Here is a 121,896-nt window from a genome sequence, read left to right on the forward strand (position 1 = left end):
TCTTTCAGGACTGGTGTGATATGGCCTCAGCAGCTACTTCTGGTCACCAGTGTAGCTGCCACATTCCGGATTAGTTGTAGTTTCTGGGTCACCTTCAAAGGTAGCCCCACGTAAAGCTCATTGCAGTAGTCCAAGCAGGAGATAACCAGAGCACGCACCATTCTGGCAAGGCAATCTGTAGGCGGGTAGGGTCTCAGCCTGTGTACCTGATGGAGCTGGTAGAGAGCTGCCCTGGACACAGAATTGACCCGCACCTCCATGGACAACTGTGAGTCCAAAATGACTCCCAGGCTGTGCACCTGGTCCTTCAAGGGCACATTTACCCCATTCAGAACCAGGGAGACCCCCACATCTGCCCACCCTGTCCCCCAAGAAATGTACTTCTGTCTTGTCAGGATTCAACCTCAATCTGTTAGCTGCCATCCATCCTCCAACCACTTCCAGGCAATCCAAGAAAGGTTTTAATGTTTGTTGTTGTTATTGTTCCTGTATTTTTGTTGGAAGTGACCCAGGGTGACTGGGACAACCTAGTCAGATGGACAGAATATAATAATAATAATAATAATAATAATAATAATAATAATAATAATAATTTATTATTTGTACCCCGCCCATCTGGCTGGGTTTCCCCAGCCACTCTGGGCGGCTTCCATAAAAACCAAAGATACAGTAAAATATCACAGATTAAAAACTTCCCTGAACAGGGCTGCCTTAAGATGTCTTCTGAATGTCAGGTAGTTATTTATCGCTTTGACATCTGGTGGGAGGGCATTCCACAGGGCGGGCGCCACTACCGAGAAGGCCCTCTGCCTGGTTCCCTGTAGCTTTGCTTCTCGCAATGAGGGAACCGCCAGAAGGCCCTCGGCGCTGGACCTCAGCGTCCGGGCAGAACGATGGGGGTGGAGACGCTCCTTCAGGTATACTGGGCCGAGGCCGTTTAGGGCTTTAAAGGTCAACACCAGCAATTTGAATTGTGCTCGGAAACGTACTGGGAGCCAATGTAGGTCTTTCAAGACCGGTGTTATGTGGTCTCGGCAGCCGTCCCCAGTCACCAGTCTAGCTGCCGCATTCTGGATTAGTTGTAGTTTCCGAGTCACCTTCAAAGGTAGCCCCACGTAGAGCGCATTGCAGTAGTCCAAGCGGGAGATAACTAGAGCATGCACCACTCTGGCGAGACAGTCTGCGGTAGGTAGGGTCTCAGCCTGCGTACCAGGTGGAGGTGGTAGACAGCTGCCCTGGATACATTAATAATAATAATAATAAATACATTTATTATTATTATTATTATTATTATTATTATTATTATTATTATTATCACCTTCATCATTATTATTAGTCATACCACCATTTAAAACTACTCTGACCCTCATTTCTGTGTTGTTATATAGTTCTTGGGTCCATAGCAAAAGGCTGCAGTCAGTGTTGGCAAACTGAAATTTCTCCCACAGTCTATTTCAACCAATAGAGTCAAATGTAACAGAAATATCAATAAAAGCTACATAGACTGTTCTTAGTATATTTCCTTATAAATTGGTTTTAGGTTAAAACATGGATCCATGGTACTGTAAAAAAAACCTGTATCCTCCTCTGAACCCTGCTTGATCTTCATGAATAATTTTGTTCCTTTGCAACCAGTATGATAATTTTTGAAGACGATGCCATGCATATAGCTTTGAGATTTCTAACAAGCTAATTGTGCAATCTTCTGATTCTCTTCAGTCAGTTTTTTTTAATCACCCGTTGCACTGAAGCATTTTACGGCTTCTGAGTCTGTTTCTGTTCTTTAACTTACCTATTGAAACTAACAATGGACATTTATGGAAGACTCCCTGGGGCCCAGATAGCTTTTGTTGAGGCATTTGGGAAAGGGGATTACTGAACCAAGTTACTTGGAAATAAAATAACCCCCAAAGCAGAGCATTCTTTATCAGCACTGAATTTATGCAAAACTGTTTTGAAAATGTGGCTCTGTGAATGTGTGCCCATCCTAATATAATCATGAGCTGCAAAATAAGATAAAAATACATGAGTGGATCTCAGCATCGTACAAAACAGTTGCCTTTCTCTCAGTATAATTTGCTGTGAGAAACACAAATGTACCATCACTATTCAATGGGATTATACTTTGGAGGAGTGTGACGTGCATACATTTTATAGTCTCTGGAGCCAACGATGCATATAACTCCATTAGCATTAATGGGAGTTGTGTATAATCCCCTCCATGAGAGAACAGCCCTCGAGGTAAGATTATGCTACGAAATACTTGCAGCAAGATACGAGGTCAGCACAGAGCAGAGGGAAAACCACGATGATGCGCTGCAAAACTAGAACAGCACTAAATTATTGCTGGCCGGCCAACAAGCAGCTTAAAGATTAGATGACAGATACAGACAAGCAGATAGTAGTGGGCTCATACCTGCGTCTTACGGATCAAGCGGATGTCAAGTAGAAAAGGTTTCAAATGTGGCTATTATCCAGCAAAGGCACACAGTCACTGGGAAATGTGATGGGTGCACACTCTTAAGACAGAGCTTTATTTCCTAGACAGGACATCGTACTCTGAAGCTGGGCTTTCAGGGGGAACTCGCCAAAACTCAGTCCTGGCACTTCTCAGGTGAGTTCCAGCACTTCTCAGGTGGGCACCATTGCTATTCAAAGAGATGAGTTCCAGCACCTCTTTTTCTAGAAAAATGGCACTGCTCTGAAGGCATAGCACTTAGAGGCTTTCTGTTGAATAAAGAGGTATATGAATTTTGTTAAAGAAAATGAAGGGGTGGTGGGCGATCTCTTGTTGGATGTCTTCAAGTGCAAGCTTGATAGCTATTGGAGATGCTCCAACTCTGGAGTTCCTGGGTGGAATAATAATAATAATAATAATAATTATACCCTGCCAATCTGGCTGGGTTTCCCCAGCCACACTGGGCAGCTCCCAACAGAATATTAAAAATAGAACATCAAACATTAAAAACTTCCTTAAACAGGGCTGCAATCAGATGTCTTCTAAAAGTCAGATAGTTATTTCCTTGACATCTGATGGAAGGACGTTCTACAGGGCGGGAGCTACTACCGAGAAGGCCCTCTGCCTGGTTCCCTGTAACCTCACTTCTCGCAGTGAGGGAACCACCAGAAGGCCCTCGGAGGTGAACCTCAGTGTCCGGGCTGAACGATGGGGGTGGAGATGCTCCTTCAGGCCATCAGTGCCCTCTCCAAACTATGTGATTCTATGCACTCTTACTAAAGTGATGTGCAAGGAGGCTCTGATGTGGAACAATGAAAGACACTATTGCAGGTTTCTAGCCTGGCAATAGGTTTGTGGTAGCTGTGCTCCTCTTGTGGGACCACCTCACTGCTTTGAGGTATTTGAATATGCTATTGAAACGCCTTGAGAATGGACATGACACTGATCCCAACCGGCTTCTTTAGATGGAAGATGAATGATGTCCTGTTTAGAGACCAAAGAATTGTAAAGAAGGCCCAAAAAACTTTAAAGGACTACTTTGAGATTAATTTGAGCACCACGGTGGAAAAAAGAACTATCTGGGATGCAAGCAAAGCTGTGATGAGAGGGTTCTTGATTCAACAGAATTCTTTAAAGAAAAGATTGCAAAATGAAAAGAAAGACAAAATTCTGGAAAGAATCAAAGAGTTGGAGAAGAAATTAAGATCCGACCCGAAATCCCAACCGATTCTGAGAGAAATCAAACTTCATCAGGCACAATATTCTAAACTGATAAATCAGGAAATAGAATGGAAGATTAAAACAATGAAACAAAAAACTTTTGAGTCGGCTAATAAATGTGGGAAACTGCTAGCTTGGCAGTTGAAAAGGAGACAAAGATTGAATACAGTAACAAACTTAGAGGTTGAAGGAAGGAACATTCAGAACCCGGGAGAGATCAGAAAGTGCTTCCAGAGGTATTTTAAAAAGTTATACACTCAAGGGCCACAAGATGAAACAGAGATTACACAATTTTTGAAGAAAAATGGATTAGCAAAGCTGTCAGAAGAAAATAGAACAATTTTGAATAGCAAAATAACACGACAAGAGATTGAGCAGGCCATCCAGAGTTTGAAACAGGGCAAATCACCAGGACCAGATGGACTGACCTCTAACTACTACAAGATATTGAAGGATTACTTGATACAACCATTATTGGAGGTCAGCAATGAAATAATGGAGGGGAAGAAGGCGCCTGAATCGTGGAAAGAAGCATTTATCACATTGATACCAAAGTCGGAAACTGAAAAGACACAACTTAAGAACTACCGTCCCATCTCCCTTTTAAATGTGGATTACAAAATATTTGCAGATGTTTTGGCACGAAGATTTAAGAAAGTTTTAAGTGAGATAATCCATAAAGACCAGGCAGGCTTTCTCCCGGGTAGACACATGTTTGCAAACACAAGGAACATTATAGACATATTGGAACTTTTGCAAACAAACATAAACACTAAAGCAGTTCTAATTTTCATAGACGCGGAGAAGGCCTTTGACAACATATCCTGGAAATTTATGAAGGGGAATTTAAAAGAAATGGGAGTGGGACGGGGGTTTGAGAATGGGATTGAGGCAATATACTCAGAACAAAAGGCTAAACTGATAGTTAACAATGTGGTTACAGAAGGGTTCAAAATTGAAAAAGGTACACGACAAGGCTGCCCGATTTCCCCATTACTGTTTATCTCGGTTCTGGAAGTGCTCCTGAATATGATTAGGGGGGACCGGTTGGTGGAAGGGATCCAGGTCGGAGCGAAACAATATAAACTTAAAGCTTTTGCAGATGACCTAGTCTTGACATTACAGGAGCCGGAATCTAGTACGAAAAGAGTATTACAATTGATTCAAAACTTTGGTCGAGTGGCAGGATTTAGGTTGAATAAGCAAAAAACTAAGGTTTTGGGGAAGAACTTGACAGATACTGAGTTGGAACAGCTTCAGAAAGAGACAGAACTGAACATGGTTAAGAAAGTCAAATACTTGGGGGTAAACATAACAGCAAAAAATCTGAGTCTTTTTAAAGATAACTATGAAAAATGTTGGTCAGAAATTAAGAGAGACTTGGATAGTTGGTCAAGACTAAAACTTTCTTTGTTAGGCCGAATAGCTGCCATCAAGATGAATGTACTGCCAAAAATGTTATTTTTGTTTCAGACACTACAGATTGTAGACAAGACAGAGTGTTTTCGGAAGTGGCAGAAAGATATTTCTAAATTTGTCTGGCAGGGCAAAAAGCCCAGAATTAAATTCAAAATACTAACAGATGCGAAAGAAAGAGGGGGCTTTGCCCTGCCAGACCTAAAGTTGTATTATGAAGCTGCAGCGTTCTGCTGGCTAAAAGATTGGTTACTTCTTGAAGATACGGATGTCTTGGACTTGGAAGGCTTTAATAATGCGTTTGGATGGCATGCTTATTTATGGTATGACAAAGCTAAGATTAATAAGGCCTTTAAGAACCATATTGTCAGAAAATCAGTTTTTAATGTCTGGACAAAATACAAAGACTTATTGGAGAATAAAACTCCGAGGTGGCTGTCACCCCTGGAGGCCAAGGCTCGAAAAGGAGCCAATATGGAGGCCAATTGGCCAAAATATTGGGAGATAATAGAAAAGGATGGGGACAACTGGAAATTGCAGAGTTTAGAAAAGATGAGAGATAAAGTGAGAGACTGGTTACACTATGCTCAGATTAAAGAAGTGTTTAAAAATGACAAAAAGTTAGGATTCCAAGTGGAAAAGTCAAAGTTAGAAACTGAACTGCTAGAACCTAAGACTAAAGTACTTTCAAAAATGTATAACTTGCTGCTGAAATGGAACACACAAGACGAAATGGTAAAATCAACAATGATAAAATGGGCTCAGGACATTGGGCACAATATTATGTTTGAAGATTGGGAAAGGTTGTGGACCTCTGGGCTGAACTTCACTGCATGTAATGCGTTGAAGGAAAATGTGATGAAAATGATGTATAGATGGTACATGACCCCTGTTAAATTAGCTAAAATATACCATTCGTCTGATAGTAAATGTTGGAAATGTAAGGAAAATGAAGGAACATTTTTTCACCTCTGGTGGACCTGCCCTAGAGTGAAGGCCTTTTGGGAGACAATATATAATGAATTAAAAAGGGTGTTTAAATACACCTTTACTAAGAAACCAGAGGCCTTCCTCTTGGGTATCGTCGACCAGAGTGTGTTAAAAAAGGACAGAACATTCTTTATGTATGCAACAACAGCAGCAAGAATATTGATTGCCAAGAACTGGAAAACTCAGAAGCTACCCACTGTGGAAGAATGGCAGATGCAGCTGATGGACTATATACAGCTAGCCGAGATGACCGGCAGAATCCGAGACCAGGGAGAAGAAAGGATGGAAGAAGACTGGAAGAAATTCAAGATCTATTTACAAAAATATTGTAATTTGGCTGAGCGTTGAACCGGATGCCAGAGTAGAAAACAATTGTCTATCACCAAATCAGACTTAAGGATGAATTATATGCTAATCAAAACTAAGATTATGAGTAAAATGATAATTTGTTTGAAATTAATTTAATAATGATGCAAGTGTATGCGGGAGGTGTGGGGGAGTCCTATGTAACAACTGAGAGATGTTAAATGGACAATGATGAATTGTGTCTTTTCTGATGTATGTTTTATGTGAAAATTTTAATAAATATATTATAAAAAAAAAATGAATATGCTATTGAAAACTAGTTGCTGAGGAGCAGAAATGAGAGAGGGTACCTGCCTTCTGGCTAGCCAGAGGCACCTGATTGGTCCCTGTGGAAAAGAGAATTCTGGACTAGATGGATCACTGGGCAGATTCAACAGGGCTCTGCTTGTGTCCTCAGGCTGATGCTTCTATTATTTTTGGCTTTAAATGTGTGCATGTGAGAGGTTTCACTTCTCTGTGTGCTGCCTTGAATACTGCTTCGAACACATTCCCCTGCCCTTTGTTTATTGACTAGGCTGATGCAGAGTTCTAGAGCATTCAAAAGCTGGTACCCTATGTTGCGTTATTTGGATTGGCCTAATAAATGTATTGGCCTAATGTGGTTTTTATTTTTATTTTTTTCCATATTGGCCAACACTATTTGCCTTTGTGTAACTGTGAAAGAAGCAGATATAGCAGTCGAAAACTGGGACCCTAAACTGGAGCAGGAAAAGAACAGAACGTTATTCTCCAAAAGAACATACTCTCCAAACGCTAGCAAAAGCTACTCAGTTATTTTTACCTGGCACACCACCAGGTTCATTTTTGCTAATATAAAGACTGCCCAATTTCTCGTTATTCCTGCTTTTCGCCCATCAGGGAACCTGCGTGCTTCACTTAAGGATGGAGACAGACTTTGCTAGTACAGCTGGCCTTGCTTTTTCCACAGAAGGGAGCCGGCTGTGTTTCTTCTGTTCCTTTTCAGTTGAGGGTTTCAAACAAAAGTACACGAGAGAGAGGAAAGAGTGAAGTAATGAAACCCAGAATTCTTTCAAGTTCAGGGAAAGGCATTTCAAAACCATTAGTAATTGACCTGACAACTCCCTCTGCAGTCTTTCTGACCACGCTGTTATGAAGCAGTGACGTAAAAGCATACAAACTCATTGCAGTTTTATAAATAGGCTGCGAGGTGTAGGAAAAAGTTGGTCTAGCTGAGATTTATGTAACACTGTGTGAAATGGGCACATGGGCAAAACTGCCTACAGACACAATTCCTTCCAGTAGTAAAAATAAAGACATTTTATTCCCCTGTCCTATATGAAACTAAGAAAGAGTTTGCATTCTTCTTGAAAGCCGCAACCCTATGCACTATGGTTACCAGATTTTTTTCAAGGAATCCGGGGACACTTAAAAAATAATAATTAGGGAGGGATTTGAGGAAGTCAACCAAGATGTTTAAAAGGTTGGATTTGTGAAGAATTAAGTTTGTTATTATTGTCTATCTGGTTATTGTTCCCCCTCCCCCCCTTTCTTCTTTTTTCTTTTTCCTTTTCTGTTTTTGTGTATCATCTTGCTTTGTGGCTTGTGTTATCACAGTGGAAAATCTAATAAAAAATTATTTAAAAAAATAATAAAATTAAAAAAATAATAATAATTATGCTTTTTTTTTTAGGAAAGGGTTCCCCAGAGTTCTTGACCTTTTTTAGAGGGGGGAACCCCAAAGTTGCCAGGCATGCACCTCGACACAAGGCATGCAGAGAAGCCCATTTACAAACACACAAACGCCCAAAAGAAAGAGGTTGGGGTGGGGGGGAGAGAGAGATCGAATAAAGGCGCTCGCTGGTCTTGGGGAAACACACGTTAAAACACACACACAAGGCTCCGCCTCTCTCTGTCTCACAACACAGCACAACTCTTCTCCTCTTTTTCACCGCCTCGGTGCCTCACTCGCCCCCCCCCCCCCAACTTGGGTGCACAGAGCCCGTAGCAGAAAAGCGCCACAGGCTCTTCTGCTCTGCACGATTTCAGGGCAAGTGTTGATCAAGGAAGCGAGCCAGAAGGAAGCTCTCTGGCTCACGCCTCAGTTTAAATAGCGCCCCGCACCAGCCAGCAGATTGGCTGGCTGGAACTTTGACGTGGCCGGGACCTCCAGTGCTGTTCGCTGCCATGGCGCCCACCATGTTGCCTTGCCGGAAGTCCCCGGGCATAAATCAGGGGACATTAATTAAAATCTGGGGACATTCCAGGGACAGATTGTTGAATCTGGAGACTGTCCCTGGGAACCGGGGACATCTGGTAACCCTACTATACACACCTGGGAGGAAATCCAATTCAACTCAATGGGGCATACTTCTAAGTAGACATTCAATGGGTTGCTATGTTAAGTTTTTTCCCTGTCCCTGTATCCCCCCCCCCCCAAAAAAAAACCCTATCCAGCTATCATGGAGGTTCTGGTAATTTATCCTCCAAATTATGTGGCTCCCCACCACAAGAAACACTGCCACAGCATGAGAGTGTATCAGCAATGTAGGAACACATTCACACATTCACAAATCCCTTTGCTTAAAGAAAGGGTGTCTGTTTGTCCTTGGTTGATATTATTGCTATAGTTAATTCTGAATATATCTGATCGTTCTTTGCTAAGAAGAATATCCCCACCACCAAAATTTACTTTCAGTGAGACTTACTTCCTAGTAGCTGTTCATAAGATTGAAACCTTAGTAAACTGTACAACACCAACTCTTCAATATTGTTGCAAACATCTGGAAAGGTCATCCATTTATCTCCTTAAATGACCAATGAAACACACATTGTCCACCCTGACTTTTTCTCAGGGCAAGATAAATTTACATAAAAGATATTACAAAATCTAATCCGATACAAAGCTGTCATGGTGAGCAAATATCGGATACCTGAAAGCAACTGCTGATTCAGATTATTCTTTCTAAACACCTCTCAGCAAGTGAGGAAACATATAAATTCATCTTCAGAGAATGACTGCAGTGAATTTGTCACACAAACACAACCATCTAAAATGAAGGACCTACAAAATGTATTAGAGTGTAAAGATGCGATGATATCCTTTTTCCTATTTCCAAGATATTAAAATTATTCTCATCCAAGGTGTGTGTATGTCTTTTGTTTAATATCTTATCTTCCAGACATGGTCTGGGACATAGTTCAATAACAAATCTTCTGTTCCATTTGGACCAGTTACTTAAAATAGGTTTTATAGAGAAACAGATTCCTCGGTATTATTCATGTTTATTCTGGATTTCACATCCAACCAGAATAACTGAATAAATGCATTTTTAGTCAGAAAACACCGGCAAGCACATTTGATGTCTTCCCATATGGTTTGTAAATCAGTGTTCTTGCACACATGCACACTCCCACTGCTGCTCTTACATGGAGCATATTTTGTTAAAATAATCCTTCCCCCAACTCTGGCTGAATGGAAATCTCCAATCAAAACATATAAGCCTGCTACAGAATAACTTTAGGCACCACTGGAACACTGTCAAAAATGTAAGGCATAATTCAGTCAGTGGCGGAAGAACCCTCTCTGGCACCTGGGGGTGGGACATCGAGGGGCAGGACGAACCGCCCAGTGGCACACGCGCAACATCCAAACAGACTGCGCATGTGTGGCAGCCCACCACTCGCATGGTGACCATACAGGCTGCCGCGCGTGCACTCTCCGTACAGGATGCCGCACATGCGCACTCCATACGGGCTGCTGCGCGAGTGGCATCCCGTACAGACTGTGCATGTGTGGCATCCCATACAGTGCGCATGTGCAGCATCCCGTATGGACTGCGCATGTGCGGCAGCCCATACCGAGTGCACATGCGCGGCAGCCCATACGGATGCCTGTATGGACAGCGCGCAAGAGTGGCAGCCCGTATGGACGCAGCGCGAGTGGCACCCATAGTGACTGTGCACACCCTTGGGTGTTCTGCAGCTGGGTGAAGGCAGGGGTCATCTTGTCACACACACCCCAGAGTGGCACCTAGGGCGGACCGCCGCCTCCGTCCCCCACTTTGTATGCCCCTGAATTCAGTGTCAGCAAATAAAACTTGTCTTCTCACCCGGAGGGTCATCTAGTTGTCCAACCCCCTTCAATGCAGGAATCTAAGAGAAAAATGGAAAATCCAGAGTCATATTTATCCATTCCATTTTCTCTGTCCGTTACTGAATTACATAGTTCAGTAGACTCATACCAGACCAGTACTGCTAAATAAACCTGGTGTAGTTTTTGACATTATTTCATTGTTTCCATGATTAATGCTAGCACCGCATGTAAATATGAAGCCATAGTATGTACAGTTTGAAGAAAAGAAGTCAGGTAAACAAAGATTCCCTCTCCCTGTGCATATGGTCACAGGAATAAGCAATATAAAGAGACTTTTGATTTTATTTTTCTGCAAAGCAACCTCTGGTGCATTGGATTCCTCTTCTTTCATTTGCCGAAAGGAATTTTTGAGTTAGCCGCACAGAATCTGTTAGAGGTCAGAGTTTTATTCTGGCTCATTTCCTGCCCATCAATCACAGGTACAGTCCCTCTATGCACAACCAAGGAACACCAGGTAAAATGCAGGGTCACAGGTGTGCAGTTTGCATCGTAATAGACTAGGAAATAAATAAAACAAAACTGTACGGATGCTGCCATACAACTGTGGTGCCATCTGAAAAACCCAGCTGTCTAGCAATGGAGTGGCTACCATTTTGCTCCAGAATACTAAGTCCAGCATGGCTCAGTCGCTATGGCACGAGACCCTTAATCTCAGGGTTGTGTGTTTGAGCCCCACGTTGGGCAAAAGATTCCTGCATTATAGGGGATTCTCCAAGATGAGCCTTCCAGCTCTGCAATTCTACAACACAGTATTTTATGCCCCAGACAAGTAGGGGAAGGAGAGGATGAGGAAATTTGATCACAGACTTCCCGCATGCTGCCTGCTTTGGCTCTGTGTCTAAGGTTGTGCTTTCCTTCTTCTACGTTTCTCCCTTTGCTCCCTATTGACAGAATTAATGATACATTCTGTTAGCCTAAACCACACCGAAGTTGCTCCCTCTCTAACGGTCCAAGGCAATTGAGGTCAGCGGAGCTGCACTGGGTATTGCCTAAGGAGGTATTTTGTATGCCGTGGACGCAACCACCTTGGCTCTAGTATAATGGCTCAATGTTTAGCTGTAGATCAGTGATGGCCAAACTTGGCCCTCCAGCTGTTTTGGGACTACAACTCCCATCATCCCTAGCTAACAGGACCAGTGGTCAGGGATGATGGGAATTGTAGTCCCAAAACAGCTAGAGGGTCAAGTTTGGCCATCACTGCTGTAGATGAACCTGGCAGGACCTCTGCCCTGACTACTCCTCAGATGTTTCAAAACAACCTACCTTTTTCCTTGACTTGCAAAAGGCAGCAATTTAAAAAGTACATGTCTAGCCATTTGACAGTGTGCAGGCTGCTACAGCACAACATGTTTATTTAGGAGGATATTACTCTTTAATAGAAGAATTGTGAAGAAGTTTGATAAGCCCTTCCAAGTCAGTGGTTTAAACAAACACAGCACCCCTTCTCCTGTTCCTCCGTGTCCTTAGCTGATATTTCCATTCGACCCTTGCCTTAGTGTTCTTCACTTTGAGCTTCCAGCAAAGGAATTTGCTTCTGCAATTTTTTACTTGCATCAATTAATGGTTCAAATTGTAAAAAAATCAATTTTTCTAAAATGGGAATGGAGCCCAGAATTTTCATTCACGAAGTTACGCATCTTTCTTGATAAAAGAGGCCAGTTCTAAGAAATCCAATTTAGAACTCAAGATATTAAGAGATTGCCATGGGTTATAAGATAATAATGATATTGCTAAGAAGGATGGGGAGGAACTTCCCCCGTTAATCTTCCTGCCCTGTCTGTAGAAATGAAACACATTTGGAACTATTTAGCTTGGCTTTTAAGAGCTTTCCTGAAATAAGAGGAAATGTCTTTCTAAATATTTCAATTTTCAGGATGGATAATTGTTAGCTACGTAATGGGAAGAGAAAGAAAGCTACAATCAAAGCTGCAATTTGAACAAAGCTGGAATTTGTTTTTAGACATCTCCCCTTCTTACCAATATCCTAACTATATCCTATAGACTTGCAAGTAATTTACAATTATACTTGAGGTCTGGGTCTCATGATACTCCCATACTTGGTAAAATCAAAATGAGGTCGTTTCCTAACCCAGTTTTTCTCATTTCATTTCAGTACATACAATCCCTCATATGAGATTTATTATATCAGTGCAACTGTTAAGACTTGCCTGCCAAGGGCTCTCTGGCATCAGGCAATAATATTTTGTGTGTGTGTGTGTTTCTGTGTTTTTTTGCTGGGCATTTCGACAGTTCCAGTAGCCCTGCTTTGAGTGGATGTTGTCAGTGCTCATTATTGTGCTCAGTTGGGGTGGATATTTTTGTTTTTGGTGAATTTGGATGAACCATTTTAGGATATTTGTTTCGTATTTCAATTTTTTTACTATTTCATTCTTTGCTGTTCTTGTAAATCACCTTGGGATTCCTTTCTATGACACAATAAATAGATTAAAGTAAGCTCAGCCACAAGTGATGCGGGTGGCACTGTGGTGTAAACCACTGAGACTTGGGCTTACCGATTGGAAGGTCGGCGGTTCGAATCCCCACGACGGGATGAGCTCCCGTTGCTCGGTCCCAGCTCCTGCCAACCTAGCAGTTCAAAAGCACGTTAAAGTGCAAGTAGATAAGTAGGTACCGCTCTGGCGGGAAGGTAAATGGCGTTTCTGTGCGCTGCTCTGGTTTCGCCAGAAGCGGCTTAGTCGTGCTGACCACATGACCCAGAAAAACTGTCTGCGGACAAACGTCAGCTCCCTCTGCCAGTAAAGCGAGATGAGTGCCACAACCCGAGTCATTTGCAACTGGACTTGTCAGGGGTCCTTTACCTTTTTTAAGTTCAGCCACACAATAAATACCAGCTTAAGCCATGGAAGAACCTTGACAATGAAATATGCTGCACAACTAAGCTAATTGTTATGGAAGCCTTGTATTGTCCAATATAAAGATAGCCCTGGTCGATTCCAAAAACCTACACGAGGAGTCCCACTAAGCTATAAATGCCTCCACTGTTGATCACATACACATCACATTTAAAGAACTCACTCTCTGAGATTTGTTAGGAGACCTCTCACAGAGCTACAATTCCCAGCATCCTTAACATACAGCTCGCAATATTATTTGAGAGAAGTAATGACTGTTAAAGTGGTGTAAGAGTGCTTTAAACATTGTGACCAAAAATACTCTACAGTGGTACCTCAGGTTACATACGCTTCAGGTTACAGACTCCGCTAACCCAGAAATATTACCTCGGGTTAAGAACTTTGCTTCAGGGTGAGAACAGAAATCGCACTCCGGCGGCGCAGCAGCAGCAGGAGGCCCCATTAGCTAAAGTGGTGCTTCAGGTTAAGAACAGTTTCAGGTTAAGAACGGACCTCCGGAACGAATTAAGTACATAACCTGAGGTACCACTGTATTGAACACTGCTAATGTCAACATGAACGGCTATATCATCTTACCAATTAGTCTGGAGTCTTTTACATTTCTGAGGCTAGTATTTATTAATGTGCTACTACAGTGCTGAAAAATTTCCATGATTCACTCTTTCAGTACTACTTTTCCAAGTTTTCCTTCTTTCTGGCATTTACCCTTTTAGATTTGCCACAAACTTCTCCTAAAATGATATTTCTGGTTTTGGTTTATTGAAAAAAGCTGAAGCAGAGCACTTTCTTGAATGAGTTTCTACTTCTGTTGCAAATGATTTCCATTTGCCTGTCAACAATACTTTAATAGCCTCATGAATGGTATTATTTCATCCCTAACCTTTCCTTGTTCATCCAGGAATCCCAGTGAATCAAGGAAACCCTTTAAAAGCCTTACTCATCTATACAGAGATATAGCCAGACATGGCTTTCTGTCCTTATTATGTGTCCTGGAACAGCATTACTCAAGAAACTAGGTTGTGGAATGAAGAAAAAAAATTGCACAAAGCTTATCATTGGTTCTGCATGGATGTTTGCTTTTACGTAAAGTGAAAACACAGTTTTCTGTTATTTAAATTAAGTTATAGTTTCGCTTTACAATTAAAAGTTTCATCACTGTGTGCTTTCACAAGAAAGCTTCAACTTAGCTACTGCTTTCAGAAGACTATGGGGAGATGATTTGGCTAAAATTGAGGGAGCCAGGCAGTGGAACTTAACTGAGGGTCCCCTAACGCAATAATCTCACATCTGAATATACCCTATGTCTTCTCCTTGAAACAGGTGCTCCCACAATAGGAATACGTCTTTACAAAATGAATAGATGGGAACCCTATTTGAAACAGGAAGTACATGAACATGTTGTAGAACTCTCCTTCCCCTACTACCCCTTGCAAATTTCCATTACCACAACATTTAGGGGAAGTTTAGACAGATGTAGTTTACCTTCCAAATTTTTACCCTTTCAGGAATATGACACTCCCCTCTCTCGAATGGACATTAGTGTCCATAGGGAACAGGTGCAGAAGATTTTTCTAGTCTGGAAGCCATGTTTTTTTTTTTGGCGGGGGGGTTCACATGACAATGCTTGGTTGGAGCCAGAAGCCAAAAGTCGATGAGACCATGGATGATGGAATTTATACCTACATTCCAGCCATGCAAAATCCAAATGTTTCTATAAACATGCCCCTCTCCATTTCTGAAACAAGCAAAAGGCTTTATCTATCATAGTTCAACAACACATTCCAGCCAGGCGGAAACCATGCCGTGATCTTTGGGTGAAGTGCGACATAGAAATTCAGCAAACAAACCAGTTGAAGAGGACATGTAACAAGGCCTGTGGAAGGCGCATGGCTTGGGAGTGTTCTAAGGAGTGGAGAAACCAGCATTGTTATTCATATTCTGCTTCATGTAGTGTTGCTTCCAAGTACTTTTTTATCATAAGCATGTGACAAAGGGAAAACAGGCAAGAATGAGGTATTAACAACAAACATGGAGTAGAGGAGACTTAAGTGATGGAATGAGCACAGTGAAGCTGAGATAAGCTGTTCAGTTTCCTGCTCCAAAATCATCTCATCAACTGCACTACCATGGATACAAATGAGAGAAAGAAAGAGGATGTTTATATATTTCAGTTGGTTTGATTTGGCAGCCAGTTCTGGTTTTAAAACATTTTTGAAAGTAGCTGTTTGGTTTACTAGTTTTGAGAGCTGGTTTTAGCATCCGTTGCTCCCATTGCTCGGTCCCAGCTCCTGCCAACCTAGCAGTTCGAAAGACCAAAAAAGTGCAAGTAGATAAATAGGTACTGCTCCGGCGGGAAGGTAAATGGCGTTTCCATACATTACTCTGGTTTCGGTGTTCCATTGCGCCAAAAGCGGTTTAGTCATGCTGGCCACATGACCTGGAAAAACTGTCTGCGGACAAACACTGGCTCCCTCGGCCTGTGAAGTGAGATGAGCCCTGAGTCGTCTGCAACTGGACTTAACTGTCAGGGGTCCTTTACCTTTACCTTTTAGCATCATTTGACTGGCCATTTGAACTAGAGGTGGTCTGTACTGGCTGGGTTCAACGTGCATCCATGTGCAGCTATGCCCAGATGTTCTTTGGTGCAATTAAAGCTGGCTTGGCATTTCAGAGTGGGGGAAATATAGATTTTTCTTCGCTGAAGGCAGCATACAGTCAACCTCAACTGGATGTATAGCTCGTAGCTCTGTGAAATCATCATATGCATTACATTATCAACAACTCCATGTTAATGGGGGAAATGACAATAAAGCATCAGCTGAACAATGTTTCTAAACAGGAATGAAAAAAATGGGGGGGGGGGTGAACTTAAAGGTAGGGCTTTTCCGGATGGTTTTTCACAACTCTCAGAACTAAACCTTGAAAAGAACACCTATCACCTTGCATTACTGATCCCTCTTCCCCCCTCTTTTGAAAGATTTAATTAGATCGGTGGCTTTAATCAGATTGTTGGCTAATTAGGTCGGTGGCATTTTTGACTAACCATCTTGAAATATGCCAAGGGTAGACATGATAGGGGTACACAGTCACTGGGAAAATGAAAGGATAAATACAAGCATTAGGTTGAACAGGTTTAATATTTTTTTCTTCTTAAAACCTACTCACTGCTTTCATGGGGATGGGTAATGTGTAATTGGGTAGATAGTATTTTACAATACATCTCTTGAAGTAATGAGTTGTGGGTGTGCATGGGAGGGAGTGAATATATCCTACTCTTATATGCAGCCATTTGTCCTTGGCAATTGGGAATTTTACATAAAACAGGGTCCTAAGTCCCACATGACTGTTGATCTCAGTTGCAATATTCCAAACTGTTTTAAGAGCAGGGAACAACTTTGCACCATCATGAGTTCTCTCATAAAACTTGTACCAAAAGCAAATGGCTAAAATCAACATGACTCTGCCAGATATACTGCTAATTAAACTACAATGAAAACTACTTTGAATTGAGAGGACAAAAATATCTCAGTTTTCATTTGCACTTCAAATTACACATTCCCCCCCCAACCACAAATTAATAGAGAATTGTGTGAGAAATAATATATCATTTTATCTTCAGGATGTCTGGAGGAATTGGCTATTACTATCTATGTTGTCAAAAAGACGCGCTAGAAACAAAAGCAATGATGCTTGAACAAGACACTAGATGAAAGGGGGGAACTGTAAGATAATGTAGTTTTGAGACGTATGTTCACAACATAATGCTGTGTTGTATTTTCTAATTCTGGGTGTAACTCAGCAGGAATCAACCTGCAATTCAACAGGATCCTTTGGAATGGACAACAGCTGTAATTTTTTGGGCACAGCTCCTATTCACCCACTAGGACTTGGGCATGGCAAAACCCCAGTAGACTACAACCATTATGTCAATGTCATCTATAGAAGGTATCTGCTACCACAAAATAGCTACCACGATTTATCTGAGAACAGTTATTCCAAACACAATGCAATATTTTATAACAAACATTTATAATCCAGTTTGTAACAAAGAAATCCATCATATAAACAAATGAATTCGTCATACACTAAATAAATATCTCTAAATAGTAGGAACTAACATTTTAAAGTTTTTTTTCAACACAGGACCCGATCCGGCAAGTCCTTAATACACAGAACTCCCTCTGCAGTCACCCAGTTCAGTTCACGTTCTATGGTGCAATTTAGTCTGATCAAACAATGTAAATTTAGTCCAAAGGTGAGCACAAATATTTTAGCAGGTATATAAAGGAATAATTAAGACAGACTGCCAGGACTTATTTGCCATCAGCAATGAGCTTAGTTTTTCAAATGCTGTGCACAGTCAAATGACATATATATATAGTCAAATTGTAAATTATCTGGAGTTTCAAGCAAAGCTTGGCTTGGCTGGATAAATTAAAACAGAACAACATAAGAATGTGCAGATCCTGGAAAGTAAAGGTTTTGGCTTTGACATATGGTTACGCATTTCAATTTGAAGAATTTAGTTCAGTAACTGGGGAACAACATATTTCAGAGACAAAGGACTGAGACTGTGAGTTCTTCTGCCTTTCAACATCTTGTCTAAATGCCAGAAAAATGAGTGATGCCTAATCCGACTTCATATAAGGTGATGGGAGTACTGTGATGGACACATCAATCTAATGTGTTGGCTTACCTAGATCTAGCTTTTGCATTAGTGAAGTTTTTGATAAACCTAAACTTTTATTATGCATGCAAGAAATTCTGAGAGTGTCATGTGCCAGAAGGTTTTACACCTTAGGCTAAATATATGTCAGGGACAAACCCCTAGATGATAGTTATTTCATGACAGCTCCAACCTGGTTTCGATGAAGTGCGCAAGCAATGCAGGGAGCAACATGTAGCAATGCTCAACCACAAGAGGAGAGAAACTGCTAGTGCTTGGTGGAAGAGTGTGCCTCGCTTGTTTTTGAACTGGCATGGATTGCTAGCCATGAAATACGTACATGCGCAAATGACTGTGAAATGTGATTGTTCAGATCTGCAGGGAGATTCTGAGAGATGAAGGGCGGGAACAGTAAATCATAATTTAAGAACAGCGTCATAGGTTCCCAACACCAAGAAGAATGGAAGATTAAATATGGCAGGAAAAGGCTTTGGGAACCTGGTGATAATATTCAGGGGGCAATGCTGCTCTGACTTAAATATTCTAATCAATTCACAATATTTTTCTAGTTCTTACATCTATGTGATGTCTCTCCAGTTACAATTCATGCCGGTTTAAGGGTATCTAGATCAGGCATAGGCAAACTTGGCCCTCCACATGTTTTGGGACTACAACTCCCATCATCCCTAGCTAACAGGACCAGTAGTCAGGGATGATGGGAATTGTAGTCTCAAAACATCTGGAGGGCCGAGTTTGCCTATGCCTGATCTAGATACATGATTGCTAGGTAGGACTTTGTCATTTTTTAAAGGAGTTTTGAGGATACACGCTTTAATGCCCATTCCCCTTTCATTTCCTTACAAGCCTTATGAGCCCATTCAGCTGTGGCATTTGCTGATTTGCGATTCATTGGAAACTTATGGAAATAGGATCAAAGGTTATTATAACTGAAAGAGATACATATGATGCATTTGAACACGTATTGTAAGGGGGGTTGCTTCCTTAAAACATCCATAAATATTATATGCTCAGATTCCCTGTTGTTTGCATTATATTACATATGCATCTTGATATTATTATTTTTTACATTTCTTGGATATGTCCTCTGGATTCTTAGAACAGTTTTGTTACAAAATATTCTACCTCTCTGTCATAAATGCAATTTAAAAGAATTTGGGGAAGAAATGGTTTGAAATGGCTATTCCTTTGCTTTTACAAAATAATAATAATAATAGTACTAATACAAAAAACAGACCTAACATTTTGGTATCTAATTGATTTTCCATTCAGTATTCCATCAATATACCTTGACATTTCTGTATTCTTCAGAGAGAGGTCTTAACACATTCCATTTCCTATAAATCTTCACTAATATAAATATATTGGCAAGAACTTTGACCAGCAATAGTCATTTCATACTTAAATAATTACATTTCCTTTTATGTTTAACAAGGATTGGTTCAGAATATCAATATTAATGCACAATTATAAAAAGACAATATTAAGTACCCTTTTATTTCCCTTTGTATCAAGTGCAGTCTTATGAAAGGAACAAAATATAAAATTATTTATATATTAGAGGCTCATTCTAAACAGAGACAAAGCAACATATTCTTGTCTTTGACAAAAAAATATGGTGTGTCTGTACTTTTATTATAAATAACCACATTGTGTCATGATTTCTTCTTGCCAGCAAATGAAGGACATTGGTTCGGAAACCTTCTCAGCATATGTAAATATTTGACTAAGTCATGCTTCCTTGAGAAAACACAGTCCAATTGCATTCAGAGTAGACGGTAATAAGGAGATCATTCGCGTACGACATTTAAGGTTCTTGGTAGCCAGTACCAGTTGCAGTAGGAAAGAAAACCCTCAGTTTGTATGTGGTTTTTCCTCTTTTTTAAAAAAATAGAGATACAGTCAGTTATTTGTTTACTTTAAAAATTATAAAGATGAAGAATAATACTGTTTATTTTAGTTCTCATATAAATTATAAAACTCAAGTTTGGCAGAGTCTCTTTCCCAGAGGAAGCATAAAGCACTTTTGTGGTATCTTCACCAGAAAATATTTGTATCACATTAAGTTTGACAGACATGATGAAGATTGATATGGAATCCTACAGCCCAAAGAGAACATTCTTCTGATGCAGCTCCACGTGACGGATGTGCTCCGTGGGATTATCTGATTGCCATGATTTCACTCAGTTTATTGATCAAAGGGAGTAGAAAGACGCCACACTGAATCAGTTCAGTAGGAATCTGTAATGTTCCCGACAGCAGACTCTGTTCGTTTGAGGTCAAAAACATATCCTTTGGAAGACAAAAATGGAGTTGTAAGAATGCAACAAACAAAAAGAAAGAAGGAATGAGGTAAAATCCCCTAGGATGGCAGAGCAAGTTAGAATGTCAGGAGAGTGTTCGGTTATACCTGACACCTAAATGTTTTTCTAGCCATATTTCAGCTAGTTGCATGGCAGAGGCAAATGTACTTGCTTTGGACCCCAAACACATCTTGTATTGTTTAGGATCTAGGTTGGGATCACAATGAACTGGATGAAAGACATGTACAACTCCCACTTCTTGGCTCCTAAATGCCTTAAGTCCAGAATTTATTACTTTAGTAAAGAGGTCTACATCCTCAAGTCCCCAGCCTTGAATAGAGGTATCAAATCCACCAGCATTCACAAGGTCACTTTTGTAAATGCAGGTAATCCCAAACCCATAGTCCCTCCAAAACCCAGTTTTCTTTGTGAAAACAAAGTTGCTGTCCGCGGGAGGGTTGCCCCCATGTGTTACTTTGGGGTCATACTGACTGAAAATAATAGGATAATAAACCTGTTGCCCTTGAATGGTGTTAGCTCTACACCGCTGGAGAAAATCGGGGGTAAATATCAGGTCAACATCGCAAAATAGCAGCAAAGTGTCATTGTCAAACTTAGAGGAGGCCATTTCGAGACCCAAACCTCTAGAGAAAACTCCCGACATTGGAATGACGGTCATGTCTGCCATAGGATACTTCTTTTGATATTCATTGATCAGCTCTGTGTGTTTGCTGGAATCCTGACCAGAATCAGAGTTAAAGAGAATGACTGCCAGCTTTACGTTCTGCTTGGAAATAAGGCAGGTCTTTTCAAAATTCTCCATAAATCTTAGGAATATATCGTATCTCCCTGTGAGAGGGACAAGAATGTGAATCTTCTTGTCACTGATTCCCCCTATTTCTTTGGTGCCTTGGAATGATGAAAAAATTTTCAGAGAATTAGAAAGGAAGGAGAAAGACTGCATGTCGCTGTTCACGTTTTCTACCAGGCTTCTTACATCCAGCTCTTCTTCCTCTTTGAAAAATGGTTTACTAAATAATTGTTGAAGGTAGGCATGGCGCCGAACTGGAACAGTGACTTTTCTTCCTTTGTGCCTCTTATACAAAAGAAGCAAATCCAGAATGTATTCCACACCATGCAAAGGGTCAACCCTACGGTACCCATACTGTATTTCATTGAAGTCAATCAGCCTTCCTCTAGATTTAGAGTTCTCATTGATCATTTCCATTACCTGCATTACAGTATCATCTAATGCTGCCCGCAGGATGCTATTAATACTCTGTCTAGGTGGCTGATTCTCAGCCATTGAGTAAAGCAGCTTTCCAGTCAAAAATTCCCATTCAATGACTTCATTCCTGTCACGTGGCTGAAAGCGGTTGAAAGATGGCATCATTCCAAGAAGCTGATCATCTTTGCTGATTTCATCGTTACTGAGCTTGCTCATGAGGGCACTTTCCCGGTGAAGCTGGATGGTACGATAACGCAATTCAGAAATTTTACGGGCCAATATGTAATTGTGAAGCCTATACTGATAAGCTGGCCTTTTATTTGGATGAAGTGTAATGGCCGTGTGAATTTTGCTGTTGTGAAGATCTTGTATATAACCCTTCCGGTTGTGTTCATAGTTTTCATGGAACAACTGCTGCATCTAGAAAACAAAAATAATAACTATTATTAGGTGTGTTTCTTCCAGCTATGAGATATCAGGAAAAACAATGACCCACTTATATTAACTTATTTTTTCCTAAATAATACGCTATACTGCAAGCTTGCTTTTCACCAGTGAATTTTATTTTTTTTAAAAAAAAGGTTTTTCCAACTACAGTATTTCTTTTCACTCACTCATGTAAGGAATAGAAATTATATCTATTTTACAAGAAAATTATTTTAGAGTACAAATGTATATATTGGGGAGAAGGGTAAGGAGGACCAGCTAATCAGTTCTTCTAATCTTAAAATGTGAAAACACTATTTCAAGTACATTTTTGTAAGCGTCCAAGTCTCATATTTTTAGTGACCTATTATTGCTACTACAGTTGGGTGATCATCTGTACATTTCTGCTCCTACTTGTTATCAATTAATCAAAATTTTAAAGGAAGTACAAAGTATTAAAAAAATACAAAATCAAAGCCTCAGGAGAACAAACATGTCAAGTTAGGAGACAACAATCAGAGTGAGTCTAAGACGTATTACATTCAGACATATTGCCACTTGTTTAGTAATGAATTTATTAGAACCCTTCTACTCAACAGGGTCTCGTCTGCAAGGATCAAGCAAGTAACTGCCTCTTAAGGGGATAACTTGTGTCCTCTGACCCCTTTATAGAATCTACAATAGAAAAACACATGAGAGACTGTTTCAAGCTCTGAATGAATGCAAGAACACCATCTGTCCTTGGAAGGAACTTTCGCAAATCTGTCGTCCATGATCTTGGAGGATAAAATGTTAAAATGTGCCAACCAAACTACTCTTCTGCACTTGGCCATTGTTAAAAAATATAGATATGACGTACATTTGTTTGAAGTAGATTAAGTATGGCACAGTGAGGGTGGTGTACGTGGCCCAGGGGTCAGCAAACTTTTCAGCAGGGGACCAGTCCACTGTCCCGCAAATCTTGTGGATGGCCGGACTATATATTTTTTTTTTGGGGGGGGGGGGTGAACGAATTCCTACGCCCCACAAATAACCCAGAGATGCATTTTAAATAAAAGGGCACATTCTACTCATGTAAAAACAAGCTGATTCCCGGACCGTCTGCAGGCCGGATTTAGAAGGCAATTGGGCCAGATCCGGCCCCTGGGCCTTAGTTTGCCTACCCATGATTGTGGCCCCTTAAGCTGATGCATCAACCTTTGCACATTTGTTATCTTTTATTCCGCGTAACAATAGATTTGGTGTGCACTAGGTCCAAGGACAGCAGAAAACCAACATTTATTAACATTTGTTTGTTTGTTTTCCGCCCTTCACCCTAAGGTCCCAGGGTGGGTTACAACATTAAAGCACAATATTAAAACCAGTTTAAAACAAGTTAAAATCAGAAAAGCAAGGCGGGTCCTAAAAATGTGCACCTCAAGGGTCAAAAGCCAAAGTTAATAATAATATAATAATAATTTATTATTTATACACCGCCCATCTGGCTGAGTTTCCCCAGCCACTCTGGGAGGCTTCCAATCAAGTGTTAAGAGGTGCATCTTCAACATTCACCAGAAGCTGTAAAATGAAGGAGCCAGACACACCTCTATAGAGAGTCCCACAGCTTAGGGGGCACCACATAGAATGCCCTTCTCCCAGGCCATCCACCCCAAGCCTCTAAGGATGGAGGAACTATCAAGATGGCCCCCTCAGCCTTCTTAGCACCCAAGTGTGTGTAGCAAAGAAGGCAGTCTTTCAGATACTTGGAGCCTGAGTCATTTAGGGCTTTAAAGACTAATGTGAACACATTGAATTGGATTTGGGGGGAAACTGGCAACCCGTGCTGCTGAAATCTTTCCCCACAACTCTGTTCTCCATGTGGATACAAAAGACTCAAGCAACAATGCCAGAGGCAGAGGAGCAGATTCAGAGACCATAATGAATGGAGGATATTTATGCTAAGCTACTGAATGCACTTAGTCCACTTCGAAATTAAGAGCAGCGCTAGCAATAAATTTAGGTATAACTATTATAGATCAAAGTAGAGCAAAAGAAAATTTAAGTCCCAGGAACCAGACGGAGGCTCCATATAAAACCTGGTTCACAACTTTTGCTGTGCATACCCTAGGGCCACTAGAGCAAATGCACCTCCTTTTGCGCAGAAAAAAATTTAAGCAATGCTCTAGTGCACCACTATGGCCTTTCCTGGCTTGCCTGGAACAATGCATTTGGTAGAGTCATGAAATCAGATCTCAAGGTACTTGTAAGAATCAACTTGTTCTGAATTATGGCCAGTCGTGGCCCAATAATATTTGGCCCCCATTTCAGAAAACACCATAACCTTTGTTTCCTTATACTTAATAGTTAGACATTCTTTCCTACAGTAGTCTGCAAATCCAGTAAGCAATCATCAAGAGGTTGTGGCTGCTTGTTTATTACAACAATAAATATTTATTAGCTGCTGATTCAGTAGGACCATACCATCTAGTGTTATCTATTCAACTGCTAAAATGATGTTGTCACTTTCTGGAAAAAGTTCACAATGCTTTTTCAAGTACAGTGGTACCTCTGGTTAAGAACTTAATTCGTTCCTGAGGTCTGTTCTTAGCCTGAAACTGTTCTTAACCTGAGGTACCACTTTAGCTAATGGGGCTTCCCATTGCCGCCGCACAATTTCTGTTCTCATCCTGAAGCAAAGTTCTTAACCCGAGGTACTATTTCTGGGTTAGCGGAGTCTGTAACCTGAAGCATCTGTAACCCAAGGTACCACTGTATGGCAATTCACACTGTTGTACTTTCTGTTTTTAGTGAGTAAAAAGACTCACATAGTATAGCAGCCTCGCATGGAGAAGCTAACCAGATATGCCAGAAGAAACAGTGCAATCCAGAAGGAAGTTAAGGAAGGTGAAACTAAGCATGATATTAATTGTGTTAATGAAATTCATGTGCATGCTTTTTGTTATGTAAATAGCAGCACTGTGGACCCTTGGCACCATGGAAGGTTTGAGTTAGCCTGCTGGCTCTCTCCCTTCCATGGTCCTGAAAAAAAATCACCTCTCTGAAGCTATTGTTTGCATTTCAAAGGAAGCTCCCATTGGTGCCAAAGGAGGCTTCTCTTCTAGCACAAACAATAGCTTTCCTGAGGTAATTAATGTTAAATCCGTTGCAGAGAGAGGCAGAGTTAAACTGCATCTCTTAAGACCCACCCTGTCCCAAGACTGCTCAGGCTTTTCCAGCTCTGCTACATACACTACAAAAAGCATGGGCATTCATCATCATTATCATCACCAATACTCGCTTTTGGATCATTCCTACTATTTATACAATTGTGCAGTTCTTGATGAATTAATATGAATAAGTTGGACCCCACCAAAAAATGTTGAGCATGTATATGCAAAGTTGTGTGTGCATATCAGGAATGAGAGTGGCTCAGTCGGGAGAGCATGAGACTCTTCATCTCAGAGTCGTGGGTTTGAGTTCCACATTGGGCAAAATATACCTGTATTGCAGCGAGTTGGACTAGATGATCCTCATGGTCTCTTCCAACTATGATTCTATAGCATCTTCAATGCTCTCCCTTCTTAGGTGAGAATGTACAGTTCTAGGAAATTTATTTGCTTGTGGAGGGATACCAGAGAGGCCTTGAAAGCAGAGATCCACATCTCCAAAGTATCGCCTCCTTGGTGTTTTCTCTCTCCTTCTCCACACGTGCAAGTACAAGCAAGTGCAGATTATTTTGGATATGGTTTTACCCCTTTGGTGTGTTTTTTAAAAAATGTACTTCTGAAAAGTTCTGAGTTCTTCTGAACTTGCCAACAGCACCGCCACCACCCCATTTTTGTGATGTCCTTTTGTCTACATAAGTATCAGCACTCGAGACTGAACATCAGAAATAAAGGGAATGACAGCTGTTTTTTCTCTGTTTTGATTACACTTCCCGGCTTTCAGACTACAGTTAAAGCAACTCAGTATTTCTATGGATTACATTCCCATCTTCTCAAATGGGAAATCCTTTTAGCTCTGGGAGAAAACATTATTACAAAACAGGGCCTCGTAAGAAAAAAAACCCCACAACGTTTTGAAAGCATTATTAAAAAGAGGACATTTCAAAAACATTTATGCAAACATGCAGAGGCCTGGTACAATGGATTTTATAAGTCTCCGTCCTCCTTTTAAACCATTAAAAACTTTGTTGAAGTACAGAATACACAATTATGCTGGGCCCTTAGGCAATACTGCACCACTACAAATCCAATTCTGGCCTATTGATTTAAGTAAAAAAATGGAATACAATGAAAGGCAACGTAGAAGGCTCCTACAGAGTGCAAGATTTTCTGCTTTTGACTTGTAGTGACCCTTTTACTTCAGTTTAAGTCACATATTTCATTCTAGTAATACATAACAATTTATGTGATTATCTGTAATTAGCAATGATTCATAGTATTTATCCTGCAAGTATATGACTTCTGAGTCCAGTAGAGGATTCCATTGTAAATGGAGCAGGATATTTCAATTTTAAGGTCACAATGCACAATCCATTCTTTGTCCCCCATAGAAGTCTAATTATCTACAACAGGTCAGAGATGGTGTAGTCCATAATCTAATAAACATTTTCTGCAGAATTCATTGCCAGTATATAAAAACAAAATAAAAACTGAGAATCAAACTAAAAGCCAGTTCCCTTGTATAAAATATGTTAATCATTAAGTCAAATAACCTAGTTTCCCCCCAGTGTTTGATGCTGAAGTTTAGCAAATCCAAACCACTGTTTTAAGTATTAGATTTAAAAAGCAGTCTGTGGTTTTCAGCGGGAACAGCAATGGCAGAAACTGCACAGACAACTCAGAAGACACACACTCTTTGTAGGCTGCTGCGGTTTATGGTTTCTAGCTATATAATATTCCTGAATGCATATTGCTAACTTGTACAATTACGTATTAGCAATATGCATCTGCTTCAGACAAAGCCTGAATGCTAAAGTGAAGCTCCACTTCAGTTTGGTATTTGGACCTCCTCCAAAGCGAACTGGGTTGTCCCTGAAGCAAGGGAAGGGCACTTTGGAGCTTTCTAAGAGCAGCAGCTGCTCAACTGCTCTGAAGTCCTGCATCAAGGCTTTATAAGATGTCTTGATTTATGCATTTTTCAATGGGGGCTGGCGCCCATTGGGTCTGGTTGGGCAGAAGACAGAAAGGCCAACACTAGATTGCACCAGACCCAATGACTCATTCTAGTCATTGTCCCCATCCTCCTCCCTGTTGAGTTCTACAAGGGCACCACTGAGACCAAGGAGGTGTAAGTTGACTTTCTGGACTAAATAGGAGGAGGAGCTCTTCTTTGCAGACAGAGATAACCTGGCCACAGTTACCCAGCATAGGAGCCAACTCCTAGGGGCTGTGGGGGCTTCAGCCCCCACAATAAAATATTTCAGGAGGCTGGCTCCCCATAAAGTTGGTGGCCGTTGCCATTCAAATGGTGTGTGCGCACTGCATCATGTGATCAATTATGTGGTATGGGGCTTACCTGGGCACCCACAATATCTTATTCGACTTGGCACTCCTGTTACCCAGACTCTGGTAACCTCTAAGGAGGACTACTGCAAAGTGTTGTACACTGGACTGCCTTTCAAGACTGTTCAAAAACTGCATCTGGTACAACACAGACACTAATTCAGGCTGGTCGTTGTGAATACCTCTTGTCAGTGCTTAACAGTTCCAATAGCTCCTAAGCCATTTCTAAGTAAAATTCAATGAGCTCTATTGTGGGGATGTCCAGGAAGCTGCAGCAAGTGCAAAATTTTCAACTTGCTCACCAGAGCACCTGATCGCCACCATGTTACACCACTGCTGAAAGAACTGTACTGGCTACCAATTACCCAGCTGTATGCTTAACGGATAAATGCAAGGGTTTGAGGCTTAGCTTTAAGGCCCTACATAGTTTTTGTAGGATCTGGGTGCTTGAAGGATTTTCTGTGTCTATGACTGATAATATCTTTAGATGACCCCCTCAATCTGAGAAGGATGGGAGGCAGCTGAACAGATGACATTCACCAATGGATCCCCCCCCCCAGGCTTGCCTGGCAACCTATTTTGCTAGCTTTTTAATTCCAGACAGACCCATAGCTGTCAAGTGTCCCTTATTTGAAGGGACAGTCCCTTATTCCAGCGCCATGTCCCGCTGCTGTCCCTTATTGATGGATGTCCCTTAAATGATGTCCCTTAAATTTCAAAGGAAGCAGCTCCTCTCCCTCCCTCCCTGCCAACCAGGGAGGAGGGAGGCTCCAACTGTGTTGCTTGGCTGTGTTGCTCACCCAATAAGAAGTCTAAGAACGACTGGGGGGTGGAGCCTGCATGCCTTGTGTGTGGCTAGTTAATGCAAGCTGAGGGGTTTTTTGAATGCTGGACGCCATTTTGTTGCACGTGCTGCTGCAAACTTTGCAGTGCAAAGCCAGGCCAGGGAGCCATCTTAAGTTGAGGCTGCATAGGCCTTGTGGTGCATGTGATTCAGATTCTATTCAGTTGAACCTCTGGTTACAAAGTTGGTTGGACAGTGTTCTCGAAGCTACCAGCATGAGTTTGACCAGACTGCAGGAGGACAGGAAGACTGGAGTGCCTGGAACAGGTGAGGCTGCAGGTCCCCTATTTTGGCTGCTGGCCCCTTATTTTCAAATCTGTAAGTCGACAGCTATGAACAGACCTTCTGCTTTCCCAGGCTTTTTATACATCTACTGAGTTTTACGACAAATAATATTTTGAATATTATTTTAGTGTTGTTTTTGCTTTTATATTGTAAACTTCTCTAGATAATGTTAATTGAATGGCAATATATAGACTCAATTCTGGTGGCTCCATCTCAGCCACCAAAGGCCAAAGGGTCTCAGATTACACAGAGATATCCATTGTTCACTAATTTGGGCAGCTGTGTACTGTATGCACTTGCCTGTTGAAGGGCTGTGTGTGCACATGTGCACACTCACACACACACACACACACAAGTCAGTGCATCAGGCTGTTAACCAGAAGGTTGGTGGTTGAAGCATGCCCACCCAGGGACAGCTGTGGGCAGAATTCATGCATTGCAGAGAGTTGAACTAGATCAGAGGTTCCCAACATATTTGGCCTTTTCAGAAAGAAAATATATTACCCAGCGCCCCCCTGGAAATTTACCTTCTTTAAATTATCACTATGACTTTAACTCTATGTTACAGCAGTAGGTGTCATTACACAACAGATGAAACATGTGCAAATGCTTCTTCAAAACTGATTAAGTGGACTAGATTAAAAACCCATGGGGAGAGGGGACTGGAGTGACTTCAATACAGTGGTACCTCGGGTTAAGTACTTAATTTGTTCCGGAGGTCCGTTCTTAACCTGAAACTGTTCTTCACCTGAAGCACCACTTTAGCTAATGGGGCCTCCTGCTGCCGCTGCGCTGCCAGAGCACAATTTCTGTTCTTATCCTGAAGCAAAGTTCTTAACCTGAAGCACTATTTCTGGGTTAGCGGAGTCTGTAACCTGAAGCGTATGTAACCTGAAGCGTATGTAACCTGAAGCGTATGTAACCCGAGGTACCACTGTAATAACATCAGGGGACTAAAAGGGAAACTTGAACCATGCTAAAAGTTGTTAGAACACTGTCAACGATATCTAACTTTCTTTGGGAAACTCACCCAGGACTACAAACCAAAACTGTTTAACATATAGCATGGCTTCTATAACAAGATTTATCTTAGCTCAGAATTAATTTTCTTGCATACAGACACATGTTCACACACAGAGGAGCAGCCAGTTCACAAATGAGGAACCGAACATCTTGCCTTCTCTTTCTTCCATTGTTAGCACATAAAAAAATCAAATTAAGATTTTAGCCCTTATGGTGTAATCAAGGAGATTAAGTACAGCTTCCTCCCAGCTGATTTTATTAACATTAAAGTTTTATGATAAATTATGAACATCCCTAGAGCTAAACATCCAATTAAAATAGCATAAGCATGGCAGGATGTCTATTACAATGTTTTTCTTAGAAGAAATTTTAATTATATTGCCATTATACTTTTCCAGTGCCATAGTTATGTTTTGTTAGGGGATGAGATGAAAATACAGCATTAATTAGCATAAATGTATTCTTAAAACCTTATAGAGAATCAGTCTTAACAAAAAAAAAAGTAAAATTCAAGCTGGAATTACATGCTTCACAGAGACTGAAAATACCACATTTACAATTCCTCTTCCATCTTAATAGAGAATTAACAGGATGTTATGGATTGTCGCACTGTAAGGGTTATGAATTAGTTGCTACTGCTAATGAACAAAAGAAAACCCACAGACAATACTACATGATATATTAAGAACAGCTCATACGCACCCCACACCTCTTCTGTTTTACAGCTCAGCATATGCCAAAATTATAGGAGTGCTGCTATAACCTACCCTTGACACAAAGCTGATCTTAATGCAAGGCTGATCCTACTATGGATGCCACTATCCTGAAAGTGATCTCTCCAACGTCAACTATCATCAGCATATGAGTGACAACCACTTCCAAATCTTCTGATGACCTCATCCAATGGCTTCAAATAAATATGCAGAAAACTTAGCGGGGTAGAATGGATCCCCGAGGGCATCCCCTAACATAAATGCCATGGGAGAAAAGTAAAGCCCATTAATACTACTTTGTAGAATTGGCTTTCCTGGTAGGAATGGAACTAATGAAAAATGGTGATTCCAATCTCCATCCCAGAGAGCCTATCCAGAAGGGTACCATGGCCGACGGTATTAAATACCACCAAGAAATTAAATACCACCAAGAAATCCAACAGAATCAATTCAGCTGCATTCACCCAGCTTCTCTGGGTAGAGGTCATTGATTACGGCAACCAAGGTAGATTTAGTTTCCAATATGAGTGAGATTTCAAACATCTGGAGTTAGTCAGCAACCACACAATTCAACACCTTGCACAAGAAACATCTGTGATTGTTTAATTAGGATTAGAACAACTACCAACCAATCTATATAGCCTTTTAATCTCTGTGTGTGTTACTGTTTCTGTTTATAACTATGGTATGTGTTTTGGTTTTGGTTTTTTGCTTAGATCATAAGATGTTTGTGGGAGGTTCTATTGTAAAACTGAAAGATGGGGTGTAAATGTTCTAACAAACTGATCTTTTGTTTTTCCTCTTGGGGTTACATTTTCATTTATGTCCATGTCATTCCAGTTTGAATGGAATAGTCCTAAAACATTTTGTGATTCATGAGATGATATTAAAGGTAAAGGTAAAGGTACCCCTGCCCGTACGGGCCAGTCTTGACAGACTCTGGGGTTGTGCGCCCATCTCACTCAAGAGGCCGGGGGCCAGCGCTGTCTGGAGACACTTCCGGGTCACGTGGCCAGTGTGACAAAGCTGCAACTGGCGAGCCAGCGCAGCACACGGAACGCCGTTTACCTTCCCACTGGTAAGCGGTCCCTATTTATCTACTTGCACCTGGGGGTGCTTTCGAACTGCTAGGTTGGCAGGTGCTGGGACCGAGCAGCGGGAGCGCACCTCGCTGCGGGGATTCGAACGGCCAACCTTTCGATCAGCAAGCCCTAGGCGCTGAAGCTTTTACCCACAGCGCCACCCGCATCCACCCGAGATGATATTAGAAGCAATGTAATCCCTAGGCTGATGGTCTAATACAGTAACAAATGTGATCACAACTCCTTGATATGTCATAAAACCAGCAATCTTGTGCTTGAGACATTTCCAGTTATAAAGAACTATTGCTCTACTGTATGGTACAAATATCTAACTACATTTAGCTGCACTAGAGATGCTCAATAGAATCCCAGTGCTATTAAGTCAGCGCTATCACTGAAATCTTATTAGAGGAATACAAGTTGTTTATTAGTCACAGTTCCACATCTGTCATCTTCTACCTCATATTTCAGTGAATGATACTTGTAAATTTGTTGTGGGAAGCAGACAGGATATATCAAACAAATTTTCCAGTTTCTTCTTTGTGTGCATTACATAGATGTTGCTTAATCAACAAGGTCACTGTATTACTGCATAGAACATCTGGTTAATTCTGGGAATCAAGATTTATTTCCTCTGACAAATCCACAACCCACATCTGTCAATTTCAAACCATATGGTTAATTAAAACCACCCCAACTGTGACCTTCTAAAAATCCAAAGTGTGCACAATAATGAAATCAGTTGAAAAACATTATTTCCAATCCTATTTCCTAGATTTTTTTATTCAATATTGACTGGCTCTGAACACTACAAGAAACAAGTGATGATGATGATGATGATGATAATAATAATAATAATAATAATAATAATAATAATAATAATATCCCACCCATTTGGCTGGGTTTCCCCAGCCACAGTCAAGTGGTGTATAAATTTTATTAAATAAATAAATAAACTTCTGTCAAAAGTTTGCACCATTAGTATTCTTTGAAAATCCCTTCCTTAGAAGGTTCACTGTTTCTACCAGGACTCAGTAACATCAGAAACTGAAAATTGTAATTTCCAGAAAAACTGCCAGTAGATTATGGGATAAATACTTCCTGATTCCAAATAAGTAATTTATAATGTAGTAAGTATGTCTGTCTATCTATCTATCTAATCTATCAGCTGTGGAATGAGTTCAAAAACACACCCAAATCCTCTGTATTATCCCATCTTTTATAGCAAACTCAAGACTTATGAATCATTCCATTAAAAAGCAAATTAGTATTCTTTGAAAATTCCTTTCTTAGAAGGTTCACTTTTCTACCAGGACTCAGTAACACTAGAAACTGAAAATTGTAATTTCCAGAAAAACTTCCAGGAAATTACGGGATAAATATTTTCTGATTCCAAATTATATATATATATATATATATATATATATATATATATATATATATATTTGCTTTCGTAGATTTTCACGGGTACAGGAATGCAGGTTTTGGTGTCCTCGGGTATCTTCCCGTGTAAAAGTTGGGGTGTCTAGGCGACGTTTCGACGAGGTCTCACTCGTCATCTTCAGGCTGGTGCTTTCGGCTTCTTGTTACTGGAACAGAGCAGGATCTCAGTGTTTGAGTTCCTATAAATACTGTTGAGGGGTGTGGTGTATAGCCTCCAATGTTCTGGGCAGAGAGGAAGTTCCCAGGCTAGTGTGCCTTTTCTTCTTTTGTTCCTTAATTGCTTGAGGGATATCTTGAGTGATTTCTTGAGTGATATCCTGAGTACCACTTAGGTGGGTCATTAGGTGTGGATTAGTTGCTGAAGCCTTTGTGTCTTGACCTCTTGAACTTTGTGAAGAGTTTTTCTGAGAAGATGGGTGTACTACATTTAGTTGTGCTCTGGCTTGGCTTCGTGTATAGGGGCGAGCTGTGGTTTTGTGGCCTGTGCCAGCCAGATCTGTGTAGGGATTGCAGGGGGGTGCAGCATCCGGAGGTGCCACCATGGTTTGGCTACTGGATGGTGTCTGTAATTTATCTGTGGAGAGGGTCTGGGTTTGGGTCTGGTGTGGTTGATTGGTGATGGCGTTCTGTATATATATATATATATGCAGGTTTTGGTGTCCTCGGGTGTCTTCCCGTGTAAAAGTTGGGGTGTCTAGGCGACGTTTCGACGAGGTCTCACTCGTCATCTTCAGGCTGGTGCTTTCGGCTTCTTGTTACTGGAACAGAGCAGGATCTCAGTGTTTGAGTTCCTATAAATACTGTTGAGGAGGTGTGGCCTCTAATGTTCTTGGGCAGAGAGGAAGTTCCCAGGTTAGTGTGCCTTTTCTTCTTTTGTTTCTTAATTACTTGAGGGATATCTTGAGTGATTTCTTGAGTTGTATCCTGAGTACCACTTAGGTGGGTCATTAGGTGTGGATTAGTTGCTAAAGCCTTTGTGTCTTGACCTCTTGAACTTTGTGAAGAGTTTTTCTGGGAAGATGGTTGTACTGCATTTTGTTGTGCTCTGGCTTGGCTTCGTGTATAGGGGCGAGCTGTGGTTTTGTGGTCTGTGCCAGCCAGATCTGTGTAGGGATTGCAGGGGGGTGCAGCATCCGGAGGTGCCACCATGGTTTGGCTACTGGATGGTATCTGTAATTCATCTGTGGAGAGGGTCTGGGTTTGGGTCTGGTGTGGTTGATTGGTGATGGCGTTCTGTGTGCCTCTGGCTCTGGTGTCAGTTTTTGTGGGGAGGGCTAATTTCCAGATGTCTGGCAAGCGGGATGTGTCGTCACGCTTGTTCATGTTGTGAGGGTGTTTCTCTATCTCGATGGCTTCCATGATTATTCTCTTGTGGTGATGTTCCATGTTAAAGAGCAATTTGGAATCTGCAAAATTAATTTCGTGTCCTGTTTCTTTCATGTGTTGGAAAAGAGAGGAAGTTTTTTCTTCTTTTTTGACGGCATTCTTGTGTTCTGCGATACGTGCATTTATTCGTCTGTTAGTTTGTCCAATGTACGTGGCTGGGCAGACTTTGCAGGGTATTTCATAGACCCCTTGGTTTTCCAACTGGATTTTATCCTTGGGGTTTCTGAGGATATTGGCTATTTTTTGGTTGGTGCAAAAGGCTGTTTTGATATTGTGTTTATGGAGGATTTTGCTAATTTTATCTGTAGTGCCCTTGATATAAGGAAGGAGGGCCATGCCATTGTTTTCTTCTGTGTCTTGGTTTTTGGGGGGTGTTTCTTTTTGGATTAGCTTCGTAACCCTGTTTTGCTGGTATCCATTGGAAATTAACACATTTGAGAGATTCTGTAACTCAGTTGTCAAGTGGTTTTTGTCAGCCAGGCGTTTGGTTCTGGAGATGAGAGTCTTGGCTACGGAGTTTATTTGTGCAGGGTGGTGGTGTGATTGTGCATGTAAGTAGCGGTTGGTGTGTGTTTTTTTCCGGTAGATAGTGTGTCCTAGGGAGCCATCAGGTTTTTTGTAGATTAGGACGTCAAGGAAGGGAAGTTGGTTGTTGGCTTCTATTTCCATAGTGAATTGTATTTTGGGGTGTAGGCTGTTGAGATGTGTGAGGAAGCTATCCAGTTTTTCCTTCCCGTGTGGCCAAATTACAAAGGTGTCGTCAACATATCTGAGCCAAAGTTTGGGTTTGTGTTCTGACTTGTCTAAGGCATTGGTTTCAAAGTGTTCCATGTACAGGTTTGCGATGACCGGTGAGAGGGGTGATCCCATAGGTGCTCCTTCTATCTGTTTGTATCTTTGTCCATTGTGGATGAAGTACGTGTTGGTTAGGCAGTGCTTGGTCAGGTCCAAGATGTATTCGGGGGGATTGTATTTGTTTTGAATGGCTGTCAAGGCTTCATTAATGGGCACTTGTGTGAAGAGAGATACAACATCGAAGCTCACAAGTAGGTCATTGGGATGTAGGTTTTGCTTCTTTATTGTTTCTATGAACTGGAAGGAGTTTGGAACGTGTGAAGAGATGGATTCTGCATAGGGCTGAAGTTGCTTGGCGAGAAATTTAGCGAGATTTTGTAGAGGTGAGCCTATGGAGCTGACTATTGGTCTGAGTGGTGTTCCTTCTTTGTGTATCTTGGGGAGGCCGTAGAGTTTGGGGCATCTGGATGATTTTTCTCTGGGGATGATTCTTAGCTGGATTTCTTCACTGATAGGAGAGGCTTTTATTTTGGATTTGGTGGTTTTTTCCAGATAGGTGGTGGGATCTGTTTTTATAGGTTGGTAGGTAGGGTCTTGGAGTAGATTTGATAGTTTTGCTTGGTAGTCCGATGTGTTCATCACAACAGTGGCATTACCTTTGTCTGCTGGGAGAATGATTATGTTGTTGTCTTTCCTCAGGTCGGTGAGTGCTTTCTGTTCTTCTTTGTGTAAATTGCTTCTGGGTGGTTTGCTGGAGCAGAGGATGTTGGTGACTTCAAGTCTGATTTTATTGGCTTCATCTGGGTTGATTTTGGTTAGGCTAGCTTCGACTCCGCATATGATGTTTTCCGTGGGGATGCGTCTCGGGGCGACTGCAAAGTTGAAACCTTTGGAGAGTACTTTGGTTTCAGTTGAGGTGAGGATCCTGTCTGATATGTTATGTACTGTTTGCTTCATGGGTTGTTGTGGAGGGTGGCTGGGTTTCTGGCGTTTTTCTAGTTTGTGGAGTTTGTTGGTACAACCATCTTCCCAGAAAAACTCTTCACAAAGTTCAAGAGGTCAAGACACAAAGGCTTTAGCAACTAATCCACACCTAATGACCCACCTAAGTGGTACTCAGGATACAACTCAAGAAATCACTCAAGATATCCCTCAAGTAATTAAGAAACAAAAGAAGAAAAGGCACACTAGCCTGGGAACTTCCTCTCTGCCCAAGAACATTAGAGGCCACACCTCCTCAACAGTATTTATAGGAACTCAAACACTGAGATCCTGCTCTGTTCCAGTAACAAGAAGCCGAAAGCACCAGCCTGAAGATGACGAGTGAGACCTCGTCGAAACGTCGCCTAGACACCCCAACTTTTACACGGGAAGACACCCGAGGACACCAAAACCTGCATTCCTGTACCCGTGAAAATCTACGAAAGCAAATATATATATATATATATATATGTGTGTGTGTGTGTGTGTGTATATATATATATATATATAGTAAGTATTTCTATTCTATCTATTAATCAATCAATCAATCAATCTATGACCTCTGGGATGAGTTAAGAAACACGCCCAAATCCTCTGTATTATTCCCAAACTCAAGACTTGTGCCACCAGGACTGAAGCCAGAACGGGGTCATGAGAAACAAGAGGAAAGTATCAGCATGCTTGAGAAAACTCTGAGGTTTACAGAAGTACAAAGAATATTTAAAAAACAGTGGAGCAATGCAAAACAAAAACCAGTCCAACAAGGGCTTAAGCCCTGGGACTGGAAAAGATGGGTGCAATGGGAAGTGTCATGGGGGGGGGGGTCTTTGAATGTCCTGCAAGGAAGGAATGGCAAACTGGAACCCTGAACAGGAGCAGTTATTTTTAGGAGGAAGGATACACTCCTTTTGCTGCAAGAGATACTTGTAGAAAATAATTTTCTCCAGAAATAAAAGGCACGATATTCTGGATAGTTTGATGCCAACTTTCAAGTTTACTCATAAATAAGTTTCACTTTGTTCAGTGGATCTTCACTGTTTGTAGGACTGCTGCTTGAGTGCAGAATTCTCTTCAAAATAAAGCAGTTTCTTCAAAGCAGAAGGAAGGGTGCTGAATAATCTACAAAATAGGCTGAACACAATATAACATTGCCACTCCAAGGTAAATAATTAATTGCAACCCCTTTCTTTCATATAAGCTGCACAAGCATAAAATTGAAAGATTGTCACGAAACTGCTTATAGAAGAGAAGTGGGGGAGTAGGACCAGTGCCAACTGCATAAATTGTGCCTGGCCCTGGCAGCAAACCATTACTTTCATCTAACCAGTTATGGCAAGCTTACTATGATTACTGCACCAATGTTATCTTTTTTTCAAAATAAATATTTTTCGATCCAATAAAACTGATTTATGTAAGATCAGGCTTTATCTAGGTTAACAAACAGATGGAATTGTCTTTCTGTCTTTTCTTTCTAATCTACCTGTGATTCATTCTGTGGTTTGGGACAGGTTCTTTTCATTCCCAAAGTTTTAAGACAGCTTTTGCCACACCAATATATGTATTTTCATAAAAGTACAATAGTGTAGCGGTAGATACATTGTTGTTGGGGTTTTTTGGGTCAAGACAAAAATGTGGAGGAAGTACAGTGGTGCCCCGCAAGACGAATGCCTCGCAAGACGGAAAACCCGCTAGACGAAAGGGTTTTCCGTTTCTGAGTTGCTTCGCAAGACTATTTTCCCTATGGGCTTCCCCCCCCCCCTTTTTCTAAGCCGCTAATAGCCTTTTAGCAGCTTAGCCGCTAATCCTTTAATAGCCGCTAAACCGCTAATAGCGCTAATCCGCTTAGCTGCTAATAGGGTTGCTTCGCAAGACGAAAAAACCGCTAGACGAAGATAATCGCGGAACGGATTCTTTTCGTCTTGCGAGGCACCACTGTATGCATTTTAGCCAGTAAGGCAGACATTTATGAGGGGAGAGAGACTTTCTGATGGTCATGAGGCAATGGCTTTTCCACTCGCCTTGCCCCAACTCCAACCATGGGAGTCTTTCCCAGAGCATGAATTTGAAGACTGCAGAATAGAAGAGTTCAGGGATATTTTTTTAAAAAAATAATTTTATAAGTTGTGTGTCCTTGTTTCTCAATTTGATCGTTTTACATGGTTTTGTACGTTTTATGGTATTTTATGCATTGTGATTTGTTATTTTTAAATCATAGATTAGTAATTCTTTAATTGTAACTGATAAGTGTAAACTGCTTAATTATTATTTGCTGATGTTTAATTTTACTGTTTACTATTAGATTCTAATGGCAGGTAGGTAGCCATGTTGGTCTGCCGTAGTCGAAACAAAATATTTTTTTTTAAAAAAAAATCCTACCAGTAGCACCTTAGAGACCAACTAAGTTTCTTATTAGTATGAGCTTTCGTGTGCATGCACACTTCTTCAGATACTAATGGATTATTGAATATTGCTTTATTTGATTTAACTTGTTTGAAACTTTTCAATGAGTCTTGTGACACCTTAAAAACTAACAACCTTTTTGTGGGATACATTTTTATAGGCTAAAATCTACTTCAATGTTTCTTCTTAATCAGACTTCAAGATGAAACCAGAATTCTGGCATGGAAAATCCTTCATTTAGGACCCTCAGGATGGAGTTTGATTTGACAAATTATATAACAGGTTTTATCACAAGCAGAAATTGCTTTGTTATTAATATAATAGTGAAAACCTGTGACTTGACAAGAAAATGCAGAACTAAATATGTATGACTTGTCAAGAAATCTGTTCCATTGGGGTAAAACACTGGAGACAGGTTGGGGCATTAAAACGCAGACTAATTGGGGATTATATGCAGCTCCTATAATTTAGTATATTTTTTTATAATTGCTTTTCACTGCAAAATTGCCTCCAGGCCGTTCTCTATTTCAATCGTGCTCAACAGCGACATAGATAGAAAAAAACAACTATGTTTTAATGGTCATTTCCCCATGGAAGATGATTGTGGTTAAGTGTTTATGTACAAATATTCTGATGTACATTGGTTACAGCAGTTAGCATGCTAATTGGGATTATAGACCAAGTACAGAAATACAATTTAAGTGAATGAAAAAGAGCTCCTGGATTAATAATGGAAATGTTATGTAAGGAAGCTTTTGCTGCTGGGAAAGTGTTTTGTTCAGCATATACAGATACACTTGCAACAGCAAATATCTAAATATCTATAATAAATAAACAAATAAAAAGGCACAGTAGGATGTTCAAAAATTGCTTTTAAAATATTGTTCTCTAGATTTTCTCCATAATTTATGTAGTCTATATTCATCACCCGCATTCTATCCATGCATCTTAAACCCTGAATTACCCCCTTGGCCCCTATTTAAAATTAAGAAACAAAACCACACACATTTTATTACTACTCATGGCTAGGAATTCCAGTAACTTCATTTTCTCTGGAAGCGATGCCCTGAAAGTGATGCTGTCTCTTGGAAGGTATATGCATGAAGAACTGACTGCCCATAAATATAGCATAACGAGACAGAGAAAATGAAAATGAAATAGCTTTCACTATTCCTAGTAAAGCAGACACAATCTCCTAGGTAAAAGAAAGCAGGATATGATCAAGGAAATTTTGTTATCGACTCAATTAAGTACAATCTTGGCATGTGAACAGGCTTCCATTCATGTCTCATACACACTAAAGGTGGTTATTCAGATGGACCCTCCATTCACATGGACTCCTACATTACCATGTGCTCCTTGAGATATCATGGAACAGGTTGGTCTATACATAGTGAGCCTTTTTCCTAAGGTATGCTGGACCCAGGTTGTTAGGTCACATAGTACTGTAGTCACAGAACAACTGCTTCGAAATTTGCTGAATATGGCTTTGTCAATTCACTGTGTAAATAGCTTTGCATTTTTTTGTAAGCATTTATTTGCTGCAGAAAGTGGCACCTATGAAGGCACTTTTTCGGACACCAATCCAGAATATATTGCTCTGAGAAAAGACACACATGCACACTCACACACATATCCTACAGTGCGGCTCTTACACAGCTGACGGGTGGAGAAAGTTCTTCCATGCATGTCAGCTGACATGCGGAGAAGCGATTTCCGCTGCTGTGCTACCCCGCACACCAGCTAGTTAGGTGCCTGAAGAGGAGGACATCCTCTTTGGGCTCTGGGAAGGGTCTCCTTGCAAGCCAGAAGGACTCTCCTGGGTGCTCCCCATTTCTGAGATCCACTTCCTGGCACCATGTGTGTGTGTGTGTGTGGTTGTGTACAAACAGAGCAGGCATAAACGGGGAGCTGCTTGTAATTCATATAATTGCAAGTCTAATTCAAGAACTGCATTCTTAAGAACCCACACCTATGACTCTGAAGCTCAGTGGCAACAAAATATATTATCCATTCCAATGACATACATTCAGCTGGAGGAAAACACAGTCCCTTAGCTTGGGTGCTAGAATAAAAAAATTAGTTGCCTTGCTGGGTCAGCATCACACAATCACTGGAGTGTTGGGGGGGGGGAATCTAAAATGTGGTGAAGAACCCAGGGCTATGCTGACGTTTTCAAAGGTTCAGGGGCCCTTGCTCAGACAGTGCAGTGAAAGCAGTCATTTTTTCTTGTATTTGCTTCAAGCTTTGGTCAACTCAGGATTCGTCCATTAAACTTAAAATGAAATAAAAAAACAAGTAAACCTTTCTTCCACAATGGAAAAATGTGTGCAACTTTAAAAAATTATTAAAACAAATTAAATAAACGCATTTCCCAGTGATTCCTGGAATTATATTCCCTGTATCACAAGTCACCTCAGAAGATGTATCAAAATTGGACTTTACACTGGTTAATTTCTGGATATGACACACACTTCCCTTTTTGCTGTAAAGTTAATTATGACAGAGCGAAAGAGAGCCTTGGCTATAAACTGGAGTAGTCTCAGAAGAAAGCTCTCAAGTCTTCACACCGAACAAAGATCCTTATATCTGAATGAAACCCAGTAGGGCAAGCAGCCAAAAGAGCAAACATTATACTCTGCTTTTACAGTAAATTACATAATTTCACAGTTGCATATTCATCTGAATATATTACATCATAGTGCTGAATAGGTGCTTACAAATCCTAGCCTGTGATGGTATCAATAAGTCTTTACCTGGTTGAATGTCGCAGTTCATAATTTAATGTACAAATAGCAGTATGAAAGATTCATTTTCCCAAAACACATTAGGCAAGCACAACAGAAAGGTTTAAAAAGGATGCTAACTTAATATCTAGCTGGTGTGTTAATAAAAATGCTTGCTCTATGCTGCTATTGAAGGTGGAAGCCACATGGTAAATGAAGTCTATTTAAAATTAAATTCAAAAGCTGGTCTATTTGATAGAAAAACAGAAGCAGATATTAAACTTACAGGCAACAACGTTTTACAACTTTTTGGGTTTTTATACACTACTGGCGTGAGGGTTTGTTCATGTCTTATAGTACATGGCATGATGAAGCCTGTGGTCTCTTTCTCTGTGAGAAACAATTCATTAAAGAGGCATTTGCCACCCTGGGCCCCTTGGAAGGAGGGGCAGGGTACAAATGAAATAAATGGTAATAATAACAACAACAAACATAATCATAGAAGAAGAAAAAGATGAAGATGAAGAAAAAGCACCTGTCCATCATACATCGTCCAGTGTGGACTGCAAAAACCCTTTAAGATTGCTGTGATTGTTTCATTTTGTTTGTTATAATGTTATGTATTTTGTGTTTTTCTACTGTAAACCACCCTGTGCTCCTCAGACGGAGGGCAGTATATAAATTTAATAATGATAAGGATAATTATAATTATAAGCAAAAAGCCAGTCCTACAGATGTACGGTGGGTCACACCTCAGATAAAGCCTTCTAAAACAGAAATGTCTTTAGTTGGGGCCTAGCCGTCATTATTCGGAGCACCAATAATTTTGGCTGCTAATAGCCACTTACCGTCCTGTTGAGCAGCAGTTGAGGCCAGACGTGGCACCTCCACTCTCACCTGCACACACCATGCCATTTTGCTGTTTTTCCCATCACCCTCAACCACCGCAGAGGCTCACAGGTTCCCGCCAAACCCGTCCATTCAAATGGGCCAATTCGTGGCAGCCCAGGGGGGCGGGGCATGGTGAGTGGACCTGAGGGAGGGAGGCTTCCCTCGGGTCCATTCACCATCTGTTTAGCTCAGCCAGCTACTCAGCCAGGATCCAATTGGGGTGCAGTAAAGTAGTGACTCACCCACCCCTTGTTGTCTGTGGCAGTGATAACAGGGTACCCAGTTAGAGGGGTCAGGAGGGAAGTCTCTGTCCAAAGAACCAGTTGCATAGGGCTAGCGGGCCATAGTTTTTCCTTCGGCGTTTGAGGGCAATCCGTGTAAACCTGCGTTTTGCGATGGATTTACCCCCCGAATGTCATGCCTCAGTCCCCTCACGGGGGGCTGAGAGGGATACACACCCAATGCCTATGCCAAGACTTCCTACACCTGAAATCAATGACGTTGTGGCCATTCTAAATCCCAGACAGTTGTCGTGTCCATTGATTTCCCACTCAATAGTTAGGTGTGCCGGGTGGGAGTTCTGCGGTTTGGCACGCAATTGATTCCAGAGAGCAACACTAGTGAACTGATTTTTAGTACAAACCAAGAGCACATCTAGGGCGTCTGGTACTCTCAACAGTGCCACATCTGAGGAGTGCCATTGGCAGGCAGGAATACATGAGGTGAGGCGGTTCCTTGGGTAACCTGGTCCCAAGTTGTTCAGGGCTCCAAATGCTAATAGCAAAACCTTCTAGAGCACCCAGTAGCATAAGGAGAGGCACAGTACCTCCCTCAGGAGAGGTGTTATAGGGTACCTGACAGGATGACCCAGTCAACAACCTGGATATTATACTGCGTTCTGTCCCAGTTACAGCTTCCATGTTAAGCCCAAGGGAAGCCTATATTTGAACCCCATTACTATTGTATTTACTTGAATCTAATGCTCACCTTTTTTTGGCCAAATTACATTGCAGAAAATAAGGTGTGCATTACATTCAATGGTGCATTTACATTCACCAGCAAATGCTTTTTTTGGTTTCAAGGTTCTGAAAACTGAGGTGCGCAATTAGATTTGATGGCACATTAGACTTGAGTAAATACAATATCTTCCACATCAGGTAATTTCCTTAATTCAAATTATGATAGGGTTGCTATATTCCCAAAAGTGAAACCCTGCTGGAAATTTCACTGATTTGCTGAAAATCTGCCTGGACACCATTTTCCTGCCTAAGTCCCAGATGTGTCTGGGAGAACCCGGACATATGGCAGCCCTAAATTATGATTAAGTCATGACTTAACATTTAGGACTTCAAGAACCCACATATATTATATTTAATTTTGATTATTGCTAAATACTGAAATATCAGAAAGTATGAAGCCATGTAACAAAACCATCAACCCTCTTGCAAGCTTTTGCTGCCAGGTTTCTACATATAATGAGGAGGTAATTTCAATTAAGCATTCATATACTGGTGCTATTTACTCATCAAAGCGCAAGATTACCTTTTCTCTGCTCCTGAGGGTTTAGGGTTGCATTGTAATTACGGTGTCATTTGTTATATTTTTTCAGGTTTATGAAAGGGAGACATGACATTTCGTTGGCAAGTAGCAACAGGAACACTTTTATTGAATAGTTGGTCACCACCGTATGGCTTGAGAGCCGACTTGTGTGTGAATTTGAGAAATGCAAGTTTACATTCCTGCTCAGTTGTGAAGTTCACTGGCTAATCCTAAGAAAGTTATTGTTTTGAATGCACTATTCTTATGGCACCATCACTGGGTGAGGCCCACAGATGGCCATCATTGCCCATAAACTTCTGTGTATCAGATCTCTTGCTCAGCCTTCCCAAACTAGAACTAGAACTCATCGCATCAGCTCCAGCCAGCATGGCCAATGGTCAGGGCTCATGGGGCTTATATTTAAACAACGTATTGAAGACACCATGATGGGGACAGCTGTTTACCTACCTGGGAGGAAAACTCAGCACAAATGATATTCCATCATATCCTCTATCCACCAATCCAATTGCAATTCTGGCATCCATGGAACTATGCTAAGACAGCAATAATTGTGCCATACGGTTGTTCAGTAAAGAAAACCAAGTCAATATTCAGTCTCCTTGACTTTCCCCTCTGTTTGGTGTAATTACTGTTATTTTGACAGGTCTCTGTGTTCACAGCCTCAGCTGCTGCAAGTGCACATAGATGGATTGGGGCCATCATAAAATATCACACCACACACTGATTGATAATTATGTATGACTGAAAAGCTATCCTCTAAACAGGCATCTTACACAATTGCCTTGAAGTCATAAATAATGGCGGGAGGAGGAAGAACTGCTGAAATAAAGCTGGAAGTGTATACCCTTCCTTTTGAAAATGAAGGAAAACATCAAAACTGTTGTAAAAGCTCTAATTGCAGGAGTAGAGGCAAACAAGATCTGGAACAATCAGTGCTCTTCACTTCATTTTGTGACTCGAAACACCAATCAAAGGCTTTTACAGTTGAAAGCTTTTATAGACAGACTGCGGTGCACATCAGTTTTAATAAGCATACTTTTATACACTTCTTTTTTTTTTTCATGTTACAAAGCCATAAAGTGTGAGCATAATTATCAATAGCTATTCCTAGCAAAGCACACTATCCAACAAATGTGTTTTTTAAAAAAGAGAGAAGAAAAGAAAAAGAAAAGCAGGAACTATTATTTATGATCATAAAGCTCAATGTTAAAAAGAAAAAAAGATGAATGAATTACAGAAGGAAATGGTTCAAAATTACTCCTAGTCCATCCCCCTAAAACAGAAGTGGGAGACCTTTTTCAGCCCAAACACTACACTTTGGGAGGCTATGTGCCAATGGGGGGGAGCAGAGACAAAAGTGGGTGGCGTAATTGCATACCTTTCCACATTTCTCCAATGAAAATAGGGACAGCTGATTCCATACCCTCCATCATTTCTCTGATGAAAATAGGGAAAGTGGAACATTTCGGGATCAAATCAGAAAATGTGGGTGAGTGGGTGCGTCTGTAAATCCAGGATTGCCCCCTTGAAAATAGGGACAATTGGAGGGTTTGCAAATTGATGCGACTGCTACCTTTGTACAATAGGCTATGTCCATTCTTTCAGTCACTTGCCTTTTTGTTCATTAATAGAAGGGGCCCCTTCACATACACAGTTACATGAGGACAAGTTTGCTGTGTTGTGCTGCCATGCTTCTGGGGTGTGTGTGACAATATCACAACAGAATGGCTGGGGGCTGCTGACTGTTTGAATCTGTATGATTTCTATCAGGACCCGGAGTATGTGATGAAGGCCTCGAAGAGAACAAGCAGTAAACAGCAGAGTCTGCTGTAGCTGTGTAATAAATTGTTGCAGTACTGGAATAACTCTGAGCCGTCCCTGTGTCTCAGAGCATTTTGTCTGAATCCTTAGAGCATCATCTTGAGAGTAGGCTGTGCACATTAAGCTGCACTACATAGATAACCGGAACCTCAGTCAATCAATTGCTGTGCTAAAACAAGCCCTATTCAGTTCAGCAGCTGGCAAACTAGAGATAATTAGGTCATTCTAATGGCAGCTAGACTTTCTAACATATTTTTTTGCCTGTCTTTCTGGGCCAATGAGAGCCTCATGCAGCTGTATGAATGAGTTTTGTCAGTTCAGCCAAATTCCTATTTCTGAAACATTTGGCGAACTTGACAGCTCAGTGGTATTTTGGGATATGTTTATTCATACGTCTAAACACCAGTCTATAAACAGCTTAAAAGCTGAATGAGTTAAAACCGGAGTACATATGCCCTAACCAAAGTCCAAATTTAATTACATTGATTTCAGAGACTGTGAACTTGTCATAAAAGCTTAGTTACCCCCATCTGTATAGAAGACACTTAAGCATTCACAGAGCAGAACGGTACTACTTTAGAATGCAATCTTGTCTTCAGTGTGGAATTCACATACATCTTAAGTTTTCAGGTTATTAGTCTTATACTACAATGCAAAGAGAAATCTAAGCAATGACAAGATGGGAACCTGCCTTTTGAGACCTAGACTTCAGTGGGACTTAGAAAATTAGACTTAATTTTTTTGAATGAAAAATGATGAGGAGAAATGGTCTGAAGTTTACCAACATTTATGCAAGCCCCAGCAAACTGTCCCACAATGGTAACTCCAGAATATCTGGTGCTTCTGCATTCACCCATTTCTTTTCCCACTGCAAATATCCAAAGGTGCCAAGGTGTGTCCACACAAACAGTAGTCACAGAAAGTGATTCCAAGAAAGGCTAATAACTATGTTGTAGTGAAAAATTCAGAAATAATGTGATGGTACGGGAATTGTATTGGAGCATGAGTTCATTATCAGAGAGGGATAGCAGAGACCTAGCTACAGGGAGGTAAAGGTAAAGGTACCCCTGCCCGTACGGGCCAGTCTTGCCAGACTCTAGGGTTGTGCGCTCATCTCACTCTATAGGCCAGGAGCCAGCGCTGTCCGCAGACACTTCCGGGTCACGTGGCCAGCATGACAAGCTGCATCTGGCGAGCCAGCGCAGCACACAGAACGCCGTTTACCTTCCCACTGGTAAGCAGTCCCTATTTATCTACTTGCACCCGGGTGTGCTTTCGAACTGCTAGGTTGGCAGGCGCTGGGACCGAACGATGGGGAGCGCACCCAGCCGCGGGGATTCGAACTGCCGACCATGCGATCGGCAAGTCCTAGGCACTGAGGTTTTACCCACAGCGCCACCTGCGTCCCTAGCTACAGGGAACTGAGGCACTATTTCAGCTGCCTTCCTTACAATCTACTTATGCCCTATGGCTCAGCTTACAAGACGGATGGCAGTGGTATTTGGACAGGGCTGATTCCAAAACGTTGTAACCACTTGCTAATTTCACATATAGGCATATTCAACTATGCTCCAAAACTCTGGGAGAAAGGGGTTATAATTTCACCTCCACACCTGATATGATCCAGATAATTGTCAGGGCCCCTTCCAGCTAATATGATTTGCATCTAAGGGGTTTAAGGGGGGGGAACAATGCACATAAAATGCAACTGAACAAGAACATAACTCTGTTCTTTGGAAGCATGCAATTATAACATTAGCAGAGACACGGAAGAGCATCTAACCCAACCCCAACTCCCTGCTCAATGCAGGATCTACAGTGCAGTATGAAACTATGGCAGCTCTGACAGGTGACTAGCCAGCCTCCGCTTAAATAACTCCACTGAAAGAGCAGAAGTCTGTTTCCTTATCAAATAGCTCTTTCTCCTAATTTTCAGACAAAAATTGCTTCCCTTGCAAGCATTTCCAACCATCGATTCTAGTCCTGTCCTCTGTTGCAACAGGTAAAAGGTAACCATCTGCGCAAGAGCATTTCAGACTTTTGAGGTCTGTTGTGTCTCCTCTTGTTCCTCTTTATGTAGGATCTTGAGTTTGAGAAGGCCCTCAGCATGCGGCCTCCTCATGGTGGTAGATAGCTACTCTTGGCAGGAGCAGAAATAGAGGACATGGGCAGTGGTGTCTGCAATAGTAGCAGATCTCTGATGAGAGCTACACACAGGGGGGGAAACCACTATAAATAAGTCAGAAATTAAATCGTTAGAACAAAACAAAACAAAAATGCTATGGAAAATTGCTCAGAACTTTTTTCTTTCCTCTCTCTCTGGCACCATTTTGGTGTTGCACGTTTATAACACATTCAAAACACTGTTTCTTGACTAGTGTAGCTGAGTCTGTAGTCACTCTGCACTCATCAGGACAGTGGGGAAAATGGACACAGAGGAACAGCATAAGCAACGGTGGACTGTCAGGATGCTTCCTTCTGAGCTGGGTCAAGATTCTGCAGTCTCCTCAGAAACAGAAAGCAGCCTAGCTTTTCCCTTGGGAAGGAATAATTATCATTATTGGATCCTGGTTCTTGATTATCATCCCTGAGCGTATGGCTTTCTTTATGTCCAGGTTGTTACTCTACTTCTATGGGTCAATACAATTTTTAAGAATAATGTTATGGCAACGATCTCCTAATATACTTTAATAAATAATGAATCTTTATTTTAGGATTAAAAAATAATGCCATTTTGAAGTCTTCTCGCCGACTATTCTTGAACTTACTTTGCAAAGCTTTTTATAAGCACTTTTAAGGAGCTATTTATAAACCTACGTTAACAGCAATGAGACTCTTAGAATTCAAGCCACACACAGAGCAAGCTCGAAATGGAGTGATTACCTGGGGCGATTTAAAAGTTAACACTGGTAATCTACTGCTGTTTTCAAATCACTTTGCCATCATTTGCTTTTAGAGAAGCAAACTCTAAACGAACTCTTGAAGAAGTAAAATACTAGATTTCACGTATCCAACCTGCCTTCATGCATCCTGTCACTATGAGAAACAGGCATAACCTTGCCTTGACACTGTCTAAGGACAGCATGTATGTGCCCAATTTGCCCACATAGGGGTGAAAGAGCGAAAATGCAATCAGTCATTCATTTGTATTCATTGCCTATCTTTATTCAAATACAAATAAGCCCCTAGAGTAGTTAATGGATCAAAAAGCACCATTTTATATCAAAATATATCAAGGTTTCTTTGTGCAAAGATTAACATCTCAGGTTTACCTCAAATAAAGGTAATAAGCTCTTGGTTGCTAATCAAATCTTAGTTACCGTATTTTTTGCCCTATAGGACGCACTTTTCCCCCTCCAAAAATGAAGGGGAAATGTGTGTGTGTCCTATGGGGCGAATGCAGGCTTTCGCTGAAGCCTGGAGAGCGAGAGGCGTCGGTGCGCACCGACCCCTCTCGCTCTCCAGGCTTCAGGAAGCTATCCGCAAGCCTTGCGCACCCGGCGGGAGTTCCCGCGGGCTCGCAAGGCTTGCGGGCAGCAGCCTGCAGCCTGAAGCACGGGGCGCCCTCCGGAGGACGCCCCATGCTTTGCGCAGGTGTCTGCAAGCCTTGTGCACCCAGGGGGAGCCCTCCAGAGGACGCCCCGTGCTTCATGCAGGTGTCCGCAAGCCTTGCGTGCCCAGGGGAACTCCCCCTGGGCGCGCAAGGCTTACGGATAGCAGCCTGTTCTGGGGGCTGGGGTCGGGGGAAGCTCGGGCTTCCCCCGCCCCAGCCCCGCGGCTGGGGGGGGATATATATTTTTTATTCATTCCCCCCCCCCAAAAAATGAGGTGTGTCCTGTTGGCCAGTGCACCCTATAGGGCGAAAAATACAGTACCTAATTGGTTATCAAAACTGTACTACGTTTGATGCACAAGAAAAGCAACCTAGGATGGCTGTTTGTCTAATAGGAGGACTATGGTGAAGGAAAGGAATGCTTAACTCATTTTCACCAACTGCATTTCTACTCGAAAGTCCAAGCCCCCAGATAATTTTCATCCCTGCGGGGAAAGATATGGGTACCCACACATAGGACTGAAAGGTGAAGCAGACATGCTCCAATAGTTCTTTTAAAGCCCACCAGATACTACTATAGCATCACATCTGCCTTCATGTACCTCTCCATGCAGTTAGCTGGTTAAACCCAGATCAGTATGGTTAACTTGCATGATTTTATAGGGCAAGTAGCAGCGAAAACAAACCATGTTCAGTGGAATATACCACCATCCCTTGCCCCATGGCATATCAAATTAGTCACCTCCAAAGCTTGCATTGTTCCAGGCACATTTTGTGAAAGGGAATTTCATTAGCGCGAGCAGTTTCTGAGCTCTGGGTGCAGTACTGCGCCTAAGATTTCAGATTAAAAATGCAAAGTGGAAAGAAAGGAGGACCTTTTTCTGCCTCCCCACTTCCAGCTACTCTCTGAAGGCTGGAGAATGACCCTCTTAAGAATATTAGGGGGTGGGCAGGGAAGGAGTAGACCATGTGAAAAATGAACACAATATTTCAGATGCTGTTCATTAATTTTCAGCTTTGTATTCTTGTTATAAAAAAGTATGCCTAGACGTTCTGTTGTTGCACCCACAGCCTAGGTTTAAGGTGCCATTTATCTCCTAACAGTCATATCTCAGTTTCTAACACTGCTCCAAAGCTGCTTTTCAGTTTAAGAAAAATTAATGAGAAAACATCACGCATATCCATGTGTAACTTTGAATTTGAGCCTCGGGTTTAGAAGTTTGGGGTGGGTTTTATGTTCAACAGTTGTTATTGTTTTGGCAAAGTGTTCTAAATAAAATCTAATCTAACGCAGTGTGTACTATCGTGTAGGAATTTGTCTGTATACATATCTTTCAAGCTGAAATACTGAACACTATATATTCTTGCGCAAGCTGTCTGCTGTGGAACGATGGCCAAGCATCCTGTTTCAAAAACAGGTTGCTGTGAGAAGACAAAAGTCCAACCTTCTCAAGCCCCCAGACCTGTTTCATTAACTCAACTGCCAGAGAGATGGATTTGCAGCTTGTGGAAAGAAATAAAACATTTGGTATCTGCCACCAAAGACAAAATGAACCAATTTTATGGTTGGTGGTTTTTATTTGTCTAGTATTTTTTTTTTAAAAAAAGAAAGTAATAGATCTACTGCTCCCATTATTTTACCAACAGGCTATCTCTCTCTCTCTCTCTCTCTCTCTCTCTCTCTCTCTCTCTCTCACACACACACACACACACACACACACACACACACACAAGCTGGACAGAAACACCAGAGTAAATAATGTCACTACAGCAATATGGTAAAGAGCTGACAAACCTTGAAAGGCAGCCTAGTAGCTGCAGCGCTCATTGCTGGGGGGAAAAACTTACTTTCATCTTAGAACAAGTCCAAGAAATATCTGGCTTGCCATTATACTGTGGTGTCAGTCTGAGTCGCTAGAGGGCACAAGACTGAGCTGAGACTTGAAAGATGTATCCTGCAGCAATCCACTTCATAGCCCAAATGGGTCACTTTGGCAGGGGGGAGGATAGAGATTGAGGCACTGCCAAGACCTGTTGTGGGGCTCTCTTCTCTCTCTTCTCCTTAGCAGGAGGGAGAGGGAGAAAGGGAGATATCACTATTCTTTGGTGGGAAGCTGTAGTTGGGAGAGAGCATGGTCTAAGGTGGGGCAGATATTGTGAACATTTTGTGGGTTCAGAAGAAAGGTGTTAGGGAACTGAGGCGTGAGGAGGGTGCAAGATGGTTGTGAGGGAGAAATGAGGCAGGCAAGAAGGAGATATGATCCTGGAGAGGGAATCTCTAGGGAAGGAGGCATGGAGAGGAAGTTGGCAAGAAGAGGCACCCCCTAGTAAATTATTTAAGTAGTGCAAAAACTGTGACCCCCCCTTCGTTTCAATAAGGAAAATGGTTGGCAGACTGCATCCTTAGATGAAATCTATTTCAATTCTTAGCATGTTTCTCTGAGAACAGCTATTTCTTTCATTTTTATTAAACCTGACATAACAGACCTAAAGTACCAGCTTCATATTTTCATTCGCTAAACATTTTAATCTATGTTTGGTCCTGGCTTTTGTATCACTCAAATATTGAAGTTGATTTCTTTGCATACTGTGGCTCATAGCAGTCGACATTTACATTCCGTAACCCAAGTACGTATGTGTTTCGTATCAAAAACCAAGCCTTGTTATCAATTAGGAAATAAAAGTGGAAAGAGTCTAGCGTTGTAAAATTATTTACCGACTCATAAATTCAGTTAACACCAGTGGTACTTAAGAATGCATAGGAACATAATTGATGTCTTCATTTTTAAGTGAATGTATCACCAGAGAAAGCAAATGCATTTTGACTACCAATCAGTGACTCTAAATGGAAGCCAAAGTATTTTTCTCAGTCATGTCTTCTCCTTAGAGTCCAGCGAAAAAAATATGGCAAGACTCGTGGAAGGGCTAGCGAAACTCAATTTCAGATTCCTATTGACATATGTGACAACTGTTCCCTTTGCAGAAACAATGGAACAGAAGCCAACACAACCATTTTCATGTTAGAATTAATACAAAATCACCCCCCCCCCCCAATGTACTTTGGTATACTCTAATGCATTGTACTAAATCACTCATTGTGTTTTCTGTTTTATGGGTCTTTATTCCATGAAAAATGCCTGTAGCGCTACTACCAATGCTGTAAAGGGAAACATTGAAAAAGAATTACCGGATCTGCTATACAGGAGTAAAATAAACTTCACTTATAAGAGTAACTTTTACTGACTGTACTGCATCTGTAGAACCTTAGAAAGGCTAAAAGAAAATATTATGGTTTTGATAACATATTGCAAATGCTGCAATATAAGAAATCCACACTGCTCCAATTTGCAGTGCATTTGCTCTACCTAAAGTATAAATTTTTTTTTTAGGAAGTGAGATATTTGTTAAACATCAACTCCACTAAATTGACTTCCTTTATGTGCTACAGGCACTTAGATGTAAAAGGTAAAGGTAGCCCTGCCCGTACGGGCCAGACTTGGCAAACTCTAGGGTTGTGCGCCCATCTCACTTAAGAGGCCGGGGGCCAGCGCTGTCCAGAGACACTTCCGGGTCACGTGGCCAGCGTGACGAAGCTGCTCTGGCGAGCCGGCACCAACGCAGCACACGGAAACGCCGTTTACCTTCCCACTAGAAAGTGGTCCCTATTTATCTACTTGCACTTAAGAGTGCTTTCAAACTGCTAGGTGGGCAGGAGCTGGGACCGAATGACGGAAGCTCACCCCACCGCGGGGATTCGAACCGCCGACCATGCGATCGGCAAGCCCTAGGCGCTGAGGTTTTACCCACAGCGCCACCCGCGTCCCTGGCACTTAGATGACCAGTATATAAAAATCAAACAAGGTGTGCAAATAGGTTACCAAAAGCAGAAAGTTACTTCAAGGGTTCTAGGAAGTTTCAAATATCAGGCTGTGAGTTAACTAGGGTAGAATGAAAATGTGGAAGGCAAGTATCTGCCACTTCCAAAATCTTCACTAATTACTACTGATTTTAGTGTCCTTAAGCAAGCAACATTGGAGCAGCAAGCAATATCAATGACAACCTGATTCAGTTGTACATCATATAATATTATGCTCCATCAATCAGACTTAAAGCATTGCTATGATATTTTTAGTCACACTAGTATTGTATCGGACTGAATATAAGCAACATCTGAATATAAGCCACACCTTTAAAATTTGGAGGGGGGAGGGAGAGAAAGCCAATACCCAAATTGAAGCCGCTCCCTTAAAATTCCACAGGCACTCACCCATTCCGTTTTACCGTATGTCTGTTTCAGCAGCGATATCGTAAAAGCCAATTTTTGTAAGGTCATGGATTTAAGCCGCACTTTAACTTTTCACGGTCAGAATTGGGGGGGGGGGGTGAGGCTTATATTCAGGCCAATACGGTATTATTGAATTAACCACCCAAGTCTTTAGAAAAACATTTTAATTCTCTGAGATGACAGAAAGAATGAGTATTTGAGAAACCAAGTGTAAATTTGCACTGAGTTTCAGGTCTCCTTTGAGTTCTGAATATAGAAGAACAAATTCTGCTAGTCTAATTTGCATTCATTCAGTTTTAAATTAATGCAAAAACACACACACACACACACACACACACACACACACACTGTAATGAATTGTAACAGTGACAAATAATACATGTTGAATAAAGAGATAAACCCTGCTGGATGATCATATATCAATGGAACAAGCAGAGATATGAATGAGTCACTGACCATATCTCCCTTTGTGGAATGATTAAACAAACCAGGAATCCTGCAATTAACCATCGTTTTCCATTTTGCCAAACCAGGAAACTGATTATGTACCAGCTTCAGAACAAGACAGCATAAACTGTGATTTAATAACCTGGGACTCAGCTACACAGGTAAATTTATAGCACTATATATGCATTATAAAAAGGTGACACCAGATGGCACTGTAGAGCAGAGATCTGAATTCAATGAAAATTTCCATTGGGAGCTGTATTTTTTAATAGCATTTTTTATATCTGTGTAGATCCAGCCCTGGTTTCCTTCAAATAGTTTCCTGATTTAGATGCAAACAGAGAGCTAAGCTATGTTTAACTGAAAACCTCTTGATTTAATTCCTGCTTGCATGGAGGAAAGATGGTGTTACATACAAGGCAGACAAAAGGTGGTTTCATCTCCTGCCTTATTAATGCAGTCACGGTCTCAGTGTAGATAAATTATTACTTATAATTCAGCATTTCTTAGACAATAGCCTGGCACTATTATCAACACTGTCTCCGTGTGATTCTCATCAAAGGTCTCAGGGATGCATCCACACAGAGAATGATTATTCTTGGGTGATTCCAGTGATTGCAAGGGGATAAAAGAAGCTGAACTAAAATAGTGGAAATTGCTACTATAGTGCAGGAATTGCAACTGAGGAATCCAGTTTAAACAAGACATCAAACGTGTCCCCAGGGCACCCAGGGAGAACAGTATTTCCTACATCTCTTTTGGTGCATTTGGGAAAAATGGGTACACAATAGTAATCTAATCTAATTAATTCTTTGAGAGATTTGCATAGAAATGGAAGACATGAACTAGCTATTACACCATTAGTACAGCATGCAGCTCTTTGGTAAAGGTAAAGGTAAAGGTACCCCTGCCCATACGGGCCAGTCTTGACAGACTCTGGGGTTGTGCGCCCATCTCACTCAAGAGGCTGGGGGCCAGCGCTGTCCGGAGACACTTCCGGGTCACGTGGCCAGCGTGACAAGCTGCATCTGGCGAGCCAGCGCAGCACACGGAAACGCCGTTTACCTTCCCGCTAGTAAGCGGTCCCTATTTATCTACTTGCACCCAGGAGTGCTTTTGAACTGCTAGGTTGGCAGGCGCTGGGACCAAGCAACGGGAGCGCACCCCGCCGCGGGGATTCGAACCGCCGACCTTTCGATCGGCAAGCCCTAGGCGCTGAGGCTTTTACCCACAGCGCCACCCGCGTCCCTAGCTCTTTGGTACTTAAGAGTAAACCCAGTTCCTCTGACCTCACATTGTTACATCCTAAAATAAACTGAGCACCTTAAAATGATCAACAGCTCCACTAGTTTCTATGAAACTATCTGCATTGAAAGAGAGAGGGAGAAATTAGCATATGCGTGAGATTAGAGGGAAAATGTAATTTTGTGTAAGCAATAAATCAAACAAAGCCCTCTGAAGTTTCAAAGAGATAACATTCTTGCCAGAAACCAGTGAAAAGTACATCATTTCTGTAAAGCTGCTATGGAAACTGTATCACACCATTTCTAATTAATTGCTATTTTGAAAATAAGAACTTGTCCTTTAGATGTGTGGAGCTGTATCAAGAAAATATAATTGTAGGAGTTGTCTTCATTGCAATACAGATTTAGAAAGCTCAAATGAAAAATTATAGCTGCCTAATCACCTGTTCATTGTTTTAAGAATGTTTGGCAGTGTGTAACACACTAACTTCACTCTAGAGAACTAGAAAAACACACACGAATGTATCTTAATCATCAATTGCCTTTATATAAGTTCTTTTTATCTCAGAGTTCTGAAATATATATGACATACCAAGATTTAAAATTTCATCCTTTATTTTAGTCATATTGTGGATTTCACTTAATTTGGGATGTTTTAATAAGTTGTGTTTTAATCATCTTTTTTCTCAATTTATCAGGTGCCAAATGCTCAAGTAGACCCAGCTTCATTTCTTATGTGCTCAAGCCAAAACAAAAGAGTTTCCTTTTGGTTTCTCCAGCATTTCCTATTAAGGGTAATACCCCTAGTAATCGATTGGTTGCACTTGAACCAGATCCTATCAGACTGACAATAGCCCCAGATTGTGTTCCTATAGATCCATTCCAGGCATTTGAAGTTATTCAGCAACATCTAGCCATGAGGATGGAAGAATTTTGAAGATCAGTGTTTTCCACTCCTCCTCCTCCTCCTCCTTTAGTGGGTTACAGAATAGAACACAATGCGGAAATTATCGAAGCATCTCTTTATTATCTGCAAAATTCTTGCAAGGATCTTAGCAAGCCATCCAACTATATCCAAGGATATCCTTCCTGAATCCCAAAATAGTTTCAACCTTCTAGGGGTTTGCTTGCCTCTTGTCTGTGATACAACTCCCCCACCTGGAAACCTATGTCCCCACTGTGGAAGGACATGTGGATCCAGAATTGGCCTCCACAGGCACTTACGGACTCACTGTTGAGACAGTGTTCATGGAAGACAATCTTACTCAGCTACGAGTGATCACCAAAGAAGAAGAAGACTTTGGTAGGTAGAACAGTATCATCAATCTATGCTACTTTAAAGGAACTAATAAAAGGTTACAGTGGCGTAGCGTGGGGGGTGCAGGGGGGGCCGGCCGCACCGGGCGCAACATCTGGGGTTAAGGCAAATACACAGGTTAGGGGGCGCAAATTACTTGCCTTGCCCCGGGTGCTGACAACCCACGCTACGCCACTGAAAGGTTAAGAACATATTTATTCTAAACTAATTTCCCCCCAATTCTTGATATAAATGAAAAGCAAGATCCATCACTAAAATTACAAAAGCATATCAGCCCTTTCAATTCTTAGTATCAGATGACTGAACTTAACCCTCAGCAAAATGACCTGATGTTACAGCTCTTGCGTTTGCACCACACTATGTGACTGGATCAATAAGGCAAGCTATGAAACCACCTTTCGTTGGGCTTGTATGTAACATCAGCTCTCCTTTATGCAAGCAGGAATTAAACCAAGAGGTTTTCAGTTAAACAAGAACTGAAAAGGTTTTTTAAGGAAACGAATCTGAGCAGTCTTGGCAGTGCTTCCAACTTCGTTAGCATTTATCCGCTGCTAAAGTAGTCATTATAAATATTTCACAAGCCAATCTCTTCCAATTGTATTTTCCACTGTTCCTGACAGTCATGTGCAAAGAACGCTTCACATGATTTCAGATGTTTTATCACTGTATACAGAAAACAGCTTCAGCGGCCCAAATGACAAATCTGCTTTACACTTGCTCCAAAGAACATACAACTTGCATTTAAAATTTCATGCCCAAGAGTTCATAAAATAGCAAGCTAAAGAGTGCCTGACTAGTAACTACCAAGGCATGTTTAAAGTTGCCTCCATCAATATTTTAGGTAAGCATACTAGAGGACTCTGGAATACAGTTTAAGTGGATGATATCAGCCTATAAGTGACCTGTGATTGCACTTTAGTACATAACTTCCCATCTTTCATTCATGCATTCCAAACATTTTTGAAATGGCAGTTAAATCCCAAGTTTGAACCCAAATGGTGACGAAGCCTGAAACTTCTGTCAGTAAGTGACTAGAGAACCCTCACTCTCTATCTTGCCATAACGCAATTCACAAATTCTCAAAAGATCTCTAAAAAATACCAATGGGTGTTTTCCTTTTTTAACAGTTGTCTAAAACATAAATATAGGCACCAGCACTTACTTCTCTGGTGAGCAACTAAATCGCTTTACTACTTAACCTGCTGCAAACATTCCTTGCTGTGTTGTTGTTGTTTCTAAGATATCTCCACCATTTCTTAGATAAGACTATCATTTTTAAAGAAAATCATTGTGCTTCTTAAGCATGGGTAGGCAAACTAAGCCCTGGGGGCCGGATACGGACCTAACGCCTTCTAAATCTGGCCCGCGGATGGTTCAGGAATCAGCGTGTTTTTACATGAGTAGAATGTGTCCTTTTATTTAAAATGGGTTATTTGTGGGGCATAGGATTTCGTTCATCCCCCCCCCCCCAAATTGTCTGGCTCCCCACAAGGTCTGAGGGACAGTGGACTGGCCCCCTGCTGAAAAAGTTTGCTGACCCCTGTTTTTAAGGCTGCCATGTTCATACAACTAGGTGATTGTCAAAATATTTATTGGATACCAGCCATAATGGAATAGAAGTAGCCATATAACACCTAATAAAGTAGGAAAACACTTACACTGTAATACTTTGCTATTTGAAAATGCAGAATGAATACAGTCTGCTTTTGTAGCATACAGGACAACAAAAGACACAATTATTCTTTATTCTATGTGCAGAGTGCTTAATAGACTGAATGGTTAGAAATACTCAAGATACTTGAATGCACTATAAGCATCTTAACATCTTATAACTATCCATTCATTTCATATGGTAATAACAAGTGAGAAGTGGAATGAAGGGCTGAGACCCTTGAAATACTGTATCAGCAATAACCTGAATAGTTAAAATATTCCAGCTCGTTGTTGAAAAGGAGGAGGCCTTCAATCAGTGTAAAAATAAACCTAGGAGCTATAGTCTATAATATTTTGTATAACAGAAGATATACAAGCCTAATCTATTGACTGCATAGTTATAAACAAGCCTATGTTGTTCTGCCTGGCCTTTGGCTTGGAGCCAATTTTATTCCCTCCCCCCTCTTTCTTTTTTATTTTTCCTTTCTCCTCCTGTGATGAAGCTGCATTTTAATATTTTATTGTTTCAATGTTTCAATGTTGTATTTTAATCTTGTTTTTAAGTTGTATTCATTCAACTTGTTTTTATTATTGCTTCTTAGCTGCCCTGAGCCCGGCTTTGGCTGGGGAGGATGGGGTATAAATACAGTGGTGCCTCACAAGACGAAATTAATTCGTTCCGCAAGTTTTTTCTTCTTGCGAGTTTTTCGTCTTGCGAAGCACGGTTTCCCATAGGAATGCATTGAAAATCAATTAATGCGTTCCTAGGGAAACCGCCTTCAGACCAGGTCCGGGGACAGTCTGTCCCCCGACCTCTTCTGAAGGCTGGGGGGGGGGGGGACAAGGGCTTCTGAAGGCTGGGGGGGGGGGCTGGGGGGGAACAAGGGCTTCGCTGCCGACCCCCAGCATTTTAAAATCTCACCGGGACACGGGGAGATTTTAAAATGCTGGGGGTCAGCAGCGAACGCTTCGCTGATCCCGGGACGGCAGGCAGATCTGCACCGCCATCCAGAGTGGGGCGGGACTTTGCCCCGCTCGGGATGGCAGTCCCGGGACGGCAGACAGCTCTGCGCCGGCATCCAGAGCGGGGCGGGACTTAGCGCCCCGCTCGGGATGGCGGCACACATCTGCCTGCAGTCCCGGGATGGCAGACAGCTCTGCGCCGGCATCCAGAGCGGGGCGGGACTTAGCGCCCCGCTCGGGATGGTGGCGCAGATCTGCCTGCAGTCCCGGGACGGCAGACAGCTCTGCGCTGGCATCCAGAGCGGGGCGGGACTTAGCGCCCCGCTCGGGATGGCGGCACAGATCTGCCTGCAGTCCCGGGACGGCAGACAGCTCTGCGCTGGCATCCAGAGCGGGGCGGGACTTAGCGCCCCGCTCAGGATGGTGGTGCAGATCTGCCTGCAGTCCCGGGACGGCAGACAGCTTTGCGCGGCCATCTGGAGCGGGGCGGGCTTCGCCCCGGCTCCCGATGGCCGCGCAGAGCTGCGCTGATCCCGGGACGGCAGACAGCTCTGCGCCGCCATCCCGAGCGGGGCGGGACTTAGCGCCCCGCTCGGGATGGTGGCGCAGATCTGCCTGCAGTCCCGGGACGGCAGACAGCTCTGCGCTGGCATCCAGAGCGGGGCGGGACTTAGCGCCCCGCTCGGGATGGTGGCGCAGATCTGCCTGCAGTCCCGGGACGGCAGACAGCTCTGCGCTGGCATCCAGAGCGGGGCGGGACTTAGCGCCCCGCTCGGGATGGTGGCGCAGATCTGCCTGCAGTCCCGGGACGGCAGACAGCTCTGCGCTGGCATCCAGAGCGGGGCGGGACTTAGCGCCCCGCTCTGGATGGTGGCGCAGATCTGCCTGCAGTCCCGGGACTGCAGGCAGCTTTGCGCGGCCATCTGTAGCGGGGCGGGCTTCGCCCCCGGCTCCCGATGGCCGCGCAGAGCTGTGCTGATCCCAGCACGGCAGACAGCTCTGCGCCGCCATCCCGAGCGGGGCGGGACTTCTCTGCTGTCCCGGGGAGATTTTAAAATGCTGGGGGTCGGCAGCGAACGCTTCGCTCCCGCCCGCCAGCATTTTAAGATCGCCCAGGGCAGCGGAGAAGTCTCTGCTGTCCCGGGAAGGCAGGCGGGGGGGAGCAAAGACTTTTGCCCCCCGCCGGCCTTCAGAAGAGGTCCAGGACCTCTTCTGAAGGCCGGCTGTGGGCGAAAGTCTTTGCTCCCGACCGCCAGCAATTTAAAACAGGTCCCCGGAGATTTCCCTATGGGCTTTCGTCTTGCGAAGCAAGCCCATAGGGAAATTCGTCTTGCGAAGCGCCTCCGAAACAGAAAACCCTTTCGTCTTGCGGGTTTTCCGTCTTGCGAGGCATTCGTCTTGCGGGGTGCCACTGTAAAAATTATTATTATTAAAGCTGCTTCTGCATGTACCCCATTTCCACAGGAATTATTATTATTAATATACCTATATGTGCACATCACTGCCTATTAATTGACTTGTAAACAAATATTTTCCACTAAAAAAATAGTATGTATTTCAATTTGAATTTATATAAATTTATCCCCAAACTATTAAGTCAAGGTTTCGTCTACATTAAGGTCACTTCCTAAAAGCACCCCGTTTGAAATACCCTGCATTGAAAAATATTTATTCAAAATGGCAAAGCTAGAAGATAAAGTTTGTTTTGATACATTACTGCTTTTTCCACAGTGAATAGATGGGCCATTGGCCTGATCCAGGAAGCCACTCTTACATTCTGATGACTCCTTTTTGTAGCATATAGAACATAAAGAGGCACAACGTTTGTTTGTTCTATATGCAAATAGTGTTTAATAGACTGAACGGTTAGAATTGTTTCAGTTTCAAGGAACTGGAAAGTCTGTAAGCCCCACAGGCGGGTGGTTTGGTAACCCTGCCTGACAGATATTTATCGAATCTATTGCTCAAAGCTATCCTATTAAGTTAACTGATTTTGTTCTGTATTTCTATCATACAGTAAGGGTCCAGTGTCATAACGCAGTCGGGGGGGGGGGGCAGGGAAATCTTCCCCAATTGCTGTTGGCACACCAGCAACTAGTTGCATATCCCACTAAAATTCTTGGTTTATGAGAACACACACACACACACACACCTAAAAAACTGAGCTATTTTTATGGGAAATCAGCTGCCATACGTTTGGATTTTCCCGGACACTTGCCCGATTTTTACCCAGACACTACTGCCGACTGCAGTATTCCAGATGCACCCGGGAAATTGTGGCCATATGGCAACCCTACTTAAAACAAGCCTTTCTGCCCACAAAAGCGTTTTCTCTATTTGCAATCTACCGTATTTTTCGCCCCATACGACGCACCGGCCCATAGGACGCACCTAGTTTGGGGGGGGGGGAAATAAAGGAAAAAAATCCCCCCCCCGGGGTGCGGGGCTGGGGCGGGGGAAGCCCGAGCTTCCCCTGACCCCAGCCCCCAGAACAGGCTGCTATCCGCAAGCCGTGGGAGAGCTGCACAAAGTCGCGCAGCTCTCCCATGGCTAGCGGAGGGCTGTGCGAAGCCCGAAGCTTGGGGCATGCTGAGCTCAGCGCGCCCCAAGCTTCTGGGTGCAGGCAAGCTCTCCACTAGCCGTGGAAGAGCTGCGTCTCCCATGGCTAGCGGATAGCTTCCTGAAGCCTGGAGAGCGAGAGGGGTCGGTGCGCACTGACCCCCCTCGCTCTCCAGGCTTCAGCGAAAGCCTGCATTTGCCCCATAGGAGGCACACACATTTCCCCTTCACTTTTGGAGGGGGAAAAGTGTGTCCTATAGGGCGAAAAATACGGTATTTCCAGACAGCTGGCTCTTCCAGATGATGATGTGGAGAGAGGCAGAGGGGAGTTGATAAAAAATAAAATAATGTCTCTTACTTCAGTTCCTACTTGAACACACTTGCACGCACAGTTCTTTAACCCAAAGTCTACATGAGCACATGTAAACAGATATGCTTATGTAAGGAAGCATAGCACGATTAGGCCTGACCTATTTTCCTAGCACATTTTAAGTTATTGCTAGCTACCCCTTCCTCCCTCTTCTCCTCCCCCTCAGACTGCTTTCATTCCAACAAGTTTCCCCTTCATCTACTGGAGCTTTCTAAACTATTATATGGGTCTGCAGCAATAGGAACTGCTTAAAACTTCCCACCTCTTCTCCACATCAATTAAGAATACCTTTTCAAGTCTCATGAAATGACCTTCCAATGGTTACCATTAGGAAGGCAGGAATCTTTGACAAGTGAACAGCTTCAAAAATTGCAAGTATCTCCAGAATCTGTATTCATTTTATTCAGATGAACAGTGAAATAATTGGGTTCACTTGTTCTGCTGTCTAATGCCTGTTCTTTGCGTATGAAGACAGAATATAATCTGCTCCCTGCTTTGAAAATGAGATCTGGGTACCAGCCCTGATGGGTAGAGAAAGAAATAAGGCTTTGTAGTAAAGAGGGCATTGCTAACGAGATTTGCTAACTGATGACAATATCTGAAGAAATAATATTTTGCATCTTTTCTAGAAAACATTCAGCTTTTAGAAAAACTACCTTTATTATTTTATTAAAATGTTTAGATATCAGATTCTACAGTTTTTTAGGATGATTTAATGCAGCCTCTTTTGCAACCACTGAAGTGGGGTGGTGAAACATGAAAGCTTCTCAAATATTCCACCCATGAGAGGGCAGTATTTCATATACATGCCCACTACTATTTATAGCATGGTTTTCGAACAATGTATTTTTTCTGGCCTCCATGGGTTCCTTTTCTCCAATATCAGCATAGAGAAATGCATTAGATGAAATCTTCACTTCCCAAAAGTTATGGAAACAGAACTACTGGGCACATTTATTATGCTACATTTTCCTCTGTAGGTATATCTAGTCACGTGTTCCTTCCTAAATGTGGTGGCAGAAAGATATGACCCCAAGACCTGTCTCAGTGACCTTGTCAATGTGTAGCTGACTTTGCTGGTCATCACTGTGCTGCAAACTACCAAACATGCACGAACTGTGGAGATGTAAACTGTAAGGCCGGTGGCCATGAAATATGTGGTCAACAGCACACTTTAAGAGGGAAGGTGTCTGCTACATTTGCCATGTGACAGTGCTATCAATATCCCCATGGTGAGATCTCTCCATTCTCCATCACTTAGAAGTATTCCATGCATGGGTCATAAGATGAAGCATGAACTTATACATGTCTACTTGAAAGAAAGTTCCTCCAAGTTTAATGGGGCTTACTTTCAAATAAAAAATACTGTATTTGCTTGAATCTAATGCTCACCATTTTGGGCCAAATTACGTTGTGAAAATTAAGGTGCGCATTAGATTCAATGGCACATTTACATTCACCAGAAAATACATTTTTTTTGTTGGTTTCAAGGTTCTGAAAATTGAGGTCCGCATTTGATTCGATGGCACATTAGACTCAAGTAAACATGGTAGATTCCATCCTTGAATGCTGCAACCTTTTCAATTTTATATACTAAGTAAACACACACATTTGTTAATGCTGCACTTTTGCGTACAATACTTAAAGCCTTTACTGAGCCTTGCTGAAAATTTTGCTGTGAAGTTCACCATTCCTAGGCCCTGAACAGAGCAACCCCTAAAGAAATTGACTCGAAAGATCTCTGGAGTTTGTGTTAAACTGGTAGTGATGGATTTCCCATAAATCTGTTAAATGCTGCGCTTGTGAAACTGTTCTAGTGCTGTCACCCCAACACCTTTTTTTTTAATAAAAAAAATAGTGGTTGTTAAACAAATACAAAAACAAGAACAATCGGACCCTTATCCAACACTACATCTAATGGTGTTTGTTCTCTCCACTGACTTTACACCTAAGCTTACACATTGAATATTCATGTCGTCTTTTAAAAAGTTTACAGATATTGCCATTTTAAAAGTGGAATACGGGTGTGCATTCTCCTTGACTTTCCTTCGTACCTATAGCCTAATTTGCTACTAAGTTTAACAATAAAGTGGATTGTTCTTAGAATAAAGCCACACATAAAAAAAAAAAAAGATTATGCCAAACATTTGTTCTCAGCTACTTACATCTGTTGCTTCAACAGTAGCGGAAAAATGGGCCTTTGCCAAACTAACGAGTTACAGAACAAATGATCTGTCCCCACCATCTGCAGCAAATAAGAAATCAAAAGAAGCTGGGGGGGGGGGAGGGAGAGACTAGCGAACCAGCAATTTTTGTTGTTGTTGTTGTTGTGTGAAAAGGAAAAAACACCCATGGTTATCCATAACAGCAGTCACTCATAAAATTTCCCACCTAAATAAGGTCCAACACATTTTGCTGCCTGAAGCAGAACAACCAATTGTGCCCCTTTCCCACCGGGAAAATAAATTGTGAGATGGGGAGGGAACTCGATTTGAGGAAATCCAAATGATTAAAAAAAATAAAAACAACAACAACACATGAAAACATTTAACTGATTCCGCAATAATTTTGTGCCTCAGGTGTCTTTTCTTCATGCTTTATACATTTATCGTTCTGCTCCCTAGCATGAACCCTTCAGGAGCAATGCTAAGTATAAGGAGCAAACAAATCTTCAAATTATGCATATAAGCATGTATATAAAAACAATTCATATTCTAGAAAATGAAATGCTAAGGGGGGGGGGACTATACACATATGCTTGGAAGAAAGCCTCACTGAACTCCATGGGACAGTTTTTTAAGTGGCAGGAGGCAGGGCAGAAATAGGATAGGGCAGCAAAGTTAAGTATGCCCACAACTGTAGTACTGCCCTATGTGAAACTGCATTAAGCAGGCAATATTTCCTTACTGATGAAAATTTGGATCCTGAACCTTCTTCAAAAATCAACAAAAGAACAAAATTTAAAAGTAATTTTAATTTATGGCAACAGCATATTCTTTCCCTGACAGGGTAGTTGTTGCTTGCATGGTGGTTGAGTTAACACTGCTTAAACCACCACATAACAGATCAGGTGAATCTTATATTATTCTGACGGCTGATTAATCTCCTTGACCACTTCTCATACCTTCATGTTTAAGTTTAAAACCAAAGATCACATCTTCCTACATCTGAAGGACCATATCTCCCTATATGAGCCTGCCTGCACTGTGAGATTTTCTGGAAAGGAGCTTTGCAGACATGTTTGGTGAATACAGGTGAGAGGGCCTTCTCGGTGGTTACTCCAAGATTTTGAAACCCCCTTTCACAGGAGGCTAGACTTGTTCTCTCTCCAATTTCCTTTTGCTGGGAGGCAAATACTTCTTTGTTCCAAAAGACCTTGGGCCACTAACTGGCTGTTATCACAGTCTTCTGAGGGTGGGTGTTGTACTTTTGTGTGTGCTTTTAAAGGTTTTGAAATGTTTTAGTGCTGTCCCCCCACCGCCCAGTGCTGTTTTTAAGAGATTTATTTTGCTTTTGCAAAGTTTTTTGCAGATAAAGTCGCTCAGATTCGGAAGGAGGTAGACTCCACCGTGGGAGCAGGGGAGAGTGCTAGAGTCCTGTCTAGTCATGTTAAAAAGGTAAAGGTACCCCTGCCCGTACGGGCCAGTCTTGACAGACTCTAGGGTTGTGCGCCCATCTCACTTAAGAGGCCGGGGGCCAGCGCTGTCCGCAGACACTTCCGGGTCACGTGGCCAGCGTGACAAGCTGCATCTGGCGAGCCAGCGCAGCACACGGAACGCCGTTTACCTTCCCACTGGTAAGCGGTCCCTATTTATCTACTTGCACCCAGGGGTGCTTTCGAACTGCTAGGTTGGCAGGCGCTGGGACCGAGCAGCGGGAGCGCACCCCGCCGCGGGGATTCGAACCGCCGACCTTTCGATCGGCAAGCCCTAGGCGCTGAGGCTTTTACCCACAGCGCCACCCGCGTCCCTAGTCTAGTCATGTTACATGGGATCAATTCCAATCTGTTACCTCCGAGGATGTGGACAGGCTGTTTGGACGAGTGAAACCGACCACCTGTCTCCTTGATCCTTCCCCATCCTGGCTAATAAAAAGAGAGCTGGGAAGGGCTGTGTGATGGGCTCTGCAGGGTGGTGAATGCTTCCCTCTGTGAGGGAGCCTTCCCAGATCCTCTGAAAGAGCTGTAAACCACAGGACAAACCTGGGTTACTGTTCCGGTAAGTCTAGGGAGAGCTCAACAACTTTGGGGTTTGTCTAAAAAAAGCTCAACAACCTTTGGGGTGTCCTGGTTTTTATTTTTTGAAATATGGCAACCCAAAGCACAGTACAGCAGCAAAATGGTAAAATGATTGGAGAGGGGCAAAGTGGCTGATTGTCTTTTCAGGTCCTTGTACGTTTGCACTAAGCCATGGTTTGGCTTAGCATGATGTGGTGAAACAGCAACTGTCTTTCTCTACAAGCAAAATAAAAGTTTTCCATCTACTCTGGCTTTTGTGAAACAGATGGTCTGACTTTTGACTGATCCTTTTTTAAAAAAAATAATGAACTGCTGCTATTCCTATTTTTGCTTTTACTGTTGCTATGGTTTGTGTTTCACATAGATTCTATGTGGTATCAAGCAATTTACTGTATAAATGAAACTAAAAAAATAATAAAGATTTTGTTCAGATGGCTGAAGAATACAGCAATGGGAAGTTTGGGTTTGTTGCTTTAAGCCAAAATTGAGTCAATTCCCATACTGTGTCACACCTCATAAATCAGGTAATCCTGTGAATGATAGCCTACTTTCTCTATTAAAGGAAGTATTCACATGAAAGTTGCAGGAAAAGTGAATTACAAAGAACCTTTTTATCTTAGAGCAGCATATGTTAGGAGTCCATTCCCTCCTATAATATTCATATTCTTGATGAAGCCCTTGACTATCATTATTCAAGGATGGAGGAAAACAATGAGGAATTAATACAATTCACAACAATGACTTTAATTATGTTATATGTGAATGACAGTGTTGTTTCAATTACTGACCCTGTTAATTCAGAAAGCATAATATGAATTTATATTAAATAATCTGGATATAAAGTGAACGAAGAAAAGTTTGAAATATTAACAAATGTATCTTCAGAACTGTAATCTCAAGAGTAAACATCTCTAGAGAATAGAGGGAGAATCTACTACTTAAAGGGATGTGGGTGGCGCTGTGGGTTAAACCAGAGTCTAGGACTTGCCGATCAGAAGGTTGGTGGTTCGAATCTCCACGACGGGGTGAGCTCCCGTTGCTGAGTCCCTGCTCCTGCCAACCTAGCAGTTCGAAAGCACGTCAAAGTGCAAGTAGATAAATAGGTACCGCTCCAGCGGGAAGGTAAACGGTGTTTCTGTGTGCTGCTCTGGTTCGCCAGAAGCGGCTTAGTCATGCTGGCCACATGACCTGAAAGCTGAGATGAGCGCCGCAACCCCAGAGTCGGCCACAACTGGACCTAATGGTCCCTTTACCTTTACTTACTACTTAAAATATAGAATGTTGTCAGTGCCACAAACTGAATAGTATTTGTAAGGGTAATTTTTGGCATCCATTTGTCTCAGGAGACATTGGAAGAGTAACTGCAGGCCTGTCTTATTCATAGAGGCTAGTGGCGCCAGGTTCTGGAGGGCGCCAGGCGAGAGTCCAGGGAACACCGAACGAGCACGCTGAGTGAGTGAGTGAGGGTGCGTGCACCGCTCCCGCCGAGCGTCGACTCAGCTTTTTCCCTTTTAGCCTACAGGTACCAAATTCTGTGGGGCGGCAGAAGGCTAAAAGGAACAAAACCGAGCCAACGCTCATCGGGAGCGGCGCACAAACCCTCGCTCACTCAGTGCAGGTCCGCTCGCTCGGTGTGCTGCCTGCCATGGCCACCGCAGCACGAAGTGGCCAGCTGAGCTAAGAGGCGCTGCGTCCAGCCTCTGCCTCTTCCCCTCCAGAGGAGCAGCCCTCCAGCTGCTGCCCGTCTCCTCCAGCCCTTTGGTCGACAACTCTGAGAAGGGGGAATCTTTGCACCACAGCGCCAGATATGCTTAAGACGGCCCTGAGTAACTGAATAGTTTTCATAAGGGCAATTATAATCTGGTGGAAAAATCTGATGAAAGAGGAGGTGCTATGGTCCAAATAGAAAGGCTCTGCAGGCTGAAGCCAAGCAAGAGGATGGCACTTCCCCATCCCTGGAAGAATCCATCGATATACACACACAATAGTTAGCTTAAAGCAGGATGCATTTGCTTCTAGTCTCCTGATCTGAGATGCATTGGAGACACAAAGAGGAAAGGGGAGTGCTAAATCCAAAGGCTTCAGCAGGCTCATTTCCCATAAGGCTAAACAATTGTTCAGTGTTGCTTCTGTTTTGGGAATGTGTCTATGATTGTCGCTGCAACCAGAAGGGAGATTATGGTAAAGTATTGAATGTGTTCATTAAACAACGCAGTCGATACAGGTAACAATGTTGTGTTTTATTAAGCTTCTTTTTCCATTTTGTGCATCAATATTATTGGCAGTCAAAATGCATTTTTTAAAAGTGCAGTTCTGTTTTTATTCATTCATTCACGCATTGTAATAAAAAATCCCCCCCAAAAAAGATTTATGAATCATCATAAAATGATTTAGTGTTTCACAACTTCCACTTGTGCAATGAAGTTTCCCCTCCTTCTCATGCCTCCTCCCTTTGCAAACCTATACAAATCTGCTCTGGGGGTTCCCAGTTCTCCCACAATGACTCCGCTCATGCAATGACTCTTATGAATTCAAGTCCCTGTAATATTTCAAGTGAGAGACTGCTACAAGAAATGATTCTGGAAAATCTTTAAGTGTGCATCTGCCTTACTTCACACTCAAGAGTATTAAATAGGGCAAAGTTAAATAAAAGATCATCCAGGCATTAAAGGATAAACCAGTTTAGACTAGAATTATAGCCCATTACTGTATTTGCATCATAAAGTTACTCTGAGATTTCTTTAAATGAATGTGCCAATATTCCATGATCACTGGGTTCCTTGTTCTGGTTTAAGCATTATACATGGAGGAGATTCATAATTTAAAAAGAGGTTACTGTGAGCTGTAAGTAAAATAACGCTACATTATTGTGAAAGCTTAAGACAGGTTGCAAAAATTCAAGGAAGTCAGGGGTTCTATGCTCTCTGAGTTTAGACAGAGCAAGATGATTTGAATGTTTGTGAATAATATCTGCTCAGCGTGAAGAATTATAAAGCACCACCCTTTCAGGTCTTCAGAAAAAAGGGGGGAGGGGGAGAAAGAGCAACAAAAGCTAGAAAAAAATGCTCTCACACTTCTTAAAAGATGAGTGAGTTGCAAGGACACCGTTCTTGATAAGGCACATTTTTGATAACCCATGGAGCAAAACACTTTCCTTTAAATAACCAGGCGATGCCATCATGTATTTTCTGGGGCCAAGAGACTGACATGCACAGAAAAGAAATTGCAATATGAAATTTTAAAGTTTCGGAGCATAACATTTCCTCAACATGTAAGTAGCAATGTAGTAAGAGTTCAAGACAAATAAAATAAATCTAATATGCTTATACAGTTGTGCAATCATTATTATATTTACCAATTAATCTCCGACATAAATCTATCAGTTTTCCCCCATTATGGATAAATGATGCATCTTACTTTTTGTCACCATGCCGGCATAGTGATGAAAACTAGAGCATGAATGGTTCAAGTCTTGTTCTGAAGCCAACCAATTGCTGGGTAGTGCACATAATCATGCCTATTATGCGACAATGCAGGTTGTGAAGGCAATTTGGCAGCTTGCACTGGACCTTCTAGTAGCCTGCCTACGGAGTTATTTCAGCTGGTCCAAAGGCTACCGACTCCTCCTGTGCGGAAGGAATTCTAGAGCATTTGATGACCCGCTGTGCCCATCTGATTACACATTTTGAGGACACGTTTGCTTACAGTGATCTTCAGTGGTGTTCAGGTGCCCGGGGCAGGCGTGCACATCTTGCACATGGGCACGGTTGGGGTACCCTGCATGCCGCATGCAACCAGTGTCCCTCAGTGAGCTTTGGGCTGCCCTCTAGAAGGCTGCCACCCAGTGCGGACCGCTCACCCCAACCCGCCCCAGCTACACTACTGCTGACCTTGACACTGCAGTTACTACAGGTCCAGTGCCATGATTGATGTGTTGTGGGATCTGTTTCAGCTTATGCCAGTGTGGTGGCAGCCGCCCACCCAACCAAATGCTAAAATATATGTGCCCACTCAACTTCTTCAACCTGTGCAGCTGGCACTGTTGAAAGTGTCATATAATACTTGCTCTATACGTGTAAGAAATCAGTCTTCCAGTGTACTTCAGAACTTCCCGCCAGTGCCAGTGTGGTGTAGTGGTTAAGAGCAGTAGACTCGTAATCTGGTGAACCGGGTTCGCTTCCCCGCTCTTCCACATGCAGCTGCTGGGTGACCTTGGGCTAGTCACACTTCTCTGAAGTCTCTCAGCCTCACTCACCTCACAGAGTGTTTGTTGTGGGGGAGGAAGGGAAAGGAGAATGTTAGCCGCTTTTGAGATTCCTTCAGGTAGTGATAAAGCGGGATATCAAATCTAAACTCTTCTTCTTCTTCTTCTTCTTCTTCTTCTTCTTCTTCTTCTTCTTCTTCTGCTGCTGCTTCTTCTGCTTCTTCTGCTTCTTCTTTTGACATCACTGTATTCTTTCCAGCACCTGCATTAATCGTTTTTGTTTGTTTAGGCAAACCTATCCAGGCATATAGAAGTTATGTGTTTTATCTTCTTTCAGCCACTGTTGATTATAATTGTCTTTTAAATGCCTGTTTTTATCAAGAATGTTAATGTTTTGTTTTATATTACTGTAATAGCTTCTTACATTTTTGTTGGTATGCAATTATGTTAAATAATAAATAAATCAGTCCCTCCCATCAGTATTCTTTCTACCTTTTTTATACACTCTTTCTTTCTTGAAGACCAGCTACCATGAGAGGCATTACCCGCAACAGGATTACATATATAATAGTCCAGATTAGAGCCACAACCCCATAGTCGCCTTTGATTGGACTTAACCGTCCAGGGGTCCTTTACCTTTTTTATATATAATCTAGTACATTTAAGTTCCATTTTCTCAGATGCCAAATACAGCATCTCATAATACTTAAGTCTCTGCTGGCAAGCAGCTAGAAAACGAGTCTAAGGTTAATTGAATTTCTAACAGCTACCAAAGCAAGTGAACCATTACATAACACCAAACCACCCATTTAAGATTTCATTTAATCTTTCAATTATTAAATTAAGGATAAACAATGCACTACCGGACAATCATTACTGCTGAAATGCGATCTTATTAAACAAGATAGTTTTAACACAATTAACTGCACGGGTAGGGGAATATTCCAGCATTCTAAAAGCTATAGTTTAACAATACAGGGATGAGTTGCAGTGAACTTCTGGCTAATATGCTCCAATCACCAGGAGAGCTTGGAAGCATTTGCTTCTGTTTTAGATTCTTTTCTTGACATGCTGCCCAATCCTGGAAAAACTAGGATTCATCTTGACTATGGCTAGCTGAGCCAACAGTGTGACGCGGCAGCTAAAAAAGCCAATGCAATTCTGGGCTGCATCAATAGGAGTATAGCATCTAGATCAAGGGAAGTAATAGTGCCACTGTATTCTGCTCTGGTCAGACCTCACCTGGAGTACTGTGTCCAGTTCTGGACACCACAGTTCAAGAAGGACACTGACAAACTGGAACGTGTCCAGAGGAGGGCAACCAAAATGGTCAAAGGCCTGGAAACGATGCCTTATGAGGAACGGCTAAGGGAGCTGGGCATGTTTAGCCTGGAGAAATGGAGGTTAAGGGGTGATATGATAGCCATGTTCAAATATAGAAAAGGATGTCACATAGAGGAGGGAGAAAGGTTGTTTTCTGCTGCTCCAGAGAAGCGGACACGGAGCAATGGATCCAAACTACAAGAAAGAAGATTCCACCTAAACATTAGGAAGAACTTCCTGACAGTAAGAGCTGTTCGACAGTGGAATTTGCTGCCAAGGAGTGTGGTGGAGTCTCCTTCTTTGGAGGTCTTTAAGCAGAGGCTTGACAACCATATGTCAGGAGTGCTCTGATGGTGTTTCCTGCTTGGCAGGGGGTTGGACGCGATGGCCCTTGTGGTCTATTCCAACTCTAGGATTCTATGATTCTATGATTCTATTCTATGAAATGACTTCAAAACCAGTTTAACCACAATCTATAACCATAGGAAAAGCCTTGCCTACAGATCATGGTTAAGGAATAGAGACCTTAACCATAATCCAGGGCTCGGATATCTGAGAGCAGTAAAGCGCATTTGCACTGAGCCATGCTTCGGGCTTATTGTCACTTGTGAAAGCAGCCGCCATTTCTGTTTAAATCCTGCACTGCAGGGGGTTGGACTAGATGACCCTTGGGGTCCCTTCCAACTCTAAAGTTCTATGATTCTAACAAAGTGCTTCTTATTTTAACCATTTGTAACTCAGCGTAATACAGTGGTACCTCAGGTTAAGTACTTAATTCGTTCCGGAGGTCCATACTTAACCTGAAACTGTTCTTAACCTGAAGCACCACTTTAGCTAATGGGGCCTCCTGCTGGTGCCGCACCGCCGGAGCCCAATTTCTGTTCTCATCTTGAAGCAAAGTTCTTACCCTGAAGCACTATTTCTGGGTTAGCGAAGTCTGTAACCTGAAGCGTATGTAACCTGAGGTACCACTGTACAGTTAACAGACAGAAATAAAATCTATTACTAGTACTACTTTATACTTTTTCCACTAAGCTATACCAGAAGTATGAAGGATATAAACTTGCTCACTTCTCTTTATTATTAATGCCTGCAAGTAGAAAAGCAAAATCACTTGTACTTTTACAATTATAAATGATTAAACAATGTTGCTCTTCCCTTACATAAGTCTGACACATCGGGTGAATTAATCAGAATTTGGTTCTATTCCATTAACCCTGGAAAAAAAGATAAACTGTACAATTACCTAAACCCCAACGTTCGATTGCCATTTGTAATGAAATGCCAACACTGCTTTATTAGCCTCTTTTCGTCAAATCACAAAAACACTTCATTTCTGAAATATTTGCTGCCAGTGAAGTTATTCAAGCAATAATCTTTGTCATATACATTTAAAATGTTTTTCTTGTATCCAATTAATGAGTGAGAAACCTCCACCTCAAAAAGGGCTACAGACTTACAGAGACATGTGTAAACACAATGAAATTACAGTTTAGAACTGAGCGGTCACTAGTAGTTTTAACCACTAGGACAGATTATTTGCGCCATGTGACAGTGAGAGCTTTTTGTTTTTTATGTTTAGCTTGTTAGTTGGCTGGGAAAGAGTTATAAAGCAGTCAGCCAATATGGTTATGATGGGACATAACTCTATGCCAGGGTTTCCCAAACTGGAGTTTCCAGTTGTTTTTGGACTACAACTCCCATCATCCCTAGCCAGCAGGACCTGTGTTCAGGGATGATGGGAACTGTAGTCCAAAAACAGATGGAGACCCAAATTTGGGAAACACTGTTCTCTAGTGCAGTGTTTCCCAACCTTGGGCCTCCAGCTGTTTTTGGACTACAACTCCCATCATCCCTAGCTAGCAAGACCAGTGGTCAGGGATGATGGGAATTGTAGTTCAAAAACAGCTGGAGGCCCAAGGTTGGGAAACACTGCTCTAGTGTTATATGGGTCAGACTTAGATTCTTGAGTTTATCCATCTCTTTTATTCCTCCGGCACAGACATGAGATGGGAAGCTTTGTTTTCCATTTTCAGCTAGCTACAGTTACTTCCCATGTCTGAACCTGGTTAGTATTAACTAGATAGGTAAAAGGTAAGGGACCCCTGGATGCTTAAGTCCAGTCAAAGGCGACTATGGGGTGTGGTGCTCATCTTGCTTCAGGCGGAGGGAGCTGGCGTTTGTCCTCAGACAGCTTTCCGGGTCACATGGCCAGCATGACTAAATGCTTCTGGCACAACAGAACACTGTGATGGAAACCAGAGCACACAGAAACACCGTTTACCTTCCCACCGCAGTGGTACCTATTTATCTACTTGCCCTGGTGTGCTTTTGAACTGCTAGGTTGGCAGAAGCTGAGACAGAGAAATGGGAGCTCACCTAGTCGTGTGGATTTGAACCACTGACCTTCCAATCAACAAGCCCAAGAGGCTCAGTGGTTTAGACCACAGCGCCACCCGCATCCTGCTTTAGTATTAACTATAGTTTAGGGCACTAAAGGCTATCTTATCGCTTTCCAGATGTTGTCGTCGAGCTCCTATCAGCCACAACACCCAATGGTCAGAAATTATAGTTTGAGTCCAAAAAATACTGAGGGCCAAATGTTAGCTACAAGCCAGCTGAACACTGTGGCTTCACACTGATCTAAGTACCACCCACTACTGCTTTTTTTAGCAACTTATGTACTATATAGGAGTTTTATATTATTCTACAAAAGAGAGTAGGACTTTCATGTTGCTGACCAGTGGGAGTATTTCACCTATGGAAAATGAAAATTAGCATTGCTTTAATAATGACAGTAAAAGGGTAACGATGTATGTCTAGCAATAATGTGAATTATTTGTCTTGCTCAAGCTAATTCTCTTGTGTAACACAGACTGGTAACAACAGATGAGCAACAGAAATTATATACATGCTATTCAATTATATACATGCATTCAAGAAGTAGGAAACACTGCATAGTAATAAAGCCTGCCAAATTGCACTGTCAGTAAGTATCATTTAGCATTATGAACAGTTAATCTTGTGTATATATGTGTGTGTGTGTGTATGATATATATATATTCAGCAAGCTAAATCTTGCAATGCAGCTAGCTATAATAAAACGTTCTTTATTCTCCAGGGTGAGGAGCTAACCCTCGTGTCTTGGCCAACTTGCAATTCAGATAATTGCATGCTACCTAAGTGTATTACTTTTTCAGTTTAAATCACACTAATCATCCCTCATTTCGACTCCTTGGATTTTGTGCAACTTGCTAGAAAACGCAGGTTTACTTAGTCCCAGAAACATATGGTTTTGCTGTGTTTTGTAACCTGGGCTATATATAAATGTTTCAGAAAGTATCATTTAGCAATGACATCTTATAAATAATGTAGATAGTACATGCAAAGCAATAATGCAATTGTGTTGGGGATTCAGTTGCAAAGAAGTATGTCAGAACTGGACATTTCAGGTGTTATGTTTTGTTTTCAATTGCTTGACGTTCTCCTTGGGAGGGCTGTGCCACAGTAGCCCCAGGAAGGCAGCTTCTACTGGACAGTACTCCCTTTGCAGAATTAGGTTTGCAGTTTGGTTGTGCTTTGCAGCTGGACGCTATGATGATTGCTAAAGCCAGAATCATCTTTGTCCAGCTTAGTGTAGCAAATGAGTCCTTTCCTGTGTAGGTGTGTAGACCTGGCCACCGCGAGACATTCCTTAGTTGCACCAAAACTGGCTCGTTGCAATACACTTTGTATATGGCTAGGTAAAGGTAAAGGGACCCCTGACCATAAGGTCCAGTCGTGACCAACTCTGGGGTTGTGGTGCTCATCTCGCTTTACTGGCCGAGGGAGCCGGCATACAGCTTCCGGGTCATGTGGCCAGCATGACTAAGCCGCTTCTGGCGAACCAGAGCAGCGCACGGAAACGCCGTTTACCTTCCAGCTGGAGCGGTACCTATTTATCTACTTGCACTTTGACGTGCTTTCGAACTGCTAGGTGGGCAGGAGCAGGGACCGAGCAACGGGAGCTCACCCCATCATGGGGATTCAACTGCCGACCTTCTGATCGGCAAGTCCTAGGCTCAGTGGTTTAACCCACAGCGCCACCCGCGTCCCTTTGTATATGGCTACCTTTGAAGAAACGTCATCTAGTTCAGAATACGACACTGAGGAAAGTTGTGCACGTTCACCCAAGGGATACTATTCACAGATGCTGGGCAGCAACAGAAGAACTGGCCTTGTCTGAGCTGGTTCCTCGCTTGTAGAATGCTCTCCCCAGGGAGACTCGCCTGGCACCTTTGATACATATCTTTAGGCACCATGCAGAAATGCTCCTCTACTCCCAACCCTTTATTTAATTAGCCAATCTATGGCTTTAAACTTCGGGGGGGGGGGCTATTGTTTTTGTTTGTTATTATGGTATGTGTTTTTGTGTTTTTATAGTGTAACCCACTCTATGATCTTCAGATGAAGGGCCATATGTAAATTTAATAGAAACTAACAATAATAATAAATGTTATAGTCTATATGCATCCTCATAGTTCAGCTGGCAGAAAAACAACTGATGTGATGTAGGTGTGCGGGGGGCGGGGCATGAGTTATAAGACTACTCCATTCATCTTTCTATTCACCTATTCAATATTTCAAAGTCTTCCCCCACCCATGTTCTATAAGACAATTTTATGTAATTCAAATCTTAGGGTGAAAACTTGCTCCTCACAGAGCATGAACCAGTCCCCAAAATGAAAAAAAGGGAAGTACCACATAATATTAAGTTTTAAAATATTAATATTAAAATATTAATTAGATGGGTTTACAAAATAATCATTGATCAGGATATTGGAAGATTTAAACTACAAGTGTTGGCTTACTGTCTAATATTTTAAACAGACACATACACAGCCAATTTTTTTTTTTTATAAAAAAAAAATGCAGCATCTTCTGTGACGTTGCTTTATACAGTGGTACCTCGGGTTAAGAACTTAATTTGTTCTGGAGGTCTGTTCTGAACCTGAAACTCTTCTTAACCTGAAGCACCACTTTAGCTAATGGGGCCTCCTGCTGCCGCTGCACTGCTGCTGCACGATTTCTGTTCTCATGCTGAAGCAAAGTTCTTAACCCGAGGTAATATTTGTGGGTTAGCAGAGTATGTAACCTGAAGCGTATGTAACCCGAGGTACCACTGTATTTTCTAACTGTTGTATTTACTGAAATTATATTATGCGCACACAAGTATAGCAAAATGTGATAAGAAAAGTGATTTAAAGACACATGTAGTAAGTAAGAGGACAACTCTTACAATACCATTCAAGAAATAAACTGAATAAACAAGGTATGCTTAAACTTACGCCACAGGCCCGCTTACCTGGTCAGCAATCCAGCAGCCAGGTGGGGAGAACTGTAGGGAGGCCTGGGTCTGGGGATACCCCAGGGGGTGGGGCCAACCAGCCAATGGGCCTTGCTTGGGTCCGCCCCCTGGGGCATAAATTGAGGCGAGCCCAGCACTCTCCACAGTGCATATTTTAGTTAAAATGCTCTGTTGAGTGAAAACAAAAGCCGACAAGTGACAAGACGTGCACTCATATGCACAAGCGCACATTTCTGTAGCAACATTTGTGTATTTTTTAACTCAAGAAGGAAAACAGGAATTTAAGCACGGCTGTCTTGGCAGAGAGCAGATTTTAACTAAAGAGAACCAATACTTGCCAAAAGTCAGCCTCCTTCCACTTTGACATAAATCCAAGATGTTACCCTTTAGGTTTAAACTATTCAATGCAATTTGAAAACTTGGGTTAACCCCAGGCCCTACAGCCTTGAAATTAAATTGCATCTTTGCGAGAACTCATTTGTAATAATCTTCAAAAATCATTCAGTATCTTGATGGTATATCAGTTTCGTAGGTTTTAATTCTAGCGCTACGTTTTTAGAAGGAAATATATATTAGACACAATCAACAGAAGCTTATAGAGACTATGAATTGACACCAGCGAAATCATTAAACTCAAAGTCAAATCAAATGCATTAATTGTATGGATGCAATTAATTTGCACTTTTGTTTTTTATGTAAGTAGCAGCTGTGGAGAAGCCCAACTCGTCCCAGGACCACGAGAGTAGAGAGGAAGAATCTCAACGAGATGCAGATAGCAGCTTCAGGGCAGGTCATCTTCACCATTGTGGTGTGGGGAGTTACACTGTCTCTTTCCACCTGAAGGATCTGTGAGCTAGCCAAGCTTTTGTAATATGTCCAAAAATGTGCACATTAACACAGTCCATGGCTGGATCTAAACTGACCTCTAGAATGATTTCAAAATGATCTGAAATAGATTGTTTTATAACATCACAGGACAGGCTTGTGGAATAAAACGATTTTACTTAACATTGCCCCTCAAATACCATTGGATGGTGGTCAGCGTTTGAATGCAGAAAAGAAAGTAAAATGCTACAAAACGATTAAAAGAGAAGTGATATAACATACAAGGTAAGAACACATTAATAGCATTATAGAAGGACGTAGTCTGCCCTTATACATGTTATAACCCTTCCATAATGATCCCTTAATGTTATAAAGCAATTAGTGTAGATGGGTCTCATGTCTAGTCAGGACTTTTACTAATGTGCACAAAATGCACTGCTATAGACCAGATCTAATGGGGATTTGGTTTGTTCTGATTCAATAGTCTAATGAAACTAAAGGGAAAACTTTCTCTATTTGACAAAAATGTAGCAACGCACATCATTTTTTCTACTACGATAATCCTCAAGATGCCCTAGCTTTTCACTTGGGCTTAGAGTTTCTGCTGACCTTGCCTTCAGAAGGGCAGAGTTTAATTTTTTTTTTTTAGTTTACAATTTGATCTATGCTACACAAAACCTTAACATATTGTAACAAAGAGCTTAGGGAACCTATGGAGTAGCGAGAAATATTTTTGGTGTGTGCATGCTAACTCGCTCTACCCACTAACAGAAACAGGAAGAGACAAGTTAGATGAGTAGCAAATAAAAAGCTCTCCCCCATCCTTCAGCTATTTCCTTCACTTCTGTGCTACTGCTCTAAAGTTCCCAGTTTTATGGATTTTCTTCCACTGGGTGCATGTTTCCAAGTATCATAAAATGTGACAAAGTGCACGCGCACACACACACATTTGTAATGCGTAGGTGTGCAGCACATACTACAAGTGAAGATCACATTCCACTGGACAGTTCTAATAGTTTTCTTATGTCTACTTTGGCCCTCAGAAAAGCAGGCTATAAGAAGGATCAAATACTGTTAATATTCTAATCTTTTAAACATGATTTGCATGCCATGCTAAGGCAAACCTTGGCTTAATGAAACCATGCAATCAAGTGGGCTTCCAGATGGAAATCTGCACACTAATCTAATCTAAGGTTTGACTGAGTGTGCTGTCCAAACCAGGACTTATGGATAAACTCTGTCCTTGTTAACCATGAGCTGTAAAAGGTAAAGGTACCCCTGCCCGTACGGGCCAGTCTTGCCAGACTCTAGGGTTGTGCACTCATCTCACTCTATAGGCCGGGAGCCAGCGCTGTCCGCAGACACTTCCGGGTCACGTGGCCAGCGTGACGAAGCTGCATCTGGCGAGCCAGCGCCGCACACGGAACGCCGTTTACCTTCCCACTAGTAAGCGGTCCCTATTTATCTACTTGCACCCAGGGGTGCTTTCGAACTGCTAGGTTGGCAGGCGCTGGGACCGAGCGACGGGAGCGCACCCTGCCGCGGGGATTCGAACTGCCGACCTTTCGATCGGCAAGTCCTAGGCGCCGAGGCTTTTACCCACAGCGCCACCCGCGTCCCTTCAACCATGAGCTGTAGCTGAGAACAAACCATAGTCACACAAAAGAATATTCTAACCAGAAAGGGCTGCAAAAGCAAGTAGAACATAGCCATGGTGCTCTCCCACCAATAGAATGCACAACTGCTGTTGCGCGCACCCAATCTACTCAAGAAGTTTGGTAGGGACCCTCTTTAGCAGACTTAGGTGAAACGCAGAGAGGCTGCCTGGGAGATGAGAAGAAAGGGTAGTCCACTCACAAGACACTGGACGTGGGGCCCAAAATGCACACTTCATAACATGTATAGCTATCCCACAAAATCAAGCAATACTTTCACTGTGCTTGTCAATACACAAATGAATTTTCAGTAGGTCTACAGCAATGCAAAAGACAGGTGCCTGGTCCACAATATACATTTGTCATATAGAATATTTTTTCAGAGTGGAATGAACACTCCACTCTTATTTTGACACACACACACGCATACAAATGATCAGAGCACCACACATCAAAACACCCTTCAACTCCGAGAAATGAGTACATTAACCACAAACTCTCTGTAGATGTTGTGGTTTCCTGCACTGAACAAAGAACATGAAGTTTATAAGAATGCCTGTTACGGAGCAACAGAGTTACATTATGGATGTCCATCTGTCATGGATGCTTTAGCTGAGATTCTAGCATTGCATGGGGTTGGACTAGATGGCCCTTGGGGTCACTTTTCAACTCTATGATCCTATAAACACCCTCATTTCTTTATTAAAAAAAGAAACAGAAGAGAATAGTACTACTCTCTAGCTGAGTGCCTAATCCAATCTCTGTTTTGTGCAATGAATAATATGTGTAAATGAATTTTCTAGGTGAACAGATTTGCTGGGCCTTCCATTGTAAAATAAAATCCAGTTTGCAAGTTGTTTGCAGTCAGCATATTCTTGTCTATTAGCTTTATTATTGAAGTTCAGTGCATGCAGAATGTAATGGTAGGTCGACATGGCAAGAAAACAGATGAGAAAGTCTAATCTGGGAGAGTGAACAGCTGTGCAGCAACAAATCTGGCACTCTTACTTTTTCTTCTTCTTCTTCTTCTACACAACACCTCCCAAGAGACAGCTACTCTAATATATCCTTAGCTTTTTCCAGGAGCCTGAATGAACATTCAATCCATTCTGTAGATATTACTGGACATATCAGTATTCGAAATAATAAATTGCTACCCATTAGGAAAAGGGCTCTACTGTTTTGGGGGAGGATCAAAAGTACTACTACTTCTGGCAAACCGAGAGGCTCACATGCTTACGGAGATTTTAAATTTGCTTTTAATTTAATTGTTTTATTCATTTTTTGAGTGTTGTGCCACAAGTTCCATGCTGTGTTATGAGCTCCACAATTTCAAATGTGGTTTGCTGCAGAGCACAGGGAGCTACTGTCTAAGAAACGCTAATCCGAAACACCAAACTGTTCCTTTAGATCCTGGCCTTTATATCCCAAGTTACATAAAATATGCAGTCATTACTCTTTAGTGGAATGCCTAGCTTCCTTCTAAACCTACTCATTATTTCCGTCTCCATGTTTCTGAGAAATCTGTACTGAAAATGCTGTCTGCAATGGGGAAAAGGGAGAGCAGTCAACGGTATTGGTATGTAGCAAAAAGTACATTAAAATTACAATAAAAAATAAAGTAGCAGGGTAGTTTACAATATAAAAACACAAAAATACATTCCATAATAACAAACAAAAACAATTCCCCCCCGACACTGTTTAAAAGGCCATTGATAGTTTAATTAGCCAAATTAAACTTAAATTAAATTAAATTAAATTTGGGTACTTGCCTTAGTTAAGGGGAAGCAGTTCCACACAAACATGTACAAACAGAAAGAAAGTCAGTCACAATGAAACAGGTTTAAAAGTGTATAGTGGTACTTTTATGTAAAAAACAGCAAAACAGTCATTATTACTTCCAGTATTTGGGGAGAGAGAAAAACCCAGGAGATTATGTAGAAACCAATACATAAACACACACTACAGCAGCAAAGGAAAAAATAAGCTGCCAAAATCTCATTTTGCTGGAGCTTTTCTGCCCACCAAATGGTCACAATCCTTGTAACACTGCATTGTTTATCAGTTTATCTTACTTTTTGGTATAAGGCATGCCTAAAAAAAAAACAACTGATACAAAATCACGAAGAAGCGAAAAAGAAAAGAAATTAAGAGAGTGAGTGAGTTCCCGCACTCCCTCCCTGCCCGAACTACAACAATAATCCATACAAATACTTTATTCACTTTTCATTTACAGCAACAACCATAGTAAAAGTCATTGTTGCTACACCATATCTCTTTAAAGACAATTGAAAGACCTTTTAATTTGCTGAATATGAATCATATGCATATAAACCAACCAGTTAAGAGTTCTAGATTAGACTATTAAAGCAGTGCACACAGTATCATATATGAAAATTGCCCTGAAGGGTTTGACTACACAATTGACAAAATAAAAAGCTGCATGACTTTAATATTAAAATACCCCTAATAATAGTTTACTGAATGGAAAGCAAAAAAATACCTTTTCAAATTAAAAACTGGAAAAGTAAAAATGGTATAGAAGTTTTGTACAACAAAAGAAATGTCATAATTCTAATATAATTGTGTCTGAATCCTAAACTGAAGCTGCAGCAAACTACTGAGTATAGAAACCTTAATTTCTATTTTGGCCACACTTTGTTTGAGAAATCTGTGATGGGTTTTCCTTTCCCCTGTGATCTCTCCACCATTCAGGCTGTCAAAGCAATACCCTGCAACTGAGACCAGACTCTGATTTTCCTTCTGCTTGTGCCGCTATTTGAGGAAGGTAAACAAGGAGAAGAGAAGGCTCTTTTTCTTTCTTATTTTAGCTTCTCCAGCACAAATTATGGTTGGGGTTACCAGCTTGGTGACCTCCAGATATTATAGACTCCATGCAAGCTGTCGCTGAATCAGAGAAGCCCTGCCGTTTCCCCGAAGCTAGTAACGTGCTACTCAGAGATATTGAGGCTATCTGGAAACAACTATCCGGTCTCAACACTTACAAGAATTTTCATACTGGTTCAGTTCACATGTCACAGTAAACCCATGAACATGCCTATCTCAGCTGTTTTGTTCCTCCCCACTAGTGCATGGAAGAAACATACCACAATCTCTGGTTTGTCACTATATCCTAAACAGGGATTGTTGTTTGTTTCCCTAAAACAACCTTAAGTTTAAACTAACACTACACCAGAAATCATGATTTGTTTCATTGTTTCTCCCCAGTACTAACAGAGAGAAGTGCAATTGGCTTGTGCATATTATCCTATGGTTTGTGGCTCAGTGTAATGTGCATACAAGCCGGATGTCACTGCTAGCACATTTGCATAGCTAAGCAGGGTCCGGTATGGTTTCAAACTGGATGGGGGACTGTGTGTTTTGATTCCTGCATTGAACGGGGTTGAACTAGATGACACTGGGCATCCCTTCCAACTCTATGATTCTATGTGAAGTCTCAAATACCTGCAGTTTGTGTAATTTTCCTATCAAGGGCAGGATCTAGACACATCAAACAAAGCATTTCAGGAAAACGTATTGTAGACCTCATAATGGAAAACCATGTTGCCAAAAGACGGGTGCCACAGTGCCATCACAGTGTTATAACATATTTTAAAATGCCTATTCTTTACTAATGTAGCTGAGTCCAAGCCCTAGTTCTCAATGAGGTGTTAAACATGTGCCTGGCCTGTACAACTTCAGGCTGAAATAACCAAATACTCTGAACAAAAAAATCTATAAAGAAAATAGATGTAAAAGGAGAAAGCTTCTAGGCCAGCCTTCCCACTGGCATGTCATTTTATCTGCAGAGGGTTGTTGTTGCTGTTGTTTGCAAGAAGAAATATATCAACTAGAGCTCCCATTTGCAGTCTGCAGTACAGGCCCAGACACAGGTTTAGTATTTCAGTAAGAAGTAGGCCTAATATATTTATAGGATGCACTTATTAATTCAGAAGTGCAGTATATCATAGCAAATTCTGCTTACCTTAGCAGCTTGCATATTAAATTAACAAGCTTATGCATCACATTGGCTCTAAAGGACAACTGCTTATTACCCAAGATTGCCAGGCTGTTGATGCTGGCACTAATAAATCAGTAATCATGCTGACTAGGAAATAATTGAAAACTCATCCAGGCCATTTTACAGTTTATTGTTTTTATTAAAAAAACACAACACCTTCCCCATGCCCCCACCCTTGTTAAAGGAAACAAAACAAATCCTGGCTGTGTATACGCTATACCTTCAAAGCACCTTATTTCCCTCAAAGAATTCTGGGCACTGTAGTTTAACCCTCACAAAGTTACAATTCCCAGCAACTCTTAACAAAACTACCGTGCCCAGAATTCTCTGAGGGAAATTCTTATTCAAATGTGCTTTAAAGGTATAGCCAATGACAAATGCCATCCACAATGACAAATGCCTTATTTCATTTCCAAAGTATTGAACAGCAAAGGAAAATATAAAAGCTCAACACCAGTTTCTTAGCACTGTGCAAGGTAGGCTACACACCATTTTATTTTATAAATAACTATAAAAAATAAAGTATCTGCTGCTGCAGCAATCAACTTCTGTACTACCAAGATCCACCACACAAATGAAACCAGGTTTTAATATTCAATATATGCATATACATCACCAGGCACATTGAGTAGGGGCCAACATGGGAGGGAGTGTTCTACATGCATGACAGCCAATCCTGCCGGGACACACAGGCGTTCCTTTGAGGATCGCCAGAGCGCCTTCCCAGCAGGGAGGGTGAATATCCTACAAGATGATCCTATTCCTATAATTTTAGGTGGTTCTCTAAACCTCCCTCTAAAAGTGTACCTCCATTTGAACCCACTTATGTACTCTTGAACTGATTTTGTATGGGGACACTAAACATACATTTCATTAATAGTTAATAATTGTTCTATATGTCTATTAAATATTAACAGAGTAAAAATAACAAGATTGTAAACTCATCACTGTACAATTAAGGCTGTAATCCTATTTCCACTTCCTTGGACATAAGCCTCATTGAATGCAGGGGGTCTTACTTCTGAGTGCACATATATAGGATTGCAATATTAGCTACATTCGTTTCCATAAAGGTAAAGGTAAAGGTAAAGGTACCCCTGCCCGTACGGGCCAGTCTTGACAGACTCTAGGGTTGTGCGCCCATGTCACTTAAGAGGCCGGAAGCCAGCGCTGTCCAGAGACACTTCCAGGTCACGTGGCCAGCGTGACTAAGCGGCATCTGGCGAGCCAGCACCAGCGCCGCACACGGAAATGCCGTTTACCTTCCCGCTATAAAGCGGTACCTATTTATCTATTTATCTACTTGCACTTAGGGGTGCTTTCGAACTGCTAGGTGGGCAGGAGCTGGGACTGAACGACGGGAGCTCACCCTGCTGCGGGGATTCGAACCGCCGACCTTGCGATCAGCAAGTCCTAGGCACTGAGGTTTTACCCACAGCGCCACCCGCGTCCCTTCTATTCGTTTCCATAGGGCAGAGAAATTTGATCTCTGCATATTAAAAAAGTTTTAAAAGATTTATATTTTAAATTGTAATTTATATGAAGACTTTAATTCATATTTAATTAGGAATATCTAAATATATTATATTAAATATTATCATTTAATAATGCCATATAATTATGCAGTAAGAATCACATACGTCTTCAGTTTCCTTGCCATCAACAGCATAAAGCAGCACATTTTCACTGGCAAACGCATATTGCACAAGTTGTTGTGCGAATGGATAAATGCTGCATGCTGTTTCTTTCACTGAAGATGATCCAACTCTTGTTTGCTTAAAACAGTTAAGAAAATTTCATGACTGCATTTGCTATATGATGAGTAAAGCATGACACTGATTAAGTTGCCTCTTCTTAAGAAATGTAGCACATTTGACAGAAAAGGCAAAAAATGACATTAGCAAACGTTCTAAAGATAGAACAACTTCTGCAGTTTTTCATCTTACACTAACCCTTTGTCAGATATTATCAACTAGGTCACTCTTAGTCCCAACTGAAACACCAGAAGATCAAACTGTAGACCTCTAGACTCATTTACTAGAAGAGCAAATGTTTCACCCTTAGAAACAGGATATAAATGATTGCTTACTTTTGCTTCAAAGGCTATGTTTAAGAGGATTTCCCCAAATCCCAGTTTCTAAATTGAGAAGAAATATAAAGTTTAAAAGAAATTTATTTGCAATCACTCTTGTTTATATTATGTTTTCACAACTATGCAAATTTCATATGAATGTGTAGTTAGCTGATGCTATGGTGTTATGGGTGCGCTCCCATTGTTCGGTCCCAGCGCCTGCCAACCTAGCAGTTTGAAAGCACCCCCGGGTGCAAGTAGATAAATAGGGACCGCTTACTAGCAGGAGGGTAAACGGCGTTTCCGTGTGCTGCTCTGGTGCCGGTTCGCCGGAGCAGCTTTGTCACGCTGGCCACGTGACCCGGAAGTGTCTCCGGACAGCACTGGCTCCCGGCCTCTAGAGTGAGATGAGCGCACAACCCTAGAGTCTGTCAAGACTGGCCCGTACGGGCAGGGGTACCTTTACCTTTACCTTTTATGGTGTTATAACATACGAAAATTAGCACAAGAAACATAAGAAAATTAGTTTCCTTCTATTTGGCAGTTTTTACCAGATTTCAACTGCATCTCTGTTGTTTATCTCAACACCAGATATTCTGTCTATCTTATATCCGCATGCAAAAGAAAAGTAACAGATAAACTGAGTGCCTTTAAACTCCTTACTCAATCTAGGCAATTCAGATATCAAATTTTATCAGGTATTTCTGACAGAGGAACAAGATAAATATCTGTATCCGCACTACAGATGTAATCTTCACTGACACATAAATCTCACCTGTGGTAAGGTCCAGGTTCTAAATATGAGCCCTGCAGCTTCCAGAACTGATGACACCATAAAAACCGTCAGCAATTTGAACATTGCATTTTTAGTGCAGTTCCAGAAATAAAAAATGTGTGATCTGGGGTAAATGTGGAACCTAATGAAGTATTATTTCAGAACTTTTAGATTTGGAAGTTATGCTTTTCATAGACACTGCAATCTTTTCTTCTTAGTTTCCAGCTGCATCAAAAATCAGTCAACTTTCTTCAAATGCCCTCAGAAGCTTATTTTTCTTCTTTTTTTAAAAAAAAAGGATGTTCTATCTGTATGAGCTTTGGGTAAAGAGGCGGATTTTCAAAGTACTTGTTCAAATGTTAGGTGACTCTGAATGCAGAGTTTAAAATGGGGGGGATATGTTTTCCTCTTCAAAAGAAAAAAATACTGTATAAACCTTATTTTATGAGTTCCCAGAAGTAAACTTAAAAAAAAATAATCATTTGGATTTATAAATTATTCTCTACTGCATTGTGTCATGTTTGCTTTGGTTGATAGATCCAGCTGAGAGAAGATGCCATAAAAGATTTACCTAGTAGTACAATGTATCTAGCACTCTGTCTCATAAAACAGCTTTTATTTCACGTTTCAGAAGAGCAAAAGGAGCCCAGGTAAGTTTATTTCTAGCTTCAGGCAATCAGTGATTGATTTATAAACTGAAGTGTGAAGATTCCTATAACAAAATATTGGATTCACAATATAACCCTCTAGGTGCTACTAAGCATCTGTTGGGGGTTTCTGGGTTGTTGTTTTTTTTAAAAAAAAATGTATTTCTACAAGTTGCCGAGTCCTTTCTTTGCCCACACATGCCCAGTAAAACAGGGGAAGTCTGTGAAATTATCCAGTAGCATGAATAAGCATGTTTCCATTCTATAAACAATTACTGTTTGTTTTATTGCTCTGTGGAATTTTATCCCAATATTTGGTGTTCAGTTTTACTGTTCGTCACTGCTTTGATATTGTCTTTATGAATAAGGAGTGTATAAATTTGTACAAATAAATAAGTAAAAAAATCAATTTCCATGGAGTTTAACTCTTGCTCCAATCAACTGATGCTTATTTTTAATTTTGTCTTCCAAAAAAATATTTATGACTACCATCTCCTGGGTCCCCTTCTCTCTGTCTTCCTAAATACAGTACACATTCTGTCTCTTTGGGGCATGTTTCCATTCAATGTTTTCCCTGCCTGCTTTGACCCTTCAGGGCTTAGCCTTTGGATTCGATACATCTCTTCTTCTGTCACCCTGCACTGGGTGACCTCATTTGTTCTCTTTCTTTTAGAGAGAATCTCTATGCCTGACTTCTCTCATTCTGCAACTTAACATGAAATATTGTATCCCAAGCCCACTTTCTACATTGTATAGCTTCTACGTAAACTGTTTATAAATATTTTTTTATTATGTTAAGGTGATACAATATTGGCTACTACGTGTATTGCCAACATCTTAAAGATGATGGTACAGCATATACTCTCCTTCCCACACTTATTCTATTCTCTTGAGGTACAGCATCACCCCATCCCTGAATTCACACAAGCTATTCACCCCCTCACAAATCCAAGCAGCTCCCAAACCCTGTGTAGTCTTTCCTTCTCACAATGTCCACTATACAACCATCCCTCCATATGTGACTGTTAAAGCACCGAATGCAATTCCCATCTTGATTGCCTTCCATACTACATGGACATTGAGGTCCAGCGCTGAGGGCCTTCTGGCGGTTCCCTCACTGTGAGAAGGGAGGTTACAGGGAACCAGGCAGAGGGCCTTCTTGGTAATGGCGCCCGCCCTGTGGAACGCCCTCCCATCAGATGCTAAGGAGATAAACAACTACTCTACTTTTAAAAGACATCTGAAGGCAGCCCTGTTTAGGGAAGTTTTTAATATTTGATTGGGAGCCTCCCAGAGTGGCTGGGGAAACCCAGCCAGATGGGCAGGGTATAATTATTTTTTATTATTATTATTATTATTATTATTATTATTATTATTATTATTAACATCTTCCCTCTCTAAGCAGTTCAGAATGCCTCTCCAAACGTAACTGTCTTTTCTGCCATTATGATAGCACAGCATAGTCAATATGGTGTGCATACATTGCTGAACTACTACTCCCACACACCCTAACCATGAGCCATGCTGATGAGGACTTGTAGCTGAGCAACACCTGGAGGGCACCACACTGTCTACTGATGGGAAGATGTCTCTTCTCTATCTGGCCGGTTGCACTGGTTTCTTATTCTGTTCTGTGTCAAGTTCAAGGTTCTAGTCATTAACATAAATGAAAATCTCCCATCTTCTTGATGCAACTCACTGGTGCAACTGAACGGAGCAGAATTGAACTCCCTATACATTTTAATGCTGCATTTTGCAAGATTTGGGTGCATATACAGCCAATCCAGCCACACCTCCACCTGCTCCACACCTATCAATATGGGGAAGCTGGGTGTGGTTTGGGGTAAATGGGCTCACAGGCCAAATGGGAAGACCACCCTTGATATATTGTATCCCTATTTCTCAGTAGTTCTATACAGATGTTTCCATTTATGTGTTGACACTACATGTGGAGAAAAGAGCAGGGCCACTCTTGTAAGCCACACAGCCCAACATATGCTTGCACAAAGCATGATATTTGCAAAAGGCAAGTCTATGGCAGAGGCAGGGCGCACAATGTCAGAGCACTGCAAGCAACCACAGTATTGCTCTCTCCTCTATGCAAAGCTCAGTATATGAAGGAAAACTTCTACAGAGGGGCAGTGTTGGTCCCTTATCAATGAGGCTTAGTCCAGCCCCACAAAACTCTGCCCCCCCAGTATGGTTCTGATCCCAATACTATCCCATTATGCACCCAAGCATCCCCAAGACAAATGAGTGCAAGCAGCCCAGAAGCAAAAAGAAAATCTAGAAAAGGCCCTGTTCCTGTGCACACTGGGAGATTCAGGAATCCATTTCCTGTGTTTGTCTCGAATGGGAACAAGAAAAAGTGTTGTTGTCCCTTCAGCCCTTAGTCAACTGCCTTTGTTAAAAATTAGTTGGCAACCAGGGTACTAACCTCTCCATCAGTGTTGTCTGTCCCTTCCCTCCGGATTGGCATTTTGTTTTGTGCCGTGGCTACAGTGGGTACCATAATTGTTGCACTAACAGATGTGTAGTTGCAGTAGTAGTATAAATAGTAGGTGACTTTAGGCTGGAATTGCTTGCTTACGTCTATTCCATATTTAACAACTCTTTAAGTTCAGCACACAAAAGCATCACAACTACACATTATGTGCCTCTGATGCATTTGCTAGTTGCTTACTAAAGAATAAAGGATAGGGACTTAATAATCAAACATTATCTGGATCTTCTTCTTCTTCTTCTTCTTCTTCTTCTTCTTCTTCTTCTCTCTCTCTCACTTTTTGAACAGCAGTACATTTGGGGCTTTTCTTCCCAATCTTCAAATGCCATCTGCTGTTCCACGACTTTCGTAAGCACACATAATAATTCCTTTAAATCCTTAAAGGTTGGCTACTATCAAGATCAGTTGAGTGGTTTATATGCGGTTTTCCCAAGTCTCTTTAATATCCTGTTTATATGTGTAAGTAAGATTTTTGTTGTTTCTCAGTTGCCCTCTTAAAATCCACTCTTTTCACTATAAGAACTTGGGGAACTAAAAAACATACACAGTGGCTATATTCTGACGTTATGCCAAACAATTCTATATATTGCCTATGTTATTTAATTATTTAGTATATTTATGGAGCACTTTTCAACATACATATGTCAACATGCCTGCTGCACAGAATGCCATTAGACATCATTTATGGTGGAAATGTAAGCGGGCAAACGAATTCTGAGAGATGGTGTGCAAAGAGTTAAAGAAAATCTTTAAATTTTACTTTCCCCAAGAAACCAAAGAAAGTTACCAAAGAAAGCCCACAACCTATTCTTATATGCAGCAGCAGCAGCATGAATAGTATATGCAAGATACTGGAAATAAAAAGATACCCCAGGGAAAGAACAATGACTGTATAAACTAATTGAATATGCAGAGCTTGCCAGCATGACATCTAAAATAAGAAATCAATATGATAAACAGACGAGGAGTGAATGGGAGTACTTAGGGCAATATTTACCCCCCAAAAAAATATGACCTCAAATATAAATTCCAGGTAGGGGGTACTTTGTGACCAACAGTTGACAATTTTAAAGATACGAGGGTGTGGAAAACAAGGTGAAGGAATTAATGTATATGCAGCTAAGTAAGATGTAAAAAGAACTGTCATGGAGTGCTGGGTGGGAAGTCAAACAGAACTACTGTATAAAAATTGGGGAAAGGTGCAAATGTAAAACTGGAAAACTTAAAAATAAAAAAGAATGCCATTAGACAGACCTCAAGTCATTCAAGTCTACTATATTAACATTTATAATTATGAATCCAGACACAGAATTCATTTTAAACATTCATGCCCAGTAGTCCTGTTCATAATCCTAAAGCAGAACTACGAGGCATACCCTCAGCTAATTAAATGATTTCACCTGTGTTGGCAAACATTGCCTACAATTCTCTTCAAGGAACAATGCACCATAAAATTCATTCCGTCAAAATAATGCAGTGTTTAAAAACAAATAGATGAAAAAAGAGGAGACCCAAAAGGGTGACACCAGAACTGTGTCAGTGCCAAAACCAGGTCTGAAGCCAGACTTAAATAGCTTCACCCAAGAACACTTGAAGTTGCACACTCACAACCCTCTCAAGTGTGTTCCCCATCTGAAGTTCACTGGCAAACCAGGGGTATCAGAGAGGTCTCTTAGGAGCAATCCTGTTGGAAGGCCCTTTCCAGTATGCCATTCAATAATGAAACTAAAGACAGGATCCTCTGACATGCCAACCAGGAAATTCCTCAAAACGTTCAGGAGGGTCTTTGAGAGTCCATCAGTCTCTGGAGATGAACCATTCTAATTGTTTCCCTACCTCTGAGCAGGGGGTGGCTGTCACTGTCAGATCAAACCTCACCAGGACATGGTCAGTTCACGACATAACACCTCTAATATGGAGCCAAGACCAGCCCCCCAAAAAACCCTAACTTAAGGAAGTGACCTGTGAAGCGTGTTGGACCAATAATGTACTGGAATAGTCCCCCAGTTATCATCCTGAACTTCCAAGCTGGGCCTAGCCCTGCAACCTTAGTATAGAAACTGAAGGACACACACCCCACACTACTGTTTGGGGGTATTCCAGTAACATTTCAACCAGCTCTAGCATGCAGAATGTTGGGAAATAGGATGGGCAGGACACCAATAAGATCTCTGTTATTTCTCTGTGATCCAATAACTGAAAAACACACACTTTTCTGTTTTCAGCAATGGCCTCAGCAGTACAAAGGAGAGGCAAGAGTTCAATAGATCCATACAGGGAATCTCAAGCAAGAACATTGCTCAGATGATGCTTCAGCAGCAGTCATTCACAAACTGAGTCACAGAAGCGACTTTAGGTAGGTAGCTTTGCCTTCTGTGAGAGGTTTTTTCATGTATAAGACCCCCTATTTTGGGGGACTCCAAATTAAGAAAACACCCCTCAGCACTACCCAAGTATAAGACAAGCCCCAATTCTAAACCCTTTTTTGTGTGTTTGTTTGTTTAAAACAACAACAACCTAGTCTTATACATAGAAAAATGTGGTAATTGTATCCTTATTTGGCTGACTGTAGGGCACATACAAATGCATAACCTACAAATGAAGAGACTTTGTAAGAAAACCTCTGTTTCCTTCTATTTCTACCCCAGACCGCTACTATAACTAACCAGGTATCAATGTGAAATGCAAAGAACCGTTACAAGTTAGTGCCTCGTAGTCAGATGGTCTTTTCAGTTTAGTACTGGCAAATGCTCAGTGAAATATCTCCCAGTTTATTAATTCATCACAGTCCTAGGCACTGTGTAGGAGACAGCATGTTCTTGAAGAAAATCTTAAGCCAAAATCTAATCCCCATTCTACAGGAGACAAGTCACATACTTTGAACATTTCTTCACATGGATTCAGATTTCTTTCATATATGATGATTGGTTGACATTTTCCCCATAACTTGGAACATAAAAGTACTACATATGCCACTCATATGAATCTGCCTTAAAATACGCATTCCTTGTCTTCCATATTTTATGTACCACTGTCATAGGGACAGCTGTTCGTTTCCCCCAAGGCAAGCCTATAAGGAAGCCAACAATTGGCAGGATTTTTATAATTTTGCCCCATCCAATGCTGCAGAACTTATACACATGCTCAGTGCTTTTTTTCTGGAAGGACGTTAGGGGACGCATACCCCTAAACATTTTGTGAATTAAACTTTGGCTTCATTGAGGGGCAGTATTTCAATATGAGTAGGAAAAGGAGAGTACCTCTAAACATTTTTTAAGGGGGGGAAAGCACTGCACAGGCAAATGTGAAGACTACTAAAGTAACTGCAATAAATATTGCCCAGTCAATATGAAATATTAATCAGTGGAAATGTACATGTCAATGGCTTGAATAAACCTATAATGCTACCTTGTCATAAAGCAGTCTACCTGATTTAGCATCCAAGTTAGATACCGCATATTCATGAAGCAATAGAAAGAATCTTTCATGCCTTGTGGTTTTTATGCCAGTAAAGAAACTCTGAGGTGGGGGAGATACATGAGTACTGTTGTACTAGTTCAGAAATGTCTATCTGCAGGAAGAATCCAACAATCCTAAAGAGAGATGGGACTCCCTTACCTCCGCATACAATGTTTAGAACAAGGAAACATCTTCAAAAACTGTGTGTGTTTATGTAAAGATTCAATAAACCACCATGAAAATGGTTGGCATGGATGACACCCCTGGTTTACTTTCTCAAGAGTCCCAGTAAGGTCAAGACTGTCCCTTCTTCATACTTTAATTATAAATATTAGGCAGCCAGTCTGCCTTTTACAGCGCCAACAACCACTGCTGATTCAGACACTGTGCCCTAATTGTTCATCAGCTTGTCTGTGCAATTGGCAGGCACTCTCACCTCTGCTGAAAGTGAGAGGCAGAATAAATTTACTGGCTCCCTTGCAACCATCCATACACTGTCCAAATTTTTCAAAGTTGGAAGAATGCGGGATTGGTTTTCCATGGAACTGGGTCATCTGCAGAGTATAAAGCCAGAGCACTAAGAGGAGCAGTCTGCATCCTATCTATGTGTTTAACTTATAGCCTGTCTTTCCTCCTGCATACATTGAAGCAGGGTAAGCAACATACATCCTGGACTATGACATACTGAAACACACCTTAGCAGTAAACATGCACACTGCACAATTTCTTGATGATGCTTGGATCCCACAGCAACTTGAGATTATGAGGTGAGGTAAGGTAACCAATGACTCAAGACTATCCTTCTGCTATAACTTCAGCCAAGGTCAAAGTAGAGGTCTCTTTTAATAGACTTCATCCACCAACGAGTCTGGGCCCCTATCACTCCTTCTTTCTTTGCACAAGGGCTTGTTGTTGTTGTTTAGTCGTTTAGTTGTGTCCAACTCTTCATGACCCCATGGACCAGAGCACACCAGGCACTCCTGTCTTCCACTGCCTCCCACAGTTTGGTCAAACTCATGCTGGTAGCTTCGAGAACACTGTCCAACCATCTCGTCCTCTGTCGTCCCCTTCTCCTTGTGCCCTCAATCTTTCCCAACATCAGGGTCTTTTCCAGGGAGTCTTCTCTTCTCATGAGGTGGCCAAAGTATTGGAGCCTCAACTTCAGGATCTGTCCTTCCAGTGAGCACTCAGGGCTGATTTCCTTAAGAATGGATAGGTTTGATCTTCTTGCAGTCCATGCAGCACCAGAATTCAAAAGCATCAATTCTTTGGCGATCAGCCTTCTTTATGGTCCAGCTCTCACTTCCATACATCAGTACTGGGAAAACCATAGCTTTAACTATACAGACCTTTATCTCTGCTTTTTAAGATGCCGTCTAGAGCTAGGAAGGTCAACTTGTTGATATATTCATGGGTTATATAGCTGTATCTATAGGATGCATAAGGTGTGTTTAGACTCACAAGAGTGCGGGAATTTTTTAAGGCCTTGAACAATAACCTCATCCATACAAAGGAAGTAAAATTCAGGAAACAAATGGAAAAAGTACTATAGCATGAACTGATGTTTTGAGTAGTGTCTTTTGCTTCTTTGGAATCATGACAACAGATCATCAATGCTACTGGGAAGAAAACAGGTTGGTTCTTACAAATGAAGGTTCTTAACCTGGAGTTCCACTTAGTTTAAATCTCATCTGTCCTCTTATATCGGTGAGCAACATGCATTATTTTAATTTGTACAGTAACAAAGTATTTTCTGTTCTGTATGCTGCATTTAAAGCATGCAACAATGGTGTATTTATGTTCTCATTAAAGGGTAGAAAATATTTCACCTACTTTGAACTGATTGCTCAAACAACTAAGCTTTTTAAAAAATCATGCTAAAAAGCACTCACAACTATGATTCAGCTTTCTTGTTTTTGATGGCTATTTGGTTTGGTGGGATATTTAAGATTATTAAATACATATTAAGGTCAGAGGAGTAAATTATGGCATCATGGCACAAAGTCATGCCCAGTGCCTAAAACTGTTTTAGAGTGTTTCAGGTTTTTTCTATAAAAAAACCCTGACTGTGGCAACCACATCGTTTATGTCAAAAGTGTCTGCCTTGCCAAGAGAGAGGGAGAAGTCTGCCAGTGCTCATGAATAAGGCTTTAATATCCACCAGAAAGCTCGCAACTTCTGAGAAACATACTTATTGCCACATAAAGGCATTTATTCACTACAAAAATCCATGTCTATGGAAATGTTTACTAGTTTTTAGAAGTAGTTTTCTAGCCATAATATAATCAGAGCCAGAAAGAGACAGAATCCAGTGATGTGATACATTGCTATTTCCATCTAATTGATTGCATCAGCAATATAATGTCTTTTGGGCTACAAAATAATATACAGTGGGTGCTCGGGTTGCGAACGTGATCCATGTGGGAGGCACGTTCGCAACCTGCAGCGTTCGTGACCCGCAGCGCCACGTCTGCGCACTCGCAGGTTGCAATTCGGTACTTCTGCGCGTGAGCAAAGCATGCTTCTGCACATGTGTGGGTGCGAAACCCGGAAGTAACCCGTTCCATTACTTCTGGGTTCGGCGCGGTGCGGAACCCAAAAACACACAACCTGAAGCGTCTGTAACCCAACGTATGACTATATATACACTTTCACTACAAAAACCAGCACCTTTGTTTCCCCATTTTCTATCATGGAATATTCAACTTTAAGCCCACTTCTTTGACTGAATACACTGACCATAAGCTAAGCTTACTGTGCTTGAAAGAGGGAAGCACATAAAGATGTGGCTTCAGCACCCCACCCCAAATTCTAAGTCCTATGTCCCTTGCCACATCACCACACTGACCCCTCTCTTCAGCTGACAAGCTTCAGGGGTGGGAGTTCTAGTTGATGCAGATGAGAAAGCCTCCTTCCCTCTGTTCTATTCCTAAAGCTACAAAAATAGGTCCAAAGTGAAGTTGAGTTCAGGGCTACAGAAATATTTCCTTTTATCCATCGAGAATCTTCCACTATTCCGCATTGCTGAGTGTTGGGAAAGAGGTAAAGTAAGTTCTATCTATCCACTTCTCATATTGCTATGGATTTCTGTCAGCTACCAGCAGACAAGGCTAATAATAATAATAATAATAATAATAATAATAATAATTACCTGGGTATCTATTTGGGAGGTAAGGAAAAGGTTTTTGCCTTTTTCATAGGAAACAGTGATCTGAGGATCTTTCATTCAGTCCCTTTCCAGTAGGCTGTGGTTATAGTAACTATCATCATGACTATCTTCAATCACTTTGAATTGTCATAACTGGTTGGGCACTTGGTTGCCCAACAGTAACCACAGTCATGGGGCATGGAGAGTCAGTTCCCCACACATGCCACCAAAAGAGGCCCCCTTAAAGACACCTTGCTGGCAGGATCCTGGTCTGGTTCACTTCTAGTCAAAAGAAGTGGCACTGTGGGTTAAACCACTGTGCCGCTTGGGCTTACCGATCAAAAGGTCGGCGGTTCAAATCCCCATGACGGGGTGAGCTCCCATTGTTTGGTCCCAGCTCCTGCCAACCTAGCAGTTCGAAAGCACACAGTGCAAGTAGATAAATAGGTACCGTTCTGGCGGGAGGGTAAACGGTGTTTCCGTGCGCTGCTCTGGTTTTGCCAGAAGCAGCTTAGTCATGCTGGCCACATGACCCAGAAAAACTGTCTGCGGAAGCAGACAAAATCGGCCTTTAAAGCGAGGTGAGTGCCGCAACCCCAGAGTTGTTCATGACTGGACTTAATTGTCAGGGGTCCCTTTACCTTTATCATCCCAATATCCTTATTCCTTCACCTTCCATACCCCCATAAAGAATGAATAAGTGAAATATGGATATATTTCAAAAAATGTGATTGAGGATAGTAACTGTTACAAAATCCATTCAATTTTTATCCAACAACAAAATTCCATGGCCAACCTGGATCCAGATGTAATATCTTGAAGCAAATAGTACCATCTTCTAATTTACATATCTTAAGGCATCAGGCAAAAACATTTGTCTTCCACCACCATTACCACACACATCAGATTTGAACATGAGCACATGGCTTATTAGGTACATAGATGGCGCCTGCCATTTTATGCAGTTTATAATTCACATGCTAAAAGGAAATCAATTCAATGAATTCTCATTAGTATATTCTGAATTATGCACTCCCAATTTCCTCTTCTGCGGTTTCAGCAAAATCACTTCTATATTTACACAGAGTAAATATATTTCAGCATGATGTTCCTTGGTTGTATTATGAAAGCAAATGTGCCAATGACTAGGCAAATCTGTGCACCAGATTATATATAAATAAGATCAGGTACCATTCAAATTAGAGGTTCTTGTTGGTCACACATGATTTTTCACATCAGCAGCAGAGCAGCCATAGTGGTATTTTTAAAACCAATCACACTGCAAGTTATTTAAAATACAAAACCACCTGCGGACAAAAGGAATGTGATTATTTTTTACCCACGTTTTAAGCCTTTTGAGCAAGTTCACGGAGATTTTAAAACATGGAATATCTCATTAAATGTTACATAATTTTATCATTTATAGTAATTCAGTTATTAAAATTAATCACTTTCATCAATAACACACACCAAAAAGGCACTCTGAAGATATGCTGTAAATGTACATACAAAGATACCATGATCCAGCCAACTTCACATTCATCTACCAATATTTTGTAGCTCCCCAGTGATGTTGCCAGTCCCCTAGGAATGCCTTGGAGAGCTGATCAGCTTCTAAAAACAATGGGTGACACTAAACCAATAAGGTGATCCTACAATGATGGTCTGGAGTGGAAATTTTGCCATTTAATTTATCTTGCATTTGGCCTGTAGTGATCACGCATAGCTGAGTAAGATTGTCTTCCATGAACACGGTCTTAACAGTGAGTCCGTAAGTGACTGTGGAGGCCACTTTTGGATCCTCACAACCTTCCACAGAGGGGACATAGGTTTCTGGGCAGGAGTTGTATCACAGACAAGAGGAGAGAAAACAATTCACTCTCTATTGGATAAAGCAAAAAGTTATTTAAGTTGTCTGACAAAGAATCATAGCAAGTGTAGCACATTGCTCAGAGTGTTCGTTTAGGACCAGGAATCTCAGGTTCAAATCCTCACAACCATGAAGCTCACTGGGTGTCTATGGGCTGATTACAATCTCTAATCTTCCTCCCAGTACAGTGCTACCTCGGGTTAAGAACTTAATTCGTTCTGGAGGTCTGTTCTTAACCTGAAACTGTTCTTAACCTGAAGCACCACTCTAGCTAATGGGGCCTCCCACTACCATCACGCTGCCGGAGCACGATTTGTGTTCTCATCTTGAAGCAAAGTTCTTAACCTGAGGTACTATTTCTGGGTTAGCAGAGTCTGTAACCTGAAGCGTATGTAACCTGAGGTACCACTGTATTGTTATGAAGATAAAAGGGGGAGGGACCATGTAAACTGCTCTGAGTTTCTTGGAGAAAGGGTAGAATTTAAATAAGTAATCATAACTGTGGACCGAGAGAGAGAGAGGGAGAGAGAGAGAGAGAGGGGAAAAAGAGAGAGAGAGAGAGATCTAACCCTTGGCTCCATAGTTTAGAACCACTACTGCAAAAATTAAAAAATAAAAATGGGAGGGGAGGGAGCTAAGACTTTCCAGTCTTACTTTCTCCTTCCATACTTCCAAGAAATTCTCTTTCCAATGCTTTCCAAAGCTAGAAGCATTCCTCCTCTGTATTCCTCTCCAATGTGGCAGATCACTATTATAAACTTGGCTAATTAAAAAAGGAAACAGTTGCAAAACAATTATGGCTTCAATATACATCTTGGAAAATAGATGACAAATTGACAAGAACAGCAGCACATTGTTATAAAAAAAGAAGAAGTCCCAACTCCTAAACCTATATAGATTTCCAAAAAGGTTCAAAAGGGTGATGAGACCATTATGGGATTAAAACCATGCTTAGATTTGTAATCCCATAATCACTTTTTGGAAATGTGCTTTTCTAATCCTGCTTCTTTTCTTTATGCACATCAATGCATCTTGGTGCATATATTAGTTATGTAGAGTGCATATTAAAACTAAGAAGAACATTGCTATAATAACATTACAGAAACAGGAAACATTGCTTTCTGAAGCTGAAATAATGGTATTGTTGCAAGTGTGAAAATGATTGCTTGCAAATCATTGGCTTTCTAACCACGTAATCTTTTCATGATAACAAACACTGCAAGTTGAAAGACAGAAAAGGGCTGCAATCCCATACACAGGTAGTATGATTTTAATGGGTTTTATATGTTCACAAAACTACGCGTTGGATTGCAGCCATCGTTTTAGGACTCACAATCCACGGTTCCCCTGGAAACCTCACGAGAGCCATTTAGTAATTTTCAGTCCTATTCTAACAGTCTGTTGCAAACTGCATCAAACTATGAGATAAATAGCACCAGGCTTCCCACCCTAGCTTATTCTTAAGTAAAACTGACCCAAATATATTTGGGTACTAGGTCTAAGGCTACCCTTCCGCCTGATACAGAAGCTCCAACTGGTGAAAAAAGCTGCAGCTAGCAGCTACACTGTTGGTGCGGACAGACTGTTTCCAGCACATAACTCCAGGGCTGATCATCTTGCACTGTCTGGCCATACATTTTGCAACCAGGTTTGAGGTTCTTCATAGAATCATATTTGGAATTGCAGGAATATGCAGTTGTCCCATGCAGTAATAGAGCCTGCAACCTTGGCATTATCAGCACTATGCTTTAACCAACTGAGCTATCCAAGTCTTGTAATAATTCACAAGGCCATTAACAATTTGGGTCCAGGAGACCTCAAGGACCACCTGTACCCTTATATCCCTGCCTGATCACTCAGGTCTTCAGGGGAGTCAGTGTTGGTGGCTCACCCCCATGGCTCAGATGCAGAGCCTGTATCCTACTAAATACTTTTAAAAAAAAAAAATCCAGCAGGCAATTTAACTGAAATCTAGTTTTATATTTTTAACTGGTTTTTATTGGTTTTGTATTGAGCTTCTTGTACACTATACTGTAATTAAGTGGTATATAAATTGTCAAAATAAATGAATTTTACAGATCCCCTCCCCCCAAAAAAATCAAATTGGGCCTCTTTTTTGTATAATAAAAGACCATGAAAATGACCAGGCTGTGCAATGCTAACCGTGGTCCAACAAACTGTGCTTCTAGCATTACATTCATAATACAATGATGTCTTACCTAAAAGATGTATCTATTCAAAAATATGAAAGAGCTTTCCTGAGCAAGGGAAAATACAGAAGTGCTTTCTTGAGAGAACAATCTAATGTGCTGTCTTCAGCAGTACTTGAGGGTTGTTTTAAGAGCATGTTATTCCAAAATTGTATGAAGAGATGGCAATAATGAAACATTCAATTATATATTGCTATTGTGCTGTTTTTTACAGAAATTTTGATAGAGTGCCACCTTTTCACAATTATCCCAACTAGGGCATTCAGCTGATTAGGTGAATGTTCTCCCTGCAGAGACCAAGGTAAGTTAGTGACAGTAAAGACTGTTGTTAAAATAAGGGTTGCTCTCTGAACTTTAATTTGTATAAGAATTTAATTTGGACATTTGATATGCTTAGTTGTATTCGTATGTTTCTACTTAGTACACATTTTGCAATTGTGAGAGATAGATATTTATCTGCACTAGCAAGATCTAGGAATATAACACTATTTTCAGTTACCAGTGGTCCTCTTGACTAATTTACAGAAGCAATAAACTAAGCAATGTTCCTCTAAGAATCAAATTAAAATAGCTTTGCACAATGTTGCAGTAAGATATAACACATTTTTCATCCATATTTTTCTACCACACTTAACATTTATTTCTGCCAGTGTTTCACTTAATATTCATGCAAGAAAACACCATGTACTCCTGTCAATAGTTCTATTTATAACTACAGATACTTGGTTTTTTTATTTAAAAAAATCTTATTTTCCCCATGCCCCATAAGCCTATACTATATGTGTGTGTTTTGGCAAAAGTAAACAAATCATTTGCTGGAACCTAGAAATAAATAAAGATAAAGAGACAAAACTGATATTATGTGCTGCTTTAAAACAGGGACATTGAGTTACCCTTGGTTTATAAAGTGCACATTGTCAAAATATTTCTTAATTCTGACACCTCTCAAATTATAACTGGCAAATGTGAACATTTTAGCACCTTTGCGCAGGTCAACGTATTAATAAACAGTACACATCAAGTTCTCACAGTGGCCAACCAAATGCCTGTGGAGAACCCTCAAGAACACTTAGGGGTTAGATCTTAGCACAAGAACATTTTCTCCTCCTGTGTTCTCCAGCCACTAGTATATGGAAGCATGACTGCAGGGGCAGAGCATAACCACCATGGCTTGCAGCCTTTGGAAGCCCTCTCCTCCATTCTCTAATCGCCTTCCACAGCCATCTAAATTGATGGCCATCACCTTCTCCTCTGGCAGTGAGTTCCATAATTTAACTATGTGCTTTGCGGGGGGAAAGTACCCTCTTTTATCTGTCCTGAATCTTCTGACGTTCAGCTTCATTGAATGTCTACAAGTTCTTTTGTTGTTAAGGGAGAAAAACCTTTCTCTAACTACTTTCTCCATGCCATACATAATTTTATAAATTTATATCATGTCGCATCTTACTCGCCTTTTCTCTAAACGAAAAAATCCCAAATGTCCACAAATTGGAAGATGTCAGGATCCCCAAGGATGTCCTCTACAGGGAGCTGGCAATCAATCATTACTGCGGTCAAAGACCAGACAGCAAAGTTAACAACAGCAACATATGCCAAATCCGCATGAAGAAGTTGATGTAATTAAAAATTCCCTATACAGTGGTACCTCGGACTACGAACAGCACTGTTAACGAACTATTCGGTGAACAAGCTCCGCAAAACCAGAAGTAGGTGTTCCAGTTAGCGAACTCTGCCTTGGTCTACGAACGGAAACCGAACTGTGGAAGGGCACCGGCGGCAGGAGGCCTTCAGCTAAAATCTGTATTCTGGAGATTAAAATCAGTACTCATTCGCCGGCCATCATTGTCACCACAACCTGTCTTGTCCTCGGGGAGCTGGCTTCAGGCACCAGGCCCATTGGCAGACCAACTCTGTGTTGTAAAGATGTCTGCAAATGCGACATGAAGGCTGTTAACATCAACCCCACTATGCGGAAATCCCTTGCAGATGACCACAGTGTCTGGAGACGGTCAGGTCATGAATCCATAGAGGTGACCAGAGATGGAATAACTGCTGGGAGGAGCGCAGAGAGAAAAACTACCACAGTGCATCCGCAGCAGCACAATCAGACGCCTTCATCTGCCCCAGCTACAACAAACTATGTCTCTCCTATATCAGTCTCTACAACCACAGCAAGCATGGTAACCTTCCAACAGTTTGACTTCACCCTCAAAGGCACACACCTCCACTGTCTCCCAAGAAAGACAGATAACACCTCTGATTGTCTGGATTAAGTTTCAATTTATTTACCCTCATCCAGTCCATTACTGATGCCAGACACTGGTTCAGAACTGACACACCTTCCTTGGTTTTAGGAGAAAATGAGAAAATAGAGTTGGGAGTCAACAGCATACTGGTGACACTGAAACCCAAAAGTCTGGACAACATCTCCCAGGGATTTCCTGTAAATGTTAAACAGCATGTGGAGACAGAACAGAACCCTGAGGGAGGGACCCTGCAAGCCAACAGCCAAGGCACTGAACAGGAGTCCCCCAACATCATACTCTGGGTTCATTCCTCGAGGAAGGAATGGAGACACTGTACAGATGATTATGTACGCCATAATAATAACAATTATAACAAAAAAAGGCTTGACATATCTTGCTTTGCATGTCATGAGTCTATCTCATATATTAGTTTCACCTTTTAAGTTGAATTACTGAAATAAATGAACTTTTCTACAATATTCTAATTTTTTTAGTTTCACCTGTATAACTATGCTTCCAGTACTGTACAAAGCACTCCAAGTGCAGTCACACTATAGATCTGTGTAACAGCATTATGGCATCAACAGTTCTCACTTCCTTTCCTAATGATCCCTAGCATGGATTTTGGCTTTTCCACAGCTGACACACAATGAGACGATGTCTTCATCAAGCTTTGTACTACAACCCCAAGGTCTTGGTCCTCGTCAGTTGTGGCCAGTTCAGATCCTATGAACGTGTATGTGAGATTAAGACTTTACACTTGTTTACACTGAAGTGAATTTGCCATTTTCAGTTTGAAGAAGTCCATCTCTTCTTGTTCTAATGATCCTGAAGTATTTAATATCTTTAGCGAATATGGCCACATTTGGATGGCCTTGGAGAAAAGACCAAAAAAAACACACCCTCATTTGGTATCACCATAAGGTACTTTTTGGATCCTCCCATAGATATGTGCCCAGACCCCAAGATAATGATCAGGTGCTCTCCTCTGGGTGCACCCACAAAATGAAGCAAATTGAATGGCTTTAAAGAAAAGGGCTTTTTCAGTGGTAACACACTGGTTCTAGAATGCCTTCAACAGAGGCATCCGGTGCCTAGTTTGTGGTCTTTTCGGTGCCAAGTGAAAACTTTTCCATTTTCCCAACCTTTCCAACTTTTAAAAAAATTGGTTTAGTGCTTTAGAGATCTTTATCACTAGTCTTCTCTGTTGCTGGTGTTACTTTGGTGTTTTCTGATGATTAAAAAAAATTCTTTCTGGTTTTATGTTCCTGAGGCATATAATAGTTTGTTATTTTGAATATTTTCTGTCCTCTACCCAGAGAATTTGGTTAACTGATGGTATAAAACAGTTGCAAATAAAATAAAAATAAATACATCCGAACAGGGGAACTCTGCCTTAAGGAACTTAAGAAATCAGGGTAATAAACCAAGATTGCATACATACAAGAATTACTAATAAATTACTTGTGTCACGTTTACTGTGCTAGTCACTCCATCTGATCACAAAGAAAATCGTTCCATTCATTCCACAGTTCCAACCTCCTACAATTAGATAAATCCTACCTGTTTTTATTTTAGAAAGCAGGAATCAGAGTGTATCTTTCTATATAACTAAACCCAGGGAGAAAACACTCTTACAAATGGAAAAGCCAACATATACAATCACAGTCTTCTTTACCTCTAATGGGAGGGGGGAAAGATTATACTTAAGAGTTTCTAAAATCCTATCTATGCTCCAGGACTAATCTGAAGCTACCAACAGGTCAAAATTATTTTGAGCTGCTAGCACTGCACCTCAGGCTTGAAATCAAAGAACACAGATCTATTCTTATACAATTATTTTTGCAGTATTGTTCCTATGTGTGTCCTTCTTCAACCTTTTAAATTAAACACCTTATTGAATTATGACAACTCTTAAAAGATGTCACATTTTATAAAATAGGGAGACGCTCCAATAGTTTTCTAAGCCACAAGTTTCTCAAAGCAAAGAGGCCCTCTGCTTTATCATGAAAAACTGCTAGGTTCTTTTTTGAAAATAGCTGGATTCTGCAAACCACCTTATAACGTCTCTCGATGGGGAAGCATATCTGAAACATTTGCTCAAGTTACCAGTTTTAAGCTATAAGCACTGGCAGCTGCCATTGCCATTTTGTCCAACAGAAGTGAGCTCAAGTCTCCTTGGCACATAAAATAAAAATGCTATTGACAGTGTAATTAATCATTCAATATTTCTGACAAATGTTTTATTCCTAAAAACAAATGAGTAATTAAAAGAAGGCTCACATTTTTCACTGCTGTAACCTGAAGGCTGAGTCTTTGCTCTTTCCTCATGCAAGTTCCCTCCTCCTTTTAATGAAGTATGAGCAGGCAAACTATGGTTAATGTTTGTATTCAAACCACAGTGAGCACACTCACCTCAGTGTGGTTTCAAATTGTGGTATTGTAAAGGGACACAGTTAATAACAAAATCAAGATTTGGCCTGAAATGTGAAATGTTTTGAAAGCAGTAGAACTGATGTTCCACATCCCCAGTCCAAATTATGCTTTCTAAATGTTGTTGTATTTAAATAATTCTTAATTGTTTATTTGCCTACAAATGATGATGCCACACATGTCTTCTTAGGAAAAGCATTCCATTTTTTAAAAAACAAACCAAAAAACCTTGCCTTAGTGAAACCACAACATAGAAAAGAAAAAAAGGTAAAGGACCCCTGGACCATTAAGTCCAGTGAAAGGTGACTATGGGGTGCAGAGTTCCTCTCACTTCAGGCTGAGGGAGCCGGTGTTTGTCTGCAGAAAGCTTTCCGGGTCATTTGGCCAGCATGACTAAACCACTTCTGGAGCAACAGGACACCGTGATGAGTGCCAGAGCGCACAGAAACATCATTTACCTTCCCGCTGCAGCAGTACCTATTTACTACTTGCACTAGTATGCTTTCGAACTGCTAGGTTGGCAGAAGCTGGACAGAGCAACTGCAAGTTAACTGACCAGGGCTCCTTTACCTTTACGTTAAACCACAACATACCCTTGGCTAAAGCAGGATTCTAAAAGATGGGGAAAGGCTCTCCTAGAGTATCTTGGTCCTAAATCATTTAAGGCTTTAAAAGACCAGCACAAGTATCTTAAATCGGGCTTGAAAGTGGGTAGATTATATCAATGTAGATTTTTCAAAAAATTATGGAACAACTCTTTCTACCCCCATGAAAATTATTGCAACTGGGTTCTGTACTAATGAAGCTTCCAGATCAGGGGTCGGCAAGGTTTACCTCGCCTGGGCCATTTCACTCTAGTGGAGATCCTTCCATGGGCCGGATTGCGCCCACGATTTCCGGCGTCTGTGCAGATGTGATTTCTGGCGCCACGGAAGTGAGTTCCCGCACTGCACGCAGGGACTCGCCAAGTAGGCGGCTCAGTTTGGGGGTGGCTCATGGGGCGGTTAAATGACCCCTGTGGGCCACTTATGGGCCATGGGCCTTAGGTTGCCTACCCCTGTTCTAGATTGTCTTGAAGGGTAACCACACATATAATGCATTACAGTGATATAGTAGTAGGTTATCAAAGCCTGTCTCACTATGGCTAGGCTATCCTTATCCAGGAACAGTCACTCTTGGTGAACCAGCAGAAGCTGGTAAAAAACACTCTGGTCATCAGGAACCCAAGTGAATGATAGATCAAGGAGTACCATCAAATGGCATACTTGTTCTTTCTGGGAGAGCACAACTCATTCCAAAGCAGAATCAATGCCAATTTCCAGGACACAAGAGCCACCCACCTTCCCTCAGCCTTTTCCTTCTGTTTACATGCTCTCTTCACTCCTTAGAGTACAATGACAGAACAAAGGAATGCCAAATTGTTGTTTTAAGATAATATTAACACGTACAAGTGATGTCCACAAGCCCCAGAGCAATATTTGGCTGTATGTTGCAGTTAGGCTATTGCTGTGTAACTAGGTTATAGGCATAAAAATGGGTTCTTGTTCATTAGCAATTTTACTAGCTCACTAGGCCAACAAATTCCACAAATAAGCATCAGCTTGCCTAATAGTGCAAGATATTAAGCTATTACGTTCTGTAACTAATTTATCTTAACCCAAATACCAATGAAAGCCAGCTGGAAAAGCCAATACATCTATGTGAAATAATTAAAATATATTTAACAAATACAAAAACTATTAGAGAAACAATACATATGGGGGGGTCAGGAAGCTTCACAAGGGATATTGCAAGTTACTTAAGCTTCTATATTTGCATCTTCCCCCCAGTATGTCCACAATGAGACAGAACTTTAAACAATAGTTTTGCATTATATGAGCGAACAGCAGCAAGACGGGCTCACATGCTCATCTCTCCGATTCCAGTGTGTCTGGAAGGAGATTGGAAGCTTCCATTTTCATCCCAGACCAACTTTGGATCAGATGTCATCAAATCCTGAAGTGGAGAGTCTGAACTATGGCATGTTGAAACAAAGTAGCTTAATATAAAAACAGTTTGAAGTAGCCACAGTTACGACTAACCACAGTTTGCGCAGGTTCAAATGTCACATCCAGCTACAGTTAAACTAAAAGGGAAGCAAAAGTTTCATAACTCTTTGCAGCCATGCATGAGGGAATTTGTGAGCCTTGTTGCAGCATGTTCATAAAACTACCGTTTAGCAAGATGTCCAAACTATCCCATAATTATGTATATTTACTATAAGGACTCGAAATCTGATGGTACTAGTACAGTATAGTATATTTGTGGTCATGCTGCATGTCTGAGAATGGATGCAGAAAATAAGTAATAGCAACTTGTCAGTGGAAAGTCAAAATGAACCGATTTCATTAACCTGGTATTTACTGAGATAACCTTTCCCTAAACAGGGTTTTTAATTACCTTTGCAGAGAAAAATAAAAACAAATCAGGTTCATGAATACACTCTACTCTATACGGCACAGTAGCAGTTTTTGCAGGGAGATCTATGCTGTAACTATGGTTTGTTAAATCATACCAAACCAAACCAAACTGATTTTGAAACCATATCTTCCCCCACCCCCACCCCCCAAAAACCAAACACACTGCTCCTCCACTCTTAAACAGACATCCCAATGCAATTTCTTTGGTTGGAATTTGCTGTTCAAGCAAATACCTCCGGAAAGCGAGCCAAATCACAAATGACACATTCCTCATCTTTCTACCTTGAACAACATTAAGACAAATATGGGGCCATGGTTGCCCATATTCTCTGCCACACAGAAAGCAGCTGCAACCAGAATGCTGGATTAGATAGACGAACTATTTTCCTAAGGCTGCAAACTAAGTATGAGACAAGAGATGATAACGAAGTTGTCGTCACTCTGAACTAGCTTGGTTTGCTCTCACTGACATCATTACCAGGCAAAATCTGACAGCTGTCACCTAGGAAGACAAGGTTCTGATTTCAAAGAAAAATGTAACTGAAGCAGTGGCTGTGAAGAAATTATGTACCAACACAAAAGAGCAAGGCATTTACAGGGAATATTCCCACTCTGCATGGCAGTCACATTTTCAAGCTAGAAATGTTTGACAGTGAGTATCAGTCCTGTTTGTGGCATGTTCCAGGTATTTGATTCAAAGATCCTCCATCACAGAGTTGCAGTGTGTTCAGAAATGTCCATATACGACCCAAGGTTAAATGGCCATCCCAATAGTCCCAATGTTTTAAGCCTTTTTGGGTCTTCCCCTGAACTATGTACCATTAATATGTATGCTCCTGCAAATTCAGTGAAATCCTGTACTTAATTTAGCATTACACCATTAATCCCAGGGGATCTAGAGAAACCATGTGCTGATAGTCAACATGAAATGAAAAAGAATATATCTAAAATGCCAGTAGAGATTCTTCTCAAAGGATTTATTTTTAAGGTCGGCAAATAATCTGCACTCACTTTAAATTACTTTCAGCAAAGGCCCACTAAAGACAATGTAAGTACTTCAGCATTTGCACACTGAAAATGTAAATGTACAGCCAACCAAATAAAAATGGTCACATTCTCACTTTAAAAACCAACACATTATGCAAACCGATACATATTTAGGTTTAGCTACTAACACGAATTAGTAGCTAACTAACATGTTAGCTACTAACATGAGTTTGACCAAACTGCGGGAGGCAGTAGAAGACAGGAGTGCCTGGCGTGCTCTGCTCCATGGGGTCACGAAGAGTCAGACACGACTAAATGACTAAACAACAAATACATATTTACTCAGGTTAACCCCACTATATTCAATGAGATTTACTCCAAGGTGGTTGTGCTTAGGACTGCAGCCTGAAATGATGAAGATGAACTCACAAGTAAATGTTTTGGATAAAGAAAGAGCACATCATCTTACTTTCCAAAGCTCAAAACAGATTCTTGAATAATGCCCTGAAAAACTCCTGAAATTAGTATTTTCCTCCCAAAGGTCACAACTCAATTAAGGAGTTTCATTGAAATAATTATAAAGCTGATATTTTACATATTACATTTTAATATATCATACTGGTTTTAATATATTTATGGAACATAGATGTTTAGAAGTCATAAGCTTTACTTAAAAACCACATTCAATCAAAAGAACAGGGTACCCTTAGCTGAAATTTGCTGTATAATGCACAAATCCAATTGCTGTTCTGCATTTTGTTTTTCATGGCACATAACCACTTTCATTGGCCTATTTAAATTGATTTTTTCACTACTTAATGAGATAGTGACACAGGGGCAAGCGTATTCTAATACTAAACCACCAGCACAAAAACATGGATCATATGCATAATAAAAGTTACGGCTGTTTATGTCATCCATTGATGCTAAACAAAATCTAGGCATGTCGCCTTGCTGAAAAGTTATGGGGATTAATAACTTGATCCTGACCATGCTCACTCAAATGTTTTCATTTAATTTTGACAAAACATATATCAAATGTGCATAGGGCTTCAAGCTTGGTACAGATTTTCACAACTGGTTTTTTTAGGGTGGGCTACGGATGTAGAAAACAGAGTTTTTCTGTTCCATGTATATTAAGCAGACATACAGTAGTTTCGTCTAAATTGGCTCCCCTCATCATAGTGGGTTGATTGGTGTCACCAGAGAATGGACCTATATAGCAGGGGGGAGGTGCAGGAAGTGAGCTTGAGGCAAAGCAGTTATGTTTTAAACCAGGGGTCAGCAAACTTTTTCAGCAGGGGGCCGGTCCACTGTCCCTCAGACCTTGTGGGGGGCCAGACTATATTTTGAGGGGGGGAATGAATTCCTATGCCCCACAAATAACCCAGAGATGCATTTTAAATAAAAGCACATATTCTACTCCTGTAAAAACACCAGGCAGGCTCCACAAATAACCCAGAGGTCCATTTTAAATAAAAGGGCACATTCTACTCATGTAAAAACATGCTGATTCCCGGACAGTCCGTGGGCCGGATTTAGAAGGCGATTGGGCCGGATCCGGCCCCCAAGCCTTAGTTTGCCTACCCATGTTTTAAACGACCACTTCTCCCAACCCATCCTGCTCACTCAGCTCTCACCTCTGCCATTGTTTCAAATAACCACTTTCCCCTCTGTTTCCTTTATTCAACCACCATTTTAAAACCTGCCTTCTCTTTTGCTCCCCCACCCCCCAACCTGACCATGCAAATCCAGGATTGTGATGGGGTACTACAAATCCTCCAGTGTGCGGACATATCCTCCAATCAGGACTGTGTGATGACAGTTTTACACTTCTATGTATATTGGAAGACGTTTAACTTCAAAAACCACTATTACTAATCCACTCTTCCTTACCTCATACGACCAGACACACTGAGTTCCACCAAACCGGCGAACACATCGGCCCACTTCCACATCCTCGTGAGTAGTGTACATTTCTCGAAGGCATTCACCTATATGTGGCACCATCCTCCTAAGAACTTCGCGGCTGAAGATCATCCCAGGTCCTCCCATGCAGAAATTCTCTCCTGGCTCAAGGCCCAGTTTTCCAAGTTCTTCAATATTCCCCAGTCCTGTCTGGCCCAAATAGAGAGGTTTACTGCTGTTCAGTGACCGAAGGAACTCTTCCAATTTTTCCCCTGTAAGAAAAAGGAGAGGAAATATTGTTTATGCCACACAATCAAGAGACTCTGTCTTTCAACATTACAACTATAACCACTTGCTCTAACACAGCAATTACCTCTCTTTCACTAACCCAGCAATTACCTCTCTTCCACTTCAACGAAATGCAAGCATACCAAGGCAAGAGGAAGACAAGGATAGTGGGACTTTGAAAAACTTTCTACATGCTACTGGGGCCATGACTGCCGGTCATATTAAGTCAATGTTTCTCTAGGGCAGTGGCTTAGTCCCTAGAACCAGTAAAAGACACTTCTGCTTACACAAGGGGAAATCAGATTGCTGCCATTTCCTACCTCCATCACCCCCAGTTGCATCCTCCTACACTGGATTTCAAACTTCATGAGCAACCTTTTCAGGATCTGCAGTGGGATAAAGAGAATGGAAAGCCCCACTACGCAAGCAGAACTCTACACTGAGTTCTGTGGATAGAAACTAATTCCCAGAATCAAGAGTTAAGTGGCAAGCTTAAAATACACCAATCTCCGCCATCCAATTTCTCCCCACTTGGTTACTGATGCAACTGTACCCATTTTCCCTTTCTTTGTGACTGTTACCATCATATACACACTGTTGAGTTTCTGGACATTCAAGGGCCATTCAAGCAGCTGGGTGGAAGAAAAGCATACCTAAACTTAAAATAGTTCGGTCATCCATTCGTCCAACTAGATCCAAAATCAATAAAGGGAGGTAAGTAACTACAACAGTGGAACAAGAAGAATATGGAAAAAATAGAGGAAGAGCCCAAGCAAGCAAAGTTGGAGCACACACCTTTTAAAATAAAAATAAAATTACCGACATAGACCTATATTTGCAAGGCTGAGCACTGTTTATGACAATGAAAAATACTCCAAGTTAAAATAAGGGACTATAACTATATACTTTCCTTAAAGTAAATCCCACTAAAATCGATGGAATTTAATTCTAATCGAATATACTGAAGTGCAAATTAAATTTAGAATAGAGGGCAATAGTTATATGGATAAATGAACTTTATAAAAACCTTTTAAAGGGGAAGGGCCATGAAATGTAGCAGTGTATTTGCTTTACATACAGAAGGTCCCCGGTTCAATGCCTGGCATCTCCAGATAGGACTGGGTTTGACCTTCTGCCTGAAATCTTGAAGAGCCAATGCAAGTCTGTGCAGGCAGTACTGAGTTAGATGGTTTGGCTCAGTTTAAGGCAGCTTCCTCCATTCCTCTTTTGATTCTGTTGCAGGCTACCGCAACGTCACTGTTGCAGAGCAGTGTTATAAACTCAGATACTGTATATACTCTAGGCGCCAAGTGGCTCCTTAAACCAGAGTTACAGTTGCCAAAACGGAATGCCTGTTGCATTTTTGGGGAGAGATGCCTCAAAAGTCTATTTTTCAATACAACCTTTTGGTTCCTGAAATTGGTTCCTGATTGTGCAGATTAAATATCATGGGCAAAATTCTACAGGATGTGTAGCAACGGTGTGTGAAAACAGTCAAGATCCGAGGATCTCCAGGCATGCACCTTCAGATGGTAGAGACGTCAGGCACCATCCTGGCGCCCGGACATCATCACTTGGTCGCAACTGACTGATAGCCAGGTGCAATATGTGCCTAGCACCTGGCAAATTTCGAAAGCAGCTGCAGAGTCCAATGTTATGTATCAAAGTATTATTATTATTATTATTATTATTATTATTATTATTATTATTATTATTATTATCATTATCATTTTTAAAAAGTTTAGTCTTGGTGTAGAAAGCAATTTGAACCATCAATAAGTACATGTTCCCCTGCACTTCCATGGCTGAATATGTTAACTTGAAAACTGACACTTGTAAGGAAGGCCATTTCATATGAGGTCACACAGTTTGTTTATATAGAGAGAGAGAGAGAGAGATTATCACAATGCACACATTAAATGATTTTTATTCTTTTTGCAGTGTAACTCAGATTGATCCACTTCATTACCAATTTTCACAGTCTCTTAACATCACTGGTAATATTGACCATTATTTGCTACATAATAACAGTGTGTGACATCCAACCTTAGCCATACTCAGAACATACCCAATGAAATCAATGGACTTGAGTTTCTTAAGGAAGTACTGCAAAACCTTGAGCACTGCTTTAAAATTTCTCCACTCAAGCACATACTCTCTGGATTTACAATAAAACATATATACTGTCAGTAGTCCAAAGCCAGCAGTAGTCAAAGGATGTGTGTTCCCATTTGCAACAAGCGACACATCCATCCACTTCAGTGGGACTCAGGTAAGCATCCTAATGCACGTAGAGATGTGCACCTGGAAGTGCATCAGCAATGTGCACAAAGGGAGAGTACTTATGCATGCAGATTCTGTCTTGATGAATCTGTATAAAGGTTTGCCCTGCTGCAAACCCAGACCAGGAATGTGACAAGTTGCCTATCTCTATTAAGAGCTGAAGAGGGGTAAAGATTGTGAACAACAACAAAAATGCACTGAATTAAGCAACAACATAACATATACTTTGCAATTTTTTACTTTTATCTTCCTTACATTTTAAAACGGGGGCCGAATATATTTAAAGTCATTAAAGAACCGAAGCATTTACATTCCAGTTCCTAAGTTAAAAAGGGCAGCAGTGGATAACCAACATGTAATGCTACCTGTATACTTCCAAAGGGTAAGATGAGGATGGACTGCCACCCTTAGGTTGCAAAGCTGAGTGATGCAAAAAATCCAATTGTAGCATACTAAAAAACAACAACGTTTAATTCCTATCAACCCTAAATTAACATATCCCTAGCATTTTATTATTTCACACAATGTAAACTAGATTGTTTGTTTATCTCCCTCCCTTTTTCCCTGACGGGGGGCTCAGGGAGGATTATTTATTTTTACTGGAGAGGCCAGAGAACAATTATGTTTAGACAACATTTGACAGGTTCCAGCACCTTTTTGTTATCTCATGATTAACTCAAATGTAAGTTCCACTAGGTTCTATGTGCTTTACTACCAGTAAATGAGTCTAGGGTTGCAGCCCAAGACATATTGAACTGTGATTGTGTTCCTAGAAGGCTATATTCCCAGTTGGTCACAGAGATCACAAAGGGGCATAGTTGAGCAAAAAGATGCCCTGGTTCCATAACTGATATTGATATTCCTTGAAAAGTCTTGAGACCAGTCAGTTCCTTTTGCCTTGTAACTTAAAGAAAGCTCCAACTAAAGAACAACACTGGTAACCAGTGCAATACAGAAATATGAAACCGATAACATCTGGATGATCGCACTTTGACCATTTGCTGTCTCTGTAACGCATAAACAGTTACTTAAGTGAAACAGTTACTTAATAACTTTTTAACCAAATCAGGGACTGAAGTGAACGCTTCAATCTTATTTCTAAGAGGAAATGTTATCAACATTCCTTACTACTTATGGATAGAGGAAACTGATTATTATGCTGACAAGCACATTACTTCTGAAACACATGCTCCTTTCTGCATTGCCCACAGAGCTACGGACACCAGGATCTCAACATGTCACTCGCACAACATGCCAAGTGATCTTGAAAATAAGCAAAGAATTGAAGGATAATTCCAGTATTTGTTGTTAATGACATTAAAGAACTGTTTACATGTGGCTGAGTACAAAAATATAGGCTACGCTTTCTAAATCTAAAAAAAGAGAATAGATTATGTATGGATGAGACATCATAATCTTGTTTTACACCCAGTTATTGGCATGAATTATTCCTTGCACTTTCAACCTCTTGCCTTGTACAATTCTCTTCCCTTCTGCCTGTCACAACAATGTATATTAATCCTACAACTTTCTCTGTCCACTTCCAGCTTCACCTTGCAAAACTTTCTGAGACAATAAACTGGTTTGTCTTTATACTTAAGCACTGGATTCCAGCTGTTCTGCTGGAACTCATCACAAACCTGCAAATCCTTAACAAGCTGCAAACCATAAAAGCTTTCATGCAATTAAATACCACATCAGACTGCGTATACTGCTAGGAAGAAATCCAACTCATCCACCTTCTACCAGTATAACTTTTATAATAGTCTAATAATAATGCACAACAAAATACAGTAGTCCTAAAGCTTCCTGGTTGTTGCCACAGGTCTCCCATCACACTTTCAAGCAAGTCACAGTTTCTGTGAGTACAGTACTTCAGAACATCTACTGTGAACATCACCGCTCTTGATAATATGTTAATGCAGGTAAAACTCCAAATCTGTAGAAATAATAAGTGAATGTGTGTATTTCTATCAATTAAGGCCAGAGGGAAGACTGGGTTTGTTTGTTTTCATCCCACTCTGCAGGTGACTTAAGATTCTTCCACAAGATGGGCTCTCGGCCAGAGGAAAAACAGAGCCTAAAACTCTGACAAACACTGACAGGTCTAAGCAAAGTCCTGGAGTTTGGAAGGTGGGGCAGGGACCTGCATAGGCAGGCGTGTGCTCAACAAAACCACTAGAGATCTAGGAAGCCAGCCACGCTGCCACACTCACTTCTGTTTTAAAAAGGGGTCATTAAATGGCATAACTTTCCATTTATTGCAGGTAGGATGCAGCAGAAAGCTACCCAAAGCACCTGAGATTCTAACCAACTTGTTGAAACCTGATGAAACAAACTCAGCTTTACGGGGGGGGGGGGGGCACATCTCAGTGTGTCCCTTTTGAACAACTCTGCAAGGTAAGCCAACCAGAGAAAGCGCCTGAATAGGATAGGTGCTACTCTTAACCACTTGTAGGTTGCCATGCAGTGTGAATGGCCCTGGCACTGAAATTTGCCCAACCCCTTCATGGGGAATTTGGTGGGTTCTCGGGCACCCAGGGCACCAGCACCTATGGGCTGCAGCACAATCCTCTTCATGTCTGCACTGAGGTCAGTGGGGCACATCACTGCCCTAACACTCAGGATTGCAGGACACGTGTAAGACGCCACTCCAGAACAACTCCTAAAATGAGTGGCATCGAGTCTCTAAACCAGAAGGCCTGGTGGTCTAGTTTTACACATGCAGGCATCTACTGAGACTTTCTCAGTGGTGCGCCAATGCACTCTGCCCATGCTCAGGTACACCTTGTTTCACCATATCTCACACGGTTGTTCAGAGCTTAAAAACCCGGGAAACGTCAGCAGCAAGTCCCGGGGCTCAGCCCTTCAGCCCCGCCATCCATCCACAGGGCTGCCATATGTTCAGATGTTTTAACACTGCACCCAGAAAACAGCTTGAGCATCATTTAGCAGACCAAACGAGAAATCTACTTCACACTTGCTCCAAAGAACATACAACTTGCATTATAAATTTCATGTTCATAAAAATAGGGGGCAGCCATATGTCTAGATTTTCAAAGACACTGCTGAGATTTCAAAGGTGGGATTGACTTGGGGGGGCGATTTCTGAAGTCAATCAAAAAAATCATTTTTGGGTGGAACCTCAGCAACTTTTGGGTTTGGTCTTTAAAAAAACTCAACAACTTTTGGGGGTTTCCTTTAAAAAGAAGCTCATCGATTTCGGGTCTTCCTAAAAAACAACAACCCACCTCAACAACTTTTGGGGTGTCCTGGCTTTTACTTTGTGAAACAGGGCGCCCCTCTCCATCCCTCCCCTTTTCACCTTTGATGTAGACGTCGTCGTCGGCGCGCATGAACCACTCGTAGGCGTCCAGGTAGTGGTCGTGCATGTACTTGAGCATCATGAAGGACTTCTTCTGCGGCGGGTACGAGTCGTCCACGCCGGGCAAGGCGACCACGGGCAGCGGCCGCTCCCCCCTCGAGGCGGCCGGAGGCACCGAGCCTTGGCTGGAGAAGAACTCCACGCGGCCGGGGATGGAGGCGGCCCACGTCCGCTGCGCCGCCAGCGCGCGGCTGCCCAGGTACTTCTGCGCGGTCATCACCCCGACGTAGAGGAAGCGGCCGCGGGGCGCGCAGCCCGGCGCGCCCGCGTAGTCCCCGCTGCCGTTGTGGCTGCTGCTGCCGTGGCGCCCGGCGCCTTCTTCCTCTTCTTCTTCCTCCTCCTCCTCCGCCTCCAGAGGCGGCGGCGGCGGCGGGGGCGACGACGGGTCTCCTTCTCCGGCGGCTGCCACGGCGAAAGCGGGCGCGGGCTGGCCCTCCGCTTCCCGCCTCTGCTTCTCCCCTTCAGCCGCCTCAGGGCGCAGCTGCCTCTTGTCCGCGGGCAGCGCAGCCGCGCGGCCGTAGAAAGCGCAGAGGCGGCCGCCGACGACGCCCGCCCCGGCGGAACTCACGCCGCCGCCGCCTCCTCCGCCGCCGCCGCCGCCTCGCCTTTTCCTCTCGCTCAGCTCGGCCACTTTGGGCGCGACGAGCCACGAGGCGACGGTGAAGCCCAGCACCAGCCCCAGCGCCACGCTGAGCCACGGGCGCCGGGAGCGCGCGGCCATGGCGCTGGGGAGGCGAGCTGAGGGTCCCGCTGCCGCCGCCTCTTCGCCGTCACCACAGAGTCCGCTGCTTGGCGCGCAGCTGAGGCAGAGAAGGCGGCGGCGGCTCCGAGCGAAAACTTCTCTCCCGCCGCCGGCGCCGCGGAGGCACACGTCGGGCTTCGCTGGCGGCGGCGGCGGTGGCACCTGGGCGGCGGCGGCCCCTCCCACGGCCCGGCCTCCTCCGCGCAAGGGCGGCAGAAGAAGAAGCAGCCAGCGAACGAGCGAGCGGCCGCTGCTGTTGCTGCTGCTGCTGGAGCCGGACAGGGAGGCCGGCGCCGCCGCCGCTCGCGCCGCCTAGCTCTGCGCCGCCGGCCGTGGATTCCGAGCGCCTCCCTCAGGAAGGAGCGGCTACAGCCGGCGCCACTCCCACGGTGGGGGGCGGAGGAGTTGCTGCTACACGAGACTCCTCCGCAACCGCCTCTCCGCAAGGGAATCGGTTCTTTCCCTCAGAATTCCCAGGCCTGCCATACGTCCGTGTTTTCCAGGACACGTCCAGGAATTCGCCTCTGAAAATGGCGTCCGGGATTATTATTAGATTTCATTTCATTATTTTATATATGGAGATAGTTTCTATTGAGTTTTCAGTTTTTACGTCTCACCACAAACATTTTCCATCATATTCTCTATATTCAGTTTCTTCCCTCTTCCTCCTTCCAAGGTTCATTTCATCCCCTATAGTTATAATCCGTGGGTTGCCATCTGATTGTATTCTGATCCAAATTTGATTTTAAGCTGTATTTTAATCGATTGTTTGATTTATGTTTTTAATGTATCATACTTTGATGTTAGCCTCCCTGAGCGCAGTCCTGGCCGGGGAGGGCGGGGTATAAATAAATTTTATTGTTGTTGTTGTTGTTGTTGTTAACTCTTATTCCTGCATATTTTAACTATAGCCACTCTTTATTAGTTCTCCACTCTTGCAACACCCACAAATGTCACTTGCACTGTTGATTTTGTCTCATTCTGCCCACATTTTCACCTGTGTGCTATGGTTTTCCATATACAGTGGTACCTCTGGTTACGAACTCCACTAACCTGGAAGTAGGTCTCCTGGTTGCATACTTTGCCCCAGGATATGAACGGAAATCGTACGCCGGAGGCACCTGCGCAGCAGAAGGCCCCATTAGCGAAAGCACGCCTCAGGATAAGAACGGTTTCAGCTTAAGAACAGATCTCCGGAATGAATTAATTTCATAACCAGAGGTACCACTGTATCATTTCCCCACTCATCTTTAAATACCGGTTCTTCTTGCTCTCTCATTCCGTATGTTAAACCTGCTAATTCCAGAAATAAACCAGAAATAGGCGGTCCTGGACTATTATTCAGAAATTGGGCAAATGTTTGAAATGTTAGACATGTCTAAACCAGGCATGTCTAAAGTCTGTTTCGGGGCCCAGTCTAGCCCACCAATGGGTTTAATCCGGCCCCTGTGGCAGTTTATTTTCTGGGGTAAAATTCTCAAAAAAACCTCCACAACTTCAATCCTAAAAAAATAGCTCAACAACTACAATCTTTAAAAAAAAAACAAAAAAACTTTTGGGTAAAATCATAAAAAAACCTCAACAACTTCAATCCTCAACAACTTTGGTCGGCCCTCACGGCCCTTCACTTCATCAAATCTGGCCCTCTTTGCAAAAAGTTTGGATACCACAAAGCTCAACAATTGTTGGGTTTTCCTTTTTTTTAATAAAAAAAATAGCTCAACAATTTTGGGTCTTCCTAAGAAAAGCTCAACAACTGTTCCTTTTAAAAATTTACTTTTTACTTTTTGAAATATGGCAACCCCAGAATTAGTCTTCCCACAATGCTTTTCTTCTAGTAAGTCTTTGCGCCCAGAGTCCGGGATTCCTCTTGTACGTCGGCAGCTCGTCATTTCTTCACAAATGGTCACACAAATCCCTTCTCGCCACCCACCGCCTTCTTCATCTGCACCTTCCTTTCTTACAAAATGTGTCACTTTCAAATGGGGAGAGGAGAGAATGGAGAGAAGCTGAGAGGGGAAAGAGGAATGGTCTCCATCTCCTCCCTCAAACCAAGTAGAAAAGAGAAAGAGCTGAGAGGTAGGGTAGTCATGTGTCCGGAAATTCCTGGACAAATACAAAACGCCGCACCTGAAAGCAGTGTCGGGGCCAGAATTGACATTACGTGTCCAGGAAAATCTGGACACGTAGCATCCAACATCAGCAGTGCCATTTTTGCTGATTTCTCTCAAAGACAGGTTAAAAATAACTTAGAAATGCCCAATTTATTTACAAGAAGAAAAAGTTGCCACATCCTTTCTTTTGTAAGTTTATAATTTTTATTTTTAACAAATAAACTTTTCAACAAAACCATTTAAACAGTTCTCACCTATCAGACCTCGACTTCCCTCCCCCTTTCAGTAGTTCCATGAATTTACCCTCTTCTTCTTCTGTATATCCCAATTAACTCCGTTTAATCTTTTCCTCATCCATTTCATGTGTTTTAGAAACTGCAAGTTTTTACAAGAGTTTTACAAGAGTTTTACAATTTGTTTGTAAATATTCAATAAATGATTTCCATTCCTTAATAAAAAGTTGGTTGTCTTGATTTCTTACTCTTCAGGTAAATTTCACCATTTCTGCATATTCCTTTAATTTCTGTAGCAATTCTTCTTACATCAGGACTTCTTCTTTCCATTTTGGGGCAAATGTCATTCTTGCAGCAGTGCTTGCTTGCATACATAAATAAATTTCTATATCATTTAGGTAACCTGATCCCATAATTCCCAGAAGAAAAGCTTCTGATGGTTTTTTTTTTTTACAAATGTTATCTTAAACATCTTTTTCAATTCATTATATGTCATTTCCCAGTAAGCTGTAGCCTTATTACAAGACCACCACATATGAAAAAAGGTACCTCCTATCCCTTCTCACTTCCAACACATATGCAACTTTGACCTATACATTTTTGCCAATCTACTTGGTGTTAGATACCATCTGTATAACATTTTCATATGCATGCTGTAAATTTTATACCCATACATCCACAGTCTTTCCTATGCCTCATTTCTATGTTGTGCTCAACAAAATAACAAATGAAACCCAACAACTTTGCCCCCTCTCCAAAAAGTTCAACAACTTTGGGCAAAACTAAGAAAAGCTGAACTGTTTTGGCTAATCAAAACAGACAAACAAAAAACCTCAACTCTTTCCCCCCCCAACCCCCCCCCACTTTTCTGTGGGGGGAAATCTGGGTACTGAGGCCTCAGAAGGCACTTGGGAATGACTCCCACTGAACTCAGTGTTGCAAGACAGCGCTGTGGGAGATAACTAGGGTTGCCATACATTCAGGAAATCCTGGACATGTTCTCCATTGGGGGCCTACATGCCCATCTGGGGGTATTTTTACCTTTTATAGCAAATGTTTGGGATTTTTGGGGTTCGGGTTGCGACAAGGGTGTGGGCAGCTTGGGCTTGGCAGCTGGCCAGGCGGTGAGTGGGTGCCCAAAATAAGCTCAACTACTTTATGGGTGATTGCTGGATTTTTACCTCTTGATATATGGCAACTCTGTGTTTGGGAGCACAGATGGTACGCAGATGGTCTTCTGCACAGATCTACATGAGAAACGTACCCCATATCCTCCAACATTTCTCTGAGTCCTTCCCAGCTCTACCTGGGATTGAAGCTAGAAGAGAAAAGAGATCCCTTGTTTCTGCTTATGGAAGGGTAATCTCATGCTTCTCTGGGAAGAAGGGACAATTGACTATGAAACAGATTGTGACTGTAGTGGTGATTATATGCCTTAAAGGTAAAGGGACCCCTGACCATTAGGTCCAGTCGTGACCAACTCTGGGGTTGCGGCGCTTATCTCGCTTTACTGGCCGAGGGAGCTGGTGTTTGTCCACAGACAGCTTCTGGGTCATGTGGCCAGCATGACTAAGCTCCTTCTGGCGAACCAGAGCAGCGCACAGAAATACCGTTTACCTTCTCGCTGGAGCGGTACCTATTTATCTACTTGCACTTTGACATGCTTTCGAACTGCTAGGTTGGCAGGAGCAGGGACCGAGCAACAGGAGCTCACTCCGTCTCAGGGATACGAACCGCTGACCTTCTGGTCGGCAAGTCCTAGGCTCTGTGGCTTAACCAACAGCGCCACCTGTGTCGTTGTATTCCTTATGAGTATGTAAATGGCTAGCATTTACTTTCGTTTTAATTTGGGCCAAGGGACAGCACCAGATCCTGTTTTCAAAGCAAGGATCAGTCCTGGGACATGCAACATAGTAACAGGGGGCTTCTGAATACAGTGGTACCTCGGGTGACAGATGCTTCAGGTTACAGACTCTGCTAACCCAGAAATAGTACCTTGGGTTAAGAACTTTGCTGCAGGGTGAGAACAGAAATCGCACAGTGGTGGTGTGGCAGCAGCAGGAGGACCCATTAGCTAAAGTGGTACCTCAGGTTAAGAAAAGTTTCAGGTTAAGAACGGACCTCCAGAAGGAATTAAGTTCTTAAGCCAAGGTACCACTGTATAGCCATGGAGTAACCACAGGCATCAGGGAAAGGGTCAGGAAGACACATCAGCCAGTCCACACATGCCAGGGAATTGGAGGAAAGAGCTTCTAGGGGAGAAGTTGTGGCTTCCCAACAGCTTGAGGCTTCGCCGCTCACTGTTTTGAAACCCAACCACTGTGTGGTTTCACAGAGCAAAGAAGGAGAGAGCATAAGTACTTGCAGCCCTGTAGCATGTTGACCAACCAAAAATAAAAAGCATAGTATGGCATTTAGAGATGCTTCAGGCATGTGCAATGTTACAGTGACAATGGTTGGTGTGTGTGTGTGTGTGTGTGTGTGTAAATGCTACTCTTGCACTGGCACCTTTGTGGTGGGACAGGAGATAAATAATGCTTGTATATACTAATCTCAGCTGTGGAAAAAACATGTTCCCCTCTTTATTTTCCACTCTCTTGGGAGCAGGAATTTAAC

General features: G+C 41.8%; 1 protein-coding gene across 1 annotated transcript; it reads right to left on the reverse strand.

Moving 5' to 3' along the window:
- Positions 1–17,413: 17,413 nt before the first annotated feature.
- Positions 17,414–117,187, reverse strand: CHSY3 (chondroitin sulfate synthase 3). Its single transcript, XM_028748402.2, has 3 exons — positions 116,132–117,187; positions 110,224–110,507; positions 17,414–22,073 (listed from the first exon to the last, which is right to left on the reverse strand). The coding sequence occupies exons 1-3, from the start codon at positions 116,910–116,912 to the stop codon at positions 20,511–20,513; spliced, it is 2,628 nt and encodes an 875-aa protein (XP_028604235.2). The 5' UTR covers positions 116,913–117,187; the 3' UTR covers positions 17,414–20,510.
- Positions 117,188–121,896: the final 4,709 nt, after the last annotated feature.

The sequence above is a fragment of the Podarcis muralis genome, chromosome 11 (genome assembly GCF_964188315.1).
Source record: "Podarcis muralis chromosome 11, rPodMur119.hap1.1, whole genome shotgun sequence".
Lineage (NCBI taxonomy): Eukaryota > Metazoa > Chordata > Lepidosauria > Squamata > Lacertidae > Podarcis > Podarcis muralis.

Excerpts from the sequence above, each read along its gene's own strand:
- CHSY3 (XM_028748402.2), bottom strand. The coding sequence starts at position 116,912 with ATGGCCGCGCGCTCCCGGCGCCCGTGGCTCAGCGTGGCGCTGGGGCTG. Across the intron at positions 110,508-116,131 it reads CGACGACGTCTACATCAAAG|GGGAAAAATTGGAAGAGTTC; the intron begins GTGAAAAGGGGA and ends TTTTTCTTACAG. Across the intron at positions 22,074-110,223 it reads AGTGTGTCTGGTCGTATGAG|ATGCAGCAGTTGTTCCATGA; the intron begins GTAAGGAAGAGT and ends TTTGTTTTCTAG.